Here is a 131,730-nt window from a genome sequence, read left to right on the forward strand (position 1 = left end):
ATATTATTTTTTTTCCAAAGCGTTTCCCAAATTCTGACGGTTTTGGGGGAACCGCCAGAAAGGCGAACTATTTTTCTTTCGCCAGGTATGAGGATGTAGCTTCTGTGGGAATATTGAAACCACCTGCGAGCGAGAGTGAACGTGTTCCTTAGCCATAACCGCGTGCTATAACGGATAAAGGTGAGTTTGGCTCCCCGGGAAAAGCCAGGCACTTCTTTGCTTTGGTTTGGTTCTCGTTAACGAGACAAAACCGAAAAATGAAGATGGGCTGTCTTGCCAAGATGTGTCCGAAACCCGAAGGAGGCGAAAGAAAATGTTGATTATGTCTCAACTTTTCCCGCCCCGACATCGGAAAGCCCCTTTTCCTTACATCTCTCCCCCATTCTCCCTCACGGCAGCTGACCCCAGCACTATCCTCTAGCTCTCAATCCGAATCGAACGACTTCGGTTCCACCCATGTTCCCACCGCCGGCCAGAGCCACCGCGCCAGCCCGCCCGAGGGACAGGCAACGAAGTGTGCCTTGGGTGCTGCATCCCGGCCTCAGACCGTCTCGTTAAATTATTGCTGCAATTACCACTGCTACCCGGGAGCGTTGGACCAGCCCGTGCCTGTTCACCAGGCAGTCAAGGCAAAGGAGAAAAAAAAACCAAAAAACCAAACGCGGTGTCTTTGTTGTTGCTGTTGGGGTTTTTTTTGGTGTTTGTTTTGTTTTGGTTTGGTTTGGTTTTTTTTTTTTGGTGTGTGTTTTCTTTTAGGAGCTGATTTCAAAACTCCTCTCGCCTCGCTGCCGTGCAGGGCCCGTGGGATGAGCAGCACCAGGGGGACGGGCCCGTTTGCGGGCACGGCCGCGGCTCCGCTGCCTCGGTGCCGCCGGAGGCCGGGATCCCGCTGTCATCCGGCGAGCACTAAAATAACACAAAAGGAAAAGCTGAACGCCTCGCACTAAAGCCCTTCACCCCCGGGCTGCGCCTCAGGAGGGCGAGGGAACCGGGGAGTCCTGGTCGAGGGGCAGGTGCTTTCCCGGGGCTCGGCTGCGCTGCGCACCCGCGCACCCTTCGCGGCCGAAACCAGGAGCACCTGCCTCACCCCCCGGTCTCTCCATCTTCCTGGGGACAAGGGTGTCCTTTCTCCCCAAAGGCCTCCTCCCTGCCTGCCCGGGGACGCGCAGGGCTGCGCGCCGCGCTGCCGGGGGAGGCAGCGGCCCCTCCTCTCCGCGCAAGGAGGGAGAAGGCTGCAGGAAACCCGGGGCTCGCTGCAGTCCAGGTCATCTCCTGTTTTTTGAGAGGTTCCAACTCGGACTAAATGAGCGGATGTGCCTGCGAGATTTGTCCCAAAATAGAAGCGGCTTTAGTATTTTAGGATACAGCAGAAATCCTTATTTCTTCCGGAGAAAAACTTCATAATGAGCGCGAGCACTTCCCTTTTCAATATTTGTGCAACTTTATCTCGACCAGCAAGTTGCTTTGGTGACGCAAATCCGCCCTTGTGTATTGCAACTACAAAAATAAAAGCAAGGAAATCAATTCCCTTCTAGCAATGAAAACATAAATATACAGCTGCGACTTTCCCCTTTAATCTTGCTTTCCGAGGGACTCGAGAAGGAGGCGAATGAACTGAGCGGCAGAAGCGATGCTGCTTTTTTTTTTTTTTAATAGAGTCTCGAAGGACGTTTCTTCTTCTTCCTCGAGGCCGACAAAGGAGGTGGAAAAAATTATTCGAGCTTTTTATAGGGGAAAATAGTAGGACTAAGCCCGAGGCTCTGCAGCTCCCCCGTCCCTACTCGAGGGCACGGAACCGGGAGCATCCCGGAAAGGGCCGGGTGCTGCCTGCCAGCGCCCCGCGGGAAAGGACGGACAGCCCTTTCGGCCAAATGCCTGTCCCGTCCAGCTCCCCGACGAGCTGCAGGCAGGTCGATCCCACGGATCCCGCCGGGATGCTGGCAGCCCGAGCCCCCCGCCGCCTCTCCCGAGCCCCGAACGGTGCTCGAGCCCGACGCAGCCTCTTCACCTCACTGGGGGCTTCCCGTCACCGCAGGCAGCGCTCGGCGGCCGAGCCGCGGGGAATGCGGAGCCAGGTTTGCCCTTCCGAGCCGGCCCAGGATGCTGGCAGAGCGGCCTCCAGCCCTCCTTCTCCGTCGCCCGCGGCTTGCGCCTTGCCTGTTGGATTTTAGGCTTCTGTATATGCTCTGATTATTCCTATGTTTGTATCTAGAAACGTATATGTGCGAGATAAACAAAAAAATTTTGAAAGTTAAAATACCATTATATTTCTCTCGAAGAGTACTTGTAAAAATAAATATTTAATCCTCACGGGAAGCCCTCCAGGAAGAAGGTTCGCTCGGGTGGCATTAGCGGAACCTCTGCACCCCTGCCCCGGGCGGCCCGGGGAGCCGCCCCCCCCCCCCGCCCGCGCCGGGCACCCCCCAAAGCCCGTGCTCTGTCGCCACCTGCCGAGTCCCTGGGACGGGGCTTCCCCACCCTTCCCAAACCTCCCATTTCCAAAGAACCCACTCTGGGGATGCGAGAGCAGCGGGCAACCACGTTTGGGGAGTCCCTCCCTCCGGAGCCGCCCTGGGCTGGGGCTGCAGGGTGGGCAGGGGCGCAATGCGGGAGCCGGGGGGGTTCCGGGGACTGCCGCCCCTGCTTCTCCCGCACCGCCGCGGAATGCGGGGAGCGTTGCAGCAGGGCCGTCCCCCGACGGCGGGCGGAGACCCCCGGCCGGTATCCGCCGCTGGAAGCGGCCGCCGCCGCCGCCGCGGGACTGGAGGGACTTCCCCCGGCTGAGCACAGCTCCTTATCTGAGAGACTCAACAGCAGCGCAGGCAGGAACTGCCCAGAACCGCAAGCGAACCCAGAGACTGAGCTGGTCAAACCCTTGGCGTTTCCTTTCCATTGTTTCACGCGTTATTTAGTTGAATACCTGTGTCAGTAAGTCACGACTAAGGTTATGTCATCTGCTGAGCAGCCGTGGAAGGCGTCGGAAAGCAGGCGGGATCTGGGTTTCCGTGCAGAAGGGCAGAATTTCAAGCCGCCTGCGGGTGTCTTTTAACCGCTGTTTGAATTCGAGTCAGTGTGCTTTTGGAGGGCAGCGCCTGATCCTCCTCACCTGCAGCTTTGTAACAAGGAGAGGTTAAGATGCACACCCAGGAATCCTAGATGGGAATTGAGTCCACAAGGCATGCTAAAATTGCTCTGAAGCAAGATTCCTCTGAAATGCCTATGTTGTAGTTGTCTGAAAACTCCACAGGGTTTTCTGCATGTGAGCAGTCCCAAGAACTGTTCATATGTTTTAGCAGAGTAGATCCCATTGAACGGGTCCATATGGGAGAGCTGATCAAAGCCTGAACCTCCCAGCTCCAGGGACAGCACACCAGCCACCGAGCTGGAGACATGTTCTCACATTTGCATGTTTGCATACTGTGGCTTTCAACTGCTGAAGCTGCTGTTTTCTGAAGAAACACATTAGAGCATGGGAAGCTGAGGGGTTTCACATAGTCCCCCAAATACTGTTTAATGCCTCAAGTCCCTTCAGACAGAGAGGGGACCTGAAAACACTGATTCATCTCTGTTCTTGAGTGCCTGGCTCAAAGATCTGGGATGTGGGAGGGCACCGCATCTTTCCACAGCCATGCACACAAAAGAAAGGAATGATCTTTCCTCTCTTCTTTTTTTTTTTTTTGGTGTGTATGTGTGTGCGTGTGTGTGTGAGACAAAAGCTGCAGATTCATAAATAAATCTTACAGAAGGGTCAGGGTAGGAAATATCAGCTGGAGAGAAGTGCCTCCTCACATCCCCCAGGAAAATAAGGCAGCATTCTGAGGACTAGCAGGATGAGAACCTTCCTTCCCCGGGTTTTCCTATGAGTTAGAGCAGGCAGGTTCTGCTCACTGTGTTGGCTTTTACGAATCCCATTTTTAGCGCACCTGATGCTGTGCTGGGAGATAGACACTGTGATCCTGTAATGCTGTGATGGTTTAAGCTGCTTGAAGTTACAAGTGCCAGTCTGACATTCTCCCTGCATTCCAGCCGGCCTGCTCCTACCCCTGGGGATATCAAATTAACTCTGCCAGTGAGAAAAGTTTTATACTGCCATATTACCCCAAACTAGCTTTTTTATCATGTGGCCAGCCAAGGTGAGGGTGCATTTGGGGGACAGGCTGGCAGGACTGCTGTGACCATATTCTAGTCTGCTCTAACCTCTCATCAGGTCACCCATTAATTTAAATGCTGCTTCTTGTATCTGCTTTCTGCAATCTAAAATGGGTCCTTCATGCATGGAGAGCCCCTGAGTTTGTTTTCCTTTCCATCAGCATCATATCATTCACACCATCCAATCATGCTGATTTCATAGCTTACTCCACCTTCCAGTCAGACCATGATCTGCTTGCAGGGGGACTTATCATGGGCTAGTTTCGATTTCCCAGGGCCCACCAACAGAGAGTTTTACAGAGAGCTGGTGTGCAATTAACCCTCTGCTGGCTGATTAAAGGTGACAGGATGTGCAGAAGAGCTGACCCCCTGCACTCATGTGTAACCGCCCATCAGGTAAGCATTTGCTTGCACATGCTGGATTGAGTTGGCACAGTGCACAGTGACTGAAAACAAGCACCACTGCGTAAAATGAAGGTGATTTGACTCTCAGTGAGAAAAGACCATCCACAGGTATTTCCTAAATCTGACAGGAGAGTGTAACTACACCTGTTTTCAGCAGAGACCTGAATAGGCAGCTCCTTAACTGAGGTAAACTACTGCTGTTGAGGACAGGCTCAGGGTACCTCAGTTCAAACTGAATATTTAGATACCAGTATAGATGAAAATTAATGTTGGATTTTTTTTTAATTCCCATATTGGATCATCATCTCTATGGTTTTGCCAGAACAATCCCAGTCTATTTCCACAAAAGCTGGCTGATGCCTTTGGCCCTTTGCTTCTCCAGTAGCAGTAGATTAAAGTTACAGCACAGAAAAGCCATTCAATATTGAAGAAGGAAATACTAATAACTTCCTAATAAAAGTCGTAGTAAGAAACAGTTTCCTTCTTTTTACCAACAGTGGTAAAAAATGTGGGGAAGCTGGAAATAAAGATATCAGAAGGTAGACACATAAAAGGCAAAATCAACCCCATAAGGAAGGCAAGTTTCTAGAAGAAAATTACTCTGTAAAACTCATCTGGATTTGAGAATATTTATTGTTTTTCTTCTGCCCCTCTTTTCATGTTCAAAGTGGATTTAAACACAGTAGGTACGTATCAGCCCAACTTTAAAACCAGGTCTTTCCTTGCTATTAGCATGTATAAAACACCAGGAAAATAATGTCATCAAGGCCCTTACAAAAAGTCCCGTTTTAATCTTTTTTAGCCCAAGGGAGATGCTTCCTGGTGGATGCCAAATGGGAGTGCCAGCCAGAGGAGTTTTATGGGCCCATAAACAAACGTGCCAGACTATACAGCATGTATATAGCACTCTCCAGAGCTGCTTCCCTCACTGGAACTGAATCTGCTCTAAATAAAGTCCAGCCATTGCTTGGACAGCTCACAGATTCCCTGTGCCAGGCTCCACCAGGTCACCTCCCTGTGAGACACCCAGGAGGGTGGGCAGATGTTCTGGAAGCTGAGCAGGATGGTGTAAGCTATCCCCTTCCCAGCTGTGGGTCTGGGATGCTGCCAACGGCAATAGCTGCTCCTCCACGCCTTCAGCAAATGGAAACAAAAACAGAGGAGGCGCAGTCAACACAACAATGCAGCACACAGGGGAAGTAATTTCCTACTGATACCTCTAACGCATCATTTTATATCTCAGTGCCTGGGATTTGGTTACCTTTATCTTAGCCAAAAGACTAGCGGTCATAAAAGGTATTTTGCTTTTATTTCTTCTAAAAAATATTATCATGAGATTTTGATTTATCTGTCCTGTAGCAGTGAATTCCAAAGTCTCATTATCTCCCACATCTGCCTTCACTGTCCTGTTCTTAATTTTTTTTTCCTGATTTCTCAGCTCCTTGAGGCATCCATTCATCTCAGAATTGTGAAATGGAGAGAAAAAAGGCAAGGTTGACCAGTTTTTCATTTCATTTCATTTGTCACAGTGTCTAACCCAAATGTTTACTCTTGCCCCCCAGATGTATAAACTCCTTTCTAAGCCAAGACATTCTCGTTTTCCCAGCTAAGCAATCCATTTCATTTTGAGGCCACTCTGAATGGTAATATGAACCGCAACACGTTTCAGGTCTCAGCCTAACTTTGCAAGGAATAAAGACATCGGAGGTGGTCCCATTACTGCGATCTTTCTCAAAGCCTAATGAAGCAGCACCCTCTAGTGCAAGCTAACAATAAAATCCTTATTCACAACAGCCCTCCTGGGTCACATTTGGTCTGGGTGCATGGCCACTGGAACTGCTGGGAGTGAGCTCAGCCACAAGGCTTTACTCTTCTCTCTGAAAATTTCTCAGATTTCCTCCCTAGAACCCTAGGATGCTTTGGGCATCCGTTTGATGTTGAATGTTCTCCAGGGCTCTGGCATACCCAGGCAGCAGCATTGCCTGCAGCCAGGAGGCAGGGATGGCTATCGTGTCAAGCTGCTTTCATTTCTGTGGGATACTGCTACCCACCAAAGTCTGGAAGTAGAGAAATACTCCTTGTGAGGAATCTGTCTCCCATCTTGGGTGTTTTGAGATATATAAGAGGTTTCCTACCTGATTTGAAAGGACCAGAAGCCAAAGTGAAGGTGAAAAGAAGTCGGCTGATGCAGGGAGGGGGCTGAGCTGAGGGTTGGGCTGCAGGAAGCAGGGCTGGGTGTGGAGAGGGGAACTTGGACTTTCACATGGAGAAAGGCACTGGTTTCTGGAAGCTCTGGGGAATAACCAGGTGTGAAAGCTGAGGCTGAGGGCAACATGGTGTTGTATTACTTCTGGTGCAATTTGCTTTCATTACTAGCAATTTCCATACGTTTCATCAGTTTTATTGTTGTCAGGAGGAAAGAGAACAAGAAAATGACACAATTTTGGCAGACCCTGAGCAGGGGGTGACCTGTGGGGTGAGCGAGGGGGAGCAAGGTCATTCCTGGATGCCATCGGCCACAACACAGAGTCAAGTGAACTGTGTTGTGTCCCGCACAAAATCCCACTGCTCCAACGCATAGCTGGGGGTTTTACGAAAACACAGACCTCCCCTCTCACACTCTAAAAATAATACCAAGTAAATGGCTACTTGAGATTTTGTAAAAATTAAAAGAAACCGTACCTGCTTCACCAGAGGTGGGAATTTTGTCCAACATTTCAAGGCTAAACTTTCCTTTCATTAGGAGCTAGAAGGAAGCTGAAGTGCTTAAGGCAGGGAAGGAGAGTAAATCCCTCAGTGTCAAAGCAAGGTGATGCTGAGGTTTGGGAGCCACTGTGTGCCTGCACAAACACAGGGGTTGGCATTCACCCCAGGCACATGCAGTCCTTACAAAGTGAATACCAGAGCCAGAGCCCTGGGAAAGCAGGCAAGGCACCAGAGCTAATGAGTTGTATGGTGGTTTCACCCAGTTCTAATGCTTCTGCTTTCCTAATATACCACTCTGAGACCAGCTGTGGCTTCAGTGTTAGGGAGAAATGTAGGAACTGCTGCTTTTTCTTGAGATGTGAGAAATAATGTCCAGAGTGGTGATTTGGTTTTGGGGAGGGCTATTTTTAGGCTGACGACAAGGAGTTCCACAGGGTGAGGTTGAACCATGTGGGTAAGGGGGTGGAGGTGGCCTGAAGCCATCTCAGCTCTCTCCAAATATGACGCTTCCCTGGGGAGGAAGCAGGGGTGGAGGGAAGAAGGGAAGCAGGGGTGGAGGGAGGGAGGCTGGACCTCTTCTCTTGCCCAGCCTGGGTGGGGGCCTGCGAGAAACAGGACAGCAGCGCTTTGACCCTGGGCCATAGCACTGTAGCACTGTTCCAGTTTTCTGGAGAAGATCTTCCCCTCATCACCATTCCCTACCACCTCTGGGGGCTTCTGTATAGAGGCTGGATACAGTTCTGCTAGGCTGGGAAGGGGATATCCTACAGCAGACACAAAAACCCATTGCACTGGAGGGAAGAAATGCTTCTCTACCTTCTCTGTCTCCACACTGTATGTTACTATTCTCTCCAAATGAAGCAAACATCATTATTTCCCATTAGGTGTTCCTGGTGTAAGAGTATTTCATTGAAAAATGGTTCTTTAATGCTAATGGGAATTATACTCCTAGCGTGATTTATATTAATAAGGCATGTGCAGTTCCTTAGTACATTCAGATCCAGATGGGAAATGGATTTTTTTTTTCGTCATTCCACACAACATCTGATGAAGTGCTCCAAGCACACAATTTAACAAGCTATTCTCCTCTGGCCTTACAGATGAAAAATAGTCTGTTGTGTCAACTCCTCAGATGCCTATTTTTACACCTTCTGTTTGTTCTTAGTTTGACGTTGTTAATCACGGTCCCACCAAAGCCCCATTGTTCAGCTCTTCAAGAAGAATGTTGTTATATTGACTGTGCGTCAGCCCAGCTCTCTCTGGAGCTGCACTTGGATGAAATTAGATAATTTCCATTAGGAGAACAGGCATTATTAGTCCCCAATGCCAAATTGGAAAGAGAGCCAAGATTACTATTTCTGGCCATGTTCACCTCAGGAAGGAACCTTCTCAGCTTTAATGGGATTTTGCTATTGTTGGTTGCCTTCTGTTTGACACTGGGCCAGCAGGGTTGAAAATTGTTTAGAAAGCTGCATGAAATATAATAGAGCCCAAGCCACTTGCTGCAGCACATTCCAGCATGATGTTTATTTTGAAAAAAAAAAAAAAAAAAAAAGGAAAAAAATTATTGTCCTTGGCAGTGAAAAAAAAATCCCACTAACTTGACTTACAGAACATATGCTTCTTGTTGCTGTTGTGCTTTCACAACATGCTGCCAGGATTGGCATGTTACACAGAGAAGTGATAAATCTAATATTATTTGTAATGATCTCCAGCACTTGTAGAAGCAGATCACAGGCACAGGCAGCAACTTTATGACAAGAAAACAAGGTGAGGGATGATACCAGGTCAGGCCCAAAGGAAGAAGTCAAGTCCCACAATAGGCAAGAAATGTGAGTCCTTGTGCTCTGCGGCTCGGTTTTCCCATCTGTAAAATGGGGTCAACATCTCTCCCACAGGAAGAAATTAGAAAAACATGTGGTCCCTGAATGTTGCCTTTGTGGGTGCTGGAGGTCATCTGAGCCAGGCTCAGCCTCTCTCCAGCCCCAGGGGCACAGCTCTGCCCATCCCACTGCCTGCATCTCTCCAGCCGTGGCCAGGGTCTGCTGTTACTGCTATTGCTTGGAGGGCAGCTCTTTTTTCTCCCCTGTGTCACACCCCTCACCACCACCTCGTGTGAACACCTCTCCTGCATCTCAGGATGCTGATCCTTAACATCCAGTGTGAGAGTGGGGATGGGGGCTGAACTCTGTCTCAGCCCAGAATTCCTCATGGGCTTATTTCTGCTCCACATAGTACTGTTTTGTTCTCTCAGTGCCATCTTATTAATGAAAGCAGAGTTGACTTTGGAGTGAAGGTTTCTGGTTCCTTGGCATTTCCAATGTGTAAGCTCTCTAAAGGTACCAAAATGCAAGACACTTTTGGGATGAGATCAGAATCCAAAACCACATTTTCCTGCCAGGCCCCTTCAGAGCCAGACCCACCTTTGCAGCACTTAACCCCTTGTCTATTCAAGCCCTTATGAAGCTGTGCAAATAGAACAAAGTTATCCATCTTTAGAAAAATAAATAGAGCGAGAAATCTTCAAAGCCTTCAGATGAGGATCCAAGCAACAATGTCGGTGTTATCCCTGGGCAATAAACCAGAGCACTCCTTTGTTTATATAACCTAGTGTTTACTTCTGTTTTAACCAACAAACATTGACTGATTGCATAGTCTTGGCTCAAAACCATCTGACAAATAATTAAAAATACAATTGGGCTAAAAGGAAAAAAAAAACCCACGGCAGATGCCAGCCGATACATTTCCTCCACACAGAGCTGCCACCCACCTGTGTGGAGCTGCTCGGACTCAGCCAGAGCACAGCAGTGATTGTCCCCAGCTGAACCAATTCCCAGGCCCCTGCCTTGACCCAGGGCATTGGCCACCCGCAGGGCCTGCCCCCATGGAGGCTCTAGTGGAGCTGAGCTGGCAGGTGCTGTTCAGATTTGGCAGATGCTGGGCTAGGATGATCCATTTCTGTGCTTGCTCATCTCCCACACCAGCTGTCCAGGGGCACAGGCATTTTTAGGAGAAGTCTGAAGCTGACCCCAGGTTGTCCTTGCCCAGAGCATCCTTTGGCATTGGTCTGACACAGGAGAGGTTTTGGGCAGGCTCTGGGAGATGTTGCCCCTTCCCCACAAAGCTTGGCAGCTGGAGGAGGAGGAGGTTTCTGTCCTGCAGGAGGTTTCTCTCCCTACAGCTCCAAGTGCCACCACTCAGGTCAGACTCTGGTTTTGCAGCCCAGCAGGGAACAAACTGGTCCCAGTGTGACCTGTTGAGGAAAGCCACCCCTGGTGGCTTGCAGAGACACTTCTCCCTGCCAGATCCCTTCATAATTGTCACCCCTGGCAACTACTGGAAGTGAGGTTCTTGGTATTTTGGCACATGAGTGTGAAGTTCATGGGCTCCAAATGGAAGTGTCCAGACATTGTGCAGGTCCCCATTTTCACCCCTCAATTAACTCTGGAACTGACTCAATGAGTGAAATGTCTGGAAGCTGTAGTCAGACAGAAAATAATCTGTGTTTACAAGGCTGGGGGATCTCATCTTCACCTTGGCTATCTCTTCACTTAGTGCATTTGTCCTCTCACCAACCTTTTTTTTTCTCTTCATGCTGTGAAATGTTCATTGTCTCCCGTTAAGGAAAGTTTGATAAGGATCTTGCTGAGAGCAGCTTTTAGGAAAGCCCATTGCTCAAAAAAGGAACCAACCATTGTAGAAGCCAGCACTTCAAAGTTATAGCAGTATCTTGGTTTTTTGTACCAAATAAATAAATAAAATGAAGATGAACAATGTGTTTCCATTTAAGGAGGAGTGTGGGAAAATCCAGGTCTCATCAGACTGGGAAGCGGAGTGGTATATGCTGACTAAGAGACTGGAAATAGCACGGCTGTCAATTGAAGGAATTCAGGCTTGAATAAGCACATCAGGCAGGCAACGTCAGATGGGGACTGTGGCCCCCAAACATGTCCATTTGAACTCCTTGGGATTCACATGAGGAATCACACATTGGCTCCACATGTTGCTTGTGCTTCCCGGGAAAGATCACTGGGCCTTCCCTGCACCGAGCCAGCAGGAACACAGATCTACCCAGACACCCACCACAAATCTACAATTCCAACATGGAAGAGCATGCCAGTTATCTGTGCCACATTATGTTGCAACCAAAGCTGGTGCCAGCCCTTCCAAAACCTCTTTCCTTGCCTTCAGAGAGCTTTGAGTGGGAACTCTTAGGACCTGGACCCTGGGTGACAGAGGGACTGCAGGTCATTACCTTTGCCTTCACAAAGGCATTTTCTGCTCTTCACCTGGCATTGGTTGATTCATGCCAGGATCAGCTGGATGCCTCAGGTCTAAGAAAAGTGCCATTTTTTTGCAGCCTGATCCATTGTCAGGATGGCAGCTGTTTCCCCTTCTCTTGTTTGCACCCCAGGGTGCTGCAACCTGTGCCATGTCTCCATCCTGCACTGACAGTGCTCCCAGCTCAGTCCAGCCATCAAGGATGGTCCAAGCATCCCTCAGTGTTTTCTTTTATTATCTAATTATCTAATCTATCCTTTTTTTTTTTAATTGTCTTGTCTAATGTCTAATTATCCTTTTTTTTTTAAATTAGCTGTTGAGGAAGGGACAAAAGAGCAAGAGAGATCCCATCCTTTGGTGCTCTGGGACTTGGTGCTGTTTTAATAACAACAAAATATTGCAAAGGAAAAAAAAATTGCAGTATATCAGCATGTTTTTAAGGTTGGTGGGAAAAAAAAGACCTCTAGTCCCAGCGGTATCAGCAAAGAAAATGTCCATTGGATTCTAGTTCTTAAAAAAAAATCTGAGTCATGCAGAAAGCACTGGGCTTGGGTAATGTGTGGTTACTGGAGTGCTCAGTGAGGGGGGAGGGAAACACACGGCCAGCCCAGAGCCTCATCACAGCCTCGTGAAACTTAACATGACTGTGTTCTCTAAGGAGGAGGGTGCTGCAAGCCCAGGGGAAAAGGGAAAAAGAGGGGGAGAAGAATGGATGTTTTGATTCCATCTCACTACAAGCTTGCTAAATTCAGCCCTTCATTTGCTGAAAAGAAGAACTGGAAATCCCACTCTGCCTGGCAGGACAATTTTCCCCCTAGTCGTCAAAGTCTGGAAAATGACTGTCTGCACTGCAGGAATTTTTATGAATAGTGAATGACAGTTAAAACTTTATTCCCTTGCCCACTATTTTATTGACACTTACATGAGTCCTACAATCTGTACCCACAAGGAAACCTGTTTTCCAAAGGTGGGATCAGGCAGAGACCCTCCACAGCTGCAGGGAGAGGGTGTTAAGTACACACACATGCACATACTCAAGCATGAGCAAAAGGCAGCACCACAACAGAGAACTAGAGCACCACGCAGTCACTTTGGTCAGAGGATGGAGCTAGAACCATGGGAGAGGATGAGAGGATTCAGATACTTCACTCTTTTCTGGAAAGAGGCTTCTTTGAAGGTAGGAAAACAACAGAAAGAATCATAGAATCACAGAATCACAACTCACAGCCCCATCCCAGAGAGCCAAGGGAAAGCTGCCTGAGCTCAGGGCAGCCTGTTGGTCCTTCCAGGCTTTCCAGATGGCATTTGGTTCTTCCTATGGTTTAGGGTCCACCATAGCATAGCTTTTGGTTTGAGGGTTACACGAAAATATGGATTCCGCCAAAGTTGTATGATTTAGGAGCTCATTCCTCAGGTTCAGACTTACTGCTGGTGTCTTAATCCACCCCCCTCTACAAGTGAGCTTCTTTATCAAAACCATTCAATTTTTCAGGTTTTCAGTTTAAAAAAAAATCCCTTTGTTAAATGTTGTCAAAGGAAAACCTTTTATTTTTATCAACGGTTCCCAAGGACATGTATTTTCTCAACAGCTTCATGGACAGGATATTCCAGTGGGAAAGATATGCGTTTTAATCACTGTCCCTCACCCATGCCAGGTGGAAGGAAGATGTGTTTTCTGTGGCTTATACAAAGATCTTATTTCCAAAAGGAACTGGTGATAGTGGCTGCTTAGCTAGAGGCAACCCAAAGGGATCTATCATCAAAGGACTGGGTCCTCCTGCTTCCTGAAACATCAGAGTTTCAGGGCATGACAAAAATAACTATCCCAAAATGAACCACACAGAATCACAATCCCCTCAAAAAAACCAACCAACCAAAACCAGATGAATGGGTAAGTTTTTGCCTGTCATCCACATGCAGGCTGAGGAAGAGTCCTCTGAGATCAGATCCAGCTTTACAGAACGAAAACAACTAGAATATCACACTGAAAGCATCTCTCTAAACACAAATATCCTCACTAAGAAAAACACTTCATAATCCTCCTATTCATGACTGTGCCTCCAAATTTAAACATGCATTTAAAAAAATTAGGGGAAGGGTGATGTGCAGGAACAGCTTGCTTCTTTGCTTTTTTTTTTTTTAAATCAATAGACCAGCCTTTAAGAGGCCCCCTCAAAAGAGTTCAGTTCATTTATTTTTCTTGGAAACTTCCAGTCTCCTTAACTCCTTTTAGACACATAAGAGGTGAATGATTAAGTTGAAACTATTATCTTTGCAAAGAACATCTCTGCTGGCTGCCAGCCAAGAGAAGAGGAAAAGTGAAATGAAATAAACAGGCTGGAGCTATTGTGTCCCTGACGGGTCCTTGTGGCAAGGTGCTGGGAAGCTTGGAGAAGTTGAAAGGAGGTCCCTGGGTGGGGACTGCTAATGAAGCAGGGCACATTTTGGAAGAGTTTTCTCTGGCCAGAAATATGAGCGTGTGAATAACTTAATGTGAGACAGAGTCAACCCTTGCATTAGCAGGTGCCACTTGGAGCTGCAGCCTGCTGGTGGCCACTCCTGCCAGCTGTGGCTGCCAACTTCCCTTCCTCTGATTCTCCTACAGAACACGAATCCAAAACCTTTCCCAGTGAAGGGTATGGAGCAAATTCAGCTTTACAGTGCCCTACTTCATGAGCAGGCATAATGTCCATCACTACTCATGCTGTCTCCACACGGCTGCAGCGCTCAGTGCTGTGCACAGGGAGAGGAGCCCCTGCAGTGCTGGGCAGCAGCAAGGCGAACAGCAGACATGTTCTCTGCCCCCAGATGTGTACCCACTGAACCAGTTGTGTACCAGATGTGTGCCTGGATCTGCCACTAGTCAGTAACAGCCTGTGTGTTCAGTTTCCAGCTGACACATGAACTTTGGGCAGACAATGCCAGGTGAGTTTGAGAAGCATTAAGGTTCTGTGCATAAAGAGATGAGCAATCTCAGGGTCTGACTGCCAGGGCTCCAACAGTTACCACTCCCTTTGGGACTCCAAGGCTGGCACGTTAGCTCAAGGACAGCACCAAGGCACTGCTGCGCTGGCATCAAGGAAGCTCAAGGACACATCTAGCTTTTGGTGCAGGGAGACACAAGCTCTTAAGCTGCAGCTGTCTGGGGAGACAATTCACAGCACTAGGATGATATGGACACCAGGCTGCTCAGGGAAGAGGCTTGTGCCAAGGGACTGGTGTGCCAATAGCCAGACTGCTGGCCTTACTATGGACCCAGAAGGAGATCAAACTTGATGGCCCACTGGGCTTATCCTCACAAAACACCCAGACAAGTGAGCATCTAGAATGATTGCAAACACTCTGTAACAGCTCCATCTGATACAGCAGAAATTACGTGATGTCCTTAAAAATGAGGTGATTTAAAAGACCTAAATAGTTAAAGCCAGCTTTATTTCCAGATTTCAGGCTATGGATTTAATTTGTCTTGAGAAGAAATATGAGCTGGAAAACACAGATTTATTACTACAAAGGGATTACGAGCAACACTTCAATACCTTGCTCACAACAGAGACATCAGTCAGCGGACAGAGCAGTGGGATTCATGAAGTCAATTACACAGGATGCACATATTACACAGGTTGTTTCAAAAATTCCTCTTACTTGCTAATCTTATTTTAAAAAATGGTTGCTAAGGTATTGAAAATTGTCCCTGGATCTGACTGAGCCAAGGAAAAGCTTGAAATGACCACCATAGGCCCATGTGTCTCACGTACCAGCTGACTTGCTTTGGAATCACCCTATTGGATTAATTAAAAAAAAAAAAAGGCACAAAAGGGCCAGAACTAACATTTACGTCACAAGTCACATCCGGTCCTATAACTGCTTTCCTGTCGGCTGTTTTCAGTGGAGAAGGAAACCCAACTGAACCAGTATCCAACAATGGATTATAATTCCCCACCTTGAAATCTCCAAGTTTCTTGGGGAAAACCATGGTGTACAGCTGACCCTCAGCGTGCTGCCGTGAGGACAACAGAAAAGTCAAGTGCTTGGCTTTGACAGAGTGTTTTCGGATCCATGTAAGGAAAGGAAAACACAGAAAATCTCCCCTGTGAACTTCCTACGTGCGTACATAGCCCCAGACAGCACAACAATGGCAAAGTCACCTGCCAGGCTGAGCTGCTGGAGGAGAGGAAAACCCATGAGAAAGTAACAGGGCTCATTGAGGCTTAATCTTCCAGCCATTTGCAATCAAAAGACAAACAGCCTAGCAGCAATAGCAGTTATAGCACATGTGTGTGGAACAATTGCACAGCAGCCAGGACAAGCTGTTAGACTGTGGGTCACTTAGAAAAGAGCAGAAAACCTGGCAGACTACAGAGAAAGGGAATAAAAGTTTAGCTTAGTGCAAGCCATTTCCAAAGAAAGTTTGAAATGTGCACCTATTTCTCATAGGTGAGAAAGGGTGGGTTCTCTGCAAGAACAAAAGGGGGGCATGATGCAAAGACTCTTACTATACATCTTAGCTTAGATAAGCTAATAGATAATTTCCTTTGCCTCTTTCATACCAGAAGGAACAAGAGGGAGCATCTGTTCAGTGTTTCACCAGAGCCAGGATTTTCTTTGCTTGGATTTCAGAGCTTGATAGATAAATCCTGAAGCATTTCAGCACTAAGGCACAGAAAATCCTTATTCCACTACTGCTGCTGCATATAATCTTTCCAGACTGCATGCCCTCCTGCTGCTGCAGCAGCATGTCTGGATACCAGGTGTTCTGCAGAGATGTCCTGAGCAGGACCAAGCTCACCCTGGATTTGCTCAGCCTGTCACCTCACTGCCCCCACAGCAGTGATGTACCTCTGCACACTGGAAAAAAAACAGGTTTTTTTCCCTTCCCTGCACAGTGAGCACCACACAAGTCTTCTATTTTTAATTCTTTTTTATAGCATTTGGTCCTGATGGTGGTGGGCACCCACAGCTCTTGCTGGCTTAGCCTGCCAGTAAGAAGCTTTGGCTGCATCTCTGTGTGAGCTGTTGGGAGAGAGCAGCCATGACTTCCCCAAGCAGATGGAAAAATGATCTGCCATGAGCACTGGATCCAGGCATTCAGTATGACTGTTAATGCCAGATCTGTGGGGACTGATTTCTGTGCTATGCCTGTCAAGCCTAGAGCATCAGTCCCGTTTCATTCATTTTCTTCCTTTTCTTAAAGAAAATCTAAAAATTATTCCAAAACTATTGTTTTAGCAGACATCCGATAAATCAGACATTGTAAGGGGAGATCACCACTGCTCCCTGAGCCAAACAGATTCCCATATTTCCTGGCTGAGGATGGTGACCATCAGGACAAGCATTACGTTTCAGCTTTGCTTGAGCCTGAAGTCAGTGAACAGCAAGAGGGTCTCCATCTGGAGTCATTTTATAGCACTAGCACAGCCCTCCTCCAGCAGCAGCCGCTGCCTGTTAATATAAAAATACTTGGGAGAAAAAGCAATACATTTTATTAGGTAGGTAGGAAGGGAAAAAAGCTCTATTCAAGACTTCCATTAACTTTTATGAGTATCTCTAAAGACATTTATTTTTACAACAGCATTGAAGCAGAGGAATAAAACCCAAGTTTCTTGACATTCACAATTTCTTACTAGAAACAAGTCCAGAGTGTCTGTGTCCAAGCTCTGCTCACATGAGAAGCTCTGAAAGCCTGAGCCTGTGAGAGGAAGGGTGGCTCTGTGGCATATTCTGAGGTCATAATCTGGTACTGCCACAGGCTCCCTGAATGAGCTTCTCTGCATCACTGTTTTGTGCTGGGGATGTTCAGGTCTGCTTCTGGAGTCCCACCAAGCACTGAAATAACCTGTTCCACTGCAGGTACTAGCTTGTGATAAACTGAGGTCACCTTTTGCCTAAAAGCTTAGTATTTCTACCCAATTAACACCATGCACCCTCTCTTGACTTTGGTAACTCTCAGCATTCCTGTTACTGGTCCAAATTTCAGCCCTTTCAAAGCCCACCACACAGCTGGCCTTTGCTGTCTCCGGAGGCAATGAGATCCTTAGCCTGACACCACCTCATATAAAAAAACTTCCTCTGATCTGAATTTACCACCTTCTAATTTCATTGAATGCCCCTTTGTTCCAGTAATCTGCCCGACTAATCTATTTTCTCTAGACTATTATTTTCCTTCCCTTCTTAAAACCTAAAGTTATGTTATGGAAGGAGAAAAACAAAAATAACAGAAAAGAAAGAAAAAAGCTTCCCAGGAAATTGTTCTGATAAAAACTGGTCATATTTTATGGTGTGGCCTTGCTGCTCTCTACAGCTGTTGCAAACAAAGGCGGATGATGTTGGGCTGCTGGGACAGAGGCCCAGGTGTGGTGCACTGGCATGGGAAGGGCAGAAGCCAGGGAGCAGAGAAATGGAGGCACTGTGCTCATGGGCACCAGCCCCAGCAACATCCCCAGCACTGCCAGCATCACAGCTGGGAATTTGTTTGGATTTAAGGCCATGATAGGCAAACCCTGAAGCATTCCACCATTGCAGCTCCCACCCAGACACTGCCCCCAGAGAGGGGAAGGTCCCTAACTGCCCAAGCATGTTCTCATTCTCACAAGTTGTGCTTTCTTTAACTCAATGGAAAATGACAAAAATATCCCTTGGATGAGTAAAAGCCCCTCAGCAGGGAGCACTTTCCTAAAGAGACTTCCAACACCAGCTGGGCAGCAGGAAGCTGTTCAGGGTGTCTGCAAGGCTGCTGTGGCAGGTGGCTCCTGCCCTGCGCAGCTCTGGGGATGTACTTTACAGTGCAGTCACTGCAAAATGTGAAGGAGAAGACACTTAGCCCCCTCTGCAGACACAGTTCCATCCTGTGTCCTTTATGCTTTCAGGTGCATTCTTAAAGCAGGTTCTGATTTGGCTGTGACGCACTGCCCAGCAGCTGCGCAGGTTCTGCTGGGAAGGTCTGAGAAACCCACAGAAGCTGAGTGACATGGGACCAGATTTAATACTGGTGCAAGCAAGGTGGTCACACTGGGCCCCTGCTGGGTTTTTACAGTCCAAGGGGATGAATGAACACTAGATGCTCAGCCTTGGCAGCAGACATTTGCTCCTGGGTTGCCTTTTGTCTTCTGCCTTCCTTTGAGCCAGTTGAACAACTCCAAAAGCTCCAATTCTGCCGTGCAGCTTCTGGAGTCATTTCCCAAGAGACCCTTTTGAGCAACTCAAGCAGCTGCATCCTCCCTTCACCCAGAGGCTCTCAAATGAAGAGAAAACCTGTGAAGAAGAAGACCTGATACCACAGGGGCTTATTATTCCCTGTGGGATATCCCAGCTCTCATGCCCAGTCTAGGGCCACTAAGTACTGGGATGATGCAGTAATCAACAACCCCTCCAACTGCTTCACCCAGCAAATCACCAAGCAGCTCCTGCACTGGAAGGCTGGTGCACAAGAGGCAGAAGCAGCAGCTTCTCACCCATCCCTGGCTAGAACAAAGAGTAGGGCTGACTCTTCTTCAGGGCTCAAACCCAGAAACTTCAGCTCACCCTTCATTCCCTAGCACAAGTGGAGTCCAGCTTTGGCTCCTTATCCAGGCTGACACCATTTAGACCTTCCAAAGGTTCTAAGCAGCTCTGAAGGATTCAGAGCAAAGCATTCAGTGAACAAGCATGGTACAACCACCCTGTTCAGGTACTTGAAATTTAGATGGAAAAATGCCCACAAATGCCTCAGGATATTGTATCCTAAAGTGAGAAAAGCTTCTTTAGCTGGAATGGCAGGCACTTATCTTTTCCAGGGAAAGAGGCTCTGCCTCCTTGCTTTGCTTCCAGTAATCGATGTCCCATGGGCAGGACATGCTGTGCATGAGAACAGCACACTCTGCTCAGTGCACTGGGACTGTCCCCCACTGCAGGGAGGAAAATAGCTCAAGGCAGCTCCATTTTAAACTTAAGAAGATTCCTATTTCAGCCAGGATAGTTTTTTCAACTGTTGTTGGATGTCTCTGCAGCTCCTGCTCCCAGTGCAGAGAAGCTCCATGTCCTGTCAGCAAATCGTCCAACTCCATAGCAATATCAGAGTCTGGGTACATTAATCCATCTCTCTTTTTCTCCACTTCAGGAAAGTTTATCTGGGGATGGGGGATGCTCTCCATCGAAAGGCCAGGGCAGCAGGCTCAGCCTGGAGCTGGGCTCCCAGCTCCGTGTGTGGTACCCGACTGCCCTCTACCTGAAAGTATGGGACGCACAACGTGCAGCTCCTCAGCAGCCGGCCCCTTCCCACCCCGTGCAAAGCAATGCTGTCAGCTATAAAAAATTAGAATAAATGCATCCAGTCCTCAGGACATACCCTCTTTAGTTTCTCAAGATTCATGTCACAATGCCCCGAGTAAGTAAAATGTGCCATTGCAAATGTTTATAACATCTGATTTAATGTTACACAGTTTCTCCCAGTCATAAACCAGAACAAATATTCCCAGGATTTATTACATCCTTCCCTTCAGGGCCTTAAGCAATTGCACTTGATTAATTCAGCAGTTAAACAGCACTGAGCAGAAGCATGATAATTTTGCACCCAAGATTCATAAGACACATACCACTTTCCATAAGGAATTAGGTCTAAAACCAGAGAGCTGAATCTTTAAATATGTAGTTATCCATATGCATAGGATAATATGCAATGGATGTTTCCATCTTGCAGAGACATGCTATGCTAAGTCTCTTCTTGCTCCCTGACATCAAAAATTCTTCATCACTTTTTGTAGCAGTAAATATCTGTTCCTCAGCTTACTATGTGAATAGGATAGATATTTGCAAACTTGCCTCAGTGCAGTGTCATTTTGAGTGAAAGAAACGTTTCTCCAGTACCACTGTAAAGAGGAGTTAAAAAGGGTGGAGACCTTCTGGTGCATTTCTCCTGTAAACCGAAGCAGTGTGGAGAAACTTCCCTTTATCTGAACCCACACATAACCAAATTTGACTCAATTCTGCTTCCTTGCAAATCTATGGAAGAGTTTTGAAAATTCACTATTTCCTTTCTCTGCACGAAAGCCTGACAGCAAAGTGTCCACGAGGGAAGTTTCCATGATGTTGGTAGCATGCTGGTGTCAGAGTACAGTGACAGGCGGTTCTCCACAAAGGCATTGGAAAAACAAAGGCCAATAGATTCTTATACATTTCCTTGGGACCTCTCAGGGCAGGCCTATGCAGCTATTCAAACACCAGCTAGGAAATATGAAAGGGAGCTGGAAGAAAACAGGGAGACTTTCTGCTTTGCCGCTTCTTCTAGAGTTCCATTCTGCCCTGAGAGACCTACGAATCGAAGAAACGGTGTAAGCCAAGGAACAAAGCCAACCTTTTTACATACAGTTAATTAATTTATGGAAGCAAAACCAGAACAGAGCACTTGTGGTCACTGTATTAGTCTCGAGGTTCTAGAGCAACAGCAAACCTATCACTGCAGTGGGTACTGGATAGGGTGTACTTCAGTCAATTATAATGTGTAGAATTATTATAAATTAAACTCTTTGCTGTACATGGCCATTTGCAAGTACTGTCAGATCACAAGTCTTTTTACAGCTGATTTTTCAAGTATTGAAAAAAACATCAAAACAATATTAATTGAATGCTCCCTATGCCCTTCCATATCCTCAAAGACATTTACACATCTTCAAGTAATCAAGAAAAAACAGCCTAGATTGTTTGCATCAGATGGGCCATTACTGCTCTACAATACCTCCTGGAAAACCATGTTAACAGTGCTTTGACAATAACGTATTTGAAGACACATAAAAAAAATCGTGGAGTGTATGGACTAGTGCTTCAAATTCATTTGAAATATGGCCTAGAATTTGTCTTGGCTGCATTAACAAGGTCTGTTTTACCAATACATTTGTATTTATGATGACTAAGGGCAGATTATAGTTGTTAAAATTTGTCCTCCTGACATGAAAACACTACTTTGTCATTAATACATTTTGTAGCATAAACTATGATGTCAGGTCAATGTAAAGGGTAAAAACTTTCCTAAAGTATGCACACATCATTTTTTTAAAGCTATTGAGCCTAATGGAATAACAAAGGTCATAATAACAAACCATTACAGCTTTAGTCTTGGCAACTATGTCCACAGAAGAATCCTCTAAGAAACAATCATCATTTCTCCAATGTTATGGCATTAGGACGACAGGAATGTTTCACAAATGAGTCATGTGAGCCCAGAAACGCAGTAGCTATGTGAAAGCTGAGCAATCAATTATTCATTTGTTTACTGAGAGCTTTCTCAGCTGACATTAACCAGAACTTCTTAAAAAAGAAGAACTTTACAGCTGTCCTTGCCTGTCCCACGAGGCTGTGCTCAGAGGGTGAAAATTGCTTAATTTCTTAGTAAGTAATCTGGTATTTTTATTGAAATAAACAGCAACATATTGGTTAATTAACTGGGTTCAACCTGAGATCCAGCAGGTGCCAGAATATCAGAGACCCAGGTCTGGGTGGATGATAAGATGTAAGACAGGGCAGGAAAGAGGACCTTCAAGCAATCAAAATGGAGCTCTTGCTCCAAATGCAGTACATGAATTCCCAAGTAAGCTTTCCTGTGCATGGCATATTGAGAATACATATACATATCTTTGTGGTAATAATGCATGCAATTAATCTGCTCTGAATTATATTTTTCTCATTTCTTAGTGATTGTTTACCCCAGACCCTAACAAAGCTGTTAGATTGAAAAAAAATTCAACAACAAATGATTATGATTTAAAGAGGTTTAAATATCACACCTTCAACTCTCTTTAATCTATGCTGTTTTTGCCTTTTTTGGTATGAAAGACCCATCCAAACCAGGGAAAACTGCCACACAAACAGAAATGAGAAAATTTGGACATAAACAATGTCCAAAAGTGCAATGAAATTCAAAGCAAGCTCATAAAAAGAGCTAATCTGAGAGAGACAAAAATGTTGCTTGGGTTTGTTAATTTGGTTTTTTTTACAGTTTCCCCTACATGCTAAAACCAACGAGGAACACTAAAGCTTAGGATAAATGCAGACTGCATTTCTGCAGACAGCACAAAAATGTTTATACATGGGACTCCATGTATATTTCCACCAAATTACATCTTAACTCTGTGAATATTTTGGATTAAGCCAAGTTGATAAAGACCTGAAATAGTAATATCCTTCATGCTGACATTCCCTTTGTGTTCAGGCTGAATTCTCAAGATGCTTGCTATCTGTGATACAAAAAAAAGCAACTATGGAATTGGAGATTTTGTTCTTTTCTAAATTGCCAGTAAATAAAAAAATTCCTCCTTTGAACTTATGGTATTTATCTTGATCAGTCAGCCTCAGTTTAATTCAGTGCTCTTTTCCAGAGTAAAAGCAAAAAATGTGTGCATATTTTAGGAGAAATATCACCCTTTACATCGGCCTGCATCTTCTTCTAGAATCAAGGGCAGTAAAAATGACAGTTTTAACAGTGTAACTTATGGCTGGACTCGGTCTTAAATACCTTTTTCAAGCTAAATGATCCTATGATTCTTTAAAAAGCCTGTAATATTTCTGTAGAAATAATTTGTAGAAATAAGTTGTAGAAATAATTCAGATTTTGGCAAGAAGAGAGTCCATCAGGATTTAAGAAGTGGTGTGGCACTACTGTGAGATCCACTTGCAGAAGAAAGAAGGGTCTCACTTTTCATACATTCTTTTAGCATTTCTAGAGATTTTTTACCTACCCATCATCCCATGCATTTTTCTTGAACCCACTGTCCCTCCTCCATCATTTATAAGAACAGCTGAGTAAAACTGGTGCTTACAGGAAGAACAGCTGGGATAAGTGGAGTGCCTTGCCAACCAGAGAAAGCTTGGAGGAGACCCAAGAGTCCTGTTTTTACTTCTTCCCCTGACCATGCCTAATGATGCTGACACTTCAGATAGATAATTACTAAGCACAGTTCCATCTTCCAGCTTTATGAGGAAAGCAAGTATCAGTCCACCCATATCAGAGATAAAATACAGAAGGCTCAGAAAAGTTGAGCAGGGTCACGTTAGGCAGAGCTAGGAACAGAATCCTTGTCTAAACAAAAGTCTTATCCATTTCACCCCACCACTCTCCTCTAAATGACTATGCCACTCCTGTGAGCTATGAGTGCCTGCACATAAAATATTCCCTGTCTACTTTCACTAACAGATAAATTAAGAGATAACCATTACCAAAACAAAGAGCAAATGAGAGAATTGGCTTTTCTGCATTAGACACTGCAAAGAGGAAATTCAGGAGAATTTAGGGAAATCCTAATTCCCATCATGCAGCTACAGCAAGAAAAGAGATAGATACAATGTGCACTACCACTCTTCCAATACAACTATCTCTATTATCACAGACTTTTCAAGATACTTAACCATCTAATACAAAAACCCGCATAGAAGGAATGTGGTAATTGTTGCCTTTGATAGACATACCTTTAATCATCTTTTCTTTTAAGTGTGTTACACTTGTCTCAGAATTGTTTTGCTTTGTCTGGGTTTTTCTTTTTGTGGCTGCACACATGAATTGGAGGATGGAGTTATACAGGACACATACAATATAAAGACCAGAGGCTGAAATGAAATGAAAGCCCATAACCTTAAATCATGTATAACTAGACACCATAAAAAAATCTCATTTAAACAAACTTTTCAGCATTTCAGTTGGTTGGAGCTCTTATACATGAAATACATTGTAAATACAAACACTTATTGGAAACACTATTCATTTGCACAAGGTCTGAGCTGCTTATTCAGATCAAAGAATGAAGCTGTCATTACAAAGTCTAAAAAGTATAAAAAGACTATGAAAAATGAGAATTTGAATATCTGAGTTACAGTCCTGTTTCCAAATAGTATACCATTTTATGAAGTTATTTGGAAAACTGATGCAATATATTAATAGTTTTCAATGGTAAAAATGTCAGGACAATATTATTCTATACAATTCTAATAGGTTAAGAAAGCAAATAATGAGTGTTATTAGGAAAGAGAGCCAGGGCAAGGAACCACCTCATGAACACTGCTGAGTAAAGACAAAGTAAACTCACAAGGACAGAGTAGCAAAGGGAGAGCAGACAGGTGGTGAGAAAGCAAATGAATGAAGACTATCCCAATACAGATAATGGTGCTCATGGCTAAGTGACTTGCAACAGCTGTTTTACAGCATTCCTTCTGCTTGATAAAAGTTTTTCAGGTCACTGTCCAAGCTATAATTGCACAGAGAAGAAAGCAAAACCATCCCATCCCTCTCATCTAATCTAAGTGTGTTCTAGTTACATTGGTCTATTAGAGAAAGTACAGTAAACAAAAACTGCCTTCCCTGTCACATTCCTTCTGTTTCCTTACTCTGCCAACCAGATAAAACATATGGTCTAAAATATAATTGACAATAATTTTAGGACTGTTGTTCTATTAGACAGAGTAAGCATACATTGTAAGAAAACCTGAAGATCAAACATTAATATATCACTTGGTGGCATGAGAGGAAAGAATAAATAAAGTTTGGCCAGTCACAGAATCTCTGTATGAGTAATATTTTTCCAGTGGTCAACATGATGCAAAACACAACTCAGAAAGGGTATGGGAGTGAGAGAGAGAAGCTTTCTTAAGATCCCAGCCAAAAGAATTGCATTTTCCAGTATTACCAAATCACCTAAACAGCAAGGGGAGCAAAGTTCCCTGAAACATTCAGCCAGGGGTGATCTGAGCTCCTGTAACAGCAACAGAGCCCTGACAGGTGAGCAACAGAAACTCTATTCAAATGTGAGTTTAAAGAGTATTTATACTTTATCTATGATTTAAGATCCTAACTTTTGTATTTATTTAAAAAGCAGCAGCATTCTCAAACAGCTGACAGTAAGAGTAAAATACAGCTTTACTTCTTAAACATCTGGAAAAGGATAGGAGTAGGAGAACAGTTTGCTGACAACTGTAGAGCTAGCACAGATTTAGGACATTGTGCTGCCAAATGCAAAGCTCCTTCAGGCATGAGCAAAGGATCCTCAGCTGGATCTGTCCTTTGGGATGCAACGGATGTCAGTCTTTCAAATTAATGATTCCCTTTCCTGGAAACCTACAGTTTATTGTGACTATGGGAGCCTAAAGGTCATGCACAGTCCTAAGACAGACTAGAGGTCATGATGAATTCTTTTATCTGGAAGAAGCTTATGAGTTTTGTTAGATGATCAAAAATAGAAAGTTTGGTTTAGTTGCATTGAGGCCCTTTATAGACAGAGTTCTCACTTAATCTTACAGCCATCTTAGTGAGTAGGTACATGGCAGCAGACCACATCAGGACTTCTTGGATGCAGACTTCAGCTGGAACAGGTCTCACAGCAGAAGTGCTGTTGCCAGTGCTGCATTTTTATATATAAATAACATAGTAACACAAACAGGAATGGTCCTGTGTGGTAAATTTATCAGGCTCATCAGCTCAGACAAAAAAAAAAAAAGCAGAGCTCTGAAGGATGCAAAACTAACCCCTGCAGTTCCACAAAAACATCTTGAAGGAAGGAAAAGACAAACATCATCTGTAGCACACTGAGATCTCAAGTCAAATCCTACTCACCTTACTCAGGAGAAATGATTTTTCAGTTTCAGCTCTAGGCCTTGGAGATGCTGGATATATGGATTTTTAGGGCTTACAAACCCTTAACTTTCACAGTTTAAAGGAGATAAAAAAGGCCAGTGATTAAGGCTATGTGTATTCAAACAAGAGCTACTGAAATGTGGAACATGTCAGTAATCAAAAAAAGGACCAAATAAGCCACCCTAAAAGCACTTTTCAGTGGAAATTGAGGGTAAAAATACACCATATTGCACTGTGAGCTTTGACAAGTATAAATAATAACTGAAGAGAAGCCACACAGGTTTGTTGTTCTCACTGGATATGTGAGGCAAATTCAGTTTGTCAATGTGCCCACAGATTGCATACAATCTAGATTTTGTTTACTTTTTTGTTGTTGTTGTTTTTCCCAGAAGGTGCAGGGAGAGTTCAAGAACAATCTAAATTTCTTTAGCCTGCCTATTTTTTCTATCCAAAGTTATCTACTGCACAACAAGCAGGAATTAGCATTTGTTGTTAATGATTTAAAATGCCATATCTATTATGCAAGTGCCTGAACCCAAGGGCTAAAATGTTCAGAACACTTTTCTGTACTTACACTTCTAGAAAGAATTTACAGAGTAAAGTACCAATACAAAAAAAAAAAAAAACCAAAAAAAAACAAACTCAAAAACCAAAAAAACTCAACCAACCAAAAAAACCACCAAAACAACATAACAAGGGGCTGGAAAAGACTGAGATTAACCATTCAATTTAAATCCCTGCTCTAAGGCAGGAATCACTACTCTATTACACAAGGTTTGTCCAACTTGTTCTTAAAAATCTCAACCAGCAAAGCCTCTCCTCATGTCTGCATGGCCTTGTCTACCTTCTCTTTCTCTTGAAAAGGAGGCTCAGGGGTGACCTCATTGCTCTCTACAACTTCCTGAAAGGAGGTTGTAGCCAAGTGGGGGCTGGTCTCTTCTCCCAGGTAACAAGTGACAAGACACGAGGAAATGACCTCAAGCTGTGCCAGGGGAGGTTCAGGTTGGACATTAGGAAGGACTTCTTCACAGAAAGGGTTGTTAAACACTTGAATGATTATCCAGGGAAGTGGTGGAGTCACTGTCCCCGGAGACATTCACGAAACAACTGGATGTGGCATTCGATACCATAGTCTACTTGACAAGGTGGTGTTTGGTCACAGGCTGGATTCAATCTCAGAGATTTTTTTTTAACATAAATGTTTTTATCATTCCCTCTTTATCACCCAGAAAGGTTTTCCTAATGCCTAACCTGGACAAGCCAGCTGCTCAGCTATACACAAACTGAGGGCTACCATACATTCATGACTCTTAAATCCTATCTGTTTATGAGGGCAGACTGTTTGGGCAGCAGTAAAGTTAGCGAGACAGGATGCCCTGCAGAGAAGCCATTCTGGTTTCTGTTCCAGCCGGCAACATTAAATCCTCAGTGAGCCTTTTGCCCTTCCCCTCATAGGAATGAAATGCAGTTTTGCCACCACTGCGACTGTGGATCAACACTGACTATCTGTGGTGGTAACACATGGTTATCACCAGGCTTTGCTTCAGAAAGGGAGATAACTACCACCTGTACTGCAAGGGAAGAGGAACTAAAGGCTCTGTACCCAAAAAGCAAAGGACAAGACAAATAATCACCCCTGTAAGCAGCAACCCAAGCTCCTCGCAGCACAGTGGAGCAGCAAGCAGAGATAGCCCTCAAGCAAAATTCATGTGTTACCTCCATTATGGATTCAACCTAGCAAAGCCCTGCTAGCTGGCTCAAAGTTCCTTGGCCTGCACCACCATGGGCTTCCAGACCCAGCTAATGTGCAGTCTGCCTGCTGGCACACCAAAGGCTCCTGGATGCTGCCAGCTCACTGCAATTGCTCTGCACAGCACACACAGGCTCCTGCCTGTCTCTGAGAAATGCCTGGCAGCCCTCCAGGAGCCAGCACTTTCTAACTGCAAAATGCTGCCAGGGCCTGACTGTCATTATCAAAGTGTTGTACCTCTCATGTTTCACTCTGCTTTCTCCAAGAAAGAGAGGATGATTATCCATCTCCCTTGGGGTTTGTAAGGAACCAGGTGAATTAACATACCTGAGGTGCTGCAAGCCCTTCACGAGGTGACCAAAGAAGTATTTTACAAGTGACTTCTGGCTCTAATTCAGACGTGGTTTCCTGCTCCTGTTGGCTGCAGAAGCAATATTCAATCATGTTTTCACAAACTTGTGAAAGAGGGTTTGGAGATTCTTGGTGCCCTCCACCACCCATGGGTGCTACCTCCTTTGCACAGAGCTGGTGCAGCAGTGTTGAGCATCAATGTGAAGCAGGTTCCTTGGGCTGAATCACAGCAGTCCAGTGCTCAGAGGAGGGATTTCCCCAGTGCTCTTCCAAAATGTAGTGGAAATGTATCTGGCTTTTTTGTAATACGTGAAGAGTGCTTTCTTCCATTTGTTCTGATCCATCAAAAGGACATTAAAAGAATGTTGTTAAAAATACCTAATTTTGGCCAAAACGAAAGGGAAAATGGGGAGTGAGAGACAGCAGTGTGTGCTTTGGGGATGAGAGCACTGAATTGAGGAATACCATTCCTAAACCACAATGCCACCTCAAAAGCTTCCCAGAGATTTCTTTTCCAGGTAATTGTTTTTCCAACTTGTTTAGACCCTGTTGCAGAATTTGCCAGAGCATCTTAAAGCAGAGAAGAACAGCTTGAAAGGTTTTGTTTAGCATAGTTATTCTTTCTCAGTGACTGACAGCATACACAGTGTTTTCAAGAAGCTGATGTATGTCAAACCTTCATGTCACCCTTGTGTCCCTGCCTGACATGAGCTTATTCCATGCAATCTGTGTAAGGCTCCCTGCTATTCAGCCATACCACTAGCAGGGACTGGTTCCAGTCACATATAAATGAAACAAACAAAACAAAATTAGGCACAAAATTTCACTTGGGACAGCTCTGAAGAGAGAATCTTGGTCAGTTATTTATTTCTTGGCACTGATGAGTGCCAAGACTTTTAATTTCCTTATGGGGTGAAGACTGAACGCAGAACTTCTAAAACCAATGGGATTAGACATAAATAAATTCACTCTAACCAAATCAGCCTGGGGCATCCTATATCCCAAATTGATTTTGCATCTTTCTTTATTTCTCAGTATATCATCTTCAAAAGGTAGATATTTGGCATGCAGCTGATGCATTAATCCAAAGCTTCTGTGACAGTACAGGCACAACTAACTGGAAAACCCCACATGTCCCAGTACAGTGCAAAAGACAGCAACAGATTTACTGGAGTTTCAAAACCAAAATAAGTAACATTATTTTCCAGAGAAGGCCAGCAGCCAGCCCTCAACAGAAGTGTCACAGCAAAAGCTAAAGCAGGCTGCAGCTGGTCATTGGCACACACAAAGCTGCTCTCCAGTTCCACTGGGTACGCCACGTGGCACCATCCAGCATGTGGAGGCCTCTTTTACCAGGCTCTAGAGATGTGCACACATTGGAGCAGTGGGACGCTGCTGGGTCAGCTTGTCACCTCTGTGCACAGTATCCCCCCAAGTGCCATTGGGACACCTCCAAGGTGCATAGCCCTTTGATACAGTACAGCCCACCAGGCACCAAGGGTTGGCATTTTCAAGAAGGGACCCCATTTATGACCATACACTCTCCAAAAACCTGCCTGACATACTGGGGTAAAACAGAACTCCAGGAAGAACCATGAGGTTTCTATGCTCCCAGTAGAACTTGCCCTTATCCAGTAGAAACCCATTTTTCACTGGGCTTTGGCAAACAAAAAACTCAAACGATCTTCCATTTTAATGGAATTATGATAGATGTTCTCCCTTTCCTTTCCCTGACCTCACCACACATTAAGGTGAGCAGAGTCCCAGTGAAACCCCAACACTCCCTTCCCATCTGGCTGTACTACACCCTGAATGGCTACATGGTCAATTGGACTAAGAGCCACTGAAAGGTCTAGGAAAGATGTTCAACTTGCAGAAAAGGAGACTGAGCACTCAAAGGCACTAAGAGATGCACAAAGGCACTAAGAGATGTATGACACTGAGGGACTTAAAGTGGAGCAGGAAGCACTGAGGCTGAACACTTAGAAGAAACTTCCTTTAAGGTGCCTTACACCAGGTCATTAACCAGTCATTAAACACAGATGAGGAAAGGAGTAAGAAGACTAAGCCAAAAAAATAATGGAAAGAAAAAAGACAAAAAAACCCCCCAAAAAAACAAAAAAAAAAACCAAACCAAAACCCCAACAACAAATCAATCAACTTTTATATCTTCAAAAGCCAGTTATCCCAACTTCATCTAGGGCTGGGACACTGTGTACCTTCCTGCTTTATTTCACTGATGCCAGGAGACTTTTAGTCCAGAGGATGTACCAAAAGTAATGCCTCCATTTTTATAGTGGAAACCTGCCAGGAAAGAAAACAGAAAAATCCATGCAAGCATCTATAATAGGTTGTGGTGAGTATGAAGCAAGAATAGCAAGTCAGGGAACCTTCATATTTTGCAGGAATGGAACTTCCATTCCCTTCCACAAGTTAAACATGCTATCCCAAAAAGATTTTCTCATGGGAAAAAGTAAGCAATCAGGAATGGAAACAAACTGGTTAGAATTGATTATGTTGCTAACTCTGAGATGACTTCAGACATTCGTTTGGGGCAACCTTGGGGAATGTGACAAAACAAAGTATTTGAGTATAAACAAAAACCAACCATTTTGAAACCAAGGTTGATTTCTTAGACATTCAACAATAAGTATATATGCATGCATATATACACATAGACACATACTCCACAAACAGCTCACTACTTTATGGGTTTAAGATGGAAAGAAAAACATCCATATTGAATTACCCAATTAAAAAAGTGAGAGAGGACAGAAGGAATGGGATTGCTTTTTTCAAAACCACATTTGTGTTGCATGATTTTTTTGTGGTGAATTTCAAGATTTTGCAATTTTTGGGAGAACATGCAGACTGAACATTGACTTTCCACAAATAAATATAAACCCTAAATAAAACCAAAAGCATTATATGAAGTCTATTTTAAATAATGGACAACAAATTTTATTTTTTAAAAGGGATAAATGAAGTTGGTATAAGTGTGGTTGCTTTCAGACTCACCTGCAGGCATATATCAACCAAATTTACAAATTTTAAATGGTCTTTAAATCCAGCTCCAAATCCACTTTGACAGCTCCAACCTAGATGAACAGTTAAACACACTGACCTCCCCTTTAATTAACAGAGGATATGTTAAATAGCATCTGTGGGAGGCCCCTTCAGAACAGGCATGCAAGACACACGTACTCTATCCAAACATACTCCATTTAAAAGGGCAAAAAATCCCAGGGGGATGGGGGCGGGCAGGAACTATCTGTGATACTGACTAATAGCTTTAAATATAGTTTATTTTCTTCAAATGTAGCTGGTACCAAATGTCTTTCTGTACATAGAAAGTTCAGTGGGGTAGGAACAGCTATTTTAGGGTTGATGGATGGTCAGCAGAACACAAGACAAGCAGTGGTGTTCCAAGGCTCTTGTAAGGATGCTAAACCTGAAAGGGCTTTTTAGGAGAATGCATTTTTACTAAAGAGATGCTGGCAGAGGACTTCATAATGATTATATGCATTAAATGAAGGACTCCCTTTTTGATCAGCAATGTGACTTCTCTACTGGTTGAAGCTGTGTTATCAGGAATCTTTTTCATAATAAACAGCAGAAAAAAGATAGAATTTTTACTTTCAGGGTTTGGAGGTTCTTTATGGGGGGAGGGAGTATTTTTGTGTTTGTTTTAAATTAAATTAAATAATATTTTAACATATCTGTGCAAATAAGGTGATAATTTTCTTTTGAAAAGAAGATTAAAAAAAAACAACTTTAAATGCAGTGACTTTCGTGGTCAAGCAAAGTTAACTAAGGCTTCAAACAAACCCTAAACTCCACAGGTGCAGGAGCTAATCTCTTCTGCTCCCCATGCAAGGAGACTACCTAGCCATGCCGTCCATAGCTCCAGTTTCTCTACAGCTGGTAAGTACAATACTTACTGTTTAGGTAGTGAGGCACTGGCACAGGATGCAGAGCTGTGGATGTCCCATCCCGGGAAGTGTTCAAGACCAGGTTGGATGTGGCTTTCAGTAACCTAGTCTAGTGGAAGGTGTCCCTGCCCATGGAAGGGGGCTGGAAATAGATCATCTTTTAAGTTGCTTCCAACCCAAATCATTCTGTGTTTTGTACAGAATTAAAAAGGGGAAAAGCATACTATTTTTTTTTTTAATTTTAGCAGCTTTCCACTGTCTGCTGCACTGCCTGACTTCCCTCAGCTCCAGCTGCATGTTCAAACTAAAGAAATCAGATAGATTTTGCTCTTGGCAATCTTAAAATAAGTATGTATGTCACTTGCCCCTTCATGGCTGCACATCACTGATGCCAGCACTCCTGTCACTACTTTCCAAGAGAGATTCCACAAGACCAACCTGAGGCCAGGTGATAAACTGAGTGAGGTTATCAGCAGTGCAACAGAACTCCCAGCAAGCTGTTTAAATTTTATCTGCTCTCAGCATCCTCCCAGGTGCTGATTAGGCCCAGCAGCTTCCTGGAGCACAGTTGCTCCCAGAACAGGTCCTCTGAGAGCACACAGCCAACACTGCCACTCTGCTTAAAAGAGTTTTGCTCTGACGGAGACCCCAGCTGACCACTTGAACAGGTGTTGCGGTAGCACAGCTCAGCACAATTTCTTCAACTAGAGAGCAGCAATACACTGAGTTGTCTGCAAGCAAGGTGCAGCTCAGACCTTCTGCTCCTTCAGATCCAGTGCCCAAGAGCTCCTCTTATTTTAATTGGCTTTTGAAGGACTCCAGTGTGCGCCTTTCCATGTCAAGTAAACTCAACCTTTTCTTAAAACCACCACTTCCAGGGCTGAGAAGATACTTTCAGAATTCCATAAAACACATTGATTTATTTTTCCAGACTTTTTGCAACTAAGTTTAGAGTGATGGATCCAATTGTCTTGCTGGTTCTCTTCAAGGATTAATTACACAGTAACCTGCACCCCCTAATTAGGATGTTTGTGACTCACATTTCTGAGCACAGGAACATGAATTGGAAGAGATTTAGTTAAGCTAAAAGTCACACAGCCCAGGATGTGGAAAACTATCATTGGACAGCTGTATTAAACAGAAATAAAGGACAACTGAAGGAAATTAAACTTCATGTTACCTGTTCCTTGAGGTAATGACAAAGACAATATTCTGCTTTATCTTAAATAAATTCAAGAAATGGAGAGTGAATACGGACCACCAAACTGCACAACTGTAAACACAGTGCAAAGGAGTTTTTCAGGGAGTGACGTCTTTACCTTTGAAAGAATCTAGGACATTGCTGGTACTCTTTATCTCTACCACGATATTCTTGCAGTCCAACTATCATTGTGACTTTTGATCTTTTACCAAAAATAACAAGTTTTCAACAGAATCAGGAAGTTGAGCCAGTGGCCCATGCTATGTGAAGAGATCAAGCAAGTATTTTCCTAGTCTAAACTTAATGTCTATTTGTTTGCTTTCTGCAGACAGAGAAGACTGCATTCTTACCCATCTGTTTTAATTTTTTTTAGTCCTACATGTCTATGTGTGAAATCTTGAAAAACCTGAGAGATTTAGCTGCCACTTTTAACTTATGCCAAAGGGATTTAGGTAGGTCTGCTAAAAATAACTGTCCATGACTTACTATAAGTAATTGTGGCTGCTATGACTGAGGAATTGTCATCCTACATAATCTCTCAAAGACAAGCCTCAATTAACAGTGAATGAAGCTGGTTTTTGGAACTCAACAGTAAAGATGTTGTGAGGGTTAGCACATCAGTGAAGCACAATAATTGTTTCACTGTGCTTATTATCTACTGACTACAGAAAATGAGAACACTCAGCCATTAAACAAGCAGTGATAAGCTGTCAGAACAATTTTGTGCCCTAGAGAAGATACAATTCTCTACAATACTGCTCCTGGAGGACAGGGGAATTTCAACCAGCCTAGGTATCTCACACATAACAATCAAAGGACAAAGGGCAAAAATGAGAGGTTCCCACCCAAACTCTTCACTGTGATGTACCACCGGCTGCTCCATGTCCTTGTTCTGCACAGGTGGAAGATAGTCTCTACCTGATGTTTAGCTCAGGCTACAATTACTTGTGGTTTGATTTTATCAGTGTCCATAAGTACCCAAAAGTGGGTATCAAGAAGAAGGATCCAGGCTCTTCTTGGTGGTGCCAAGCAATAGGACAAGAGGCAATAGGCAGCAACTGATGGACAGAAGTTCCCCCTGAATATGAAGAACTTCTTTAGTGTGCAGGTGACCATGCACTGGAACAGACTGCCCAGTGAGGCTGTGGAGTCTCCTTCACTGAGGATATTCACAAACCATCTGGACACAATCCTGTGCCCTGTGCTCTGGGGTGACCCCGCTTGAGCAGGAAGGTTGGACCAGATGACCCACTGTGCTCCCTTCCAGCCTGACCCTCTCTGTGATTTCCAGAAGTCGATGTGATGAGCTGTGGCCCACTGGGGAGAACAGCATTCCTCAGGCCAGGTGATTGTTGAATACTGGGTATTGATGCTATTCCACAACCAGGGCTCATTCTCAGTCCATCTGCACACAAACACCTGGAGAACACGGAAGCACCCAGCACCCTGCCTTCGTTGACAGTCCCATCTTGAGCAGCTCCAGCCCTAACATACACCCTCTACACATCTAAGCCTTGCTCATTTCCTTTCCCCATCCAACCATTCCTGTTCTCTGGTCACGATGAGTAAGCAGATTTCTTAAAAAAAAAAGGCCCAGTGTGTGAAACCCTTACTGAGTTTACCAATTTCTTCAGATAAAATGCAAAGAATTACTAGTAACAGTGACACTCTAAATTGAGATTGTTAACATTAACGCAATGAAAATTATGTAAAATATAATATTTTACATAATAAAATATATTCTCTTCCAGCTGAAGGCTGATACATGTAGGCTTTATGCCTGCATCACTTTTTAGAATCTCCTGCCCCAAAAGAAAGAGACTTTGCAGTCCTCAGCCCTGCAGCTACCTAGCACAGGGAATTTCTAATGGATCTTAAAAGACAAAAAGGCAATTTAAGGTGCTAGGATAGACCAGGAATGAACAACCTGTGGCAGCCCTTTTTGAAATTTTTGCCATTTGTAGAGGCAAGAGATTTGTAAATCTGTTGTCTTCTTACAGAGCAGCAGAGTGATGCCTTTGGAAGGCTGTTTTTCTCCTCAGAAAGCAGAAGCAGATCTTTCGCAGGTTTTCTTGGATGAAAATGTACCCACCACAGACCTTAAGCAACCCAGAAATTTCTGCTTTTAACAACTGTCATTCTCATACATAGTCCTCTGCAAGACTATTGGTACAATAAATGCTGCAATAAAAAGTTTTTGGTATTATACTCTGAGATATGACATGGATTGACCTGAGTAAACTCTCATACTTTTAAACATTTTCCCCTATTTTCATATGTCCCTGGAAAAAAAAAAAGGCAAGTCTATAAACATCTTCTTTTTTTCTTCCCTCCTTACCAAATATCAATTAATGCAAAACCAGCACACTTATCTAGGATCATAAGGGATGCAAAACTGAGTCTGATTACTATTTATATCTAATGGTTCTGCTCTCTTACACATATCCTCTGGTTAACTGCATATATTTCTGAATTCAGAGGTAGGATTAAAAAAGACAATCATCAGTATTAACTATGAGATCCTGCTAAGAACAGTCAAAATTAAATGTTGAAACAGAAAACAAAAAAAATTCACAAACAAATGTTACGCCTTAAGAAAGCTGAATTCATTAGAAGTTTATACTTTTGTTTTCTTCTTCTAGAGTTAAAAAATTAACAATTGTTTAAGTACACAATTTAAAAAACAGTGCTCATGATTGACACATTTTCAGTCAACTTTCTAAATTACTTAAACAAAATCAAACACAATTCCTACAGTTACAGCAAATCAACAGTCATATGAAGATATTTACAGTGCAATGTTCTAACTCATGCTCTCAGCTTTACAAAATGGCCATATAATTGATTTGAGTGTCACCTGTGAAGCATGTTGCCCCCCCATACAGACCAGTTTTAGGATTCCAGCCATATTCTGCTAAGAGGCTTAACAGGAGTAAATCAGGAGTTTAGATCTATGGCCTCTCCCAAACAGGGATGCAGATGGCAGTTTCTTCTTCCGAAGACAGCCCCATATCCAAATCAGCCCAATCAACAGCAGCCTAATGAGGGCCAATGGGATCTATACCATGATTTGTGTTATGTAAATGATGTGCCACTAGAACAACAGTGGAAAAAATATGTTTGGCCAAAAGCAAAAAAAATCAGCTCTTTTTCCTTCCGCTTCTGTGACTTAATAAAGAGATACATTCTTAACTAATTGCTTTGGCAGGCCAGCAGGCTGCCTGTGCTTAATGATACCATTAGGAATTCCACAAGCTTTCAGCTTCTAACACTAAGAACTTCCAACATGTGCTTTTTAAGAGTGAACCTTGGAATTCTTTTTCTTTTTAAAATATTTTTCTTTCACTTCTTCCCACTAGCCACTGCATCAGGCATAACAATACACAAATATGTAACATGCACTTTAAACTGGGCACTTGTCTGTCCCAGGAAAACTTAATATTTACAGAGCAACCCTGCCAACAAAATGGCATTCAGAGCAACTCTGAGTTCACAAATAATAGAAACCTACCCCCTCAACATGACTGCTTCAGTCTTATCACATACATCCACCTGCACTTTCTCAAAGCTCAACAGCTCTTCATTTTACAGGTCTGAGTTGTGAACATGCACCAAAATTCCCTTTTCATACTTACAACAGAAATGAAGAATCTAAACATCAGATAGGATCTTATTTGTCCTTCTTCACAATTAATTTGCTTCCTCTTTTAGGCTAGGGCAACACTTTTCAAATTTAGTAATCCATAAAAAAGAAACGAGCAGACAAGCATTAGAAAGATGGCTGGCTTTTGTCCTGGAGGCTACTTAAAAAAAAAATCACATAACATTTAAAGAAAAGATAACATTGCTGTAATTCAACTAGCTTTCTCCCTTATTTGTTTTATGCAGCAGAAAATATAATTGTCAGCTTCCTACAAACAGCTGACACTTTGGTTGTATTGGAGCTGGACTGGGGGACAACCAGAGATTTAAATGTAGAACCAGTAAGGATGTTAACAGGCTCAAACTGCAGCTTCCCAAACATCTGCTTAGCAACCTAACTGTCTACATAAAGGGATTCACTGAGCCAGAGAGGAGCTGTGCATGAGCCCTACAGTATTGGCCTGGACAGCAGCTTGAACAGGGCAGGCTCAACATCAGATCATTCCCTAAGGCTTTTCTTCCCCTCCAATGCCCATGAAGTCTCTGACACAATGAACATCCAGTTCTTTTAGTCAAACTGCAAATTCTACTGTTATGTTAGCAAATGCATCACTACTCTACAGCCTCAGTGTTACTGTATTGTTCACAGGATAAAAAATTGACAGTTCAAACTGTCAAGCTGTGGTCACAAACTAAACACTCCCACAGCCTTACACATCATTACCTGGCACCTCCACCTCTACACCTGACTATTTAGTCAGCTCACAATCTTTCTGATATTGATTCAATCTCAAGAAACAATAGCAATCTTCAGGAAACAACTGCAAGGAAAGAAACACTGCTAAAAAGTACCTCTGGACATAGACAGGGCAAGATGATTAGGACCAAATGAGGGAACCAGAGCCCTGCCATCTGCACTCCATGATAACTTGTAAAGACAGCTCTGTATGTAAAGACAAATACACTTTGTGCTTGGCATGACTGTTTTTGTGGTTCTTTATAGGCACTAAATGTATCTAACATGTGATGCAAACTCTTGTACACAAATTTGGATTCCAATATTATGGTTGACACAAAATTTTAGGAGGTGTGATATTCAGTAGTGCTGTGAAGTCTGTTATGGATCAGTTTCTTCTACCACAGCCTCCAAGAAAACTAAAGATGTGGTTACTACAGGTATGCCAGAAGATTACGTGATCTGAAACGACTGGCACTTCACAGTGTCAAAGAACCTCCTGCACCTTAAAAAGCACAAAAAATATTGCAAGGAAGAAGAAAAAGTTATGCTGGTGACTGTGTACATGGAAAAAAGATCTGCATATCAAAGTGAAAAAGCATCTTCTGATCAAAGTCTCCTTCATTCCCAGACCATCTTGTACACAGGGTCTCCAACTTGAATTGTTCCAGTTTTGTCAACAGCAAAGTATTTCCCAAAGAGAGGGCTGGTTTTGTAAATGTGTTTCTCAGATGGGTCACATAAGCGGTAACTGCAAAGAGAAAGCCCTTCTTTAGAATAAGTGGTAGCAAAAACTACACATCAAAATATCCATGATGAAAGAGAGGACATGCAAATAATGATGCCTTGCCTTGGTCATTATATTAGGCTAAAAAGACCCAAGCAGTTCAAATGGAGGGAAAAAAGCCTGACTGTATTCACACCTTCATGTTTAATATATACAAAAATATTTTTATAAAGAAAAGTCAAAGAAGCAAAGTTAGACCTTTAGATACCTTTAATACCCGCTACCCCAAGCTTTCACTGTAGCAGATATAACAGAGATAGGGGATGTGGAGTTTGCAAGAAAGAAGGGAACATCCTGAATTTTCTTACCACACAGAATTGCAAGAAGTAGACGGGAAGCCAATATACACAGACCTTCACACTGCATTATTATGTCCCACACACACTTCAAACCACTTTTAAAACACTAGTCTCACATCTGTCAGGGTCTAGCCTAAATCCTCTCCCACGGTCTAAGAAAGAGTGGTATTGTTATAACCTTTTCAATGTTTCCAAGGGCTCCTTCCTGTCAATGACCCCAGTGTCTGGATTAACAGTTGTTAAAATACACCTGCAATGACAGACAGTACCAAATCAGTCAGGGTTTCTTATCATAAACCTCTTTGTTCCTATGTAAAATAAAGGTCTCCAATGTTTACCTGCCACAACACACAGTCCCTTTCATTTCCACATCACCAATAAGAATATCCTCCCAGGTGTCCTGAGGGAAGTAAACATTAGGCACATATTAGACACAAGCACATGCAATTACTTTTCCAGAAGAGGCACAGTCATTCACAAAAAGGTGCACCATTCCAGATGATCACCTTTACTAGCACCTTCAAAATATGCATAGTTACACTACAGTACTATAAAGAAAACCCTACTGTCATTGCATTTATCCAATTCAGGACACACTAATAATTCTATCCGAAAAGAGAGACACACAAGTAATGAACCCTGCTCTCCAACATACATTTGTCTGAAGCACCAAGCCTAAAGCAATTTGTTCTTGCTGTATGGGTGATAATCTGATGTGTGGCCTCTGGTAAATCTACAGTTTTGCAGAAAGGAAATTTTTAGGGGAAGTAAGTTTTTGCTTGTCATCTACACAAGCTTTCTATTGCAAATCCTCCTGGGACATAAAAATCTATTCTGGCTTTAGGAGCTTTTTCAGTTTGAGAAATAATCATTCATAGACCTGTGACCTCCATCAATGTTTCACATGCACTGATGTGAGCTGAAGCTTTATCTCTCTGGAACTCAGTTGTAAAAATCACGTAGCAGCTTTCCTCACCCTTGTTGGCACCATCACACAAAGCAACTGAGTTACAAAGAAACAAAAGCAAGCCTTCAAAAAGACATTTAAGACAGTTATTTTACCTCCTCAAAAGCACCGCAGTCTGTTACAAAAATATTTGGCCTGAAGTTCTGTATCTTAGCTTTCTTTTCCAGCCTGGTATTTAGATCATCCATTGAAGCTTCGGAGATGATCAAGACTGGACTGCAGTCAGGATATGCAACCTACAGAAACAAACACCGCCAAATCCTAAGGTTGCTGTAAGAGTATGGGAGGAAAGTCAGTGCACAGCGAAAGACAGATATTGGAACCAGTGGTCTTTTAGGCTGCTCTGTTCAAGTTTTGATTTTCCTGAAAGTAAGTTAACAAGGAAAACAACAGGCTCTTCCCTATTTCAGTCACCATGGCAATTTTTGTGCACTCAAACTGCCTTATCACAACACCAGAGGGAGTTCTACATCCAGAACAGCCCATGCTCAATTACAGCTGTCCATTAATCAGTCTAGGATGCCTGGGCAGTGGGAGGGCCATATAAGCAAATAAGGTAAATGAACAGTATTTAAAAACCTCTAAACCTCCAAGAAGTGGAGTTCCACAGAGGTGGGAGCATTAAAAAAAAGACATTTTGGTAAGAATTTTAGTATATAACCCTCCTGCCTTTCTCTTACATTAGTCTTACTCCATTCTTGTACGTGTCTTTCAACCACAAGATGATGAGCATTGAAATAACTATCCAAAAATTCTACCTTTTCTTTCTTGCTATGATTCCAGAACATCAACCCTCCTAATCTGATGTCCCTACTGCTGAAACATTGTGTCTGTATTGGTCTCAGTGCCTTTACATAACAAATGCATATCTATAGAAGTCTATAATTGGATATACCTTCTTCTCTTTGTGCAGCAACAAGCATGCCCTACAAATAATAACATTGCTAAAGCAAGGTACTCACAATTTTAATTTGTTTAAAAACCTTACATTTGATACAATTCAAAGTATCTTCACCTGAGAGAACTGTTCAGAAAAAAAGAAGGGCAGCAGTGGCTAAAATGATATAAGGATGTCTGAGCACAGCATCTCCTTTCCATACCTTTCCATGACATTGCTTTAATACCATACCTTCAAGCCTCTTCCACAGAAAGAGACAAAACCTCTGAAACTTCCTTTTAATTCCTAGGCCCACAACTGTAACCAGCCTGTTTAAACATCATTCCTTTGAACAAAATACAAAGTAACACAACTTGTATCAGTATACTCCCTTCTATGCAACACAGATTACACCATCAAAACATCATTAAAGATGTAACTTTTTTCTATTCACTCAGACACAAAAGGGTATTGTATTCTGCAATGTAATAGTTCCTCTTCAAGTAGCAGTTTCAGACTCTTTAGCTGTGAATGGTCAATAGTTTAAAACCAATTTGAAGTAAAAAATTAAGCAAGTCACCTCTTTACAGAAAAGAATACTCACATGGCTGTATTACACAACTACACACCTTGCTAAACTGGGCTCAATCGCCAAAGATAAAACAGGCAGTTTCTGGTGGGTGGGTGGAAATGCTTAAAAGGACATACTTCTGAGAAAAAGTGTTTATTTACCTCATCTGTGTTTCGGAAAAGAGCTATTGTGTCCTTTGACTTTCTTGGCACCATGGAGGGCTCAAAGTGCACCAGTCGACAGGGCTCTGAGTTCAGGAAGGTGGTGAGCCATTGAGCCACTTCATCACCACAGTCTCTGCCTTGGATATCCTGTCCAAACACCCTGGAGAGTCACAACACATCAGCAAGTTAGCTGGAAATATCACAGTTCAATGAAGCTTCTTATTCAAAGGTAAAAAACCTGTTTTAATAATGGTAGCAATATATAGAAAATAAATCATTCCCAAAGGGCAACCTCCTTGTGGCCACTGTGTTTTGAAAGCTAAAGAACATAGACATGACCAGACAATACCAGCTGGTGAAAGAATGAGCTCTGAAATAGTGTTAATGTGCCCAGAGCTGACTGCCCCATCAGTGACAGTAATCTACCTGCTCCCCCTACTTTGAGGGAAAAGGGGCCTGCTCTTGCATTTGCACGTGACTGCTGCACCAAATGATTTCTACTGAGAAGTCAACTGAGAGGTAACTAATTTCAGAAAATGAACGATAGTTTGAAATTATGTGATTAGTTACCACAACTGATATGTACAAATGCTATTAATTAAGTGTTCCTAACTGTTAAGGAAACTTTCCTTCAGATTTTAGTGCTGTCAAACTTTAGCCAGAGATGAGCGAGACTCTTCAGCTCAGACTTCACATACAAAATAGCTCAGTATCTTAAAGGAGGTTAAAGATTTTTACTGCAAACAAAGTCCATGGGGCTCAAAAAGCCACTGCCAGTAGAATACAAACAAGTTTATGCAAGGAACATTTTCCCGGCAAAAACAGGTAAACCTTGACTCAACCTTTCAATAAACTTTAACACCAGTCATGAGTAGTTTTGTTACACTTTTCAAAGTAGGGATTTTGACCCAAATGCACTGCAGTTTCCTATCTGCAATCAAATCCTGGGCAGCTTGAAGCATCGATATGCCCATGAAGTTCATCTAGCCCTTACATCATAGCCCATGAGTAAAGAAGGGCCCTAAGAGCCCTTCTTTACTCATGTGGTGGAGTGATCATTAGGGTGCTGGCAGCAACATCCTTGCTCCATTTGCTGGGATTCCTGTGTCTATCCTGTGACACAGGCTGGAATTAAAGGTCGTTGCTCCAGATAGCATTCAACTGCCTTTCTCCTCCCTCCATCCCACAGTTCCTGCATGCTTTCTGACTGGCAGGACAACAGTGGCAAGGCTCTTACAGCTTGCAACACTACTGCTTTCCACTCAGGAAGTGGATCTGTCCTAAGCACTCAGTGCTGTAGGGATCCATGGGGATAGATCACACAATTTCAGCATTACAACACATACTGACAAAGGGCACAGAGCATGAGGTTTCTTAGCCAGAGGGAAGCACACTAGCATTTGCACAAGCAGAAAACATACCTATACAATGGCTTTGGTCCTATATTTGACTCTCCCAAGCACAGGATTTTTAAATACCTATGTAAAACTTGCAAGTAGACTTAGTAGTTTTCAAGATCAGCACACGCACAGCTGCATGCAGCCAGAGGCTCTAAGGCACTGCTTCAGCTCCAGCTTACAGGGCATGAGCTCCTATGAGCACCCATCTGAAGGCAAATTTATTAAGGCAAAGAAAGAAAAAAAGCCCAAACAAACAAGAAGAACATATCACTGAGCTCTAAAATTGGATAATCCAAGAAATCCAAGCTAACTTCTCATTACTGCAATGTATTAGGCTATTTAAATATTCTTCCAATGACACAACAAATTTTAGAAAGATGACATCTCGCAAACTGCATGGTTTTGCAGGACGTGTGCCATTGGCTGACACACAGGCATTATGCACAGGTTTGTAAAAGCTGTTCCATTTCTCCAGGAGAAATGCTACCACTTGGAACTTGCATCTGCCTTGTATAAACAGAGATACTGAGCTATGCTGATCAAGGCTTTCCACAGCGACAGACTTATGCTAAAAGCCAGTGCAGTTCTTTGCCAGCACTCTTTTAGTTACTATTGTAGCAGCTGGTGCATCAACCATCTCTGCTATCCAAAGAACGAACACTCACAGTACCTTTGTAGGGCCTTACACCACTTACAGTTTCTAAACACTTATATATTAATGGACATTTTAGCAGAGAAAAGGTTTTCCTTGTCCTGCTGGCAGTTTTCCAGCATGGATTTCTATACATACATAAAATAACTAGGCCTGCAGTCACACAACAAAACTCTAAGCACAAAGCTAAATCACTGTTTGTAACCCATCCACCTGAAACTCCTTTGGGGTAGCACCTAGCAAGGAATGCCCTAAGTCCCTGGGATGCCAGTCTTTCCCTTGTGACCTCAGGGTGAGCCTTGGACTACCAAGTTTCCAACTGAGGCACCTCAGTTAAATGGCAAAAGACAGGGACCAAGGAGTCTAAACCCCAACATTTCACCAGCTCTGAATGGCCAGCGTGCATGCAAAAATGCTGATGCACATAGTAGTTGTGATCAAGAAATACCAAAGTACATGACTGAGGCTCTGAGATGCAGCTGCTCACCCAAGCATGAGCAAGAAGACTAGAAGTAAAAACAAATAAGCAAACATGATGTTCTATGAAGACAGAAGATCACAGTTCATTTGGCAGATGTGTAACCCATGGTCTTTGATACTGTGTCATCTTTTCCTGAGATTTTTTTTCACCAGTTTAGCAGATTAAAAGAAGAGCTTTTGTTATGACAACCATTCCTGGCCTCCTGTGTAACACATGGCAGAGAATTTCACAGAATTACAGAACAGTCTGGATTAGAAGCAACCTTAAACACCACGCAGGACAACTCTCCTAACATAAGCTGAGGCACCTTCCACTAGACCAAGGTATTCAGAGCCCCATCCAAACTGACCTTGAACACTTCTAGGGATGGGGCATCCACATCTCCTCTGGGCAACCTGTGCCAGTGCCTCACCACTCACACAGTGAAGAATTTCTTCCTAATAGCTAATCTAAATCTACTAACATCATTGTGCCTTGTCTTGCCAGTACAGGCTCTGGTTTGAAGTATACCTCTCTTAAGCAGACAGTGAGAAGTACCCACACAGAAAAGACACAGAGGTACTGAACTTTTACACTCCAATTTCTGCATAAGAAAATGTGAAGCATTTCATATTACATACACAATCCTGAAAAGAAAAGCACATGAGAAAGACAGCATTGAGAGAGAGGGAAGGGGGAAAGAAAAATCCTCCTTCAGTACCTGCAGTTGCGGACGGGATTTTTCTTGGAGAGCTTTACAGGCACGCTTATCTTCTCCATGTCCCCGGCCTCCAAGACCAAGTGCCCGTTTTCACAGATGGCAGAAATAAGGACGAGCCGCGGCTCCTGGCGAGCTGTCACCATGTGCCCGTCCTCCCTGATCACGAGCCAGAACCTGCGGGGGGACGGGGCACAAAGGCGCCCAACAGCGTTAATGCCGGGCTCGGCAGCACCCGCACGGCAGGTGCTCCTTCCCAGGCCCTCAGGGAAACAAACACCCGACAGCCGCGGAGCCACGCGGAGGCTCCAGGCCCCGGCCGGCCTACCTGTCCCGCAGCTCCCCGCTGCGCAGCCCCATCGGCGTCACCTGGGCCCGCCGCACCGACACCCCCCGGCACGACTTCACCGGGTACACGAAGAGCCTGAGCACCGTCCCGACCCGCTGCAGGCGGCGGCGGCGGCGCGGGCCGGCCCAGCGCCAGGCCCCGAGCAGGGTGCCCAGGGCCAGCAGCGCCGCCGCCACCCAGAGCCAGCTCTGCCGCGCCGATCCTGCCGCGCCCCACAGGCCGCTCATGGCGACTGGGCCCCGCTGCGCGCCCGGAGCGGCCGTGGGTGGGAGAGGCACAGCCCGGCCCCCTCACACCGCCACTCACACCGCCCCGGCCCCGGCCCCGCCCGGCCCTCGGGGCCTGCCCCCTGCCCCGGCGCTGCTGCAGGCTGGGCGGAGCGCGGACCGCGACCTTCGGTGCGAGAAAGGGAGCGGCGCAGCGGGGAAAATACACGGCTGAGCGTCCGGCTTGGCAAAGTACCGGTGAATGATGTGTTCTGTCTGATACGCGGGCTTTTAGTGAAAGCAGCGCTACAGGAAGTGTGGTCTGTGTGGGAATACACAAGTGCGTCAAATTCGCGTTGGGTTTGTCTCGTGGAAGAGGGGAACAGGTGGATGGAGGCGTGGAGGGCAGCAAATGGGGTGTCCAGTGCTGTTCGGCCGCCTTGGGACATCTGCACACCCCAGCTGCCTGGTACCAAACTCCTAAGACCCCTTCCGAGAGCTTCCTGTTTGTTGGCAGGGTCTCAGGGAAGTTGCTTTGTGGGATACCCAGCTGCAAGGCAAATATGACATCAAATACGGGCTGGAGCGACAAATGTCACTGTTGCCACAGGTCTGTTCTCACAGGCAATGCAAGAGCTTTGGGATACGATGGCCAAACTCACAAACTGAAATTTTTATGATAAGTCTGCTGAGAGCAAAGTCCCAGAATACAGAAGATGGTGAAGCTCAGTGTTGGGCATTTCTGGGGAGATTCAGACAGCCCAGCCACAATGGAAGTACTCTATCAGCAGCATCCTGGTGGAGAGGGACGTTGAAGATAAGGCTATTGTGAACCTTTTTGATAATGGGTACGTGTGAGCAATCAAGCCAGGAGAGTTACTCACACTGACCTCAAGAATCACTTGATCACAACCAGGATCAGAAAATGTTCCTGTGAGTGGGAATCACCACAGATTGTAAAAAGTATGTTGGGACTTGTGAAAACCTGCTGGTGGATGAAGACAATGTGATGGATGTCAGAAGCAAAGGCAGTGACAGCAGATCTCTCCCTATTGGTGTGACCCCCAAAATCTGATCTTCCTCATGGGCAAGAAGGGAGTCCACAGAGGAGTCCTTTATTAAAAGGACCAGGGTATGACTGTGAGTAGGAAATCATGACATAAATAGTGCCAAAGAGACAGACAGCTGCCTGAACACAGAGAAGGGAATTAAACCTGGTTTTGTTGCAGATGACTTTGCCTGTTTCTTTCAGATGAGGGGTGCTGGGCAGGCAGCAGTGCTGGGACACCAACAGTCCACCTGAGTAGGTGTGGTGCAGAAGGGAGTAATGTGTACATTCCTCATCAGGATGCTCTGAATTACTTTTGTGGTCTCCCAGCCACTTTGGGTAGTTGCTCCTTGTTATTCACGTGTTACTAATTGATGTTGGGGTAAAGGTCCCTGGTCACATTAGCTTTGTGAAAAGACAAGAAGGAGGGACAAAAACAAAAAGACAAGAGAGCCTTTGCCCTCTTGTTCACCACTTTGCTGTTCAAACCATGCCCTGATTCCAGTCATGGGTTTTGGGACCTTTCTCCTTCTACAAGTACACCACAACATTAAAGATAAACAGAACTTGTGTTTATTTTGAATTTGCCCCCTGAACAAGCTCAGTTCTGGAAATTAAGTATTGATCAGCAGAGCCTTGTGCTGCTGTTGGATTGTGTGGGGGATGTGCAGAGACAGCCTGCTGCCTGCTCACCTTCCATGACACTTGAAAGCCCTTCTTATGCTACCTTACTGGGACACCCTGTCCTCCATATCCCTGGGATTCCCACATTGCTCCAGGTAAATCATAGGTGTTAAACTGCTTGGTCTGGTAAAACCAGACCTGCCCCAGCATCTTCAAATCATTGACCCACTGAGTCAAAAATAATTACTTGTGATTGCTTTTCTGACTCCTCCACAGACACAAGAGGGGAACCAACCCTGCTGAGCGGACTGAAAGCCCTTGCACTCTTTGGTAACCATTAATCTTCTGATTTAACATGAAGTCTATAGTTTGTTGAATTTAACTGAATTCACACAGAGGTCTTTAATCTGCACCTGCACCCACATGAGCAGAAAAATGCTATAAGGGGAACCAGGCATCTTATGTGTTAGCAAATGTTCAACAAAACTGCAGCAACTGTCTAATGTCTGATAAGCAGTGCTTGCAAGCAGGAACCAAAACATACTAACAAAATACTAAAGAAAGAAAAACAAAAACCGGTTTTAGAATTTAACTAGGAAAGCAATGCATCACATGAAATAAATGAAAAAAACAAACTACTATTTATGCTGGCCACTCCTGACAAACATTAATGCTTATTTTCACGAGCTTAAGGCAAAAATGAAGAACTAACTCCTGTGGTTTCTTGAGCACAGTATTCTCCACTGTGCGAACTACAAAGTGCATAATGATTTTGCTCTCTGAACTTCTGTGTGTGAGGCATCAAAATAACAGAATTTAACAGAATTTTGAGAGAATTTTTTCTAAAAAAAATTGGGTGATTTACTGCTTGCTTGCTTTGTCTGGGTGCCAGAGAAAATAGGTCTGGAGCATGTATATACTCTACCAGCATGAGAATTTGGAGAAGTACAGACCTTGATGATTGTGAGAAGCTACAGCTCTTTCCTAGCTGCACATTATGGGCAGTACAGCGATGTAAAGAAGCAGTTCTTTTAGTTCAAAGGACTTGTTAACTGAATTCAGAAATAACTCACTTTGGCTAACATTTGGGTGTTAATTTAGAGAAATATTTCAAAATCCAAGAAGGACCTTAAGCTTTCATTCCCTAGATCTACTAACCTAAGGAGCCTAAGGAGATTTTATTTAGACCAGCCCTTCTGTTACATTCAGCCCTAATTCTTCTTGAAGAGTATGGTGAGAAGGAGCTTAAGGAAATAACAGAAGGCAGCAGCATCTGTATAATCTCTCTTCTGCTTTGAAACACAGAGCATAAAATCAGAAATAGCTGTGGACAGCACAATTGTGGCTAAACGTTTCAGGTCTGAGTCTGCAGGCTTTGAGGAAAGCCCTCTTCCCCCATGCACCAGGTATCTCTCAAACAGCCTCCAGTAAACAGTCTGACCAGCAGGTTTGTTTCATCCTCCATCCCAGGCACACTGGTTCTTACCTAGGAGCTGTCGGCTCCTTGTACTGTTAAGCAATGTGAATAGAGCCACTCAGACAAAATAGGTACTGGTTTTGTTGCAATCCAAACAGAGCCTCTTGTGTGACAGAGCTATGTTTGTTGTAGCCAGAGCAGGCACAGTATTCCTGCCCTTAAAAGCAAATGACCATGTTTTCAATTGCTGATAACATCATCAAAGTTCAGAATAGTTGTGTTGAAATTCTCTGCACCAGGATCTTGTTTCAGGTTTCCTTAAAATGTGTCTGATCATATGAAAAATTCACAGTGTCAGTCTTGTAGCAAACTGGGGCTGGGCTCCCTCAGTCATGAAAGTGATGATGCTGACATGTCATTAAAAAGCATGATTGCGGCTGCGCTGGCTGCTGTTGAGTTGGTGGAAGCCCGGCGGATTCACAGCCCAGACCGCAGTGTGGAGCGCTTGCCTGACACGAAGTCAGTTCCGCGCTTGTGGGTCCAAACCGCACGCAGGTGGCCGCCAAGGAGAGCGCGAAGAAATAAAGGAGGGACTCTAGCGCCAGTAAACAGGGTTGGGTTTATTTCAGCCCAACCAGGGCGAGGACAGGAACAAGGAAACAGGAGCGACGGGGAGGGAGGGCACTAGAGCAAGGAATAATGGGATGACACAAGCTTATAAAGACGGGGGGGGTGGGAGTGGGTGGATACAGCCGACAACCAATTGAGGAATAAAAAAGTTTGATACATAGAAAACTGACACGCCGGGCTAGCAAACCAGGCAAGCCCTGAGGAGGGACCTCAGCTCTTGCCCAATCACCCAATGCCCTGGTGGGAAGATTCTAGAGAAATAGGATGGGCTGCTGGGTGACGGACAAGGAGCCTGGGGTGGGGAAACCAGAGATACATTTATGCAACCAGGGCAACTAGGGAGGGGCAGGAGGATTGACAAGTAACAGTCAGGGGTAGGGGAATTCCAGAGCAGAACTACCTTAAATGAACAAGGGAGAACTGGAATAATCCAAAACTGAGACACCACACATGATGTTAACTCAGTAGCACAGGACAAATATTCAGGTAGAAAAAAATTTTATGGAGAATGTAAAAGGCATATCTGCCTTCAGATGTAGTGGGCAATTCGAGATAATTCTAGAGACAAACCTAGACACTCTTGTAGCAGCAGCTCAATTGGAGGCCTAAGATAAATGGTGAAGAAAGAGTTGAACAATTTTATTTGTTTCTACTACAAAAATGACCAGCAGCTGTGGATCTTCTAGGTCTTCAACATGTACACAGTGCTGTACTTTGGAAAGGTATATATTACCACATTGAGGGGAGAGGTTTGGATGGACATTATGGAAAAAAAACAGTGACACAGACAGCAAAATGCTGGCCTCAATTAGGTGTCATTGTGTTAGGATAGAGCTAAATGTAGCCTGGGCTTGTCTCAGTAAAGGAATTAAATGCACACATCAGGGCTATTGCAATTGTTTTTTCAGTGACTCTCTGCAAAAGGCAGGGATGAGGGGATAATGTGGCAAAGTACACTGATTTCAACACGATATGATAAAAATCACGTTATACTCACACACACACAAATTATATCCTTTATATCCTTTTTCCAAAGTTAGAACAGACAATTATTTCAAAAATACCTTCACAGAGAGGAGGGGAGGATAAAAGCATTGCTGTTTCCTCTTAAAATCTTGCAGGATATCAGAGTTCAGTGAATCATGCACTAGAAAGGAGCTCATTGAAATTCATGTGTGGAAAAATCTCAGGTGAGTAATTGGCGATGACAGAGTTGTAAGTAGAGTCATTAATAATAGATGCCTTTTAATGGAGCCAGAGCAAAGAAATAAAAGGATCTCTCGTTTTGATGAGGTTTTTCCTCTATGGAGAATTATTTATACCCAAAACCCAGGTGAGTTGATCGGCTACTTTGGTAGCTGTCAGCTGTGATTCCAGACATATAGGAAGATGAATTGAAAATTCTCTTTTTCTTCCAGTCAAAAGCTAAACTTCAGTCTCTCTAAATGCACCAGGACAGCACAGAGATTGTTTTTCCTGGCAAATGTTTGGCCCAGTATTAACAGAGGCTGTTGACATTATGAGTTCTCCCAGTGTTCTGTAAATGCTATTTTCCATCTGAATATAACATCCATCAGCAGCTACAGGTGTCTGAGGAGTCAGGGTAGAGCTGTGTGTCACCTGGGAGAGCAGGTAAGGACCAAAGGAGAGAATTTGAGGGGAGCAGGGCATTTGTTCTGCAGCACAAACATTAACACTTCTGCAGCTCTGGTTTATCAGCCATCATGGGGCAGGATGGGATTCACCAAGGACAGGAAAGTCCCCACCCTAATTCAGACACAGCTGAAAAAACAATCTGATGCTAGTTCAGTGTCCCAGGAAAGGAAGGAGCAAGGAGTCCTTTACGGGAAGCAGAAACAGGGGAATACAGAAAGCATGAAGAGGCAACCACTTGTGGTTTGCTGGAGCTGGGGTCCAAGGCACTCCTGGGTGGGGGGGGGGGGGTGTCTCATTCCAGTCTGCCAACCTCCAGTTCCAAATTACACATCTCTCCAGAAAAAGATGAGATTTAGAAACAAGAAGTGGCCGTGGCTCATTCCCTTGCTTTCAGTGAATCTTCCTTAAGGAATCTTTTTGAGAAGCAGCAAGAACTTTGGGGCAAAGTACAACACATTTTTAAGTGTTGAAGGAAAAAAAACCCCGACACAAGAACAATGTTCCTATGGCTTTACATTTGAAACACTTGGACAGAGGAGGCTCAGGATTCCACTGGGTAAGAAACACCGGTGTACAGAGGTGGACGTTACACTGCAGAGACCCCACATCCTGAGGATGGCTCTGGACAAAGAGGGAGGCCAGCCTACGGAAAGGCAGGAAATCCCTGAGGCAGAACAACGGGGAAGGCTGACGAGGCTGGAAATCTGTGGGTTTTTTTTCCCAGGAGATGGCAGTAAAGGACAACAGGCTTTCAGCCAGCAGAACACAGGGAAGTGAAAGCAGTGGTGGAAGCTGAGCTGCTCCTCAGGCAGCGCTGCCATCCTTGCCAGTCGCTTCTTGTTACCAGGAGCAAAGCTTTATTCTTCGCGTCAGTGCTTCTAGCGAGGGTGAGGAACTCAGACTTCTACATTTCCATACAGTAGGTAAATTAAAAGCTTTTTGCTTACCATAGCAGAATCCCACTCACAACTTCATCCAGAATGGAAGAAGCCCGGGAGGTTTCTCCTTCAGCATCCCACTCACAGCTAGTGAATGCTGCATTCGCACTGGGTTGCTTCCCACTTTGTACAGTCATGCCTTGAGACACTCCACAGACAGACTTCAGCTTCCTGAAGTAACCTCTTCTCATGCTTAATGATCATATTACTGCTTTCCCGACTTGTTTCTGGCTGAAAACTGCATTGTTTGGGTTTATGACCATGACCTCTTGCTGTCTGGCTGCAGATTTCAGTAAGGAGCCTGGCTCCATCATGTTGGAAACCCTTTCTTATGTATTGAAAAGCTGTTGTCAAGTTTCTCCTAAGTCTTCCCTCCTCCAGGTGAACAAGTCCAGAGTCCTGCATCTCTCTTCATGCACGTTGCAGGATTCAGAAAAGTGCACCGCCCTCTCTGAGCCCGGTCTAGACTTCACCCCAAAACAGGCCTGGCAGCCTAATACTACTTCCTAAAAGGAGAAAAAAGGGAAGGATTTTATTCCTTTATCTTCTCTTAATTTAATTATCTCCATTAATCTACAAGTTCTTCAGGCTCTCTACTTTTCCTTGAAGAAACAAGGATTTCCAAAGCACACTCTGTACAGGTAATTGCAGCTACTTCGTGCATATTTTAGGATCAGTTTTGTCTCAGAAGAGGCCAGTGTTCAGCAAACAAGGGATTCGGGATAGAGAAAGAGAGACAATTGGTTTTACTGCACCCCAAAACAAAACCTTCCCCGTTCCCAGTCTTACAGACAGGCAGAGATCAGAAAGAACATTAATCCCTGAAGTGATCCATGACCTGGGAGGGGCAAAGATCTCAAAGTGCTGAAGTGCTGCGGTGTGGTACAGCTCTCCTCAGTCACTGCACTGCCAAAGCAAGCTGTGCAAGAGTGCTTCCTTGCTGCTAATGTTACAGGACAAAGGACAATAGCTCTGAGTCCTCTGCCATTTCCTCAGAGCCTAGAGTAAGCCAGAGGAGTAATTAAATACTCTGGCAAAACCAGCAGAAATATGTTTTTTTCTGCTTTGTGACTCATTGGGCAGTCACCAGGAATTGCCAGGAATTTAAAGTAAAAGTGACTTGCCAGGCTGTCTGGTTTGTGGAGTTTGTTTCTGAGAAAAGCATGGACAAGTTCACTATGTATTTCTTGCCACTCTTGCATGTATTCACCTTCCCGAACCTATTTATCCTGCTATTTTTCTTAAAGCACAGTGAAAGGTGTATGGGAATCTGAAGGGAACTAGATAGGACAGCAGCACACCATTGAAGACAAACCTGGCAAATGAAGCCATGGGTAGAGGTTTCATGCAAGGGGCTGAAGGGAGGAATATATTTTGTCCAGCTCAAACATCAAATTGAATCTTCCCCATGTACTCACCATGGTATCCACCACATCTCACATTGTTTATGAGCAAGTCAAACATCTATTTTGGTCCTCAGAGGCACCAGGAGTTCAGCTGCAGACAAGCCTGCTTTAATAAGAGAGCCTCTGTGCACCTGTGGGTTGAAAATTGTCCCTGCTGGGGTGGCTCCTCCAAGGACCACTTTGCCAAGAATACATAACACCTGTGAAAAAGCCAAGATTCAGTCCCACACTGCCCTCATGGCTTGGCACCTGCCAGGGCTGGGAACCTAGCTTCCTCACCAATCCCAGCCTCCTCCCCATCACCAATGTCTTGCTCTTTTTCATCTCACATGCAGACTTTCATCATGGCAGCTCTGCTTCAGATGGAGGCTGCCCATTTTGTTGGTGGAGCAGCTGACCTGCCAGCCGATGTTGAGGGGGCCAAGAAACATTTCCTCATCTCTCATGTCACCAAGACAACATTCAGCAACAGAGCTGCAGGACCTGCCCTGTTCCATCTGTTTGTACCATAGCCAAGCCAGACCTGGCCCAACAGATGCTGCCATGACTGACAGGAAGTACAGCCCTCTGCCATCCACCCAGCTGAAAAATGAACCTCACCCTCTGGATTCAGATTTTCTAGACACTGCTTCCTGAGCTGGGCTAATGAAGAGAGTAGCAAACCCTGAGGCCAAGGCTTGGCCTCACAAATTCCCTTCAGGAGCTGAGGAGTGAATTACTGCTCAAGGAGAACTGATAAAGAGCACTAATTGGTAACTGCAACGAGAACCATCAGTTCATTTTGAGGGGGGAAAATGAATCATTAGCTGGTTTATTGCAGCAGCATAGGTTAGTCACTTACTTTTGCTTTCTTTGTCCTCTTTCTTAGTTTTTGGTCTATTTTAGAAACATTGGCCAGCCAAAGCTGACTCACCAACATGCCTGAGGCTTTTCTTTTCTCAGGCTCACACAGAAGCACCATGGGACATGTCATTCAGGTTCTGTATGGATAGCAACCAGGTTATTCCCTTAAAATTGCACCAGGTGAGCAGAGACTGGATGTCAGCAGGCAAAAGTCCACTGTGCTGAGCAGTTCAGGAGCTAAGGTTCATGTTTACCTTTGTGGAAAGTCTGAATGGGCTGGACTGTGTGTGTTGCAATGAGGGAGCAGCATTATTAGTCAGGGGACATTGAGACAAATAGATGGGACACTCACTCCACACAGAAAAATGGAGACACAAATCTCTTCCTGCATGGCTTAAGTAATTTGAAAAAAGGTCTAATGATTTATGCTGTAAGAGCACTGTAAAACATGGAGGGATGTAACAAAATCTAAAGTTAATCCTAAACTCTGCAGGCTGGTGGGGCATGTGGGTGTTAGGACAGCCCTGTTCTTATTGCATTATCAACAGCCCCATGGCATGCTGGTGGGGCAGATAAGAGGGACAGGTCCATCTGACGCTGTCGAGTCAGAGACGGAATGAAAGACTCCATTCTTCAGAAAGTGAATCAGAAGGCTGAACGCCAGCTTAATGAAAGTAGCAGGTCCTTTTGTAATGTGACTTGCTAAGGTGAGACTTGATTGGTCTCAAAGTAAAAACCTCTCACACTATTGGTGAACTATGAATAGCGTGCTCTGGAGAATTGTATCTATAAACAATGGTTACAGAAAGAGAGATAATAATTGTTTTAATTCTTTTCTCTAAGTTTCCCACAGCTTCTCAGGAAAATCCTGGCACAGCTATGTCTCTCTGTTCAGAGATTATGTGATTACTACAGTCTGTCCCCACAAAAAAGCTCAAGAGAAACAACTGAAGGTATGAAATCAATGAGCAAAATCCCTTTGTGGCGGTTCCTACCCCAGCTTCTGCAGCCTTAGATCCTCTGCAGCCTCATCTCCACACCTTGCTGTTCCTGAGCATTTCCACATGGTCTGGGCTACAATCATGTCCTACCAGGGTCCTGAGGCCACAGGCAAAGCAACATGGGGAAGTTTACACTGCAGCTTCCCCTCGCTGGCTGGGTTGCTGCTGAGAAACTCCTCCTTTGTGCGCTTACTTAGGTGTGTAGGTAAAAACAGACATGGATCTCACAGCTTTTATTTACAGTCCAGTTAGAAAAGAGCATAACACCCTGCCCCCTCCCCCCCCCTCCCATCGGATTCATTTGCTACATTTAAAAGAAATACAGTGTGGTTTGCCAAGACATACAAACTCCTTTGTTCTGAAAAGGCAAAGAAAGCAAGTGAACAGCATTTTTTTCCAGTTAAGTCAACTCCTTGATTACAAAAACACCATCAAAACTAGAAAGATATATAATACACAGAGAAAGTGCTACCAGGGAAGTCAGTTAGGACTACCACAAAAGACTGACAGAAACAAACAAAAAAACCCCACAAAATTTTTAAGGCCCATAAACCACTTTGTTCCTGTGTCATCAATATATGGTTTATGTCCCTGGAGGTGTGACATGGAAGCTGCTGCATCTGCAGCACTGAGCTGAGCTATCTGGTATTGACATCCTCTGCTCACAGCTTCGAGGTGCAGAAATGATGATGGAGCTGGCAGGTTATTTGGCCCCATTCTCATACATCACACCCGTACATTCTTATACCAAATGCTGTATGTTTATTTTTTTTCTCAGATGCAGCTGGCAAACATTTGTTTTTGCCCTGGTGAACACCACAGAATTAGGTGTAAAATGCCCCAGCTTCCAGAATCAAGTATATCACATATAAACTCCATTCCCAGTAAAAAAATACATGCAGATTTCATAGTAGCAGAGGAAGAGTTTAAAATGTTAATCACAGTGAGCCTTTAATACCCCAAAATCACAAATACACACCTCGTTTTCTTTCTGTATTTTTACATCTTATGATTATTTAAAGGCTTGTTATGTCCAGGGTTTGAAATGAACAACCATGATGCAGCAAAGCCCTCCGTGTCTCAGGCCACATTCCATTTATGTCCAAGTATATTTTTAAGTACACTCATAATCTTAACCCTCTCAGGTAAAAAAACACAACAAACTCAGAATCTCAGAAAACCAAAGACTATCTTTTCCTAATCCTCTGTTATCTCTTTCCTCCACTGCTCTGACAATTTCTCTCACTATCAAACTCAACCTCTCCAGCAGCTCTGCCGTCCTCTGTTGTCCTTCATTTCTCTCTCCCTCATCTACTTGCTTTTCCATCCATCCTTGGCTCCCTTCCACACAGCAGGAAGCTCTGGAAAACCAACTCAAGCCTGAAAACAAACTTCAGTTCAATTATTCAAAGATTATTTTCTCATCCTTATACTTCTTTGACTTGATCTGATTTTACAAAGAACCAGAATTTTTTTCAGAGAAGAGCACTCAGTCTTGGAAAGGGCCTGGTGCAGGGGCTCAGGGCTGTTGGTCCAAGAGGTTTTTCAGATCCAAGTCTCAAATTTAATCCTGAGAAGGCAGCAATGGCCTTGTGTCCTCTCCCATGGGGCACAGGGAGCTGCGCTAGCGGACGAAGGATGCCACATGTGCTGACACTCCAAAGGGAGCAGAATAGGCTGCTGCTAATCCTTGCAGGCCAACCACCAAGTAGTGACAACCCTTCTGCAGAACCTTCCCGACATTCTGGGGAGAGATGAGAAAACGGGATAAAAAAAGGACAAGGTGAAAGAAAATACCTTCACATAAAATCATTCCAACAGCCAATGTCACAGCCCCAGAAAATTAAATTCTCCCATAGCTAACAAGGGCTAGAGAGTGGAAAAACATTTTACCACCTATTTTTACATCGGCCTACACACCCACAGGGTATAGTTAAACTGAACAGATGCAGCCTCCACAGGAAGCCAGGCTTTTACATGTGATTCTATTTAAGAATAAAATTAGTTTAAATTCACCCTAGTTTCTAGAAGTACATAATTCCCACATTACATGTTCTAACTATGTTAGCAATCCTAGAAGTTCATAATGTGCCAAAACTGGAGCTAAACAAGAAGGCAGTAATCACTGAGAATACTTTTATGGAAATATCACTGCTTTTTGTCAAAATATTATTTTTTTGTCAAAATAAGAAAGTTTTGGTCCACATCAGTACACATTCAGGAAGTCACCTATGTACTGCACTAGAGATAAAACTTGCCATGGATTATTTAACTGAAAACCTTAATCTAATTTTAATTTCATTTTTGATAGTTTTTGCTCATGTGGCTGCTCTCAACTGGGGAATTAATACAATGTAGTCAGACTTGGAGAAATATAAGAAATATTTGTCAGTAACTCCTTATGGTTACGTAGGACTAGATTAAAATGACCTCTTATAACATGGAAAAAACCAAATTTGAGTAAGTATTTTTAAATCAGTGAAATCCAGTCAATATCTATTATATTCTTATGATTTCTTAAAGCTGGATTACAGAGGTTCTGGCACATAAAAACCTTCAGCTGTCATGATGCAACTACACAGTTAAACTTTGCTGGTTTTACTCCCATGGAAACTTACTCAAAAGGAATTAAGACGCCAAAATAAAATGTGGCTGGGGGCAGATCCTGAGGCTGGAGGAGGAGATGCAGGGCCTTCCCTTCCTATACCTGCCCCTGCCTCACTATGTCACACTGGAGTCTTCTTTCCCCCTTCCTGCCCTTCACTTACGCAGACCTCATGTGTTCTTTGTTGAGTTGTTCTTTATGCCAGAGCCAAACTGGCAACCCTTCCCTGTGGGAATGTTATCTGATCAACACAAAAGGGAATACACAGTGCCCAAGAACTGGCCTGTGCTCTAAACACCATTAAAAGCCAACAGCAACAGCACCACCAGCAAAGTCATGACCTTCTGCAACCATTCTCACAAAACTGCGCTGTACAGATTAGGCCTACAGGCTTGAGACAGCTTCCTACTGCATGGGACCTGGAAAACACAGTGCTGGAAACTCAAAGAATCAAATTCATCATGAAAGAATGAAATATTCTGTTAATTTCTTTATTAAACAGTAGGATTTGAGAGGCAGTTCCTGACAACGTTGACATCTGTAAACTGAATTTCAAAAGTAACTTTGACAGGCTTAATGGCATTGTCTGCATGTCAGACATAGCAAGCATATCTTTACCAAAATAATGGGGTTTTTCATAGAATGCAGTAGAAAATCATATCTCATGCTGACATCTGTAATCTCAGCAGCAGGAAAGGATTCCTGACAACAGACAGGTTTCTCCTGATAACACAGAAACTATTTTTTGCTACGAACATCCAAGACATACCTGAGATGTACTTAAGTGACATGAACAAGAGAAAACAATAGAATTCTTCCACCATGGCAGTTTTGTAACCAAAGGCACCCATCTTCCAGTGGGAGGAAAACCAAACCACCAGACTGTAGGACTTGTGATTTCCCACACAGGAAAGCAAAAGAACAATTTTGATCCAAAATTGTTGTTACAGATGAAGAACAAACTGCTTTTTTTTCCCCCGGTAAATCACAGTAGTGATTTCTAAGGGTCACCTTGGCCAAAGAATGTCCTGCAGGGCTTTTTACCGTTTCTTTCGGGCACTTCAGTAGAAGGGAAAAAAGTGCAGGCCAATTAAATGGAAGTTTTAAGAAATAGTTTTAAAATTATGACGCCGAGGAACGCAGAACCAAGCGAGACAAAACACCCGTCACCGTCACATGGATCAGCTTAGTGTCATTTTCACTTCGAACAGACAAATTTTGTGCTCTTTGATCCAGGCGACGGTCGGTGTCCGCCTCCCCCCCCCCGCCCGAGCAGCACCGGCTCCTTCCCGAGCAGGTCCAGAGCAAGCCCTGACCCCACCTCGGAGCCGGGCGCTGGCTCTGAAATGCCGGCGGGATAAGGGGCATTCCGAGAGTCCCGTGGAACTGTCGGTACAGCAGACCCCGTGCCGGGGGTCCCCATGCCGAGGGTCCCCGCTCCGGCCGTCCAGGGCGCGCTGTGTCCTCACCTTTCCGTACTTCTTCAGGCGCTTCCCGTAGGGCCGCTTGCCGGGAGCCCGCGCCGGGCGCAGCGGCTCGTAGGAGCCAGGCAGGACGGCGAAGCGCACCTTCCTGCACCCGGCGCCCTCCTCCTCCTCCTCCTCCTGCAGCGCCGCCGGCCGCGGGGCCCCCACGCTGCCCCCGGCCGCCGCCGCCGCCTCCTCCTCCTCGCCGGGCAGGATGGAGACCTGGTCGTCGCCGGCCCCGCGGCGGGAGAATCTGCCCCTCACCTTGGCTCCCAGCCGCGCACCCACCGTCATGGTGCCCTCGGGCTCCGACCCGTCTGCACCGACTTCGGGCGCTTCCTCCGCCGCTGCGCCACAGGTGTGGCCGGAGGCGGCCGCTGCCCCCTCCCCGGGGCGGGACGGCCGCGGGAAGAGGCGCCCCGGCCTGGGGCAGACGGGCGAGGGCTGGCGGTGCTCCGGCTGCGGACCCTGGCCCTTCCGCTGCTCTAGAGCGGGAAGCCGGGAGCTGCTGCGGGAGCCCGGGATTGGAGTCCGTCAGCTCAGCGGGGACAGGCAAGCGCTGACGGGGCGGCACAGCCCCGCACCGCGCCCGGGCTGCTTCGGCCTCGGCGCCGAGAGGGCCGGCGAGACCCTTGGAAGATCCTTCCGTGGCACCGCACGCACTGCCCCGGCCCAGGGCAGGTAACGCTCTTTCCTCGTCAGAGAAAAAGGCCAAGCTCTTTGGACATCCCTCAGTTATAGGTGTTCCTACTAAAGTCACGGATGAACAGCCTCTTCTGCGTCCAGGGCTGCGTTCGAATACCCCCCTGGGCAAGGGGAAAGTGATGAAGTTTCTCAGTAGCTTTGCCCAGATGGTGGGGGAGGCTGTGATAGCCCCACCTCCGCGGCTGGGGTGCTGCAGTGTTAACGGCTGCCTCTCCTAAGCGGTGTTCCTCTGTGTTCCTCTGCTAGGGCACATCAAGAAACACAAAATTGTACAGGGAGGATAGATACAATTTATTAAACCAGTTGGTGTATTTATCAAGATTATGCATATGAAGGTTTGGACAGGCAGATGCAACAAGGGGACAGACTAAACCTTTTCCCTTTAGTAAGAAAAATCTAAGAAACAAAGCCTTGAACCCGCATCTCCCCAAGATGTGTGTGTAACATTCATAAAGTAAATCCTGCACTTCACAGTCTTACCTGCCCCAAGGATGGTGATTCACCACCTTCCCAGCTCCAGAAAGCTGTGTAAAGAACAGGGGGGTGTGTCCCTGAAGGGTGGAAGGTGTGAGCTAAGTCTCAGGACTATCACTACAGGAGAAGAGCTCTATCCCAATAAATGAGAAGCTCTGAGGTAGATAATTTTTCCCGATCTTCCCAAGAGAGGCAGACCTTTCCCCACAGACTTGGTTTGTACCTTGCAAGCTTGCTTCCCTTTCCAGAACTCAACTATCAAAAACCTCACAGAATACATCTCTCAGCTGAGATTTAGTGTCTCCATTTGCAGGGTGGCAGGGGAATCATAACATGTTCTCAGATGAATAGGTCCAAGGTACCCTCAGGTGTATGACACCAGATACTAAAACCTCATGTCTAAACAGTTCATGGAGTTTTAGCATCATCCACTACCATGTGGCATAATGACCCCACTTGGTTCCCAGCAATGCCATTCATTTAGTGGACCAGGAATGACTGTTTATTGTATTTTCACGGATTTATATACATTTTAATATTTTTAAACTGGACTGTGTGAAAAGAGATGCACTAGTTTTGGAAATGTTGATATACCTCAAAGCAAGAAATGCAAAAAACCTCCCAACCCTGACTAGCTGAACCATGTAGTAACCTCACTGCTCACCCTCCACCCATCCCAAATACTGCTGCCAACAAATTACAATTGAATTAATGAGGTCCCTGAAGATTTGAGACATCTGCATCCTTGCCTCAAGCTGGGAAGTTTGATGTGGCATTTAAAAACTCTTTTGTATTTCTAAAGTTAAAGCTGTGCTAATAAAATGCCACACCAGTCCCCTCCCACATGGAAGTTGGGAACATTTGGATCTGAAATACAGCTTATCCCACTCTTACCTAAGGAGTAACTGATAGTAAACAGGTCCAGCATAAGGCAGCAGTTGAGGGAGCCCAGAACCAGACACTGAGGTAGGGAAGGCACCATCTCACTGATCCCAGACTAAGACGACTCTGCTTGCCAATAAAACAGGAGACCTTTTTCAGAACTGCTTTCTTTGATCTTCCTGTCTTACTCCTGCTGGGGCAGCAGATTTGAAAAGCCAAATGCTGCACTTGTGTGGACCTACACCTTCTACACTCAGACTGTGTCCTTGAGGAAGCTCCAGGTGTATTTGCTATGGAGAGCATGAGGTGGGTCACAGCTCATCTTCCAGCAAGGCAAAAAGAGGGCACAGTGTTTAGGAATCAGGGCAATTTCACACTGCTGGCAGCCACTGGACAGAACACCATTTGCAAGCTGCTTTGATATATAAACATTAAATTGGCAGTGCCATGTTTCATGGGAAAGTTGAACTAAAATTTGTCAGCTCTGTCCTCTGGAGAAGCTAAGTGTCTTTTATGGAACATTGCTACATCTCTGGTTACATGGAGCAGAGAAAACCAGTGGCAATCTAGGGCAAAGTTAGCCATGGAAAAACAGCGCCTGTAGAGCGGGAAGCTCTGCTAAGTACTTAATCTACCATCTCACAGCATGACCTATATTTTTTTCACTGAACCTTCTGAAAAGGCAAAGGGTTTTGTTTCATGACCAAGTTCACACATGACCTTAGATTAGCATCACGGTTACATTCCAGTTGTGTATTTTTAAGAATAATCGAACATTTATAGACATTTATGGGTAAATTGAGTAGACACACAACCCCCTCCTCCCCAGGTCGATTTTTGGTGAATTCCTGTAAATGCTCCTGGACATCCATTTCTCAGCAATGCTAAAGCACCAATGGTTTCTGAACAGTGCAGGACTACTGAATCTATGCAATGCTAATTTAGAATTCACACCATGCTGAAGATGGAGCCTGTGCACCTTGAAACTGTTTTGCTACCTGCAGTAATGATTGTGCTTTTATAAAGGGCAAACAACAAGTATTTTAGTATGAGAACTGTTCAAGTAAGTTTTAATAGAGTGCACCAGTGAATCAAGATGACTTGCATCAGATTTGGTTCAATGAACATCAGATGAAAAAAAAAGAAAAGGGGCTACAGTTCTTTCTTTCCAAACACCACCCTTTTTCTAAGGCAACAATACACGTCCATTTCCGAACATAACTGTTACATAGGAAAGCTACATCACAGTACAGTATGTAAAGTCCATCTTGGTCAAGAAGCCATTAGAGAATGGCACATTTACTACACTTACAGCTTTCTAACTTAGGGTTACAGAGTTTACCACAGCTTTTTTTTTTAATTTTTATTTTTTAAAGTGACAATTTCTTAATGAACTTTCTATTCTTCACAAGAGTGTGCAGATGGGGCCCATATGTTGATATTACAGTAATTACGACATTAAATAACATTGCACAACCAACCTCTATGGTTAATTCAGTACAAAAGAACAAGTATTAAAATGTACCAGTACTAGTGGTTTTACATAGTTTATAATCATTAATTATGAAGGAAAAAAAAATGTGGGGCTGTTTTTTTTCTTTTCTGTAGGCAAGTGCCTAATTACAAAGCTGCACATTACAGGCATAATGATGTGGAATAAATACAAGAAATCTGGCAAAATATTAAACACAAACAGGTTACATGGGAACAAACTGTACAACCACAAAAGCATAAATCAACAATTTATCATTATAAACAATGTATGTTTAGCTGTAAAATATTATGTGGAATTGCATGTATTCTTTGGGGGCACATGTTCCAAAAGCCAAGCTAATTCCTGAGGTGGTATTATTAACTTACACAGTTGGTCAACACTTCAGATTATCTTGTGCTATTAAACAGTCCCAATCTTAAGAGAGTTCCATAAAATGGAATTTGTATTATTCTGAAGGCAGCAAATAAGTGATATTTTACACCAAGATATTAAAATGAAATTATTCTGGTACTTTATTTTGGTGCTACATTTGTTAATGGGCCACGGGAATAAGCACTGGAATTTGCAGACAGAAATCACTTATGGCTGGTTTCTGTTCTCCCACAGCTCCAAGCTGGCCAAAGGCAGAACAAAGTTTCTAAACTGTAAGTGCCAACACTGTAAACATATTTATTTGTCTCTTCTCTTCAACTAAACACTATCCAATAACAAAGATAAGAGCCAAAGATAAGCAGGAACGGTCTCATGTAGAACAAAAGCCAATTACTCATCGACTTTTGGTTCAACTCATGAACTATTTTTAAATAATTAAAAATGGTCATGTTACAGTTGTGAAAACTAGTTTGTGCATTTGACTCAGGACACAAGTTTTTTAAAAAATGCATGGTAGAGGTAAGACTTATAAAACCCACCAAAAATGTAAATGATAGGGAAGAACTTTTCCAACTCAAAGCATCAAACATACATTTCTGTGCAGAAATCTAGACAACTATACAAGATCTGAATTTAAGCAGTCATCTTTTTATTATACAACTCTATGAACATAAAATGAACAGAATGCTCTATATACTTACCTGTACATGTGAACATAACTTCTTTAGCTACAGTTATTTAATATAGGTCATACTGGATTTAACTTTACAATTCTGAATAACTATGTATAACCTTATTGCAATAAGGGCAATTTCTACATGGGGAGTTTCACAGGCCAATCACATTAGGCAAAACCAGTACATTCAAAGTGTAGATCATGTATGAATCTTCCCTGATCCCAAAGAATTTAGGTTCTCTTTACAGCTTAAGCTCGTTTGCTATCTTGGATGCAATGTTCTTAAATGCAATAGAAGTCCCAGATATTCTCTTGAAGCGAACTCCATTGAGTGACAATCGTGGCAGTTTGCAGACTTCCATCTCCCACTGAACAAGGCTGTCTTGTCGTGCATCACCGTGGACACAGAAGAGCAAAAACCTCTCTTTTTGTTCATAATCACAGTTATTGGCATCTAACACCTTCCGAATCTCTCTCATCATATCGTTCGGGTCCATGGAACTTGTAGTCTTCATACTCCACGTGAAGCGCAAGGAGCGTGGCTTTGAATCTTTGCTATCCTCCTTCTCTCTGTCTTTAGGCTCCCCAGAAACACTCCTGGAACAAGTGACACAGAGCAAAGTCAAAACCAGAGCAGTGTAGCTGAGAGAGAGAAGAGAAATACAGTTCTTGAACAGGGGTTTCTAAACTGCCATTGAGATGCCACGAGTCACAGGAAAGCTAATTCAGAGAGTGGGATGAAAACTGCTGGAACAGCCCTGCCCCACGTGCTGCGTGTGTGTGCTCAGCACAGCACTGTGCCACTGTAGTGGCACGCAGCAAAGCAAGTTTGGAAACCCCTGCTCTACAATGTTCTGATGACAACCTATGCAATGGGAACTGCAGCAGACACACGTCACTCCATACTGCTCCAAAGAAAGTGGAATCTATGTAAAAGCATGACTGAAGTTCTGCTGATTTCATGATCTGGAGCATGCCATACACCAACAAAACTGAAGTTGAGGGACACAATCCTGAAGCAGAAATCATACGGTAAAAGCAGCAGAGGAAGAAATCCCACCCTGCAATTCACAAGTCTTTAGTTAATTCCCTCCCTTCTTTTCTGCCTCCCCCCCCCAAACCCTTTTGTATTTGTTTAGATTTTTGACCTCTCTCTGTGTCAAAAAACCTTATAATAACATGTTTTATTTTAACTGATGACGCAGATTTTGGACTGTAATTTGGTTGTGAACAGTCTGTTGGTCACCATTTGAGTACATGGCCAGGAGCTTTTACAAGTAAGAAACAGCAATATGTATTTTACAAATACAGACAAACTATTTTATTTGATAAAGGACAAAATTGCAAGGGAGCAATTTCCAATTAATGCTCTTAGTCTGATGCTTCCTTATCAAATAGATTACTTGTTTCACTGCAGAAAACATTTTGAGAACCAGCACTAATTATTTTAAAGTAATTCCACAGTCAGCTGTTATCTGCTCTTGCCCCAAGGTACTCCTGACGCTGAGGCCTCCCCATCCATCACTGGGGAAAGGTGCTGCTCTCATTTCAAGTTTATAAACTGTCATCATTATTCAGAGAGGAGTCAAAATAAGCCTTTTTAATTCAACTTTGTGTGACCCCCAGAGAACCACATTGATATTAAGGGATAGAGCAGGGATAAGATCTCAAACGACTTTTTAGCCCAAAACAGACACTGTAGGATGACAAAAAGCAGAGAAAGCTAGAGAATGAAAGCAAGAGCTGAAAGCAACTTTACATTTAATTTGAACACTCAGTCTCTTTTCCCTTTCCATAACCAAGAATTTGACAGCTAAGAGACTCTGAATTGAAAAGGGCTAACTTAGATAAATGCATTGTGCATTATATACAGTGTATCTGGGTAAGAATGTACTGTTTATTTTTTTTAATAAAGGCTTTCTGTTTTGAAAACTAAATCAATACTTTCTGTAAGTGACCAGTTTAGAATGAATGCAAACCACAATGCCTGTTCATTAGAAAGCAGAAAAATAAAGAGGTATGTACTGTGCTTAAGCACACCAAAAGCAGAAACATGGCAAAATAGCAGATATACTGGAAAATGAGCATATGAAGAATGTTTTATTGTTAACAAAGCATCTATACATTTGTGTACAGTGGTTGCCACAGAAATTCAATATTTGGCAGTCACCAACCCTTCTGTCTGAATGTCACTTGCTTTATTTCTTAGAGCAAGTGACGTTCATTTCTCAGGGACTATAAGGTGTTTACTTATGGCAAGCAGCAGCTTTAGTAATGAGCACAGTATGTAACTATAAGAGAAATTTAATAGATGCATATATAGACAGACACACAAAGTATTTACACTGTCCACTGAAACCAAAAGTAAACACATTAAATATTTGTAAGTCAAATAATGATTTTAAGTGCCTAAAGGATTGGTTAACTCCTACAGGGGGGTTTTATTATTCAAAGGAATATGCTTACATAAAGTTTTGTATTAAATACTTCGCAAGAAAGCAGAAATGAGGGATAAAAAGGACCTCAACAAGACCCCCTCCCCCCAAATCCCCAAATAGAAAACATTTTTGAAATACAGAATACTTAAGCACTATTCTCTTTTACATCCTGATTTAAAAGGCTTTAAGAAATCACTTGATTTGAAAGACCTAGGAGCGAAGTATTAATAGTGACTCCTCACCTTGAGGTGTCAGTTCTGCCACTGGCTTCGCCTTCACTTGGATCCCTCAAAACAAAGTTAAGGTTGAGATTCAATGATAAAGGTGAAAAATAAAAGTTAAGAAAACCTACACCTAGAACAATGTTAAATAGCTACTGACGAAAAAAAAGAATCAGTATAATAATGTTAAGCCTAATACTATTTAAAAGAATTTTTTCACAGCTGTAATTTTAGTCTCCCTTTATGACACCTTAGTGTTTTCTGGCTCTGACATGTAATTGTTTAAATTTTTTTCCCCAGCTGATGTCAAAATTAACACGTTGTTCTGAACCTACTGCAGACAGAGCAATGGCCACATGTAACTCCAGCAAGCACCAAGGAGCAGTTGGTCAAGGTGGTCCAGGGGGGGCTCCACTCTGCACCCTTGTGGGTCAGGCCTTTTGTATCCCTGAAAGCCCTTTGAGACAAGCCCATGCTTAAGCACACTCAAGCAATTAACAATAAGATGTGCCTAAGAGTTTGAGAGACCAAATGCTTGCAGCCCAGTTCAGGAAGGTTACTTCAATGTCTGCTTAACTTTAAGCAAATCAGCTGTTACACTGACTAATTCAATGAGATTACCGGAGAACTTGAGATTAAATGTATCTTTAACTTGTTGCATTAGAGATGTGCTTTGCAAGGAGCTGTTTTATATTACGTTTTTTTAGTATGAAGCAACTTAAAATAAATTCCCAGATTGTGTAAGCCACGTAGGCATGTACCTAGTGCTGCTGTACCAATACTTAGCTCCTAATTTCAATTACCTGATTAATGTAATACCTTCAAAACACTAATACTTTAGTAACTAACACCAGGGAAGTATCATTTGACATAAACCATTGATTCAAAATACTTCAATACCCTATTCACTAAGCATTCTCATTAGGCATTTATTTATATACTTACCAGAATAGGCATTTACCCTTGTCAAAAGTTAGTAAAAAAAGTCTTTCATGACACCTTCTAGTAAAAATATGTTTTAAACCATTATTTTCTGAACAATACAGAAGTTATGTGATCCAACTCAAAGAACAGCAAAAAAATAACCCCCTGGACCTCCACCCAGGTAATCCCAGCCACTAAGTCTTAAACACACCAAATTAAAAATAAAAAATTAAAAAAAAAAACCCAAAAAACAAAAAAACTCTACCATCACCAGTAACAAAACAAACAGACACCCTGCAAGGCCGTGACAAAATATATTTTTAACATTATAAAACATACTAGAATCTTCTATAATAAAAATAAACTTAAAATATATAAATTTAGGATCTCTTAATTCTAAACACATCATTTAAAATATAATTTTAATATTTTAAGATAATGTAAACATTATTTCTTTGATCTAACTCTTAAAAACAAAGTCAAGATACCATTCCTTGCAAAAAAACAAGGAGCTATAACACAAAAAAGCAGCCTGTACTGTTGAAGTTGATTAGTTACTCAACAGAAAATACCTTTCTTCCTCTTTAGACATCTACACTGTCAACAGTTGACTAGCTTTACTGTAATACTTTTTTGCTTTTTAAAATCAGAGAACAAGTCTCTCCTTACAAATATGTAAGTGCTGGAGATACCAATAATGGAAGATCACAGTCCTGTATGTTCAGGTTTCTGGAAAAAGAAAATAATTCATACACTTTTTTTCTTTTTAGGTCTTCATAGGAGGTATTACTTAGACACACACTGATGCACTATCAGCTCACCAGGTGAAATTCATAGATAAATCACGGGTAGAAAGAGGCAAAATGAAAATTATGTCCCCTTTTGGGAAACCTCTTGTGACTGCTAAGTCAACAGTCATTTGATCTTGAACAGTGTATTTGTAAACCTTTCTCAGCACCTCTCCTCACAGGATTATTACTGATAGCATCATCACAGGAATGAATGCAGATCCAGGATGTGTGGGTTTTCTTCTTTCAGAAACCCGAACTTACATTTGAAGAAGCTGCTGACATAATAAAACAGGCTGTATGATACTGAAATACTGTTATTTCTGCACCTCCAGATTTCTGCCTGCTTCTAACTTCTCATTTATTCACAGATTTTAGAATTACCTGAAATAACTTGTGAACACCTACTCCTTTTAAGCACAGCAATAAAGTGATTGTAAATATCATCCTTGCAACAAACTGCATCCAATTAAAAAAGTAAAATATTGTTAACATTAAATAATGACTTATTTTGAAGTCACTCTTTTCAGTATTTAAATGAATTTGACTTTACTTTAATTGTATCACAGCTGTGAAACAGGGGTAAAAGCCCCTTTTGACCAGCATTCTCTTGTTCCTTTAAGGTAAAGAAGAATAGCTGGTCAAACAATGGTTACAATATATACACAGAAGTGAAACAAGGCAGATTCTGGAAGGAACACACAAACAAAGCAGCATTCTAACTAAATTTATATTTACTTCAGAGTTAAACTGGAAATTGTCAGACTTCCTTTTAAAGTCCTGCTTACAGGCTGGGCTTTGGTAATTCTTTTTTCTCTTGAAACTCGAGGTACCAACCTGCGAACGAACTTGGAGGTGATCTTGCTGATGATGCCTGTGGACGTCCCTCTCCTGGCGTGCGCGAAGGCGCCGGTCTCGTGGGAGGGCGAGGCGGGCGGGCCGTTGTAGGTGGCGTTGCGCCGCTCCCGCAGCTGCTCCCCGTGGAAAGTGCTGCGGCTGGAGCTGCCCCGGGGAAAGCGGGTCCGGTCTGGAGTGGTGGTGCTAATGCTATGAGCAGATGGGGAGGCAGCAGGCACTCTCTGAGTTGCACTGCTGGGAAAACAGAAGCATAAATAACGAGAAAGACCAGGCTAAAAGCCCTCCTACATGACAACTGTTTCTCAAAGATGGGAAAGAAATCCCGCTCTTGATTCTTTTAAACAACTGAATGTGCTACTGATTTGCTCTTAGGATTCATACTTGGTTTGATTTTACAATAAAAATATCTCTTATTTCTATCTCAGGTATTAGAGCTGTTAAAAAAAGTATACACAGATAATAGGACAAAAGGAAAAAGGTTAAAAAAGTGTGTAGCAAGATCTGAAAGTGCCCCCAGCATTCTTCTGGAAAAATGTGTTCATTAATACCCTTAATGCACTCCCAAAAAACTTCATGGATATTGCTTAAGTCATAACCTGACAGAAATAAGTGTCTAAAGCTATTCAGGCAGTTAATAGAAAGAACAACTATACCATGGTGCTTTTAGACAACAACGAGTTTAGCAACCTACAAATCAGAAAGGTTTACATTCCAGTATCTAATTTCAATTTATGGTGGCCTGTGTTCTACAATCCCACCTAAAGTAGTCAAATTTTTAACTACTTAACTTTCTGAGAAGTCTCTGGAGGGAGGCAGTCAAGGAATTTCTTTAACTGTATACAAACATGCGCCATGCACAACATCAAGTTTAAATCATCATTTAATACCCACAATACTTGAGCAAGCTCCTTTTTAAAACCAGAATGCGATGCGGCAGTTTTGACTGGATTACAAACACTTTGATGTCTGTCACAAACTGAACAAGAGCAAAAAAGAAATCCCACCAATCTGTTACCTTGGTCGGTAAGCTTCAGTACCATCTTTGATGGTTGGCAGTGTGACTTTGATAGGGTGACCAGAGGCAGACATAGACTTTTGATGCCGAGGGCGTGTAGAGACAGAGGCCACTGCAGAGCCTGCAGAGGATGTGCTGCTTGCAGACATTTCTGTCAGGCTTTTCCATGGCAGCAAGGCAGCAGGGATGGACAAATGGGAAAATAAAGGTTAGTGTAAAAAAGAAGAGAGAAAAGAATTTATTCTTTTAGAATGAGCAGTACTGCTTAATTAAACAGAAGACTAGATGACCAGGCTGCCTGAGTCAGCTAAAGTAAAGAATACAAAATTCTAAAAAAATTATGTTAATCCATAAATGAATTCTCCATATATGTTAAGTTAGGCCTTTTCTTTGCTCCCACAATTAAAGCTTACACACACATTATTCAAAGAAATGGAGAAAGACTGCAATGAATACCAGGATGTAATTAAAAAATACTGAAAAAGAAATTCACAAAGACTTAAATAGATTGATTAAACAGATTTTCCTTTTGTGAATACTCTTATTTGTAGTTAAACATCTAAAACATGAAACAACTCGAACTGCTGTCACATTATCACTTGGAAGTGACTGGTTTTTAAAGGACCAACTTGTCATCCTCTGGACAGTGTCCTCCAGATGCTGCTGGGCTGGGTCAACCCTTTCAATGTACCGTTCCTTCTATCAGTACTTTTATTTTTCCTTCCTTAAGTGGCAAGAAAGATGAAAGTAGTGGCAAAAGTATTATGCCATTAATTTTTAAAACAAAAGTCAAATGAATTAAGGCAAAACACAGCTTTGCCTCTACAAGCATAAGTGAAATTGCATTAATAATGTATTAGCAACTGGAGTCCCACAACTAAATATCAGTAGCAAAGAGGTAAAGACTTCAGATGAATAATTCGATGACACAAGACATTCAGCTGCACCAAATCCAAATTCAACTGCAACATATTTGCCATTCTTGTAGGAAGGGCAAATAATAAAACTCAAGAGAAAATTCTTCCTAATTTTTCAGAATACGCTCCAAGAACTGAGCACAATATTCACTGCAATCATGAAAAGAACAAGGATTAAGGATCTTTCAATACTATATAAAAAAAATCAACTGTAAAATTAAAAACTTTGGGAAAAGTCCCTTCTGTTTATAGTATTTTATGTATTAAATCTCTTGAAAGAAAAATATCTCTGTCAGATCAGAAAAGTATTGTAATACATATTATAATGGTCTATCTAAGAAACATCTGTTATCTGTTTGGTTTTTTTTTTTCAGAGAAGGATTTTTACTACCTTTGTTCAAATACTTGAAACTATACACAAAAAAGCCAAAAGTGTTTGGGAAAACACTTTTGAAAGCACCCATCCAATAATTTGAAATTAAAATGCTTTAAGGAAGTACATTAAAAAGCAGAAAACTAATTTTAAGTGTTTAATTAAATAGTTATCTTTCACGTGTTCCACAGCTCATAATTTTACTGTAAATGAACAACCCTGTACTTCTTATTTCCAAAATTTTATGCATCATTAAAAAATTCAAACATCATGATGGAAAACAAAAGAAAACTAGTTTACTAGGTTACACTACTTCATGCTATGAGCTTTTTATTTATTTTACAGTAACTGTTGTATTTGAATAGCTTGAAAAGCATCAGAGTAAGAGCTGTTATTTGAGTCTCAATTTTAAAAATCCAGTTTTTATTACACTCCATTAAAGCCAGTATTTTATTTTTCAGTCAAGTACAGGGGTTAAATAACACTAAGGATGAATAAAAGATTTTTAAAAAAGACTAACTGGCAGTGTTAAACACAATACTACTCAACAAAACATACTAAACTGAGCTTCATTGTCATCCCACAAACGGACACAAACTGGTTACCATCACTATGAAAATACTATTTAGGCCAAAAACTTATACTGAAAGCAATTGATAAATTTTAACCATTTCAGCTTTTTGAGTGGTTAGGGCAGAAATTAAAAAGGATCAGGCTACGCTGTCAGAGTAATCCATCTGAAGCTCTCCACAGCACAACTGCCCACCTAGCAATTAGTTGTTAGCACAATTACTTCCTCCTGTGTTGGAAGACAACCCTCAGTAATTAATGTGTCCATAAAAAGAAGCAAAGGCTGACTGACACATTTAGCTTAAAAATTCATTGCAAACAAAGAAGCAGCAGTGGAAGATAAAAACATACACTTGGACTTTATGTATTTCACATTGTGATTAAGTTCTTATACCTAAAATAATAAACAAGGAAAGTTGAACAATACCTGTTGTCCTTCCCATTCTGTATTGCAGAATAGCGATCTGAAGAACGTTCACAAACGTAAGTGTTCCTCCTTGTCATTCCACTACCAGAAAACACATTATTCTAGAAGATTAAGAATAAAGTTAAATACTTTCTACTGTATCTATATTGGACAAAAATCTAAGCATTGGAAGAAGCAAATCAAAACAGTGTTTCAGCTACTTATGTGTGTTGTTAATGCATTCAAATGTACTAAGTCAATCTGTCAACACAAATCACTTATATCATCAGCTGTTTTTTCCAATAGCTCATTCACCATCTCATTACTTCCCCACTGAGAACACACTGAGAGAACACAAGGAAGTTTAATTTTGCTGACACATACTTTACTAAGTATTATTATGCAATTCCCACATACTGTATTCCTGTATTATTTGTCCCTGGGATCAAATAAACTGGGATCCTAGAGAACACACCTATAGCTGACTGAAAGGTTTTCCTGCACAGCATAATTTTCCAACAAGCACTCCGGTTTGTTGCCCCTGTCAAAAGAGCTTTCAAGAGGAAAATGGAAATACTATGAATCTATGTCAGTCAACCCAGAAATTATGATGCAAATAAAATGGCAAACACTTCTTGTTGCAAAAATACTGATGGTATTTCTTTCTGTTGCTAATTTCCATTTGGACAGACTTCCTAAAATAAGCACAAACATACTCTCCCATCCCTACCAAGCACAGGTTAGTTACTGAAGGCTTAGCTTTAGTACATGACATACAATTCTCACTTTTCAATACACTACATACTGAATTTGGGGTGGGAGAAGTTGCACTGTGCCAACATTACATTCTGATGCCTGCTGGCAAACAATTTCAAATACCCTAGACTCAGGTACTGTAGGACATCATGAACTCTGCAAGATTTACTATGTTTAGGTCTCTCTCACCTACAGTTTTTCAGCATTAATATGAACCCACAAAGATCACTTAATAAACTGTTCTAAGGCCAATTGTAAGGAAGATTGACAATTGCAATAACTGTTTCTGAAAGTCAACTTCCTTGAGTTACACAAATATGACTGATGGTAATAAATATGTTTTCAAGAAATTCTGCCTTTCTGAAGGTAACATCACATTACCCCCAAAGTTACACAAAATATTTTTATATTTTTAAACTATCCACATTAAATTAGCTTTTTTCACTTTAAATGTTTGAGTTTTAAACAAAAATATTCACTATCTGTGTAAGCTGTTCAACCTTGAAGTACTGTTGCAGTATCGGACAACAATATTCCCTAATCATGCCGATCACAAAGCCTTTCAAAGTCCCCAGTATAGTAACAGAGCTAAAAATGCACAAATATTGAAGTTGCCATTAGCAAGTAAATCAATTTCTCATTCTTCACAGCAAAGATACTCCATTTAATTAGTTCTCACAAAGCAGAGAAATGCTTGTGACATATCAGCTTGTACCACACAAGACTCTAATCAGCTTTGGGGCAAGACATTTTGGAAAAGCTCAGATATGAAATCTAATCTTAGAAGACTCAAAGTTCATGCATGCAATCCACACAACCATAATTTCAAAGATTTTTGTGGGGGTGGGGAAGGCAACCCTATTTAAAATTAAAAAAAAAAATTAAAGCATGTGCAGATGTATAGCAGAGACAGCCTGCAGAACATTAGGAGTTAAATGAACTTCAGCATTTATTTTGCTTTCAGAAAATCCTAATAGAAATCCACATCATCTTTCCAGAATATTCAAGATGGAAGCACACCGAATCCCAAAGGACAATGAGAATTCCTGCTTCCAGTCAAGTGTACTAACAGATGGCAAGAGTTTTTGAGACCATGTCTCCTTAATAGCACAAAGTATACTTGAATCTTAAATCATGATTCATGCCTATTTTTTTCTCCTCACATGAACTCCTGCTCCTAAGTAGCTGTTTAAACATCATGCAGTGTTTAAATTTTTTCACTGTGAACCCTAAACATCAATCCTACTGCACATGAATTACCAAAAGGCAAAGTAGATGCTTTCACAGTAGAAGAGAGAGACTCTCCAATTTGGAACAAAGGTGTTTGAGGCAGTAATATGATAGCAGTTTACAGAACTGTGAAGATTGTAACAGAAGCATTAAGAAATTATTCATTTGCTAGTTCAGTTCCTTAATACAACAGCCAGGTTGTAAATCATATTAGCAGGCACACGCACCCGGGAACAAGTGGGTTGTTCCAACTCATTTCACTCCATTTCTGAAGTCCAAAATTAAGTGGTTTCAGAGAACCCAACAACCAAATTTACAGAGAAAGTTCAAGAGAGATATGATGTAGGATTAATCAGATGAAATCCCTGAATCAGAAGTCCCTTGACTTCCTTTGTAGATAGACAAGCATTAGAAATCAGAAAAAGAGCATCCCATATTGGCTCCATTCTTATGTTCTTTCCTTAAATATCCAGTATTTTTCTTGACAGAAACTGAAGCTTGCCCAAGTGCAGACATTCTCATGTTTACTGTTATGTTAGTGTTAGAAAAAGTAAAGTTGAGGGGGAAGGGAAAGGTTTATTTTAAAAGACATCTACTGTAGCCTATTTCTGTCTGCCAGTAAAAGTTACCAGAAATAGACTTAGTGGCTTATTCAGGACCCATTATGTCTATAGTAATCTTGTGCTGCACATTTTGTTTAAATAGGGAAAAATAAATATAACAAGCCAAAAGCACACCCAACTCACACTGGTAACTGCACTTGACTTCTTTCTTTCTGGACCCACAAGTGGACTTGCAGCCATCTCTCCTTTGGATCCTACTGTAGTGCTGCCAAGTTTGCGTGAGACATCCTTGTCCCAGTCCTCTTTCTGCTCACTTTCCACACTGTTTGCCTGAGACCTTTTTGTGTATGACACAGCAGGAGGAATTGAGGGGCCAACTGCCAAATAAAAATAGAATTAATAAATACCTAAAAATAATCACTGCATTTTTCTTGGCCAAAGTAGCCTAAATATAATTCCCTGAGTCCAAAAAAAGCATTTGAACAACTCTGACGGCAAACTCAGCACACAGACCAACCTACTAAATCGAGCTGTGACAGCCTGTGCTCTTTTTCCCTACTCTCTCTTCACTTCCAATTTGCAGTTCAGAATTACTTCCCATTTCACATCAATATGTAAAAGAAGAGCATTTTAATTCTCATTTTAAATCCATGCATTTTGTACAGTACTATGAAAAAAGGAATTAAAATATATTTTTCAAATTGTTCTTAGTACTTTTTTCTGTATATCTTTTCCTCTAAATACTATAAAATATTATTTTCCCCGAAAACCCTAGGCCTACTTTGTTTACAAGCATGTTTATACTTGAAAAATATCACAATTATTTTCCCCTCATCATTCTTTAAAATGTTTTGGGAAAACTCCTCCATCAGCAGACTTTTACATTCCTTTGAAATAAAATCATATCAGCTAACAAAATGCAGAAAACAGTAATGCAAATTAGGCAGAGAAAAGGGCAAAACATTTTAGAAATATTTATAGCAATTTGACATCTGAGGAAAAAAAAACTTTCATTTAATGTTTTAAATATGTATTCTTTTTTGATAGAATAATTTTCACCTGAAAATGTTTCCTGAATACTTAACAAATTTGTTGTCTCTTGGAAGCAAACAATTTGGCCCCATAGCCAAATCTAATGATAAAATAATTGGTTTGCTGCCCTTGGGGTTATCCAGAGCAATAACTGCCATTAGTTGCTAAACACAAAACACCCTCAGTGTCTCATTTAGTGAGTCAACCAAGTAACAAGTCCAAAGAATTAAACCAAGAGGTGCGCGGATCCAGATTTACCGCAGAAACCTTCATATAGACACACATCACGATCAGGTACACAACAAATTTACAGAGTGGGGGCCTTGCTAGGCTTACAAAACCCTGCCCATTCCCACTAAGCTGAGTCTGTAACTTCACTTGTTGGAATGTCATCCCCACCGTGGTCGCTGAACCGACGCTGTTTCTGGTTGGTGGAGATGCTCCGCTGGACCTTCAGGTGAGCAGGGGACTGCACTGAGCTGTTGTTGAGGTCACTGCTGGGGCGAGACCTTTGACCCAAGCTGCTGCTGGACAAGGAATCACCTGCTTCAAACTGCAAGGAAAACAGGTTTTCAAAGCATAAACAAAATTCAACACTACTGGTGCTTCCATAGCATTATAAAGCAAAAAGTCCCAAAGGCACTTAAAAAAAAATTAACATTGTATCCAGAGTTGAATATTCTTCAAGATTAATTTTATCACTTCATCTCTGTTTAATGTGCTTTAAAAACACATAGCTAAAGCTGCACAGTTAATGAATGCTCAAAACAAAATTAGAAGGATCATGACAGAAACAAAAATGGTGCTATTTTAAAACCAAAGCCACAGAGTGGTTTTCCCTGACTTTTTAAATTTTATTTTTAATCCTAAGAGCATTCATAGCTCCAGAACAATTTTAAAATGCACTGGACTGAGTCAGGAAGACTAAAAAAGCAAGTACTGACTAAAGGATCCTTTATGGCTTTCAAAACATCTTTATAAGGTCTGTATCTCAGCCACTGAGTTGTTCATCTTTAAGAAGACTAAGTTCTATGTAAATGCAGAGGAGAAGACAAATACCCTCTTTCAAGCAATTTGAGCCAAAATGATTTTAGACCAATTCCCTCCATGCTCTGCCATCAGAAGGGAATTCTGGCTCAAAAATGTGAGAAAATGCACTCAAGGATGCACATATCAGATCTACACTTTCTTGGAATTGAAGGAAGGCCAATGAAGCAGCAGGGAAAAAAAACTCCTTCAAAAAGAAAGAACTGATCTTTGATTTCTTGAAAAATCCATGTGGTCTACAAGATGTACGGATCCTTCTAGCTCCAAAAACAATCACAAGATTTTCTGCCACAAATCTATTAATTACTACAACGCAATAACTTACTGAATAATTCAATATACTATAAAACAGTATATGAATGAGAAAGGATGAGCACATTTCTGAGAAATAAAGGATGTCACATCTGAGTAGCCAGAAAAATAATTGTTATTAACTATTTCATATTTTAACTGAAAACACACATGACAAGAAGAAAATTCAGCACTTAAAGCCATGACACTTCAGATTAACAGCCAGCTTTTTAAAAAAGCAATTCAACACATTTACAAGCAAACATGAACATACTGGAGGATTTAATTTATTTCTTCATATGGGAACTAGCAAGATATCCAAGAGGATATGAAAAAAAAAACAGCATTCAACCCAGCAACATATAAAGGCCAAACCAGAAAATGTAAACAGCACTCACTTCAGGTGGTTTTCTACCTAGAAGCAGGTAAGTGGCCATGACTTCATCGTACTTTTGGTTTACTAAAGATTCATGGATTTCTTCTCTTGAAAAGCCCATTGTGACCATAATGTCTAAAAGTAAAAAGAGCCAGATATATCAGCAGAATGCGTTTGGGTTTACTGACAACTTAAGAACAGTGAAAATAGAAAAACAGCCTTATAATTTACAAGTAACTAAGATTCAAATCAACCCAGTGAGGTTTTCTTGCTGTGCAAAAATAGAACATGCTACTAACTCCTCTCTTTTGTGTTATTTTTGTCTTAAAAACTCCCAGCTACATTATACAACTCTTAACTAATTTATAAAACATTCAATGTTATTCAACAACAAATAAAGCACTGGCAAATACAAACTGTGAATAGCTACTGGGCCAAAACAGTAACTTTGTCTAACCACAGTGGGCAAGAAGTGTTGCCTTCCTAAGAAAATCTGCCTCTTTCTGTCTGTTAAATTCTGTAGTCTTATTTGTCTTTTGCTGTGCTTCAAACTAAATTTCAAGATTGATGTCAGCTCAGTGAAGTCACAAAAGTAGTTATAAGGAGGCCATTGTAATGGAATTTCTCATTTAAACAAAAAGAATGCATTTTACCTGTATGATGGGATTGTAGGTGAAATTCGTAAGAGCTTAGTTTGCCTTCCAAGATAAAACTGCCTGTGTGCACCAGATGTAACATCCTTCTGAAAGTCTTACCTATTCTTTTGGTGTCATTGAAATCTGGTTCAGGCTCAGTATATGGCTTTAGTTCTTCTTCTTCATGCCCAACATTCATCCACCGATCCTTCATGATTTGCTAAGAAAATAAGAGAGCTTTAGGCCAACATGCTCTTTACCATACCCCATTACACTTGTGCTAGCTTGTCTGATGAAAAGCAATTTCATAGGAAAAGCAAAGTTCATAATAATCTGAATGCTGCTCTTTCCCTCATACCTTTTCTCCTCACGTCTTATTTTTCTTTTATCTTTCACATCCTTATGCTCCCATAAATTCATTCCTCCTATTTACCATTCCCTATACAATCACCCTGCCTAAAATACCAGAAAAAACACTGAAAAACAAAATCGTTCATTTTGTTTCTTCGCTTCCATGTGCTCTTCTTGGTTAACATCCTAAGATGCTAATGCAATACCAGCTCTATCATGATAAAGAGCTCCTTTGAATAATAGCAAAGGAAGTGTTTAGAAACTAAGGTATAATTCAGAAAAGTGCTGATGCTTCCTACAGTCATTAGTTTCAACATCATGATGCCAACTGGTCATTTTTTCCTATGGATCTGCTCACTGCACTTGACCTAAATATGTTTCCAAGTTTGACTGGAGGGACAAATGCCTCTTAACTCTATAACATGCAGTTATTTACTTCAACAATTTCTCCTGCCTTCTTTGGAAAATTTCCTTCTGTTGTGGCCTGGATCTTTTTGAAGGCCTTCAAGATTGATTGTCCGGAATCCCTAACCATCACAATTTTTCCTTTAAGAGCATATTCATCTTCAAACAGCTGAAGTAATTTTTCCTCCTACAGCAACAGGCACGCGTGTCTCTTCAGGGGCAGATGCTAATACTGCTCACTACATGGATACAAGAACAAAACAAATGACAGCAAGTCAAGTTCCCCACAGGCTCCAAATCTGCCTCGCAAACACTAAATTAAGTTATTTCTCACAAAGAGCCGAAGACTCAATTGTCCATTGATATAACCTAATTCTTTGTATGTAGTGCTGCTGTCAAATTACAGACCCCAACAGCTGTACCCTTACAAGAACAATACAGAACTTTGTGCCAATTAACATTTTGCTGACAATAACACTTAAAGATTTTTTCTATCATGGAACTGATTTTTTTGCTGTTGAGGGGATAAAGAGGGAGGGATGGTGAACACATACTGCTATACTGTATTTCTGACATACAGAACATAAGTCTACTTGACAACAGACTTGGGTTATGTATTTGTAGCCTTGCAGGAACAGAAGATACTCCCCAAAGCGTACTATGCACTCTCTGCAATCATAATTTTGTAAAGATACTGTTAAGTAAATCTGAAGTTTAAGCACGATGAAGTGGATGACAGAAACCACTGCTCAAATTCTACCTCCCTTTTCTTTATCTTTCTTGAATTAACCAGCAAGCCTGGAAATTCCCACTAACAGTTCTTCATGTCTCCTCAGTAGGTGGATCTGGAGTTCAATGTAATCTGCTCTCTGTTTCCATCTACATTTCTGCTGGCTTCTGCCTTTTAAATACATGATCTCAGAGGCACATTGAGTTATTGTACAACTCTTCAACAGGCTCTTACAATTAAGCATTTTGAACCAACACAAACAATCCAATTCCAGGATCAATACTACATTTGTGTAAGTTCTGCTGGGCTTTCAGTCAGCTGATTAAAGAGCAGCAGCCTTGGTGAGGGTATTTAGAAATCTGACTCAAACTGTACTTCTTAAACATCAATCCAAACTAAATTTCAACCAATTAGATATTATTGATAAGTTTTCTCTCAATTTTTGGGAAAACTACCTAATAAAAATCTGGTCGGGCTCAAGTCCTGTCTGTGTCAAAATTATTTTGCTTTATTACACTCTGTTAGCATAAATCTACTCTGGAGAAATTTCAGAGCAACACTATGCAAAAGAATTAATGACTGGGGCAGAGGGAAAGAGGAATTTGTTGAAAACCTGACAGTTAAGAAGTATTTTCTGACAGTACATTTTTCCCATCGCTTCCTGGGAAGATTTACTGGTTTATAACAACATTCTCTTGTTTCAAAAATGTTTCTTCTCGGCTGCAACCATGAAAAAGTTGAGAGGAAGCATTTTAATAAAGATTTGCCTGGTCCTTACCAGAGGACAAGTGCTAAACCTAACCCATATGGTGCTGGTCCTCTGTGGATCTCAGGTTTGATGCTGATATCACTGACAAACATCCTTTTGGATGGTCTCCCAAAAACATGCATGGGAATTGAGAAGCTGTACGGCTGGGACTGAGCAAATAATCAGAAGGCAAAGCACGAAAAAATCCCCCCTCATCTAAGATGACATTATTTTTCCACTTGTAGAAGTTTCCAAAGCATTTATACTTTCATTCTAAACATGTATTTTTAGAAGTGTTCAGACAGAAATTTCTTTCCAAACCACATACCACACTTTTTAATTCAGCAAATGTGATTTCAGAAATATTCCTCCAATAAAAAAAGGTTGTGATGCCTGTCTCCCCCTCAGGTTAGCATACTGATCAATGCCTGATATCAGTATTTTGGAACTGGCTCAAGACCTTGGTCACACATAACATTTACTTTCTCTATTCCACACAATCTGACTGCCTTGTCCTTTCAGTGAGACTGCTATCCAACACCTTTCTCCTGGGCCAGGAAGGAATTTTACAAAAACCAGGTAACACTACAAAACCTAGAATGAAAGTGAAAATAGATTTGAAGAGAAACTGCTGAAAATCCAGAAGAAAATCCAATAAAAGAAAAAACTATTTCCCTAAAATCTAAATATGACACACGTAAACTGTGATCTTTGAAGTGACTACACTCTTACTATTATGTTCTTTAGAAAGTAATCACAGAACATAATGAGCACATATCAGTAAAGCAGATGCTATCATTCACTAGTCTCTTCAGCAGAGATTTTATTCAACTTGAAAGTATTTATAAAAAGCCATAAACCAGCAACAGCTCAGAATGAGTTGCATGCAGACAGAGCTCAGTGAGGGCACGCTTCCTTGCACAGGTAGCCTCCATGCCAGGAAGTATAAGTCATGTCACTACAAACAAAAAGCTGCTTAAATCGGATTTATTCTCTGGAACACATCCATTGCTGCACAAGTGTAGAAAGATGAAACAAAAGTCACTAGTGATTAACTCATGCCAATACCATTTAAAAAGTATTCTATTTATCTTCTGCTCTACTTTCATCTCTATGGTAAGTAGATGTTATTTTAAAAAATCCCTCTCTGTTAAAGAATTCATACAACAGAACCAGGCAGCTTTTGGAGTGAACTCTACACCAATTATTTGTTAAATATCAGCTATGCATCAAGTATTATCCAAGACATCAATCTTGAACAAAACAGCACCTTAAAAAACACTGAAGCTTTTACACAACTTACAAGTTGTGCACAGTTCTTTTCCGCATCACATGAAAAGAAAACCTAATTTACTAACAATGACAATCATAACTCATTAGAAATCCTCAAAACAGATTTTACCTGAGGGACACAGCAGGAATTATTATATATATAAAATTTCCAGCTACTCAGAAACAAAACTACCAGAAGAGGGAGAAGAAAGGCTCAAACAGAAATAACTAGCCATCATTAGCTTACCATTCACAGAATTTGTAGTGTTTACATGTATTACAGCACTAAAACAAACTCCACACTCTTTTCCATCAGCTAGTTATTCTTCTCCCACCTATGCTTTTTAAAAAGTCATGAAAAAGCTAATGCTATTACCTGCTGCTGGTTGCTAGTCTTGTATATATATATATATATATATATATATATATGTGTGTGTGTGTGTGTGTATATATATATATATATATTTATGAAGATATTTACAATCTTGTCCTGCTTTCCACACATTTTGAACTAGCTCCGTTATCTGACTGAAACAAGTGGGAACAGTTCGCACTTTGAAATGCTCTTATTTTAGTTGTTAATCAGCTGCAATTAAGGTTAGATTTTCATTGATTAACACTTTCTATTTTCAAGCTGCGCCGTTTCTGGAACATTGCCTTTTTTTTTTTAACAAGAGTTTCGGGCCCTTAAAACAAGAACAAAGTATCTATCCTGAAAAATTAAGAATTCTCAAGCAACTGTTGTATGTATTTTATTCTTAATTTGAGTCCCCTTTTTTCCAAGACAAAATTACTCACTTCCAAGCTGCCTCGTTTTATTGGATTCAGTACTAGTAGCTTCTTCAGCAGATTTTCACAGTCTGTGGACATATAGAATGGAATGCGGTACTTCCCTCTCAGTACGCGCTCCCTCAGTTCCTGTAAAATCAGAGTTTTAAAAGATGAGCTCCTGATGACACAAAAAATTAAAACCAGCAGAAGCCAAGCTTTCATACTGTAACTGTACCTTTAGATTCTGACCATCAAATGGCAGTGATCCACTCACTAGTGTGTACAAAATCACCCCAAGGCTCCACACATCCACTTCAGGGCCATCGTATTTCTTTCCTTGGAAAAGTTCAGGAGCGGCGTAAGGTGGGCTGCCACAAAACGTGTCCAGTTTATTACCAACCGTGAACTCGTTACTGAACCCAAAGTCTGCAATTTTAATGTTCATATCTGAATCAAGTAGAAGGTTTTCTGCCTAAGAGGAAAATAAAGAGGAAGAGGACAATTTCTATATCAGATTAAGTATAAATATATATATATAGTGCAATATATAATTTATCAATAAATACAAAAATGTTTTTTCTAAAACAGTTCACCATCTGCCTCTTTCTTGCAGAATAAAAGAAACTAATGCCCCATACATGTTACAAGGACTGAAAATCAGGAATGCTTACTCAAGAAAATATAACTATTAAAAGCAGTTAAACAAAATTAAAAGTCAGCTGGTCAATCAAATATGAACATTTTATACTCTGGAAGAAATAACTTAGTTCAGCTTTAGAGTGAAGTATCTAGACATCTCAGAATAGCAGTTGAAGCTTTTGACAGGTTCATACCAATTTCTGATGCCAAGGAGAGTAAATTGAATCCTAGACATCATCTACCCATTATGGCAGAGTAAATGTTAGAAGGAATTTAAGACTTAAGAAAAAGATACCTTCTGCTTGTAAGATGAAACACTTCAAGCTACATGCTGTACTTTAGCATTCTGTACAAAAAAATCCTCTCCCTCTTATTATTAGTGTTTGCTTCAGCAATAGCAACACCAAGGTGTCAGGACTCAAGGATTTAATTATTTTCACACAGAACATATTCTATACATCTAAGATTAATGCCTGTGCAGCAATCACGTGAATGCAATGCATCATTATACATAGATGCAAGTGTACAGGTACCTGCAGAGTCAGTAAACAGTATCTTATATTTAGCATCACAGGTAGATAAGAAGATTAAAAGGGTGAAGTTACAGAAATACTAATACATTATTGGGGGAATATATTGATTTCAAAATGCAAGACTGCTGTGCAAGGAGTGCAGCAGAACTGGGCAATGTTTATTTATCGAACTGGGTCTCAGCTCCTGATCTGCGTGCCAGCAACACAAGACAGCACCAAGCAGAGCAGGAATCATACTTTTTCAACAGGAGGCCAGATGTTAACCAGACTAGAGGGTTCACCTTATGCCAAACAATAGCTTTACAGCAAAGAGACATCTCTCATCAGATGCTGTGCCCAGAATTGAGCCCAGAAAATACAAAAATGTTTTGGCTCACAATCAGAGAAGCAGCAATCTAATTGTCAGCAGATTTGATTAAAAGGGTAAACATGATTTTGTCTGGGTTTGTTTGAGCTTATTTCTAATAATTTCACTTACACTCTCTGAACAGAACAGCAGACTATTAACTACTAATATATCAAGCCAATAGCTGCACAACAGAATTTAGCCTTTATCAGGAGTAAAATACAGCCCATTTTTACAAACTCTATCCTGGAAAATATTTTATTTTTCCAATTCATGACATGTAATCCCAGCTGGTTCCAGCAGACAGACTCACAGAGCTGTTTTCCAGATCTGACAGCTTTCTACACTACTTCACAAAGACTTCATTTTCCTTGTGGTGAAAACAGTACTGTCAGTGCAGCTGCTCTGTGATTACAATTGTCCTCCTAGTTCAACAGTATTCTGCTACCCAAGTGCCCCATGCTTACAGGTTTCTTACTTCAAACAAAAATACCGAAAGACCTTTTTAATATGCCAAATAGAAAGACGATGCTCTTGTTGATTACATGTTCAGAGTAAAAACTAGGACCTGAAAAGGTAAGTTCTGTGCATCATAGGATGAGCAAAACTGGAATTGGTTACAGCCCTCTCAGAACAAATTGTTTATAACTACAAAGTAAAAAGGAGACAATTTTTCAACCAGAATAGCCCGGATAAACTCACATATTTTCTTCCACATCTCTCCAGTTTAGTCTGAAAAATCTTGTAAATAATAGAGTTTACCCCGTTATTAAAACCAAAAAGTCTTATCAAAAATATCCAAAGTGGTGCTAGATCTCTGTCTTGTTGTGCTGCAGTATCAATTGCTCAATGTACTGATACTGTAGAGAGTCAACAGAAGCAGATGAGAAGGCAGACACCACTGTAAAGTTGCTTTTCCTTCTCCACAGCTCTATGAGAAGAGTTTTAAATGAGACAGAGATGTCATATCACTTGGAAAGAAGAGATGAAGCAGAAACACCTCCTCAAAGCCACACATTTAGCCTTTTTTCCCTCTGGAAAATATATTTTTCATCGGCTAGGCTGACTGGCTCTCAATCACACTCTACTCTGAACTTTTCAAATGAGTCTAGCATAACTCCAGCCAAGAGAAGACACAGAAAAAATAAAACAAAAGTTATTTTGGAGCCTGCCTGGCTGCCTTGCAATTAGGAAAGAGATCAGCAGCAGACTCCTTGTTGCAGGTAGTTCCTGTGTGAATATTGCAAAGCTGTTTTGCATAGGCTTGAGAGCACAGCCTGTGAGCTGTGTGTGCTATGGAACTAAGAAATGGAAGAGAGGTGGAGGCTCTAAGGGGCTCTGGGAGAAAGAGCAAGACACAGAATGCTGAGTAACTGCAGGGGTTAATGAGGCAAGATTCAGTCAATAGCTGGGCTGAAGGAGCCAGAGCTAGATAAGCATGAGGAAATGGCTGGCTCCCTACTCCCAGCCAACCTAGAGAACCTGGGAAGGGCTTGTCCTGGCTGGCCAAGAGGTCCCTGGGTGCAGTCTTCTGCAAAGCTCAACGGAAGTGGCTGCAGTATTCTCCAGGGAGCTTGACAAAACATTCACAGGCTCCAAACCATCAGGCAAGATATAGAGGAATTTTTTTTAATCAAGATTTCGGTGAGATTCAATTCTTTTTTTCTTCCTTGCATTCCGACTTCAGAGTGCTGGGCAGGCATCTCCACCATCAGATGACAACACTCCTGGGGCAGGGACAACTCAGCAGAAATGGATGTATTTATTTGTTATCCATCCTCATGTGCACATGCAGGAGCTGGGAGATTTGTGGGTATCAGGGAACAGATTTATATGAATGAGGTTCAAAGAGTGCTGCAGTAAAGATACTGGTGAAGAAAAACCCTTAGGAATTATTCAACTCAGCTTTTCACAAATATCCAGATACATTAGTAAGAAAGAATCAACACCAGTGTTTTCTTTGTAAATGTTCCAAGACATCAAAGCAACAGCACAAGACAGCTTTTAAGTGGGTGAAGATGATGTCCAAGTCTCATGATACCTAAACTTGACATGAAGACAACTTCAGGCAAGGCTTAGGCTGTACCTGAATTTGCTTAACTCTTAATATGGTCTGGTGGTTTACACAGATACATTAACAAAAATAATTTTAAAAACCCCAACTAATTTCTGTTTATCTTTAATTGATTTTCCTGTCCAAATTAAACACTAGAATACACACCAAGAGCTCAAAGAGATTAAAAACTTAATGTATTTCTTATAAATCACTGAGGAAAGAGTGTTTTATATATCCTTGCAATATACCTTAACTGGAAATATTTTAAATAAGTAGTGATTGCTGGTATCAATTGATCTTCTGCAGCTTCACTGTGTAGATACCAGCATCACAGCAGGTATAATTCTTTGGAGAGTATGTCTTTTTCTTAAAGCCAAAACTAGAATGAAAGTAACACATGTTCTATTCTTGTCTCTTCCCTGTTCCAAGAGGCAAGCTACAATATTTTTGCGCTTCAGGAAATTGAGAATGAAATATAAGTGATAGAGTTCCTTCATTCACATGTTTGAAGCATTCACACGCAGTAGCAAGGACTAATACATAGAATGAAATTAAGTCTGTATGATAGGCAGCAAAAATAAAAGAAATAACCTACCTTAAGATCACGATGAACTATGCATTTTTGATGACAATACTGTACAGCAGATACAATCTGAAACACCAAGATGATCAGTGAAATATTTTATTTCAACTTCACTAAAGTTTTTGCATATAATTTAGTAATTTTGTTTCCTGATATGATTCATTAGAACATAAGAAATGAATAAAGTGTTTATTTTAAAAAATATTCATCTAAGTTTCTTTCATTAAAGCTTAGATAGTAAAACCAGAAAGTTTCTATAAGCAGCTCATTTTCCTACTAAAAAGTTTTATACATACCATTCAAGATAACTGGAGAACCATATTTTTAAAATGCAAATCACTCAATGGTAATAACTATTGAAAGGAAATTAATCCACCCTTCAAGACAGTAGCCAGATACATCAGCTCAGAATTTATTTTCTAAAATATCAACTGTGTATCTTTGCAATTCATCCCTAGCAGAACAATTCATTTGACATTTTCACATCTTTCACATATACAACAAAAAACAAGTCAGAAACAGAAAGCTAAGAGCAGTTTCTTTAAATGTTAATTATATAACTTAATGCTGAAAAACACCAAACTTGATATATTTATCTGATTAAAGCTTTTCCAAAACAATCACTAAAACCAGAGTAAGAAAAGGGTTAAGATGAGAAAGTCTGTAGTAAGAATATAAAAGCCTATTACAGAATAGCCTTCATACGAAACAGTGACATGATACAGCAGTACCTGTCATCGTATCAACATCTCTAGATAGAACAGCTGTAAAATTCTAAAATATCCAGAAAATGATTTAAACCTCAAGTGAGTCACAATAAAAAAGTGACTCTTGGGAAAACTGACTAAAAGAAAATGTAAAACAATTTTACTATCTTTAGACACTATACAGGAAGCAGATATTTTTCTCTTCTGGGATTTTTTTTCCACTGCAGCTTTAATAAACATTATAAAAAAATTTGTTAAGTAAAAGAAGTTTGCTCACACTCATGTCTACCTGAAAGCAACATAAATAGAAACAACAAAAAAGAATGGACACACTAATTTCATACCTGCCTGAATTTTGAACGAGCCTCTTTCTCTTTCATTCTTCCATGTGCAACTAGGTAGTCAAACACTTCTCCTGAGCATGACAAGGACAAAACATCAGTATTAATTTTTTTTACTATCACACACAATCAAAACATGCTTGAAAATAACACACACTTCATAGTGCTCCCCTTCTTGAAGGGAAAGCAAATAGAAGCAACCAGGAAAAATTCGTTCTGACTTTTTGTACTGGATTTCATACAGACAAATAATAACTAAGAAGTAAAAACTAAGTAGTATGAAGGAAGCCTTCATACTAGGACTTCTTCAATTTTTAACATAAATTTACTTAATCACTGTGAAACAAACAGAATCAATCATGAAAATTAGTCACGTTGTGTGTAAGACACATTGGGAATCAGGCAACTTATGCACCAGATTTGTTTTGAACATCTCTAGTGGCATCACTTAATGCTATTTATATGATTTCTGTTTATTCTCTCTCATTCTTTTCCTAATAAAGCTGCTCAAATGCCTTTCAGATCCTCATCTTTGCACTGTCTCACAGCAGCCTTTCCTAGCTGGTCACTGGCGCTGTGCTGGATTCTCTTCTCACATTCAAACATTTCCCATTCAGATGCTAAGCAGCTTCTCAAGCAGGCACTCACTATCCCTCTCACTATGAGCCTGCTGGTTCCCCTTCCTGTGTTACTGATTCCCATCCCCGGATCTGCCTCTTCAAGAGCTTTGGCACACATTTGCAAGATAAAATGAGGCACCAGTGCTTGCCTAAATATAGCTGATAAATACGAGTGGAGAGTTTTTGCCAGAATCTGTGCCAGATTATCTCCTGATACTGCAGCAGGAGCCTCAGAATGAGGACTACCCTTGAGCACAAACCTAAGAGGTTGCTTAACAGAATCAAGAAATCCTGCCCTGAGAGGTCTGCTGGGACTGCTCTGAAGGCCAGATTGAAATAACCCATTAAATCCTTAAAGCGTTTCTAGGCATGTAACTGGCATTTCAGTTTATCCTTAACGCACATTTCAGAATCTACTTACCCCCACTGGCATATTCCATTACCAAATACAACGTCTTTTCAGTCTCAATAACTTCAAATAATTTTACTGCAAGAAAAATGAATGAGAGAGATTGCAGCCAGGAGTAAAAGCATAGCACAAACAAACAATTATACTCATGAAATGAGTATAATTTATGGCCAGTGATAACACTAAATCATACAGAAACTTTATATCCTTTAGGCAAGCATTCTTTTGAGAGGGAAAAAGACCAAAAATTAATTTCTAAATCACAGTTGATAATAAAGCATATTAATTCACAGTTTTCACAGAAGTTTATGTGCACTGTACAAACGAGTTCATGCTGAAATTAGTTTCATTTGACACAGGCTTAAATTAAAGATCATACAAACCTCCTGTTTTGCTAGCAAACTGCTCACAGTCAGAAATCCAAAATTCTGACCAACTAAAAACCAAGTGGATACCAGAAATATTAAGTCTGACTTTCCTCAGATTGCAATATAACCACTCATTTAAAACAAACACACTCCCACCACCACCCCCAAGAAAACAAAAAACGGCAGAAGCTATGAATGCTGAAAAGCAACAAACAATTTAAGGGATGAGAAGGGAGTGCCTAGCATGTAATAACTTGTACATCTCATCCATACCTTGTATGCAACAAGCCCTCTGGCCAATTCAAGACCATTAACTGTCTCTGGAACAAGACTGTCCAGCCCTCCTCAGCCAGAAGAATTGTCATCACAAAGTAGGGCCCTGAAGCTGTGGGGTAGGTGAAAGAACTAAAGCAGAAAGGGAAAATTACATACTTGGTAATTCTAATTTTTTGGAAATATCAGTCAGCAGGAGTCTTTCCTAGACTGAACTAATGGAGTTCTGCTACTCTCACCTAAGAAACTCATGCTTTTGGGTCTGAAGAATAATCTCAATAGAAGAGGGGAATTGGGATACTTGATAGACTGGAGAGCTCACATCTACTCTGTGTAAGGCTTTCCTGGACTGAGCAGTTTACCTCCTCTGAGCAAAATTCTTGATGCAAGCAGAGTCAATAAAAGAGGGGAGACAATGAAGCATTTACTGGATGCTTACTGTCCCTATTAGCTCCAGAAAAAGTTTAACAGCAGTACATTCAAATATAGCCAAATAGAATAAAATGTAAACAGTATAACAGAAAAAAAGTCAGCAGAAATGCAGGGCTCCTACCAATATTGGGATGATTCAGAATCTTCATTATTCGTACTTCTCGAAACAACTGTCAAGGAAGCAGGACAATTTCCTTAGAATGTGTTTATTAGGGAAAAATTACACAAGATATGCAATTTTAAATGGCAAGAAGACAGAAAAGGCCATAGAAAGTAGCATTAACATAAAATACAGACAAATATAGTGCAGTGAACTCCAGAAAATATAATCTATATCTTATGCATTAAAATAAATATAACAACCTCAAATATCTACATACCAAAACCAAGCTAATTTTTAAGCATTATGCAAACAGACACAGTAAGTTGCACAGCTCTTTCTGGAGTTCCACATTGACCAAACCCCACATATTGTTCACACAAGCATTCACACTCTCTTTCTCTGATCTCTTTGGTGACTGGCAAGCTCAGCCAATACCCCGAACACATCGAAACTATAGGTGCAAGTACAAGGTGCAGCTTTAGACAGAAGTCACACATAGATGTTCAAATGGAATAAGCTACCAGGAATTCTGACATCCTCCAAGTCCTGCTGCTCCACAGAGGTGAAGCAGGCAAGTTTGCTTTCCCCACAACTACCAAATTTTACACTGGTCACAAGCAGCAGTGATGCCCCCTCTCGCCCCCTGCAAGTCCTGAAGATTTATCATTGCTGAAAGTCTGCTGTATGACACTGAATCACATAATTATAAACAACTGGACAAACTTAAAGCCCTTAGTATATACACTTCTTAAATTTCTACCATTCATGGCTTTATTAATTAGAGGTGCATCAAGATTAACCTAGGGGCTCAAAGGAAAGAAGGCAAATAAAAGAAATAAAAAATGCCTATGTAGTTTGGTGCTGTGTACTTGAGGTTGGCAATACTGATAGGTTTGTCCTGTTTAATTCAACAGCATAGCCCCTATTTAATGTGCTGCACACTCTTTGGTCCCTTATTGGGCTAACTCAGGATGCTGAAACAAATTAAGAAATGCTCACTCTTCAGTGTAATGCTTAGACCTTTTGGAAACATCTTACAGTCCTCCTTAGAGAGAAACTGGGCTCAACACATTAAGTGTGCTGCTGCTGTTTTGCTTCTCTCATGTTGCAGAGACATCTCACCCCTTCCATTTTCAAAATTAGTCCCATTTGATCAGATGCAACCACTGCAAAAGGGTACAGTGATGCAAGGCAGAGACTGAACAGCTCCCTAAAGAGTAGCACTTTAGGGTATTTTATGTTTCTAAAATTCTGCATTTATTCTACAAGTTAAGACTACAGAGCAACATCTAATTGACACTCAGCTTTTGGTCATGTACAATTGCTACAGCTCAAGTAATAATATTACAGATGTATACTTGCATTATTTAAGTATTTCACACTAGTTACTATGCATTTGCCTTATAACTGCCCTTAAAACAATTTCAGAGGGAAGCAAAAACTACAAAAGCATTTCTCTGAACAAATATGAAAAGACGCGGTTTGCTTACGTCCAAAACAGAAAACAAGGGTATGTAATATTACGCACCAGAATTAACTTCAGCAAATTTGTTTTCCTCATAAAATCAGCCATTGTTAAGGAAAAACACCACACCAGGATGTTCACTGTGAATTTGTTGTTTTTTTAAGTACTGTAATTTGTTGCACAAGAATAACTTTCTCAGCTAAATCAATATAAACTAATCAGAAGCTAACAAATCTAATCCAATGGATGGTACAGCATCAGTAGAGCTTCTAAGCAGGTATGTGGAAAATCAGTTCCTCTCCTAAAGATTGGAAAGATATTTCATAACTTAAGACTGGCCTATGAGGTATATATCATAATTTAATGCTGGTATAAGAGGTACAGAAGTGAGCCTTCATAAACTGGATTAAAATGAGACTTCTACAGAAAATAATTTCAACCCTCACATTATTATATTGAATGTAAAGTACATGGGAATTGAGAAAAAAAAAGATGTGCATTATTCTATTCAATATTCTCAGAAGATTTAGAAGTTTACTAATTGGTTTAAGACTCTGTCATGGTTTGACACTGGTACAATGCCAGTGCTCTTATGAGAATACTTTCTCTTTGGTTTCTGCTGTGAGATGTGACCAGGAATAAGCAAAGCAGGCTCCTACTTAGAAATAAAAAAAAATATTAACTAAACTACAAAGGAAAGGGAATAAAAGAAACACACAAGGAAAATGAAAACTTCACAAATACATCTCTTCCTCCTCCCCACCGAATTTCTAATACATCCATCTCTCAGATCACTAACTCTCAGTCTATCACTACTCTTTAGATAATCAATTCTCAGTTAATCAAGGAGTGAGGAGTCCCTCTTGTGCCATAGGCTTCCCCAGGAAACACCGTTGAGACTTCTTGTGTTTCCTGTCACATGTGGCACCACCTGGAGATCATTTGTCATCATGACATCTTCCTTCTATGCTCAATGCTCTTACCACTGCCTATGGACCAGAGCTGCTTCTAGGGTTTTCCTTTTAAGGGTGTTTTGTCCAGTTCTAAAAAACGAGCACAGTCTCTCATTTTCAGGACACCTGTCCACCCCAAATTCACCCCCTGGGGCCGAGGGGTCTCAAGAACAGAGATCTTCTCTTCCACTGAAGATCAAGGGCACCAACCATCTTCCTCACCCATTCTCTCTGTTCATACACTCCTCTAACATCACTGCACTCCCTTGGCTCCAAGCCATTGCCACCCCCCTAAATGCAGTCTCTGTGTCACAGGAAAGAAAAATGGTTCTGTCTATGGCTATACAAGAAAAGTCCAGCTAAAGGCCACTCCATCACCTCCTCCCACTTAAGATTCTTCTCTCGTGGCCCATTTCCTCTTATCTCATCTCTATCTCTCTTCTCATTCAGCTCCAGGAGGATCAGCATTTGTAAGGTTTCTATCATCTAAGAAAAGGGTTAAAAATTTCAGTCTCTGCCTGTCCAGAACGCCCACGGCTGCCCTGCTGGGCACCTTCTCGCCGCACCCCCCCCCCCCCCACCCCTATCAAATTTCAAGGTGGCACAGGCACTAGCACCAGCTCTCCCTCTCTCTCTCCTGGGGGAGGGCGGCTGCCCGATGTCTCCTGGCACTCCTCCACCCTTCCATCCGCAGGGCCCAGGCCTTCCTCACCCGGCCGCATGGCTTTCCCTCCCCCGCCCAGCCGCAGCAGCTGGGCAGGGGAGAGGTCTGACCTGCTCTTTCCCCTCCGGAACCCAAAAGAGCATCTCACGGATCTCACGGGGAGAGCCCTGCTTTTGACCCCGTGTTCTCAGAAGCGGATCCAATGTCCCAATGGCCACATTAGGTGCCAATATTAAAATCTGAGCATGCATTGGCCTGACCACAGCATCCCAGAAAACATATTTCTTGTCAAACCACCACAGGTTCAAGATCCAATTTGATTTTACAGTGAAAAGAAATTTTGTTCCACAAGTATTTCTGAATAAAAGCCTTAACAGTATTCAAGGACATGATTTTATATTGCAACTCTGCATTCCATGAAGCACTACTTTGACATTAATCTCCTCCCCGACACTTTCCCCATGCAGAAGCACACTGGTCATTAACACCTACAATGCCAATAACCATGTATTTACAAATATAAACACCTTTGAACAATAGCCACTACACCCCTCAATAACACTCAGGATACACCTCTTGGCATATAGAGGTATTTAAGCAAAAAGAGCACAGTTATTTCCTACAAAGCCAAGTTGGTTAAACTTACAAAAATCAGGACAGAACAGTGATGTTTGTTCTCTGAAGACAAGGCAATCTGCTGCAGGATTATGATCTATTTTACTGATGAAAAATAGCATTTTCAGAATTCAGACACATCTGTATTTTCCTGAGCAGCAGTGTCCTTCTCTCTCAGAAGGTGTAAGTCACTTATCTCCCTGACTTATCTCTCATCACCCCACAACATATTTATAGGACCACTCTTCATTCTTAAAAAACGCTACCATTCAAAAAAGCTCTTGAACAAGCATCTCCTTGTTGGAAAGGTGCTGCAGCCTCAAAAGCTTCACTTATAAAAAGAGACAGCCAGCACTGTACTTTACACTGTACTAAATTTTTCTAAAATTTCTAGTTAGGAAAAAGCCACAAGACTTGAAAAATTGCTTCCTGTATTTCCAGCTTAATTTTTCAAGGCACAAACTGCAGAAAGCAAAGATCTGCCACACCATTAATAACATTTCTACTTGCTGTCAGATTGATACCTATGTTTAAGTTTTACTTTTTAAAGTTACTACAAACTGAAAATATTCAGTTAACCAAGGCTCTATCTTCTTTGAAAAACATGCTTGAAAGCTGCTCTACTTTCTAAACTGTTACTGAGAAAGGATGTGGCAAAAGGAGCACAACTCTCAATAGGTAACACATTGAAATTGTTCCAAATCTTCCACACTACTTTACTTCTGTTCTGCTTTTCTCAGCAACAGAAGGAACTTAAGTTAGAGGCTCCAAACACATCTAAAGAATAAAAGCTTGTTGACCCCTAGAAGGGTTATATCTGAAATAACCATTTCCTAATTAAACCTATTAATGAAAAAAAAAAAAAAGGGCACCTTCTGGTCTACTAGCAGTTTGCAGAAGAGCAACAGAATGCTGTTTCAAAAACATCTCTGGTGAAGCCAGTAGAAGACAAAATTTTCAATGTAGCAGACATGAAAAATAGACCAGCTATTTTGATACAAACTTGTGTTATGACAAAAGCCAAATACTTACATTTGGAAACAAATTACAATAGTAACAGTGGAAAAAGCTAAGTCAGTAGAGTAAGTTATTATCAAGATCGCAAGTCAACAATAAAGCCAGCTCTGCTCTAAACAGATGCTCACTAAGTACCATGGTAACCATATACTGAGCAAACTGAAAACAAAGTAGAAAGGCAGGACCCTTAATTCAACATAGGATTTCTATTTAAAAAGGTAGAGGTCCTCGAGCGAGAAATAGAATGTAAGTTAAGACATTAACATAAGCTATCACATTGCATGGACAAGAAAGCAAAATTAAAAATTCACAAGGTCAGCTAACTTAAGCCATCAAATATAAGGCCATGACACAAACTAAAATAACTCTGTCTCGAGAACCCTGTGCATACAACAGGGCATGAAAATCACTGGTGAGCAGCTAGGAAGAAATGAAACACTCTTTGCTTTTATACCTGTGACTAACTACAGACCCAGCTTGTGTAACACTTCCAGCAAGTGAAGTATGTGCTCAAATATTTCTGTTTACAAAACAGAATGGTGCATGTGAAGACATGATGACTCATTTCACTTAATTAGGTCAGTAGCAAGTACTGTAGCAAAACTGACTTGCACTCAGTATCCTTCATACTTTGGTGAATGGAAAGGGGATGGTTTTGTAAATGACCCTACACCCAAAATAACCAGAAATTTGTCTTGTTTGATTAATAGTGATCAGTAGTGATTGAAAGTCTAAAAGTTTTGCTGAACTGCAAAACTTATCAGTTTTGAAGTTCTAGAGACCATCCTCTCAACCATGAGAATTTAGAAGGGTTCAAACTCATGAGTGGTATTTTTGTGCCAGTAGCATACTCCAATATCCTCTATAGACCTTCATTACATAAGCGTATGTTCCTATCAACACAATACTACTATCACTGCTTCCCATTCCCAACACTGCCTCCTGAAGAAAAAAACCCACCACTTAACAGACCTTTGTACAGCATAAGCCTGATGACAAAACTATAAAACTTCACACTGCAGAGATACTAAATAGTACAAAGAGAACTACAAACAAAATGTAATAGTTCAGTGCAGAAAGAAAGAAAAGAGTGACTGATTTCATAAAACAGAACAAGATATTTTATTATTTGACTAACAATCCACAAATGACCCACTAAAACATTAACAGAAATTATCTTAACCATGCTAATGAACCACCCTCTCATCCTTATTTGCCTTGTATTTACAATTGCTTCGGTAACTGTGAAAAATTGTGTTTAAGTTTACTTTTTCGGGCAACCAGTATTCATTTACTCAGTCACAGCTAAAGACATATAACGCTTCAAAACAAAGATTATTTTTTCTGAAAACCATAATCAGTATTTTACAAATGAAAACATGATCCCAACAAATTACCCAGTTTTTCAGTGTGAGCAGAAGATGCATCAATATATTTACAAGTTACTGAAGAATGAAATTCCAGTTAGATCACTAAATTTAAATGTCTATCCTTAGTTCTACTACAAGCAGCTTTTAACAGTACCTAACACTGTTTGTCTTGTTGCCAGCTTCCCACTCAAAAAAACCAAATAACAGCACCAATGTCCTATTGCATGAGTATTTTATGTACTATTTGTGCAGCGTGACAGCATCTTTTGTATGCTATGGAAGTCTTATTTATACTTGGAATGGTTTATTGAATTATTATTGAGTATTTTTGTATGAAATACAACTTAACATTAAAACTATTCTCCCAAAGCTGAGTTTTTCTCACTTAGTTTTCTGGAAAGTTTTAACATATTTTACCTTCTCATTGCTCAACTATGAGACATACCCAGCCCTACAAGTGTGAACAGCAAGCTAGCTAGGAAATAAGCTATGTGAGCAGCACAGGATTTCCACAATATGCTCTGTCACACACTGCCCCTGTGGGTCTCTCTTCTCTAGCTCAAATATTAGCAAAGAGATTTGCTTAATAAAGGATATAGGACTTAATAGCAAAGCCTCTGCATGGACTGCACAGCAGGTTGAATTAAAAAAAAATCCAGAAGAACTCACACTCAAGTACTACAAAAGAGACATTAAAGCAAATAAAGTATAAAAGAGATAAAAGAAAAAAAGAAATTAAAGCAAAGCTGTTTACAACTCCCCATAATCAAAGTTACACAATAAAATAAATTGTAGCAGCAGCCAGAGATAAAAGAACAGCAGTAAGCCCTGGCCTCTCTCACTTCTACAGCAACAGACAACAGCAGTCTAGTATTTGTAAACAAAAAATACCCCAAAATTTTATAATGGGCATCCCCCAGTAGGACAATACAACATTTCTGTGGTTTAGCCACAACAAAACATACACAGAGTTAAACAGTAAAAATCCAAAGCAAACTAAAATCCCCAGGGTTTTGATAAAACCTTGATCACAATGACTATGAAAGACTTCTGAATTTCTATCTACAGGCATAAACAACACTGTTTTGATTATATTCACTCATTTGTCAATTCTGTGCACAAAAAGTAATTGCCATAGGTCCCCTGAGTTCAGCAAATATTTCATTAAAGTTGAAAGACTATGAAGACAAATGTAGAAAAGCCCATTAAAGCAACAGAAGTTGGTACTCTTAAGTCCACAAAAAAACCAATCAGTAAATTAAAGAAAAAATCCAAGAATACCATTCTTTACAGCATTAAATCTTGGTTTAGCATGTAGACAAACTGTTTGTATATCTAATTGGAAAGAAATGTTACTGTTGACAAAGAGGAAAGCTAGAGGAGGAAGTAAGAGCAAAACAACAAAGCTCATATAGGAACCACATGGAGCCACTGCCCCCAGACAAATGAATGTGCACATTATAGCAGAGAGACTATGCTCTCCCAAGGTCACACACAAAAATGTTGTTTAGCAAGATAAGGGGATCAAATATTTCTGTCAAGTAAATAAAGGATCATGGCTCAACTGTTGACAGAATTTCAGATGTTATGGTCTATTCTTACCTTTTGCAGGCTAGTAGGATTTAACTGGGTTTTATCTATTATTTTCACAGCAACCTGGGGAAAAAAACAAACAGCTATGAATTACTAAACTTAGAAGAAGTTTTGAACAAAAACATGCTGCACCTCTGTGAACAAGAGCATAGATGCACCTCTAAAACATGCATGTGTGTCTACTTCTACACATTTCATCAAGCAAAATTCTCAAACCTATTAAGATTTACCAGCAGGAACTTGGAACTTTGCCACCTAGGAATCAGTTTTATACATCTGTCTGTGTTTGGACTGAACAACATTATCTTGTCCAGGCCCTCTAAACATCAGATTTATCTATTAACAGATCACCACTATCAATGAAATCTGCCTATCAGTATGTTTCTCTTCAGTTTTAGAAATGCTTGGGGATGAATGGACACCTTCCCAGCCGCAAAATACCATTTGATGCAGAACAAACATTTTGATCCTTTCACCAAGAAGCTACATTTTAAAAAGGGGGTGGGTGGGTAGCTGGTTAGGTGGTAACTGAGGCATGTCAGGTAACTTTTTCTATATGCTGAAACATCCTCTAGAAGGAACATTTATTATAAAGATAGCCAAAGAAAACAAATCAGACTATCAGTCTTTTTTTTCCAAGGCTTACCTCTCTTCCAGTAAGCACATGCCTTGCCAGCTTCACTTTGGCAAAATTTCCTTTTCCTATTGTTTTCAGTAAGCGATAATTTCCAATGTGAGGATGCTCCTCATTTGTGGATGTTATGGAGTTCCTACATCGGGGGATGTTTTGTCTGCTACTTGACTTGATAGGCTGAATGTGTGGTTCAGTGTATCCATCCACAGAGGTGTGCTGCAAGGCAGACAAAATAGTTGGGAATTTAGCTACTTGAATTTTAGACAATTGAAACAGAATAGACCACAAGTATAAAAAGATGTAAAGGGGAGTAATTTATTTAACTTCTACAATATAACTGATAACTCTAGATGGCAGCCTAAGGAGAAAATGCTGCCTTTGGGCAGAGTTCAATACATGTCTCATAAAAAAGTCTGCAGAAAGATTTTACCAGCTCTAAAAGCAAAACTAGATACCTAGGCAGTAATCTACAATCCATTGCAGACTCTTTAAACATGCCAAACCACACAGTATAGCTGTATGCTGCAGATAAATCTGTCTAATTATAATCAAATTTAGTCTTTTAAAAATACACTATGCAAAATATATTCGTACCTTGGCATATTTGGAAACAAGGTTTCACTCTTTTTTTGTTAACTTTCTTCAGTCAAATGAAATTACTTTTTTTGTCAAGTAAACTTCATTCCCCAAACACGTTTGCATCTTTTAAAGTTCTTGTTCAAGTAGCAAACTATCTACATCTTTATTTTAAAATAATTATTTTTTAAAACTCCGTGAGATTGCATAAAATATTTTAAACCTCAAAAGTCTGAAGAACTAAAAGGAAGTTATTTTTAATGCATGCCAACACATCATCCCACATTAAATGTTAGTCACTGAAATCTGCTTCTGTACTCTAACTTCCAAGTATATAAGGGGCAAGTTACAGATGGGGCTTGGAATTGTTCCAAGGAGAAACCAAAGTAATGAAAAATGTCAAAGGAGTGCTAAGTGTTTCAGTATTTCAAATACTTTCTAAGAGTGGCAGATGGGTACAAATGCTTAACAGGTAAAATTTAGCTTCTAATCTTTTAAGTTACAGACTTTGAAAGCTGGCAAATACTGGAGGCAGAAAGAATGTCTTCCCAGAGCAATTTTTAGTTTTGTAGCAGAAAGTCATGCTTACTCTCAGCTAAGCATAAAGCACCAACAGACACCTGAATATTACCTGAATATATTCCCATTACTGATTGCCTCAATTAAAAAGTGGGCATCTTTGTACAGAGCACTAACAAGCCTGTTCCTAGATCCATGACCTTAAGCTGAAAGTAGTCTGAGGGTAGCTGGAGTTTTATTGCTTCTCCCAATACCCATCCTAATGCTGGGCTGTGCTGATCTCATCCATCATTCCTTATGGAATTATTTTCATATACAACCAGAATTTAAAGAAGTACTTCCAGCTTCAGTCTCCATTTGTTGGAGACAGAAGCCAACCCCCTCCTGTAAACACTCAGGGTGACAGGCAGTCCCACTGAACCAGGCAAGATTATTTCAGGACATAAGCAGTAGTGGAATTGGGAAAAGTAGCAAACAGCTGCAACCGGAAAAAACAAGGAGTATACCACAACCAGAATGTTCTTCCCAAATGTAGCACAACCCAGCTTACATCACCTCCAGCATTATTAATTATTCACTATAGCCAAGAGAACAATCCTAAATATAATTTTGTTTGTCTTTTCTTTGCATGAGTCCTTCTGCAAAATACTACTGTACTCCCACTGCTAAACTGTTTTCCAAATTACTGGAGAACCAAGCAAGCCAGGCATGTTTAGATTCTGTATATTAGACAAATTTATTCAGCTGTGAAATAACACGCTAGTAATAGTATTTATTCTTTAGAAGCACATCATTAAAATACTTTTTGTGGACTTCGAAAAAGAAGATCAGAAGGGCAGCTCCAGGCAAAAAAGGCTTTGAAACATTCTTTCAGCACTGGACACCAGCCCCCCATGTGAAAAACCACAGCCCTAAAAAAGTCTCCCCTAAAAATACAACCTACAAAATCAGTATGTGTGTGGTGCTAACGACAAATACTTCAGCTGTACTTAAGAACCTCATCCAGGCCTACAGCACTGTGTTACACAAACAAGTTTTAGAAGTCTTTGAGCCTCTTTACTCACCAAATTAGATCTTCACTACAGGAAATACAATGCCTACCAGAAGCATTAGCAATCCTAACATCAATTGCCATTCATATGCTTCACAGGATTAGACTACTCCCAGCAGATACCTGAAGGGATCTCTTCAAGAAACAGTTGGATAGACTTAACCAATGCCATGGGCAAACAGGAAGATGCCTTCACAGAATAGATCATTTCAATGCAGACTGAACAGGGAAAGCATTATTTAATCAAAATGACAGTATAAGAGTACCAAATCTGAAGAGGAAAAAAGAGTAACAAGGTTCATGGTCATGATGATTCTGGATTTTGGTCTTTTTGTGACAGAAAAACTAAGCCATTCTGGATGGTTCCTAATTATTCCTTCTCAAACAGATTCTCTTCAGAGTCAACCAACCATTCTCTCCAGCTATGCCCGAGGATGACAGAAATCATGCATAAAGAAGGTCAAATTTCCAGGTTTGTGAGGCACACATAACTAAATATATACAATTTCTGAATTTGAACAGCACTAAATGAAATTCAAATTATTCTTGTAACAGGCCTCGTTTCTGCACAGCAACAGCTTGCTATTGTTGGAAGGTAAAGAGGAATTTAAAGTAGAAACTTATCAACTTCTAGAAATCAACATTCAGTGAAATTGAAACAAAAGATTAAGAAGCTGAAAAAAAAAATTAAAATCAAGGTCAAGTAACAGTATCTCAGAGATTATTTCCAAAATATACTAAAGCTGAATTTCACAGAATTATGCAACATCCACACTGTCTAGAAGGGCAGGCTACATAGTTTTCAGATTCTTCTGGTCCGTTACAATACATTCATTCATTATGCATCAGCTACTATGTGGCTATTTAAAATGCCATTTCAGTAGACCAATCCCTAAATTCTGAGAAATTTTTCAGGGTGCTGGAAACACGGGGGTTGTAAAAACCAACTCTCTCCTTGGAAGTTCATTGTCATCCAAAAACAATTCCAGTCAACTAGCTGCATTTTCCACACAGGATCTCAATTAGAGATTCTGTTATTTCACTAGATACATATATATATATGTGTATATATAAAATCAGGGTATGTATATAAAATGTAGTGGGAAACACTACCTTACTAGTACACCATAAACATGACTCAATATATTCACAATTTATGGCAGTGTAAAATCAAGTCTCTAGAAATAAACACAAAATTAGATGTTTCTTAAAATAAAATGCAATTTTAAACAGAAATAGGGTGAAGCTGAAACAGTTTATTAGAGTGTTTAGGTATTTTGCACATTAGTCAGGTACTTTAAAAGAAGAAAACTCATGCAAAACAAAATCCACCTTTTCAGGAATCCCAAAAAAGTATTTCTAACATTCAATTTTAAATTGCAACTGAAGAGAGCTCAATTAACACTTATTGCTCCATACTAGGTCTGCTTCTCACATATTCCACCAGGGTTGTTACAGAAAGCCAAGGGCAGTAAGACCACAAGAGAGTTAATCTGACCCATTGCTTCTCAAAGTTATAATTTTCTTTGTTTACCCAAGGTAACTTTGCCAAAGCAAGATGACCCGATGGCCACATCATCTTTAAAAAAGTGCAGAAGAACTAACCCTACCAAGTAGGTACAATGTGTGGGTTTCACTATACATATTATTCAGCATCCTTTAGCCACTTACTAGCCACTGGAGTGGTACTCTCAGGGATTATACACTGTAATCAAACTTACAACATCACCTATATTAAGTGCTCCTACAGCTTGGTCTTAAAAATTCCCCCAAACCATTCCAGTCACCAATTCACAAAGTCTTTCTCAATCAAACAACACTGAAGGCCTCTATAGTCCTTCATAGTAAGAGGGTAATTTCCACACATCAATCTGCCTACAAACACACCTCACTTGATTAAACAAGCCTCTTAGTCCTGAATTTTCCCCATCTTGATTTATCACAAGGCAAATTCCTTGGTAGACCCAGCCCACACAAGCAAAGTCTCACATACAGTTCTACATACAAATGTCAAATTATCACATTTTCTCACTCAATATTTTCTATCCTGTCCTGGACATGAGTATCTCACAGCCAATTTTTATATTCATAACTCCTACCGTTTCCAAGTATGTGCCATACACATGAGCATTTATAACAGCTGTCATATTTTTCAAATATGCAAATATTTTTCCGAATAGCTAGCCCAGACAAAGGGTATCTGAAGGGTTGAGAAGATAGTCTTCTAAATAGCTCTGATCTGCAACAGTTTTTCTCTTAATATATGTATATTGTAGGGGGAAACATTCCTTTACTAGTACAACATAACAGGACTCCTGATATATTCAGTTTCAGTCAGTATTAAATAAAGTCTCCAGAAATAAACACATTAAAATTAAATGTTTCTTAAAATACAGTGCCAGGAAAGGAAAGGGAACAAAGGTTTGAAATACTGTCCTGGATGTCCAGCTGCTGTCATGTTGCCTTCTGTCACTAGTCATTAGGACCTAGGAGCTTATAGCAAGACACCTCAAGAAAGATTTTTGCTGAAGCATCAAACTGAACTGAAAGAGTCCAATTTTTTGAAAGCTCTTGGTGAATCTCGAAGTAGAAACCATCAGAGATGCTCGGATGAGCTTGTTCTGCATCATGTGTCAAGAGCTTGCAGGTGGTACAGGTATGATACAAACTGCACACAATTATAGTACCTGATTCCCCAGTTAGGGGCAGAAGAAGATGGGGATTCCCTCCTCTTCCAGGTAAGCCTCACATCTGCACAAAACCACACCTTGCTCCTGCCACACATATCTATCACATCATACTACAATTCCTAAAGCACCTCTGCTCTAATAGAGCACTATCTAATTTTTCTTCTCAGACATGTGAAGAAGTGTTTTGGAAGGGCCAATTTAAAAGATTGAATGTATGTACACATGATTTTTAAAGTTGCTTAACAGCAATTAAATGCATACTAGATTGTGAATGCATGATAAAAACTTTCCTATTAAAAAAATCACCAAAATGCAAAGCAACCAATGTTCCCCACTGAAAGAGGAGGATAATATGCAGGACTAAGCTCAGAAAAACCAAAGCAACAATGGCAGAGTGAGGAAAGAAGTAGTTACAGTTTGTATATCAGATACCAAGTTCAGTATGGCAGACAAAAGAATCAGACAAAACTGTGATAAAATGTAAAATGCACCCATCTCCTGTGCCTGCTCCTGCACACTTTTCAAAAGTACGAAAAGAAAACAATCAAACATGTGCAGGAACATTCGTCTCTTTAGCTCACTTATATAAATACATAAAAATGCCAGGCATGATATTCTTGAGCCTATCAGCTATAAGATAAAAAAATTTGTTGAAAGCTGGCCTGAGTCAAGCATACACAAACATTTCATTAATTGATGCTGCAATTCTGAAAAGCATTTTATAAAACTTTAATAACTCCAACTATACAGCACCAAGAGACAAAATAAACAAAATAACTTTCTCATTTTATTTTTGTATCTCTTCCTTTTTCTTCCCAGTTGTACTATTGTGTACCTCACAAAAACAACTCCAATGGTAACAGGAAAACATTTCTACTACAAGGTGAAATAAAATCCCCCAAAGCCAATAGACAAATAGTGTTCCCTTCCCAACAGCAGACATGTGCACAGGTGACAGGTAAATTTATGCTGAGCATTGAGTAAATCTTAATCTATGCTTGTTACTATGGTAACTAAACCCCATGGAAGTTTTGTTGGTGGTTTTTTTTTGGGTTTTGTTGTTTGTCTTTTAAGTGCTCAACATATGCGAATCTATGTGAGACATACAGAAATAAGTTTGCCAACTTTGAGACAGAATTGGTTTTTTCACCTCAAGCTACAAAGGATGCAATGTTTACAGTTCCATACTTGAAGGAATCCAGGAAAGAAAACATACCATGATCTACCAGTGCAGAACGAGATACAGCTAATAGGAGTTTCAGAAGTTCATACTAAAGGATCTTTGGAATAATTCTCATTTTCATGTGGTTACACCAACCTGTATTAATCTTGTGCATGATACAGTATGCTCATTACTTTTTTTTAAAAAACACTGCAGTAACATCATATGGAAAGGTGAAGTTCATTATCACATGAATTTACAGATCCTTTTTATTTGATAGATAAAAACCTTAGAAATGTGCTGGTCCATCCCCAAGATGACAGCCAAAGCATTTCAGAAAAACAAATACCTCCATAGCATGAAATCAGGTCTTGTAACCTGAACTCAGCTTACATGTTTCCTTCACTCCCTAGGCCTGAAGCCCTCAGCCTGGCCAGGCATGCAGGTGCAGCAGAACAGGACCTTCCTGCCTTTGTTCTATTTCACTCAGAATTGGCACAGTTATTTCAACCTGGCACTTTCCTTCCTGACTCATCCCAAACACATAAACAAGATTTTCCAGGGCTAATTCAGGACAGCCAGCCCATATCATCTCCATTAATTGCTAGGACAAAATGAAACCCTCCCTGTAGCCCCATGAAAACTGAGAGAAGCCAGCTAAAAGCTGCTGCAGTAAACCACAGGTGGAACCAACATGAGGGGGAGGAAAAGGATAAAGTTTTTGTAAAATCCTCCTGTTTACTCATTTTTGTTTTTTGGTACAGTACTAAAAATCACTATGTGCCCTATCAAGCAAAAGAGTAAAATGTTTCCTATCTTGTCAAAATAAAATGTTAAATGTCCCTCACCCATGAAACCTAACACAAAACTGTTTTTTTGAAGGAAAGCACTTACAGGAAGGAAGGAACGAAACTATTCCTGCATCCTCCTGGACACATCTAAACACAGCCCTTCACAGACAAGAGTTCTTTCAACATTTCTTGCCAGCCATTACTCTTTCCTCAGGAGGTGAACAGTTTACCACGCCAGTCTTTTTTGACTTATTTCATGAGATCTTCAAACCTGCCAACAGAGAGTTCCCAGTGAGCATTCCCATCTCTCCCAGGACATCCTGCCAGCACTTGGAGGCACAGGCAGCTGCAGGGCACTACTGATTCTGAATGCCACAGCACCCACAGTTTACTGAAAAATCCCCTGTGAAACAAAAAGAAAACTAAATCCAAATGTTGGTTGTTAATTGAACCAACCAAACAAGAACAGGAACACACCCAGAGAGCGAAACTTCCGGCAAAGGAAACTGGCAGAAGTTTTCATTGCACTTAGAAATGATGCAGCCAGGTCACTTTTCAATCGGCCTGATGAAAGGCAAAAGAAGGGAGATATGAAACAACCTACAGTTCAGGATCACGTCAAGCTCATGGAGCTCCTCAAACATTTGCAGGGCTCAAGAAGTAAAAAATGCTTTAATATCCACCTTCAAAACTGAGAGGAAAGAGCTGTTTCTACAGTCTAGAGACTGCAATCCTGAAACCTGAGGCTTGCCTCCAGTCGAGGAAAACAGCAGCAGGAGGCAAGGTTTACTCACAAAACAGCGACCAGATTAGAGTGTGAAGCATGTCTGACACTCAGGATCAAACAAGCGCTCTTCTGGGTCAGCTAAGGTTTTCCTACAGAAGGAAAGGATACAACAGCTAATTGGGACCAAGCTCTGAATTGCAACTCATTCTTCCTCTCAAAGTTTATGAAATGGGCATTTTTTCCTTATCCACTGCATACCTACAACAACTCTGGATGAATCCCCATGTGGCACAATGGCTACTGAAACTGATCCAACACTGCTCCCATGCCCACACACACACCAACAACCTCACTACTGCCAGGGCAGCAGGACACGTGGACAGAACAGGCAGCGGAGACAGAGAAACCCTTGCAATTCTGTTGCCAGGGTCACCTCCAGCTGAGCACAGCCAGCCCTCCCCCCCCCCCCCCCCCCACCAGCAGCAGCACAGGCACAAGGACAAAAGGCACCACCCAGCACTGGGAAGACAGGATCACATCAGCTCTATGTTAAACTGTTGTGGAACTGTGCTATCAGGACAGGAACATGGAAAAGAAAATTGATCACACTACTTTTCTTGATAATCCAAAGGCAAATTGACACCAGTAGTGAAACTTTAGCTAGGAGATACTTATTCCAATTCCACAACAAAGTAAAAACACACAAGGACTCAGAAAAGAGCCAAAACCAACACAACAAAAATCCCCCAAAACACAAAAAGCCTCAAACAAACAAAAACAAGGCTTGCTTACTCCTGTTGTTTACCCTCAGAAAAGCACACAATGTGAGCTCAAGAAGCTCCCCTTTAGGGATGACATGAGTGGCAAAGCAGCATCCCAACATTTTGCTACACAAAAAAGTTCCTCCTCCAGCAAGCTGGACACTATTTCTCAAGTCTTCATATACCCATTACTGGATTCATCCAGTAGATCCAATGACGAATTCATCAAGAGAGATCACCATCTCATTTTGAAGACTATCTTACCTCATGGTCCTATTAACTTTCTGAAGTAAAGCCAGCTTCTCAAAAGTGAAGAGATGCCCAATTAAAATATCTAACCTGATAGCAGTACATACTAATTGATGCACACATGTCCTAGAAAAGAAACTGTCTCAGGCAATGCAGGACGATTTGGCATAGGCAGATAGCGCTGGTCATTTGTGCTCCTCCTAGGGCTAAAGTAATGAAGGGTAGTGGAGATTGTTTGATGTTGGGTTTACGAGGCCTGTGACTCGTATAATACCGTAGCCTCCAAGTTTTAGGAGCAGGGCTGCTAGCAGCATGGAGCTGGCAATGGGGGCTTCTACGTGGAATGTTTGAGGATCACATCAAGCTCTGTATCAAATGCCATTACCCAATGTTCAGCATGATTTTCCCATTTTCTCTTGACATTGTCCTTTTAGGGATCTTAACAATTCCCTTCATATGATACCATACATTCAAAATAAATGTAAATATAAGTAATTCTCAAAATCAACTTGTTGCCTAGACAGAAGCAGGGAATAGAAAGCATGGATCTACAGCAGATTAACAAGGCTTATCTCAAGCCCTTCCACAGAGCCTTCAAGGGAGGGCAGGGAATCCTTCCTGACCTGAAGAGCACTTTCATGGTTTCTTGCACTAGAGCAGACCAGTTTAGTTTCTCCATCTCCAAGGCTTGATAATATGTGCTGGTGCACCACCCTGCAGCCAAGGACTTCTGGTGTCAGTAACAAGTCTTGCCTCAGAAGACTGAGCTGCAGAGGGTCTAATGGACCTCATCTATCACAAACATATAGTTTTCATATTTAAGCCAGAATCTCATCAGACCCAGCATTCTGCAGACTTTTTTTTTTTCATAAACACAAGGTTGACTCTGAGGAGTAACACATACTTTCTCACAGGAAAACCAGAGCACCTTCCTAAGAGAAGGAAGCACCTTAGCTGGCATGGACAGCAAGCCTGCACTCAAGAAGCATTCAGTTACAAGAGTTTTGTGTCTTGAGAACAGGCTAGCAGAGCATGACCTGATGGTGGGAGATGCAGATAAAGTTATAAGGACACCACTAAACTTAGCTTATGCTTTCAGAAGACCAACTATGTTTTACAGCAGAGCAAGATTAAGACAATGTATCCAAGTCAACTGGCTGAGACATGGCGAACTCAAACAGCAAAATGAAGAGTGTCTTCTGCTGAGTGCTCTCTACTTTGTTTTTAACTTAAGTGTTAATTAACAGATCAAATAAAATGGCCTCAGTTGAGTGGTAGTAATTATTTACCTTTATCTGGATAATGCTATACCACATTTCAACTTAGCAAATATATTTACAGCCTTGCACAGATTTATGCTTAACTTTAAGCTGTCCAAACAGCATCTGGCCCTTGGACCTATCTTATGATCAAAGAGTGTGTTTCTCACAGAGCTCAGATGACAATATCCACAGCGCCCCTTGTTCCTAAACTCGTGCAACCACTCTGTTTTAACCTTTGGGCTTCAATTATTCATGATCACAAACTGCAATGTAGCATTCCAGAAATGCATGCAACTAGGAAGCTAAATTGATATATGGAAAAAAAGCAAACAGCAGCAATATTACTCAAAGACTTTGCAAAGGATGTAATAGAACTAGGAAAAAAGAACACATTTCTTTAGCTGTTTTACACTGAAAGACACAGTGATACAGTAGATAATGAATACTGATAAGCACACACATACAGCACACAGATGTCAATGTGCTGAATTCAAACCATGGACAGAAACCACACATGAGTGTAACTGAGATGCAAAAACCAAGCACAAGAAAAGGAATGAACAAAACAAATTTAATAGACCGTGTAACATAATTTGGCTAAGGAAGTAAAAGAAAAAAACATCACAAGATGCAAAGAAAATACTAAAACCAGCAGATACTGCATTTACCCAGACCACTAAAATAAAAAGTTAGGAAAATGTGGAAGAAATAACGTACACACATATATAGGTAAATCTTAATAAAACAAGCCAGACAATCTGTGATTAGAGGTTTGAACAAATCTAGTATGTATTCAAAATGAATACAGTCATTAAAATAAGCAGCCAATCCAACAGTAAGAAAAAAGATGTATGACCTTCTCTAGAGTCCTTGACAATTTGTGGGTGAGGAACCCCAGATCCCCAGCTATTGTCTTTACACAGGAGCCCAGCCTGCAGGCTGTAAAAATTGAGCCTTTCAGACTCCTTCATCTAAATGGTGAGACATCAAATTACCAGTAGCAGCAACAGCAGCCTTCAAGCCCACCATTAGTAGGGGCAGCTCTCAATTCTGTCCTGAGTTGGACACCAAACCAGTTTGAATACAAGAGCAGCATGCCTAGAAATTCCCAGCTGAAGTGCCTTACCAAATCAGATGCTGTCTCATATTAAAACAGGAACTAATTTGATTCAGTCCCAAGGAAGGGAAAGTCATAAAAGAAGAGGAAGTCAGGGGGACCTGAGGGCAATGTCACAGGTGACAGGGATTATACAAACCTCCCTACTGGAAACTGGGAATTTGACCCCAAACCTTAAAGGAAAAATCATCTCTAAGCAGATTTCCAATGGACACAACTGAATTTTTTCAGATCTTAGGATGAGCCACCAGCAATGTTTTGTTCTCTCTTCCACCACCAATGTGCCAAAGGTCCTTTTCCCACCCACAGTGCCAGAATGCTCCTCGCCTCTTAGAAGATGAGGAAAGCCACACCATGGGAGAAAAGATGATCACATATCCCTTTATGCAGCACTGCAATCCCTGAATTATCACAGGCTCGCTAGGAACTTTATTTTTTTCTTTAAATTTACCAAACTAACTAGAATGCTCCCAACCTCTGGGGATGACAACTATTGTGTTAAGATAGTATTTTTCTCTTTTCAACAGTTAAAGAATCTGCTAATTTTCAACTGCCATCCTATGACCCAACAGGTGACCTGAAATCAGGTAGTTTTGGAGAAATGGCAGGAAGACATCTGGAGGTATACTTAATTCCAATACATATATGTGTGTGTGTGTATAACCCCAGGCCATAAACTTGACAGTCCTCAGTCTGCTTTCTTCTTTTCCTCTGTCCGTCACTTGCTGAGTTTAATCTTCAATTAAATCAAGACAATATTAGGAAAATGGCTGATGCACCATTAACACTTCACTTGATTGTAATTCCAATCCAATACTCAAGTGCTGTATTTAATTCAGCTTCTTCAGGTTAGAAATTATTTCCTGAATGTAATGAAAACAAACAGATGGATACAGGAGTCCACTTTGTCTGTTCTACACCACTCCAGAAGGCTTGACGCCTCTCACTTGAAAATAATTCTATTGAAACTTAATGTTACACACCACTAGGAAATTAATTTAATGAGTAACAAAGAAAAGGTTTGTACACAATACCAAAATACAAAGTTTTGCAAAAGGTCACACAAAAAACTAATAATAACAACAGTAATAATAGCAGCAGCAATAATAATGTTATCTTGTACTATTTCAGAAACATTGAACTTGACTTTTATATGAGTGCTATACCTCAGCATACTTCAATCACTGGATGAGCAAGAATATCTTTCCTAAAAAGGACCTTTAAATGCAATTTTATCAGTCTACTTTGCATAGGCTGTGGGATTAGATTTCCCTTAGCCTGACTACAAACACTGCTGGAGGCATACATTCTCTGGTAATAATAATGTCTTCCACTGACTAATTCTAGCATCTATATTAGCTCAACCCTCATTTCTCATACCAGGTTTGAGGATAAGATTTCACTGGACTCTGCAGTAGATGGAGCAAGAGTTACACTGTAAAAGGCTCTCATAAATTTTCTTTGTTCATGTGCATCTTGTGATTATCACTGTAAGAAAGAAGTCTAAAAAGCAGCCACTCTTTTTCATTTAATATCAAATGAAGAAAAACAAGTTTGAAAAGCTATTACACATACATATGTCTGCTAAAGACTACTCAGAACAGTATTATTAATATTTTCTGTATCCATTTCATTGCATTGAATGATTAAAAATGCTATTCCTTTGGGAGTCTGATCTTGAGGAAAAAATACTATTTTAGTCCTCCAACAAGTAAAGACATTCTTTGATTTTTTTTAACCACCAGTAGACTGTCCCGACTACAATGGCAGGGGGAAGAAAATCAGATTACTGTTGGAAAAAAATTACTAAATAAAACCCCAAATGCTTTAAAGAATTATATTACCTCGAATCAATAATATTATCTGGAACAATATACAAGTAAATACATTACACATGTAATCCATTTGTGGAAAACAGCCATATCCTCTCTAAGAGCTCAATGTAGCATTTTATAGACTAAGGTAATTTCCATGGCAAAAACAAGACTCCTCTTAACACATAAGATTCTCTGAATTTCTGAGCTATGCCTCTACTTATTTTAAGTGAAGACAAACATCTAAGTAGAAAGATACTTACATATGATTGAAGCCAAGCATGCACTCTCAAAAGGAATTTCAGATATTTACTGTTTAAGCACAAGTAATTTACACTGCTGCTACACAGCCTGCAGTACACCCTACCCTCCCCTTCTCCAGCTCCTCAACGCTCGCCCATTAAAAATTCCTCACGTATCTGAGTGTAGGGAGAGAATCTCTAGGAAAACATGATAAAATTGTATGTCCTGTGTAAGTAATCACTATGAAGCTTTGGTTACTCTCTGCTGTTACTTGAGAGAAGAAAGCCCAGCCCAGTAACTTTACCAGGGTGGAGGGAAGGAAAGGTGGAATGAGGAAAATATGGTCTAACTGATGAATATTTCAAGTTGTAATAATAATTTTTGCTAATATTTGAAAGAGCCCCCAACACAGAAACAGGTCTTCCCAGTCCACCAACAGCAAAAAATGTTCTCACTCCCATTAGCTTTACAATTCAAATTATTCCCACATTAAAATGCTCCTTGGGATTCCTACAGAAGGGTATTACTTGAAGGATAAACAGGCGCTACAACTACATGGCTTTTATAAAGCTTTGTATTGGGTTTGCTTATGTCATTAAATGAGCAAAATTGGAAAAGGTCCCAGAAAGAGTGAGAAGCATAAGGAAGCTGGCAATGAGTATGCCAAGTTCCAGCACAAAGCACATTAGTAAGCAAAATGGGGGAGAAAACAAGGGGGGGTGGGGGGAGCCAGAATGTGAGATTATAGTGAATTGCAGGGATTTAATGGCCAGCAAATTAATCAACAAAGTCAATTCGAATCTTGCAAAGACAAATTTTGGATATGTAAGGATAAAGCTGATGTGATGGCAAGTTATAGATTAGCACCAGGTTTAAAATTAAATTGGTCACATTTTTGAGGGACTAAATAAGAGAAATTATTTATGTGACCACCTTAAGATTAAAAAAAAATGGCCTTCTCCCTTCTGAAAAAAAAAGGGCTGCTTGAAGACAAGTAAAAGATGTTTTACTTTATTTTTCTATTACTTTCTTCTTGAGCATTGAGTTAAGCTGAAAAAGATAAGAACCAACAGTGGGGAAGGGAGGACTCCAGGAGGAAACCTTCCAGGAGCGATTAAAATAGTACTCTTCCCCAGTGACTAAGGCTGAGCCTCTGCTTACAAGGAGGTGTGTGTTTTACTGCACAATGAGTGAGGTGTGGGCCTCCTACAGAAGCACAGCAGAGGCACTACAGGTTTTACCACAAGTCTCACCTTAGGCAAGAGCCTTTCCAGCAAGCCCTGCTACTATCCAAACCTTATCTATTTTCTTAAACCACATCTGTCTAATGAAAGATATCACTTCTCTCTAACAACCTTGCCTAATTCTGTGCCTGCTTAAGATTTTAAAAGTTATCATGCACTACTTTACTTTATAATACAAAAGCAATTAGACTTTGTCACCAGTAATATTATCATTATCTGCTTTTGCAAGACTGCCATGGGCTATCCAGCAACTCTGTATGTTCAGCTACATGAACACTAATGTTTTACACAAGTGCTTTCATCAGAGGTGAAGTAAAGTTCTGTCTTATTAGTCAACATATCAAAACTGTACATGTTTAAAATACCATTCTGCAATTCAGCTGGACAAAACTCCTTATGATTGATCACTTGAAACACATTAAGTTCAGACATCATTCTCTACTTTGATTAAAATTCTGCTACTTTTGTGAATTCTAGAGGTGTTTAAACAAAAACCAAGATAATTATTCTGCCTCTTCCTAGCACACCAGTAGGGCCACAGTGAAAAAAGGCAGAAGCTGTTCTGAAGTCACAAACCCGATTCATTGTGACCTCAGTAAAACTCCATTATGTGCAACAACCCTCACTTCAGAAATCATTATGGCTGTGATACACATATCAGTGTGTGGCCATTCAATGCTCTTTTAGGTTGGGTATACATCTTGGACATATAAACAATTACTTTGGCTAAAGCTTACTGTAAGAGTCCTCTTTCTGAAGAAGGCAAATGTGAAGAAAAAGAACCCTTATCTTCACAACACATTGTGTTGCTGTATTTATATTTAGATCTCTGTAACGAGCATACACTTTTATAAAATATTGCTAACTGAAATAGTTTACACACAAATGGACGGAAGCCATTGGTACTGAACACTTAAATCTTGAACAGCCATGAAGGGTTCTCTACAAAAGTCATCTTAATGGTATGGTACATTCATGCCAACCAAACAAGTGGAGTGCAGACCACTTCTCATTCTGACATCACAGCCTATATCTAAGGTGTCCCACAAGCATAGGAACAGCAAGATAAAAAAAGGAAAATTACTTTTTCCTGAAACCATATGCAACAGCGAAACAGGAGAGCTTGAAAACCCACAAACACATTCACTCCAGCAAGACAGCCTGCTTTCCACAAGGATTTAAACAATGTGAAGTGACTGTTTATCAGCTGTCCTGATACGATGGAGAATTGTAGCATAACATAATGATTTTTCACTTGACAGAGATGCCAAAAAAACCTGTGCTTTTGGGTTTCACATAAATACAACTATTGATCAGTCATTAGACACTAAGCTGTGGAAGTGTTCCGTGAGTATGTCTGGCTCATTACTTTTAAGGTTAACTGCAGCCCAGCTGAATTTAACTGTGCAAGCACCCTCCTACAGCTGTGAATATATGTCTCTCAGCAGAAGTTGCTGTTTTCTTTGAAAGCATACAAAAAAAGAAATCCCTGAAAAAAATGCTTATGTTAAAAAAAAACAAAAGAAACCCCAACAAACCAAACCCCACCACCAAAACCAACCAACCAAACTTTTTTTTCAACTGCCGTCCCAGATCAAAAAGAAGCAGGATTATGACAAGCACAGAGTGTGGTTTCAAATGCTCTTGGCTTCAACTATTTTCCTACAATAGCTACAGCATGATTGGTCACTACTTAGGAAATAAAAGTTGAAACAGTCACAGGGAAATGTACTTTAAAAACAAGGGCCATCTTATCATCTTGGAATTTTTAACCTTAGATTCACTAGGATGCTCACCAGAACAATCTAAGCTGAATCATCACATACAGCTATGAAGTCTCAAACTGACCGTGAGACCTCAACAAGCCTTTGATTTTGCTATTTTACTAAGTTATTCACAGAAAAACAAAGATGATTCATTCTTAGCGAAATACAACTGGCCCAATTTAAAGCTCAGTTTAGCACTAAGCATGGAGAACACACCAAAGAAAAGCTAATTGACAATGTGAAGGAAGTTGAGAAATGCTAACAATTAACCACGTTTGCTAGCTGATGTGGAGAAAGAGCTTCTTATTAAAACTCAGATGGAGATGCATTATATTCATTGCACTGTACAATGTGAATATTTTGATGAAACTTTCCTGTTTTCATGGCTGTTTTCACAAACAGTCAACTGAGGAAAACATTTCTTCCTAATTTACCACTGTCTAGAGCAGAGTAAACATTCAAGAACCAAGAGCCAGAAAAAAATTGTGAAATCCTAACAACAATTTTTTGCCTATTCTGAAATTCCAGAAAGATTAAAAAAAACACAACAACAAACCCAACCACAAAAAGCAATCATTGTGTTTCCAACAACAACAAAAAAATAGATGGTGTCATGACCACAACATAAATAAGCTGAATTTGAAACTTGTCACTGTCGGCAGCAGCTTATAAGTAGTATGTTTAACCTGGAGGCCAGCATAGACTGTAAACATGTATTTTAAAATTAAAGGACAGGCTGAAGTTACTAAAAGATAAAATCTGAAAAGAAGTGATAAAATGCTTTCTCTCTGATATTGCAATATATTAAAAGTTTGCTCCAACTCTCAAGCCATGAGTAGGCCAATCTGTAAGAAACCTGTCTTAGGGCTTCAGACACACTATAGTTTTTTAGCTCCACATTAACCGTAAAATCATCTCCTTACCGGATAGTTTCTTAATGAATCTGCTGTACTGGAACACTGTTTAAAGTTCTCTCAAGCATCAGTAAGATTGTACAGTCAGGTCTATCTAAATTCTGAGAACAAGAAAAACTCTACAAGTACAACTACGAATCACTGATTGAGAATGTAATTTTAGAGAAATCACAGTATTTGCACTTAAAAATTTAGTGACTATTTTTTCTGTATTTAAACTACTGATAACAATTAAAAGCTGGCAGGAGATTCCTCTGCTGAGCAACGGCAATTGTGATGGTAGAAACTTAACACGCTTATAGCAGAAACATTAGTTTGCAAATGTAATCAGGTATCATGGGGAAAAAATTTCCTATCTTTAATGATGATTGAAACATTTAAAATGCAGAGATAAAAAAAACATTTAAATCTCTCTTAATATAAACAGTAAGTCCATAGGATCAGAAATATACAATGGAAAAGACCCCACTGGTCAGTTTTCCTAGAACATATTCTCCTTGTTCTAGCTCAGTGTTTAAGTGCACTGACCATGTAAGTACAGTTTTCAGAACATCAACCACAAACAATCCAACTTTATGTTTACCTATGAACCTCAAAACCCCATGAAGTATGAAATGAAACAAGTACTACAAGCAAACTGCATTAACTCTTTCTGAACCTCAACACTGTATACTCATTCACGATGCTTAGAAAGAACACTGAATCATGAACATTTTCAGTGCTTTGTACCAAAATTTTCCTCTTTACATAAAGAAAGTAACCATGTGTATTGCCTGTCTCATTATTCTCTCTGATCCACACAGAAGGTTAACTTCAAATGAACCTTGCTCTCTCCATGCATAGTGCTCTAGCTCAGCACGTTTTCCCCCCACAACATAAGAGCTCAGCCCTTATGTGAAGCAAAATAACAACAACAAGAGAACATCTGCATAGAGAAAACACAAGAACCTTCAAAACAAGATTAGGAAGACATACTCTCTTCTTACTGTTTCAACAAACATAGAATCTAATGGTGTATTTATGATCAAGGAAAATAAACTCTCAAGGAAAAAACTCAGGCATTCTTCACTTTGCTCAAATCCATCTCTTGTGGATAAGAAAGATACAGCTGTACTCTTGAACCCAAAAGGCTTGGAAATTAGGCCACTCTTATGCTTAAGGCACTGGAGGAAAGAATTCTTGTCAAATACTTTCTCCCACGCCCCCTCTGTCCAAATCAAAACCATGCGTTCTTATTGTGCAAAAGCAAATCCAGAAAGGAAAAAAAAAAAATCAGAAAGAAATTAAACATTGTATAATCATTATCATCCCAACTTGACTATTTCATTCTACCCTCTTATCTCTTGCCCTCTTCAACTTCTTTCCTCTTTAAAATGCAGCTGTCTCGTAGGCTCCCCTGTCGGAAGGGCATCCTTAACCACACCCCTTGAGCTCGCATCTGAGATGTCACTGTCTGGTAGCTAACCCACAAATGGGTGTGAATGTGTCAAAGTTATAATTATTTGTATGATAATGAAGCAAATCACATGGTCATATGTCACTGGTTTATCCTTCTTAAAATTTCCCCTGCCATGACATCTCAATCATTCTCACACAGCACTGCCTAGGTAAAACAAACCACAATTCCCACATTGCACCATGACTCTGGCCAGAGTTATCATCCAGCAGTCCTGAACTTATTCATTTCTTCTTCCACTGTAAACATGCCAGATTGCTCCAGCAGAATTAAACAACTTTGAGGTATTCGAAAAAAACCAAAACAAAATAATACCTTAAAACTTAGCTAGAGAGGTGAAACCACAGCACAAGTAAACAGCAATACCTTCATACATACTAGTAATACCTTCAAAAGTTTACACTTAACTATACAAGGAAAAAAAAAGTATTCTTGTCAGACTACGAGGTCCATATGTCAGAAAAAGCAAACTACTTTCAGCATTCTCATTCTTATTAACCTAAAGTACTATACAGCAAGTAGTATAGAGCCAACTGTTCAATCTCCTTTCTTAAACAGAGCTCTCCAAAAACATCTAAGAGAACATATTACCTATGTATTTCTTCTCTTTTGCCTTGATTCAGGAAAACTGCTCCTCAATTAAATGACACAATACAAGGCAACATATTACAAAGGGAAAAACATAACAGCCCCTCTTTCCTCAATTAATACCAACTCCTCAATTAATACCAACAATGAAAACAGAAGAGATACTCTAGCTCAAAACTTTTGATTCCTGTCCCTCTCTTTTTCCATCAACAGCAGAGATGGGAATCTCAGTTCACCCAAACTAACTCCAAGTGCAATTGTTTGGATGCAGTGATACACTACCTGTCACAGTCTACAAAAATTGTATCAAGAGGCGGCTGTAAATAGTTACATGTACAAAATCAAATCATAGAGAAAATTATTATTTTGCATACTGCTCTTACCCCTCACTTGAAAAAATAAATCCAGTAATACACATGAAAATACAGTACTTCCTCCACCCAATAATTTCCCTAAGATTCCAAATAAACTGTTAGTAAGAATAAGTGTTTGATAATCATCATCTACTTTGCTTCCTTAAACACAGCTTTCATGAGAAATAACAATTCCAGTGAAAAGTATTTACAGACATATGCTAGGGAAACTAAGCATAGCACTGGGAGATGTCAGGAATAGCAAAAAAGGCAAAGAAAAGGAGTGTAGAGCTCCACAGGGCAGACCTATCAGTTACATACACACTGATGCTTCCCAGGCCCTGGCTCCCTCCACCTGTTGCTGGTCCCTTGCTGCTGGTTCCTGTTCTTTTCACTCCAGCTTTCTGATAAAACTTGATAAAGTAATATGCTGCCTGATCTTATCCCTTCTAAAATATTTTCAAAGGGCACTGTGGGACAAGAGGCAAAAAGCGTTATGGAAACAAGCAAGTTTTTCACCCATCCTACCAGGAACTCCTGTAATTCCTCAAGGAATGTATAGGTGCTATACCCAGTATTATAATTTCTTTTTTCAAATGATAACACAAATGCTTGCTCACGCACTGAGAAAAGCACACATTAAAATTTTATTTGTTTTCTCTTTCAAAGTACCTAAAGCAGCTGCCAAGAGAAAGGGGGTGGTGGTGGCAGGGTAGCTCCCCATGATTTCATGCAACAACCTCACCCCATGTGCAGAGCACAGCTGGACACACACATAGGGTTGGACTCAGAAGCATCAATCAGCTCTCTCCAGACACAGAGCTCCAGTCTGCCCCTAGGGAGTCACACAATGGAGCAACACTGCGAGATGGCCACGAGCACCATGTGGAAGAAAAGAGCCTCTCCTGAAGATCACCATGAGCTGCTCAGGAGAGCTTTGCTAATATACATACCAGAGAACTAGAAATATGCACTACAAAGATGGACGTTTTACCAGCTCCTTAATTCCTCTTCCCAATTACTTCTCCTTTTAGTTACTACTTCTCACCACCTCAGTTACTCAGAGCTTACTAGCTTGACTTTGTCCATCATGAGCCACCAGCATAAACAGTTCCCCAGTCCATTAGAGTTTATTAGCAGAAGGAAGCACATTAAAAGTAATTTAGGAGTCTCACCTCACCCTCACAGAATCCATTTTAAATCAAGGAATGTTGCTGATCAGGAAGTCAGCAATGGACCACCTACTCCTCCTCCATCCTCCATTTGCCACTTTAGCCAAAGGTCTGATGTAAGAGACACCACTGGCTGTCCAACAGGCAGAGCTCAAGGTCTCTGCTCCAAAATCCTAGGGACACCCACTAATGACAGCACTGGAGTAACTCTGTGCAGACCAGGGAGCTTTCAACTGCACAGATCTTTGGCGTTTATCTGGCTAGAAGATTATACTCATTAGTATAAGGTTTCATACTTACACCAAGGTTTGCAGAAGCAAATGTGCAACTTTAAGTATTCTGATACTCGGTACAAACCTAGGTGTTTCAGATGCCCAATGTACTCTCTGAAATTACAATAAAAACCTAACACGTAGTATTCCTTAGGTTTCAAAACTGAGCACTCATGAGTAGCATAACATTGTCTAAATTAATGACCAACACTTTCAAGTTTTCATTCCATAAAAGATGATAATATTTGAAAATATTTCCATTTGCCTTGTGTAAATCTTGCAAGTCTTATGGACTGTATTACTGGATATATGCATAAATACTTCTTATCCTTTCCTGTCATCTATATTCCTATATACATTTGAAATAGAGACTCATGGGTAACATGTATCATGCAAACCTGGACTTTATCATTTAATTAAATCAAAATTTTTATCCCAAGGACTTGCTTTTGTTCTTAGAATAACACAGAACCCATCAGTCCATGAAGAGTAAGGAGAGACCAAACACATCTATTTGCTTTACTAATAGTAAGTCTGATATTGCTCTATCAATTAAACTTCCACGGAGTGACTGATACTAAAAGCTCATTATAATAATTCACTACACTTGGGTTTCACTTCTCTAGCTATATTATCTCTTTCTGTTACCTTTCTTTTCCAAATCATCTTCTTACATTCACTTTTCATTTCATATCGGTCAGTAACCTATTCAGGAGGTACTACTGCTTGGGCTTGTACAGTAAGAAACCTTAGGAGCTCCCGCTACTAGCCAGAATATCTATAGAATAGATTGATGCACTACAAACAAACACCTTCTTCAACCCATTTCAGCCCACTAGGCCATCTTCCTTCGTTTCTTACCAATCACCTTTCACACAAATAGAAGGTGGGTATGACTGCATATGTTATATTTCCTATGACTCCTTTTCCCCCTCCTTTCTGCCACCGCCCCCCAAAAGCAATTAAGTAGACATACTTCAAACAATAGTGCTTTCAACACCCGTCCCCTCACCCAAGAGGAAAATTTCACAACTGCCACACTACCACCTATGTAGTCACCACTGACGGACAGGACCAGACCAGGACCGTGGTCCAGCATTCCTCAGGTACACCGTCCATCATAGCCAATTCTGATTATTTTCTATGAAAGACCACTACAGCAGAGAACACCACTCCATAGAGTCCGGGCGGAGCAGAGACCCCGCAAAAATATTTAAACTGAGCACAAAGGAAGATACAATGAACTCGGGAAGAACCAAGGACACGACCACAGCCCCCCCTCAGAGGCAACACAAAGCAAAGCAGAGGAAGGGATACAACAACACCAGGGACCGTCTTGGAGGTGCAAACCGAACAAAGAGCAAGTACCGCTGAACCCCAAAAGAAAAGGCAAGGCCAAGTGCCAGGCCGTCACACAGCCCACAAGTGGCAATCCCAAGGCAGGCGCGGAGGTGCCGTGTGTGGGGGCCGCCCTAAGGCGGGGCACCCCGGCTGCCGCCCGCAGGGGCTACAGGCCTCTCGCCAGCGGGGGCCCGCGGCCAGCAGCCCGTGTGCGCCGACAGCCGAGGACATATAAGGGCAGCGCAGCCCGGCCCGGCCCGGCCCAACAGGGCTGGAAGGGCTGCTGGAGGGTTCCCCGCGGGAGGCCCAGCGCCGCGGGCGGGCTGGGGCGACGTGGAGCGCGGCGGGCCGGACCCGCCCCGGCAGCGCCGCATGGAGGAACCTGGGGCGCGGGCAGGCGGCGGTGCTGGCCCGGCGCTCGGCACGGCCGCGGCCCGCCCGCCCCTGGGGCACTCGGCCTGGGCGGCACGAAGGGCCGGGCCACCACCGCGTACCGGGGAGAGGCGAAGGAAGCCAGGGAGGGAGAGGGGTCCCGGCGCGACACTCACGTTCTCCGTGTCCCGCTCATTGACGGTGGGCAGCGGCGTGCGGGTGGACATCGTGCGGGCCGCGGCAGAGCCGCGCCCGGCGCTCCGAGGGGAGAGGCCGCTCCTAGGCCTCGGCAAAGCCCGCCGGCCACCCCCGCCGGCAGCCGGGCGCACACGGCGGGACGCGGGGCCTCCTGCCCGCTACGCACCCGGCGCCATCACCTCGCCCGACCGCCTGGCTGCCCCTCCACCCGCCTCGCAGCCGCCAGGCTCCGCGCAGCTCGGCCGACGGCTCCTCCTCCTTCCCCGCCCTCCCGCCCGCTCAGGTGAGCGACCAGCAGCGCAGGGGGGCCGCGGCGCCTCCTTGCAGCATCCGGCGGCGGTACCAACTCCGCCTCGCTCCCGTCCCCGCTTCTCCCCTCCTCCGCCTCCTCCCCCTGCCCGCCCCCGCCCCGCCGGCCCCGCCGCAGGAAGTGCCGGGCGGTACGGGCGGGCGCGGCAAGCGCGGGCGGGCGCTGCTGTGGCGCCAGCGCTGGGGTGGCCGCGGATCCGTCACGAGCCCAGCCTGGGTGGGGGCCGGGCGGGAGCGCGCCCTGGGCTGAAGTGAAGTGGGATCTCATAGTCAACAAGAGGCAGGACTAATCTCTTCTCTGTGGCGACCAGTGACAGGACCCGAGAGAATGGCCTGGAGCTCAGTCAGGGGAGGTTTATGTTGGATATCAGGAAACGGTTGGGCACTGGAACGGGTTCCCCAGCGAAGTGGTCACAGCACCAGCCTGAGAGCGTTAAAAAGCTTTAGGACAGCACTTTTAGGCACATGGTGTGGTTCTTAGGACTGCCGTGTGCAGACCCAGGAGTGGGACTCGATGGTCCTTGTGGGTCCCTTCCAACTCGGTAAGGCCTGTGCTTCTGCGGGAGAGGTGTGATGCTCCGCCAAGGGAGGGCGTGTCGCCAGTGCTCCGGAGCCAGGGCCCGCCGGGGGACCGGGCGTGTCCCTCAGCCTGGCAGGATGGAGGGGCCCCCGAGAGAGAGCCAGCGCGGCTCGCCGAGTCTGTGGCCTGGGGAGCTCCAAACACCCTGCCTGTGGACTGTGGGACAGAGACCTTGGGGTGCTGGGGCCGCTGATATTGGCTAATGCGTTGCCAGCAGCTGTCCCTCCTTGGCTCTCCTTTGTCTCTGGTAACCAGCAGTATGAGGAAGGGCAGTGGGGCAGCCCTTCTGCCTCTAGCACAGCTTCAAGTCTGCAATTCATGCTTTCTCTAGAGGCTTGTAAAACCCTGTGTCAGCGTCAGAGCGTCTGTGTAAATCAAACCGTTTATTTGTGCACCTCAGCCAGCCCGCCAGCCTTCTTTACCCACTTGAAGCTGAAATGGGATCAACAAGACCGTGCAGTGCATCCCTCCGCTCATGTCTGACCAGCTCACAGTCCTTGAACACTTAACCAATGACCTCATGTGCTTAAAACTAGAACCATACACGCATTTTTGTCTTTGAGAAGTTACAAATGTTTACACAACAGCAGCTTTTGCCAGAAAATCAGCCAAATCCTCCACCAAATTCTAAAAACAATCTGCAAAAAAAAAAAAAAAGCAAGAAATCCCCCAACTTCCCCTGCACCAGAAGCAAAATAGTGGGCCTGAAGTTCCATTGCAATATTTTGACAAATTTGTGTAGCCGAGGCTATAAACATCTTCATAAATTCTGTAAACACAATCCTTGTTCTGGAAAAGCTTCCTTTGGAAAACACTTGGGAAGGCACTTCATGAGTTGTGTATGTATCTTCAGGAAGCTCTTATGTGCTCATGAAAGAGCACTGACTGTTATACATTACTTATTTATAACACATATATATGCATCTCTATGTATAGGTCAACACACTAGTAGTGTATGTTTAATTCTGGCTATATTATGGTGTCATTCAAGAGGTACCCCCAGCTCCTCAGCATTGGTCAGTCCACAGTGGAGATTTCCACATATTTGGGATAACAGCTGATGCAGGTACAGGCAGAAATCATCCCCTTGTTGTAGGAGCAGTGTAACTGGACTCGCTCTTTGCACATTCAGCATTGTGTTGCTCTGAGCATGCATGATTTGTCAGTCTGGAAATTATAGATATTCCCAGCTCATCCTCGGACCAAAGCCTCCCAAACCCTGGCAAGGGCTTCTGTGAATTCCTAGCTGTCTCCTCACATAGCTGGAACTACCAACTGCAAAGGAAATTTTAGGGTCCTTCATTTTACTGGGAACAAAATAATCCAAGATCAGGTTTATTCGAGGTAAGCAGCCATGGTCTAGCCAGCATGCCCAAACAAGTTTGTTGACAAACTGGATATTAACCCAGTTTAGTTGCTTAGCTCATCAAAATGCACTCACTTTTATCCCAAGTACGAACAAGACTATGTCTAGGGCTCTGTGTGGGGCCTGACTTTGCAATCCTTACTTGGTCAAAACTCCCACTGATGCAAACCCATCCTCGTATGGATTTGGGTATGCACCTGCGGTCAGGGAAGAAAGAAGTGTAAGCTCCAATGTCTTGTAAATGTGTTTAATGGCACCGCTAACTAAGGCAAAGCTTAGAGAGACTTCCTGCCTTACAATTTGAATAAGCTTTGGTCAGTATTTCATAGGAAAACTTCATCAGAAATTAAAAGTGTAATAATGTAGTAATTCTTGCTATCTGAAGATCTGCTTTGCAGTTGTTCTGCCCATGGTTGTTACTGTTGTCATCTTCTTTCATGTTTTCGAGGTCAGTCATTCATTTAATAGCACTGTTTAATTTTATTGTGTTATTACTGCAGGCTTCATGTTTCCCCCAGATGGGAAAATGCAGGGACAATGACTGAAGAGACGGTGACCACAGAGATGGTCCTGCCATAACTCAATCACTCTCTAAAGAGACAAAGCAGGAGAAAGGCACTAGGCTGAGCGCAAAAATAGCCCAGAAGGAGAAAGCTTCAAACTGTCTGAGACCTGCAACTAAAATATGCCAAAAGTTATTTCTGCTTCAAGTAGCATTAAGTCCTCTAGGTGCCCAGCAGGAATGATGTATATTTAGTGAGTGACTTCAATTTTGGCACTGAAAACATGGATATTCCACCACCTTACCTGGACCCAAATCCCATCCACTACTGTAGTAATGATTTCAGGCATTGGCTTGAATGAAACCTTTTCTCACAATTTTCAAATTCAGTTCTCAACAACAGAAGGGTGAGAGGTTCAGAAATAACATGGGAACAGGTGACCACTGAGATGTGAATATAACAGAGCAAAATCATGTTCTTTATTGCCTTTCATTGCACCAGGACATCTACTGTAGTGTGGAAAACTAAATTAAAGACCTTGCAAATATGAAAGAGTAAAGTACCTCTATCTGCATGTAGTAAGGATGCAATAGCATTAAGGAATCCTGAGGTCATTACAAACTACAGGTACAGGGCTCCATGGATTGTTTACTTTCATAAGGGACACTGGAAAAAAATTACATGTTCTCTGAATATATGTAGATTTTGTAAATATGTTAATAGTTACAGTCAAGATTCTGATTTTGCTGTAAGAATCATTAGGAAGTACAATCTTAGTGGAAAGTTAAATAACTTATCATTTGTCCTAATACTTTAAACCTGCAAACAAACGAGGGTTTTTTTTTTTCTTAATAGCAAGCCATACCTTTTGGGAATACTCTTATCATGTATGTGCAAAAAACCTCCCCAAAATGTTAAATATATTTTACAGATCAGAATTTGTCTCAAGGTCAGTTGTACTTAAATTTAGTAGTTAACGTTGTATCTTCATTTTTCTGGGCGACTGAAGTTTTTTATTGTTTCAGTGCCATTACAAAGAACTTCCCTAAGAATAAGCATGTAAGAACTTTATATTAAAGCAGTAAATAAAAGCAGCATTTGACACTGATTAGCCTGGACGTCTGGGAGAAGGATAATAAAATCACAGCACAGCGTTGTTGTTGCAGAAATTTCTTGCACATCCCCGAAGCCTCTAAAATGGTATCAGAAAATCTACTCCAGAGAAGAGAGAATTACCTCTTAAACATGTGGGTTGCTCGTGGTCTGAAGAAGCTTGTAAAGGCAATTGCTCTGTCCCTGAGTATGTCTCTGATGGCCTAAAAAACCAGAAGATCCCACTATGTTCAAGATCTCTGTCCTGTCTCTTAATAACCATAGCTAAAAATAGCTAGTTCTGATTGTTTCCTTCGGCTTTGATATCTCACCTTTCTTTTGATGCCCCCAGTATCTTCAGCCATACAGCCAACTTCTTCCCACATCTGAAGAGTTTCAAAAGGAAACCAGCAAGTCACCATAGCATTGAGGTAGGACCACAATGAAACCTGGGGCAATGACAACTCTGTGAGTTTCACCCCTTGTTTTCTTTTGCTGCAGCATTTTTTGTCTGTTGTGGCTTTTAGTAGTGGTTTCAAACTTACTTTTAAAAAAGTTTCATATTTTTTCTTTCCTTTTTTTTTGTAGCTTGAATTTTGATTAGTATCTTGGCAGAGGAGGTAAAGCTTGAATAATTTTCATACATCAGCACTGACAACATCTTTTTTGCATTTTTGGGAAACATTAGCATTCTTAGAAAAGACTATCAGAGAGTAATAATGAAAACCATGTAGTATGTTGGAAGTATCTGTAATGAATATGCAATATCTTGGCATTCCTTTTATCTGAAAATATTTATTTGTTATGAAAGCATGTTAAAGAGTAAAAGAACTATTTAAATCTTCATAATTCCTATCATAGTTGTATCTGAGCTATCAAATAAAACAATGCATCTCTACATTTGAGCTGGGAAGCTTCCTAAACTGTTGGTAAGCTGTAGGTCTGAGGAGAAGAGGATCTAAATGGTCTGTCCAGGAGAAGAGAGAAAACCAGGGACAAAGGAGACAGCAGACTCACTAGAAGTAGTCCTCAGGGACCCTCTGGATGCAGTTTTAAACCCAGCTTTAGATAACCCCAGGAGATGGGGCAGGATGGCAGAAAGCCTGCAACAAGACGCCTGGTGATCTGCCATTGATCTTCAGAGGGCCACCAGAGACCAGAAGTGGGGGAAGAGTTGGGAAAGGCAATTAACCTAAGTGGTCACAGATGTTCTCACTCCACATCTGCCCTCTGTAGACTTCAATGGTGTGGTTTCTGTGGAAACAGAAACTCTGTACTAAATGGAGCTGCTATCCCTGTCAGGATCTAATTTTTCCAAAGATGTATTCTACAGTAGCACAGCAAGAACTCCTTGATGCAGAAAGGTGCAGAGTTATCCTGCAGCAGTATTGCATATTCTGATCTAAGGAAGAACAGCTTTTGATCCAGGGACAACTGCAGGATTTGTTATGAGTTGATCCAATGATTCTGTAAAAGGAAGGTCTCTGTGGCAAAGACTCTATGTATTCCCCAGGGAGCATGGGGTCAGTCTGAAGTCTTTCCTCTGCCCATTTTAAGGTGACCAAGAAGAGAAATATTTGAGCTAAACCCCTGATACAGCATTTAGCGTGTCTGCATATGTGTCTCTGTGTATTTTTTAACTTATTTTTGTAATACCTTATTTGGTTAAAATAAGGTTTGTTGAGTGTACTAGGTTTCATTTTTTATTGAGTCACTCTACCACTTTAGAGGCTTAAAATGATTTGGGTTGTGTGGTACTTTTTTCCCCTAGCCCCTCCTCCACCCCCCCAAAAAAAGCAGTTGCCTTGTTTTGTTTTCTGCTGACTGCACTGAACTGGCAGAATAGCCTTAACTGACAAAATGACAGGATAGAATAAAATGTTGGAAGGAAAGAACTGACACAGGCATTCCTGAACTTTTTAACCGTTCAACCACAATGGCCTGTTCAAATGAATTCATTGCTTCCACAAGAGAAAGTAAATTTTATCCCTCCCAGAATTTGCATATGGAACAAAATGGCCAACAGCTGCTGACTGCCATGAGTTGTCCTGACCATGTCTTACAGTAGACTGAAGGTTAAGCTGAGATCTATCTCACCTTCTCCAAGGTTATCAAGAGCATAGGAAGGCCATCTGGGCCTCCTGTAACAGCTGCTGAGACAGAGCTGGCAGTAACTTTGACTGCAATAGCTTCAGCCATGGATTTAAAAGAGGACAGATTCTAGAAGTCTTCTTTAAAGATCCCAAGAAGGAAGTAAAACAACCAGATGAGAATGATAGGGGTTCACTTTTAATTGAATCAATCTCTGCACAAAAGCAGCACCCCGAAGTCAGGTGCAGGGAGAGGGAGGGGAACCTTACTCTGAATTACATGGCCACCTCTCAGGTGGGATAACTGGCTATACAGGGCCTTAGTCTGCCACCAGAACCATCCCCTTGAAAAACCACATCATCTTGCTTTCCAGCTGGGAAAGGAGGATGTCTGGAAACAGATAGGAGAACATGGCAAACAAGAAAATAAGCACGTTGTCAGATTCTAATTTTTAGGTTAGCCGGAGAAGTACGAAACAATGTGAACCTGATTTCCAAAATGAGATAAAAATAAACCAAAGGGGTTATTTTTAGATGTACCCAGCTATCCAATAACAATTCAGCTTTATGGCATGTACAAATAGGATCCAGATTCTGATTTTGGTTATATTGCTGGAAGTTTTCCATTGGCTTCAAAGATAATTAGTAGTTTCACCAAAGTAATTTGATCAGAATTTAGCCATAGATATGATGTTCCTTGATATGATGCACTTATTCAATAGGTTTTAGGGGGAAAATAATGATTAAAAAAGTAAAAAAGAAGCAACACACTGCTCTACTTCACAGTTTTATTGAGGTTTAAATTATTGTGTTTTGAGAATGAACAGTGCTCTATGTCTGCTAAGCATTATTATGCATTATATAAATGCATAGTATCAGGCATCCTATTTTCATCTTTGCCCACAGCATGATAATGACATCTCTGCAGTGGGATGAAATGCAACACTATTTTTAATAAAGGTTATGGATTTTGTTTCTATTTCATGTTGTTAGGTGCTGGGCTGCTTCTGATATCTAGGTCACTGTTCAAATCTGTCAGGAATTAACCATGGCCAGTCATTCCTATCTGCCCCTCTGGTGCTACACGGAAAGTTGTTCCCCTCTGTAACTCATCAGCTTAGTTTAAAGTTAGCAAAAATGCTCTGTGATGGTGCCAGTGCTTACAGGGATGGAAGAAAATGCCAGACTTTATTCTGGGATATTCATAACTCGGTGTTGTTGATAGTGATGTAAAATGAATTAAGGACATTTAGCTGAAACACTGAAGTCCAGCATCTTTAAGGACTACTAAAAATCTAAGTAAAATATCTGGCAACAAGTTCAGTAAGCTAATGGTTTGCTTAGAACAGTTTCATTTTTTGTGCGGGTCTGATGTGTATGCAATGAAGTATTAGACAGAAGACCTCACTGGGATCAAAGAACACTTTCCAGTATGGTTTGCAAGTCTGTCTTTGACAACGACAAAGTTTATTTCCATTGCAAAACTAAATATATATGTGTGTGTGTGTGTGTGTGTGTGTGTGTGTATGTATGTATATAAATTCTTTAGTTTAGATTTGTGTCTCAAGCCTTACTTTTGGCACTGCTCCTGTATTCCCACTATTTACCCTGAAGAAGTGTATAAAAACCCACTGGAACAAATCTTAAGGTCTTCTGCTCAGCTTTTTATTGAGCTTTTACTAGAAAAGAACTCGCAGTAGTTCAAATCCTGATGGATAAAAAACAGCTGGGCCCACACCTTTCCCTCTGATTTCCATAGCAGTTGTTGCTGAGTAAGAACTGGATGCACCTCCTGCTCTTGTGTCAGGACTGCTGACATGAACAAGTGGGAGAAAGATCAAGCTCCGGCAAGGACGGACTTCAGGAGCTGCTTCATTCTTCTTTCACACGGATGGGAGTGTCACAGCGCGCTTTCCTGTCTAATCAGTCTCAATGCAGCCTTGCACAACTCAGCCTGCTTTAAGCTTTTAACCAGGGTGTAGGAGTTCAGAAAAAAAAAAAAAAACACCTCCCTTCCCCCAAGAAAAACGTAATTGCAAAGATTTGTTTCGATGTAGCATGTGCAGTAAACTTGAATCACTGAGAGGGAACCACACATTTGCACAAGTATTTTTTCTTTCCCTCATTTTCATTCCTAGTTAGTTATTAATTTTATTTACCTCCTATAGAAAATGTGCTAGAGACTGGATCTGACTCTCAGTGAGGCTCGTGGTGGAGCTATCAGAGCCATAATCCCCAGGGCTGTAAGACAGCTCCTCTCTGGTGACCCTGCTGGGGCTATCCCGGTATATACCAGCAGACAAGCTGGTCCCCATCATCATTCATGCAGACAGTGACTCATCTTGTGGGCCAAAGCAAATGCTAATGCTTAGTAATTATATTAAAATAGTGCATGGTGATAGATTCTACTCTTGTTGTAATTGTGTTACTAATTACAAGTGCTACTCACTCTTTGTAAGACTCATTTGTTTTAGTACTCTGAGAGAAATGACGAGGTTAATGAATTTAAGGCTTCATACAAAAGCCTTGATGTTACAATATGATCTGCGCCAAAAACAATGCATATATGTGCAATTTCAGTGTAAAGATCATGGTGCTTGTAAGCTCTCTAGACCTCTGGTGAAGCCTACACAGAAGTTTCAAATTTATTCTTCCATTAATAAGCTCAGAATATGGATCTTGGTTATTATTATTACCAGTACATAGCATGCTGAAATGTGGAGGACAAATGACAGAGCAGACTAAAATTCAAATTAAGCAATAAATGAGCATAGTAAATAGCAGGGTGAGAATGGAATATCAAGAGACAGAACTAATAAAATATTGTTCCGTTTAGGGAAGATGATCCAACAAAATTAAATAATATTTAACAATCACATACTCACTGTAGAGTAATTTATTGTGACAGCAATAAGAAAACCACCAACGAATGACTACAGAAATATACAGACTGGGACACTTAAGACAGATTTAAATCTATGCCACCAATGGAAATGGGAATTCCTTGACAAGACAAAAAGGCTGGGAATTGAGGTTGTTCAGCTTGGAGAAGAGAAGGACACCTTAGAGCACCTTCCAGTACATAAAGGGGCCTGTAAGAAAGTTGAAGAAGGACTTTTTACAAGGGTGTGTAGTGATAGGACAAGGGGCCATGGCTTCAAACTGATAGAGAGTAGGTTTAGGTGAGATATTAGGAAGAAATTCTTGACTGTGAGGGTCATGGGGTACTGGCAAGGTCAGGTTTGATGGGACCCTGGGCAACCTGGTCTAGTGGAAAGTTTCCCTGCCCACTGTAGAGGGGTTGGAATGACATGATCTTTGAGGTCCCTTCCAACCCAAACCATTCTATGTTTCTGTGATATTTCTATCTCTGTTAATTACAAAACTTGTTTTATCATGGCACCTGAGCATCTTTCTCATTACAGTCCTCATATCCCCTGCAATTGGGAAGCTTTGGAGCAGGCTCTCAGCAGCTGGCATCCCTGGGAGGGTAGCAGTCTTCGGGAATGGTACAGCCAGCATGGGCTGTCCTAGCCTGAGTACCTGAGCCCTACCTCCTGATGGCACAGCTGCTAGCACCACCACCTAGCAGTAGCTCTCCAAGCCTTCCCCATCCCATCCCATCCCGTCCCATTCCATCCCATCCCATCCCATCCCATCCCATCCCATCCCATCCCATCCCATCCCATCCCATCCCATCCCATCCCATCCCATCCCATCCCATCCCATCCTTCTCTTCACCCTTGCTCTTGGTTTTCCTGCAGCACGTCTGTACTACTATGTCAATCTTCTTCCCCTCTATTCCCAGCAGCCTGTGAGATGCAGGAGAGAAGGTTGGGACTGCTTCTTCTCAGAGGAAAGGAGAGAGCTGTTGCTTTTGGGAGAGGGGAAAAAAGCAAATTATTACTCTTCCTATCTTCATTTCTATTTCACAGATCTTACCAGTCTTTCTCCCTTCAGACTTGTTTAGTATAACTACGAAATTCACTTTTACCCATCTATCTTGGGATTCTTTGGTAATCTTATGCCCTTCATACTAATGGCAACAGAAGCATGGAAAGAATAAATTAGTCTACCCAGAAAGTCTACAGTAGGGAGAGGTCCCCAAAAATTAATCTCACATGTAGTCTGTTACCCTGGCTAATTTCTTTTTGTGGAGCCATATTTTTTACAAGTTAACTCATGCTTCTCTCCCTTTTCTCACATTTTTGGGTCCTCCAAATTAAATAAAAATGCAGTTTTGCTTCTTCTGACAATGCTGATAAACAGAATTTCCCTTGCAATCATATCTAGGTAGCAAGAAAGTTTTGCAAATATTTGTGGAAGTGTTCACCTAGTTCATATACTGCATGAATTAACCATGCTGAAATCCTCCTATGGGTTAGAGAGCTGCACAAACAGGGGTCAGGAACAGTGCCATCTAGCAAACCAGGCCAAGCTTCAGGCAGCTGGTCTAAGCAGTTGTCCTAATGCACAGTTCATGAATGAGCCATTGGCTGCAATATGTTGGTATTGGTCATGTATCAAATAATAATGAGCACTGAACAGTAGATTCTGCAAATGAATGAACAGGGCTGACTCCCTCACCTTGGTATGAGGAATATTGTCTTGAGGCCCGTGTTTATGGAGCTACAAATTTTGTTCTTTGATCTCTTCCCAACAATAAGGCTAAAGGAATGCAATCTTTGTTGTTAATATTTTGCTTAACGTTAGTCTAGGGAAAGGTCACTAATATTCTGTAGCTATCTCATCAGTCTCCAGGGACATGTCATATACATTATAGGAGACATATCAATAATTAACATAAACCCCTTCTAATCCTAAAGTCAAATATTAACTTCCTCCCTTACCTTTTTATTTTCTTATTTTTCTTTTTTTTTTTTTGAGGTTTTTGAGGGGGTGAGTTCTGGCAAATTCCTAAAGAACCCAAGGCTGAGAGTGGTAGAATTTTGCCCAGAGATGATGAAAATAAAGAAACAGCCATGTGCCTGCCTGTCTGTGGCAGATTTCAGGCGTGTAAATCTGCAGTAATCTCAAAAGTTAAGTATGCAGAGAAGTGCTTTATAATGTGTCATAATCTTGCAGTTAACTCTAATTAAGTGAAGCTTCAATACCTATAAAACAATGAATTTTAGGGACAAAAGGTATTCTTCTCTGGACTGCAGCTGCTTCTTTCTAAAAGTCTATTGAAAACTAATTGCTATAAAAATAATACTTCTAGATATGCACACAGTTATTTTTGAAATTGAATATAGTTAGATGTTTCTAAAACTGATTTATGAAGCTGTA

General features: G+C 41.4%; 3 protein-coding genes across 7 annotated transcripts; all 3 read right to left on the minus strand.

The window, feature by feature from the left end:
* Positions 1-35,943: 35,943 nt before the first annotated feature.
* MTARC2 (mitochondrial amidoxime reducing component 2) lies at positions 35,944-45,223 on the minus strand. The gene is made up of 7 exons (XM_066568479.1): positions 44,961-45,223; positions 44,636-44,809; positions 41,400-41,562; positions 39,886-40,026; positions 39,162-39,223; positions 39,002-39,073; positions 35,944-38,488 (listed from the first exon to the last, which is right to left on the minus strand). The coding sequence occupies exons 1-7, from the start codon at positions 45,206-45,208 to the stop codon at positions 38,359-38,361; spliced, it is 990 nt and encodes a 329-aa protein (XP_066424576.1). The 5' UTR covers positions 45,209-45,223; the 3' UTR covers positions 35,944-38,358.
* Positions 45,224-54,968: 9,745 nt separating this feature from the next.
* C33H1orf115 (chromosome 33 C1orf115 homolog) lies at positions 54,969-59,161 on the minus strand. Its single transcript, XM_066568482.1, has 2 exons — positions 58,825-59,161; positions 54,969-56,494 (listed from the first exon to the last, which is right to left on the minus strand). Exons 1-2 carry the CDS (start codon positions 59,113-59,115, stop codon positions 56,375-56,377), a joined length of 411 nt encoding a protein of 136 aa, XP_066424579.1. The 5' UTR covers positions 59,116-59,161; the 3' UTR covers positions 54,969-56,374.
* Positions 59,162-61,921: 2,760 nt separating this feature from the next.
* Positions 61,922-120,637, minus strand: MARK1 (microtubule affinity regulating kinase 1). 5 transcript variants are annotated; one of them, XM_066568456.1, is made up of 18 exons: positions 120,480-120,636; positions 97,876-98,079; positions 97,239-97,292; positions 89,571-89,619; positions 88,389-88,454; positions 87,351-87,421; positions 86,312-86,368; positions 82,378-82,614; positions 82,170-82,289; positions 77,986-78,085; positions 77,253-77,365; positions 75,916-76,069; positions 74,668-74,861; positions 71,957-72,057; positions 69,670-69,828; positions 68,634-68,888; positions 66,106-66,150; positions 61,922-64,022 (listed from the first exon to the last, which is right to left on the minus strand). In XM_066568456.1, exons 1-18 carry the CDS (start codon positions 120,528-120,530, stop codon positions 63,668-63,670), a joined length of 2,385 nt encoding a protein of 794 aa, XP_066424553.1. In that variant the 5' UTR covers positions 120,531-120,636; the 3' UTR covers positions 61,922-63,667. The 5 variants fall into 5 exon arrangements, with proteins under 5 accessions (XP_066424553.1, XP_066424554.1, XP_066424555.1 ...); XM_066568457.1 differs by having other exon boundaries at positions 68,634-68,885; positions 120,480-120,634; XM_066568458.1 differs by lacking the exon at positions 66,106-66,150 and having other exon boundaries at positions 120,480-120,637.
* Positions 120,638-131,730: the final 11,093 nt, after the last annotated feature.

Source organism: Molothrus aeneus, chromosome 33, assembly GCF_037042795.1.
Source record: "Molothrus aeneus isolate 106 chromosome 33, BPBGC_Maene_1.0, whole genome shotgun sequence".
NCBI lineage: Eukaryota > Metazoa > Chordata > Aves > Passeriformes > Icteridae > Molothrus > Molothrus aeneus.

What these genes read in the sequence shown, in the direction of transcription:
- MTARC2 (XM_066568479.1), bottom strand. Translation starts at nt 45,208, where the DNA reads ATGAGCGGCCTGTGGGGCGCGGCAGGATCGGCGCGGCAGAGCTGGCTC. An exon ending in AGCGGGGAGCTGCGGGACAG is followed by an intron (nt 44,810 to 44,960) that starts GTAGGCCGGCCG and finishes GTCCCCCCGCAG; the next exon opens with GTTCTGGCTCGTGATCAGGG. An exon ending in ACTGCGGTGCTTTTGAGGAG is followed by an intron (nt 39,224 to 39,885) that starts GTAAAATAACTG and finishes TACTTCCCTCAG; the next exon opens with GACACCTGGGAGGATATTCT.
- C33H1orf115 (XM_066568482.1), bottom strand. Translation starts at nt 59,115, where the DNA reads ATGACGGTGGGTGCGCGGCTGGGAGCCAAGGTGAGGGGCAGATTCTCC. An exon ending in GCCTGAAGAAGTACGGAAAG is followed by an intron (nt 56,495 to 58,824) that starts GTGAGGACACAG and finishes ATCTCTCCCCAG; the next exon opens with AATGTCGGGAAGGTTCTGCA.
- MARK1 (XM_066568456.1), bottom strand. Translation starts at nt 120,530, where the DNA reads ATGTCCACCCGCACGCCGCTGCCCACCGTCAATGAGCGGGACACGGAG. An exon ending in ATGTGCTTACTGGAAGAGAG is followed by an intron (nt 97,293 to 97,875) that starts GTAAGCCTTGGA and finishes TTTTTTCCCCAG; the next exon opens with GTTGCTGTGAAAATAATAGA. An exon ending in TAGTTCATCGTGATCTTAAG is followed by an intron (nt 82,615 to 86,311) that starts GTAGGTTATTTC and finishes TTTTCCTCTTAG; the next exon opens with GCAGAAAACCTTCTACTTGA.